Below are 105228 nucleotides of genomic sequence, written 5' to 3'. Positions count from 1 at the left end.
CAAAACTCCTGCTATGCTTGTGCTGTGACCCACATACAGCTCCATCAATGCACACCAATCCTGCCCTGTAACACCCAGTTATACCTTTAGTGAGACATACTTACAGCTCTTTCAAAGCTCTCCAATCCTACCCAGTGAAACTCTGCTACACTGGTACTGAGCCCTGCAAACAGCACTGCCAGTGCACCCCAGCTCAGAAACATTCAGCTCTACTGCTCTGTCAATGCAACTCAAACATGCCCTGCAACCCCTCTGATATACCATTACGGATGCCCATACACAGCTCTGCCATTGCAACTCAAAACTGCCCTGCAACACCTCTGCTATCCCATTAATGCCCACATACAGCTCTGCCAATGCACCTCAAACATGCCCTGCAACCTCTCTGCTATACCAGTACTTATGCCCCAAACAGCTCTGCCAATGCACCTCAAATATGCCCTCCAACACCTCTCCTTTACCAGCACAGATGCCCACACACAGCTCTGCCAATGCACCTCAAATATGCAATACTGGTAAAAAAAGACCCACATACAGCTCTGATAATGCCCCTCAACACTGACCTGCAACACCCTGGTATACTGATACCCACTCTTGCATGGCACTGGCCTATGCACAAGCTTTATAGAAGCTTGAGGCTGGTTGTTGCTGCTGCGGTGAAGGGTGCTGGTGCGGCTACTATCACATGGTAGGAGCTGTGTTTTCTGCTGTCAATCAATCAATCAAGAACATTTATAGAGCGCGCTACTCACCCGTGAGGGTCACAAGCCGTGGGGGGGGGGGGGGGGGGGGGGGGGGGGGGGCTGCTACTGCTCGAATAGCCAGGTCTTGAGTTCCTTCCTGAAGGAGAGATGGTCCTGGGTCAGACGTAGGTGGTTGGGGAGGGAGTTCCACGTCTTGGCAGCCAGGTAAGAGACGGATCTTCCTCCGGTGGTGGTTCTGCAGATCCGTGGGACGGTGGCGAGGGCGAGCCTGGCGGAGCGGAGCTGGCGGGTAGGTGTGTAGAATTTGAGGCGGTTGTTGAGGTATTCAGGGCCCATGTCGTGGAGAGCTTTGTGTGCGTGAGTAAGGAGCCTGAACGTTATCCTCTTGTTTACGGGGAGCCAGTGCAGGTCTCTCAGGTGGGAAGAGATGTGGCAGTGTCGGGGGATGTCCAGGATGAGTCGTGCTGATGTGTTCTGTAAGCGCTGAAGTCTTTTCTGTAGTTTGACTGTGGTTCCAGCGTAGAGGGCGTTCCCGTAGTCCAGTCGGCTGGTAACCAGGGCCTGGGTGACAGCCTTCTTGGTTCTGGTGGGGATCCAGCGGAAGATCTTACGGAGCATGCGAAGGGTGTTGAAGCAGGAAGAAGTAACGGCGTTGACTTGCTTGGTCATCGTGAGGGAGGAGTCAAGGATGACTCCCAGGTTGCGTGCGTGGTCTGTGGGATTGGGGGCGGTGCCCAGAGCCGGGGGCCACCAGGAGTCGTCCCAGGCGGAGGGGGATGGTCCGAGGATGAGGACCTCCGTCTTGTCTGAGTTCAGTTTCAGACGGCTGAGCTTCATCCATTCCGGACGTCCTTCATTCCTTCCTGGAGGCTTGCTTTGGCGGTGGTGGGGTCGTTGGTGAGGGAGAGGATCAGCTGGGTGTCGTCTGCGTAGGAGATGATGTTGAGGCCGTGTTTGCGTGCGATGGCCGCGAGGGGGCTCATGTCGACATTGAAGAGGGTAGGGCTGAGCGAGGAGCCTTGGGTTACGCAGCAGATGATCTTGTTGGCCGCGGCGCAGAAGGGCGGGAGACGGACTCTTTGAGTTCTGTCGGAGAGGAAGGAGGTGATCCAGTCCAGGGCCTCTTCTTGGATCCCTGCGTGGTGGAGGAGGGTCGTTAGGTTGCGGTGGCAGACTGTATCGAATGCGGCCGATATGTCGAGGAGGATGAGGGCGGCAGTTTCCCCGTTGTCAAGCATGGTCCTGATGTCATCGATTGCTGCGATGAGGGCGGTTTCGGTGCTGTGGTTCGCTCGGAAGCCGGACTGCGACGAGTCGAGGGAGCCGTTCGTTTCGAGGAAAGTGGTCAGCTGTATGTTGACGGTCTTCTCGATGACCTTTGCGGGGAAGGGGAGGAGCGAGATGGGGCAGAAGTTCTTGAGGTCCGTGGGGTCGGCGGTGGGTTTCTTCAGGAGGGCGCTGATCTCTGCATGTTTCCAGCTCTCCGGAAAGGTGGCGGACGCGAAAGAATTGTTAATGATGTTCCGGAGATGGGGTGCGATGATGAAGTCGGCCTTGTTGAAGATGTGGTGTGGGCAGGGGTCGGCTGGGGAGCGGGAGTGGATGGTGCTCATCACGTGGGTGGTGTCTTCGGTGTTGACGGGGGTCCAGGCGCGGAGGATGGTGGAGGGGGGCGTTGGTTCAGTGGTTGGGTGTGTGGTCTGGGCGCCAAAGCTGTCGTGTATATCGGCCATCTTGCGGTGGAAGAACGTGGCGAGTGAGTCGCAGAGGTCTTGCGATGGCGTGATGTCGTTGTTGCTGGCGCTGGGGTTGGAGAGCTCTTTGACAATGCTGAAGTGTTCTTTCCTGTTGTGGGTGTTGTTGTCCAGTCGTTCTCTGAATGATGTTCTTTTGGTGGTGCGGATCAGCTGGTGGTGTTTGCGAGTGGCGTTCTTGAGGGCTGTCATGTTTCCTGTCAACTGTTCGTGGCGCCAGGCTGTCTCGAGGATATGGCAGGCTTTTTTTGAGTCTTTGAGGTCGTCGGTGAACCATGAGGCTTTCTTGCTGCCGGGATTGCTTGGCGGGGTCTTCAGTGGTGCAAGGGCATTGGCGCAGTCGGTGATCCACTGTGTGAGGTTGCGGGCTGCGTCGTTGGTGTCCGTGGTGTTGGTAGGTGGGTTTTGGCTCAGGGACGTGGTGAGCTGGTCGGTGGTGATCTTGCTCCAGCGTCTTCGGGGAACCTGTTGCGGATGGTGGTGAGTCGTGGTTTTACTAAAGTTGAAGTGGACGCAGCTGTGATTGGTCCAGTGAAGTCCGGTGGAGTAGCTGAAGGAGACGTGGTTGCTGGAGGAGAAGACTGGATCAAGCATGTGGCCGGCGTAGTGGGTGGAGGTGTTCACCAGTTGCTTGAGTCCGAGGTTGGCTAGGTTGTCCAGCAGGGTGGTGGTGTTGTTGTCATTGTTGTTTTCCAGGTGGAAGTTCAGGTCCCCTAAGAGGATGTAGTCAGCAGAGGCGAGGGCGTGTGGGCTGATGAAGTCTGCGATTGCTTCGCTGAATTGTGTGCATGGTCCAGGGGGTCTGTAGATGAGAGTCCCTCTGAGGGTGGTCTTGGGGTCGGTGTGTATCTGGAAGTGAAGGTGTTGGGCGGCGGTGAGGGCGACGTCAGAGTTGGTCGTGATGCTGATGGTGTTCCTGTTGACGATGGCGATGCCTGCTCCGGTTTGGTAGTTGCGGTCCCTCCGGGTGATCTTGTAGTCGTCCGGGATGGCTATGGCGATGTTCGGAGCTGAGAAGGTGTTCATCCAGGTTTCCGTGAGGAAGGCGACGTCCGGCGATGTTGTGTTGAGGAGGTCCCAGAGTTCGACGGCGTGTTTGTAGACGGAACGGGTGTTAATCAGGATGCACTTGAGGTGGTTGTTGTTGGCGCTTGGTCTGGCGGGTGCGGTGCAGGTCCGGAGGCAGGTGAATTTGCAGGCTTGGCAGGTGAAGGGTCCGTGGGAGCGTTTCGGGGTGGCACAGTAGCAGGCAGGTGATCGGCCTGTGTTGAGTGCGTGGAGGGCGGCGTCGTCGTATCTGAGGTGGGTCGTCTGGCTGCGTCTGGCTACGTCGGGGGGGGGGCAGGGGTTCTGGCGCTGGGCGTGGTCCAGGCGCGGACAGGCTGTGGTGTTTCCTGTGGTTCCTTTCCAGTAGTGATTTAAGGCATCATCACTGATTGTTTATACTGTGAAGGTGGCTGTGATAGCAGCTAATATGGTCGCTGCTTGGCCCCTTGCTGCTGTGATTTTTTGCTGTGGCTATTGTCGTTGTTGCTGCCACCCACAGCAGCAGCTGTGGTTGATCCTACTGTTCTTGTGGTGGATGCATTTGTGGTCATTGCTGTGGCGAAAGGTCTGGTAACTGCTGTGGGTGCAGCTGTTGTTGCTGCAGTTTTTCCTGCTGCAAAGGCTGTTATCCCCGCAATGGGGCAGCTGCATTCATTGCTGTGGTTGCAGCTGTTGTTGCTGCAGTTTCCGCTGCAAGGGCTGTTATACCTGCATTAGGGGCAGGTGCATTCATTGCTGTGCTCACTGCTGTGGTTGCAGCTGTTGTTGCTGCAGTTGCTCTGCTGCGAAGGCTGTTTTCCCTGCATTAGGGGCAGGTTCATACATTGCTGTGGTCACTGCTGTGGTTGCAGCTGTTGCTGCTGCAGTTTTCCCTGCTGCGAAGGCTGTTTTCCCTGCATTAGGGGAAGGAGCATACATTGCTGTTGTCACTGCTGTGGTTGCAGCTGTTGCTGCTGCAGTTTTCCCTGCTGCGAAGGCTGTTTTCCCTGCATTAGGGGAAGGAGCATACATTGCTGTTGTAACTGCTGTGGTTGCAGCTGTTGTTGCTGCAGTTTTTCCTGCTGCGAAGGCTGTTATCCCTACAATAGGGGCAGCTGCAGTCATTGCTGTGGTCACTGCTGTTGTTGCAGCCGTTGTTGCTGCAGTTTCCCCTGCTGCGAAGGCTGTTTTCCCTGCATTAGGGGCAGGTGCATACATTGCTGTGGTCACTGCTGTGGTTGCAGCTGTTGTTGCTGCAGTTTTCCCTGCTGCGAAGGCTGTTATCCGTGGAGTAGGGGCAGTTGCATTCATTGCGGTAGTCACTCATCCCTACATTAGGGGCAGGTGCATTCATTGCTGTGGTCACTGCTCTAGCCCTTGCTGTGGTGGCCGCTCTGGTCCTTGCTGCACTTTCAGCTATTGCCGCTGCTGTGGTGAAGGTGAAGGAGGCTGACAAAACGCCACACTCTAGACAGAAAATGTACCTGACACTTGGTTTGCGACTTGTAGTGCTGTGGGTCACATGCTGTGCACACACCGACCCTCTAGTGTTGGGCTTGGAATGTTGAAAGTTGTTTCGTTTTTATGACAGGGTTTTCATTTTGAGATGACTGGTAACACCTCCTCTGAAGCCCACAATGCACCAGAACATAGGGTCCTATGTATCAAGCCTTTTTCGCGTTTGCAAACGGGTAGATTCTCAGAATCAGCCGGTTTGCGAATTGGCAAAAGCCTTTTGGGATGCATCATCCCAAAAGGCCATCGCAAAATAGAGAATTGCTAAATTTGCGATTCTCTATTTTGCGCATGCAATTAAGGAATTGCAAATTGTGATTCCTTAAATGCAATTCTGGAAGCACCAGAAATTTGCTATTTGGCCTTAAGGAATTGCAAATTACCACCAAATTCAAGTTGGTGGTAATTTGCGATTTACTATTAAAAAAAACACTTGATTTTTTTTAAATGTGCACACAAGCATATTTCAGGGGTGCAACAGGGTGTCCTTTTGGCACCTTTGCAACCTTGAAATTGCATTCTCAATTTGCGATTCTCTAATTGGGAATCACAAATTGAGATGGTCTTCCCATTCATTCCTATATGGCTCCTAGCCCATAGGAATGAATGGGAAGGTATTCCTTATTTGCGAATCTCAATTTGCGATTCGCAAACTTTTAGCAAATTCTACATACATTGCATTTTGCGATTCTCTAATTGCGATTCACTAAAAGTTACAATTTGAGAATTGCAACACTCTTTTTTGATATATATGGCCCATAATCTCCACCTCAGACTGTGGAGATACAAAACGGTACACTGTGCGCTGACAAAGACACGGTCTGAAATTACACAAAGGTTAATAATAGTCAGCTTTCGGTGTACCTGTATCTGGGGAGGTGAGTAGGGCTCTTGTGAATCTACATTACAAGGTGCCTAGTGTAACATAAAAGTAACATTTGCACTTTGCAGCACAAGCTGCTGCAGATCACAAGCTATGCACTGTAAAGAAGTGGTGACCTAGCCGGTGCAGATGACGTATGAAGCAAGGTTTTAAGGAGACTTTGTCCAACCTGTGCCATTTAACACGTTTGAATGTCCACACAGTAACGTTTTGGTGAAAGTGTGGTTTCTGACCACCTAGTATATATGTATGCGTGTGACTATATAGATATAAAACAGAAACCCACTCTGAAGAAAAATAACTTGTAACATTCCAAACCAAACGCTAGATGGCAGGAGTGTGTACAGCATGTGATCTACTGCACAAAATACTGCAAACATTTATTTTTGGTAATTACATGATCTCCGACAGGTAGCTAAATCTGTCTCTAGCTCGACCTAAATAAAGTGCCTACCTAGGCAAACTCAAATTACTGGTCAAATGGTCAACTCTTTCAAAGACGAATATGAATCCATTGTTTTTACAGTTTTTAGGTCTCGCATTAGCGACGCAGCGCATGCGTTGCTCGCCTTGGCGAGACCTATAGTCGCCGCTTTCTCTGCTGAAGGGAGACAGGAGGTGGCACGCGCGGACAGGAGGTGTGCACTCCGTACGTGTGCACATCTCCTGTCCGCGCGTGCCAACTCCTGTCTTCCTTCGGCAGAGAAAGCGGCGGCACAGCTCGCGCGCGCACACAGAACTAGCTATCATTCTGTCTCTCAATCGGGTGTCTAGTAACAATGCAGCCGGACCTGGGAGCGTCTCTCAATAATCGCTATTGGCAGTTCTGACCAGCAGCGCACCAAGGGAACATTCACACAGGGAACGCTTGGGAGCCGCCACACGTGCCTCCTGGAAGGCGTCTCTGCCCCATCCCCTTTCTGTACAAGTATCAGTTGCATTTGTTGCAGCTTCCCTGGAATGCACAAAGGAAGTTCCAGGAATCATGCTGTGCCCTTCCTGCTGCGGCGCCTCAGGAAGACAGGGCTCTTCCCTGGCTCAATCCGTAACTAGCAGCACATTGGTCCACTGATGCCCCCTGCAGAATGCAAAGAGGGTGTCCCATGTCCCACAAATATTCTGTGAGCTTGGGCGAATGGGGCCCCTTGGAAGGGTTTTGGGGCCCTGCAGGATTGGTGCCCACAGCGCATGTGTTACCTCCCACCCTCCACGTGCCCATTTCCAGGTCTACATCTTTTTCAGAACTGTTACACGCATATGTGAAGAATGCAACAGGTTCAGTCTCATGCACTCATAGCTGTAAAGTGACCCCTTGTCACAAGGCCCTGCAGCCGGTCCTACCTTTTTAACGAACATCAGTGTGCGTGTTGACATGAAGGTTTTCCATGTAATGTGGATGCTAGTGGCCCCAAAAAAACAGGACAGACCATGGTGCCCCTCTCCGTGCTTTAAGAGGGGTGCCAATAGTGAACAGGATACCGCTTTCTTTAGTTTATCTGGGTTTCTGTAACGCGCTGCTGACCAACTAAGGGTGGCCTCGGAGCGTTATAGCGATTGGACTCCATGACCTAGCAGATAGTTCAGAAGGCAGACACAGGGGAGTGGTGCCCATTCCGTCGTCGGAAATGAAAGCAGTGCTACGGCATCCCTAATTCAGGGCCACTGGGTCTATGCTGCAGGGTTGACTAAATTATGCGGCAAAGAAACGTAAATTATGTGGCATAGTGCAGTACATTTTTGATATTACTTCCCTATTTTTCAAATTTTTACACACTGTCTGGGTAAAGGTTTCACCTCATTAGTACCAGTTTAGCACTCAAATGAAATAACAAGTAACAGAAATTGGACCAGTTAACTTTGGAAAAGGCCTTCCACTGCGTGGTAATACGTACCACTGCACTTTTAGCCACTTTTGAACAGCTTGAGCTAGAAATCGTGAAAGTGAACTCAGGACTGAAGTGACATGCTCATAAGATTTCAGGCAAAACAATAAGTTTAAGCTTGTTGGAGTTTTCAGAGGAGGGTGCTGTGTAGGTGAGAGTATCAGTGTGAGAATATCCGAGTATACGTTGCAGCAATCATGGTGTGACATGAAATGGAGCTGGCACGACAAAGACCTTGCGCCCCAGATCCCCACGGGGTGGCAGAGCTGCGCTCAACAAATGGTGATTGACATGACCACAGCAGGGATTTTTTTTTTTACAAGCAATAGAGCATTTGCAGAACCACTTTTAGGAGGAGGAGGTGCAGGAAAGGGACTGGGGCCGTCCCACATTAGGGTACAGTGCCCCAGACCTTTAACTGGGTGAGCCCGGGACAGACCAGTACATTGCACTGCAGTAGTCAATCGTTTCCCGCCCCAGTGGCTTAGAGAAAAGGGGGAGGGGCAGATGTTTAAAGGGTTCAGTGCTCTTGTTACTGAGGCAGTAGACCCGGGCTCACATTAAAAGGGGGATCTGACTGTTCTTATTCCCTCTGTGAAGGTGAGAAAAGCAATGAGCCCGATTGGTAAGGCTGCCCGGCTGAGCTTGAGTTAGAACCATTCGAGCTCTCCAGTTTCCAAGGTCCTTATGTGAGTCGTACATGCAGTCCAGGCTTCTCTTTGCATTCTGGGACTCGTCCTGATTATAGCATTCAATAAACAATGTTACAGATCCCAGAATGCTTAGATGGGCCACTCGCACATGGGACACTCAGGAGCTCTTAACCGTGGATTATGACGTGTTAAAAAAGAGGCGCGGCCTCAGAAGCTTATAGGGAACCGCATAAAAAGAGTGGCCTATTGTAACTAAGAATGCAGCCTTATACATGTGACATATAATCATGTGAGTGACACATTTTTAACACTCGCCTTACCAGACAAAGAATAACATAAATCAGTAGACAAAACAATATCTATTCAACAGGTCACCTAGTACCATTAGCGCCGGCCTCAAGTAGTTAAATATTTGATGTGGTGAATGTAAAGTTTGCTGGCCTGACTGCTTGCTTTGGGTCAACTGTCTTTGGGATGCTTGATTTCAGTCCAGGGAAGACATAGCTTGGCAGTTCGGGCTGGACTGTTCCCATAAGGCACAGGGTCAATGCTGATTTGCATATGGCCATGTCTGAACTGGAGGGCGTGGTGAGCAAAATAACGATGGATTAAACCCAGGTCTGTGACTGGAGGTGAATGTTTTGCCAATGTGCAAAATTCCGTCCATCATCTTGTGTGTTTTGCTGAACGACTCAGAATGAAATCGTATCTTGGGGCGCTGGAACCCCAGCAGTTAGTAAGTGTCCAGGGCGGCTCTTCGTCCCCGGATCACACAGTGGACTCTGGGCGAGGACGTGTTGCTGTTTCCACAGAGGAGAGTTTGGTTGCCAGACTGTACCACAGCCCGGGGAAATATTGATTCGGAAAGTGCACCTATTCTGCGTCATTTGACATTTTTAATTAAACCGCCCAAGACAGTTATTTAATGGGGAAAGAAGGCCATTTGGAGGGAATTTTGACAATGCCTTTTATTAATGCGTTTGACAGCTTTTCGCAAGCAAGGACTATACGTACAAAGTGCGTGTTTATGCACTAGTTGCAGGTTTTCAAAACAAATTAATAAAAGGCATTGTCATTTACAATGCCAATAGTTCCAACTCTTGCAAATGCGAGACCTATTGCATAGCAAACGCTTGTTCCTTTTAGGTCTGGCTTGACAATGCAGCAGTTGCCAGGCCTTATGTGGTCGACCAAAAAACGGCTTTCAGGAGGACTGCAGAGAGGAGCTTAGGTCCAAACGGTGGGGGTTAGGAGCACATGTTCTGAATGGGCCAAAGTTGTATGTTTCCACTGAAAAGTGCTTGTATTGCACTTTTTGCATTGCGTGGAAGCTAATGCTCAGCACAGCAGGGATGAGTTGGTTATGACTGCAAGAAGATTATAATAGCTCTAGGCCAGGCCGGTTTGCTATGAAATATTATGTTAAAGGTAGTAGAGTAGACCTGACATTTTTACTATGAAAAGTACCTGTCAACATCAATCCATTTAAGGGTGGATTGTTATTACCTTATATGAACGACTGCAGAGAATGGTTTTATTCGGAATTACACAGATTGCTCAAGTAGGTAAGAGCTTTGCCTCTGGTCACCCCCTCTGACAAACTGTGGCTACAGAAGATCCGTGTTAGACCTTCTTATGAGATACAGAATTTACCTGTAATTTTGTATACATTTGTAATTTTAAGACTGTACACCTGATCGTTGTACCCTGTGAGAAAGACTACACCTAATACAGTAGGCCTGAGTTGAGTACAGTGACAAGCCAGGGATAAACACTTTAGGCCCGATTGGTTGACTAAGAAAAGGTATTTCGTATGCCACAGGTATGATGTGTTTATTATATTTGAACATTTATAGCCCTTTATTATGAAATGTTACATCGAAAGCAGCAGCCCCGATAGATATATGTACTCTGTAAAACACTTGTTAAGGCCAACAGGTCCTTAGGGTGGATTGTCTCTGCATCATGTTAAAGTCTGCAGTCAGGAATTTTGTTTCATAAAATCACAGACTATTTTGCTGGCAGAGGAACTTTGTGTTCGTTACTCCCTTTAACAAACCCTAGGGGAGAAAGTTTGCTTATTCAAACCTGTGCTTAGACTGCAACATTTAATTTGTAGTGCATATGATGTTGAATTTGCATGTGCTTTATTGTGTCTGTGTCAGATGGTGAATGCAGGAATGAGTCAGTCAATGAATGAATGGTCGCATGAATGCAAGGATGAGTGACCGTGCATGTATGATGACTTGAGGGCCTAAAACCCCATCAAAAGGCAGTCTCATTAATCAGCCAGGCCTACTGGCTTTGCCCTTTTTTGGTCGAGCCCGAGTCAGCGCACATGCGCTACTCTGCGAGACTTCTTGTCCTGGAGTATGGAGAAGCCCCACCCACACTCCGCCAATATTTTTCATTGGCTTGTGTCTTTGTCCTTCGTCAATGCTAGCTTCTGAGTCTGTAATCGGCTTGTTAGTCGCTCCTTAGTATCGCCTTGTCTTCAATTGTAACCTCTCATGGCGAGTGGCCCCTTTACTTCGGTTGTTACACGGTACTTGTTTTTAAGTGTGTGAGCACTCTTTTCTTTAATGAGTTTCTCTAAGTGCAGGCACGGCATGCGCTGCTTCAGCTGCTTTATTTTGGCAGCGAACCTCGCGGTAACTATAGCATCTGTGCGTCTTTATTTTCCATGCAGCGTGCTCATTTTTATCTGTATACGTACAGGCACGACATGCGCTGCTTCAGCTGGTTTTAAATCTCTTTCGGACAAGACTATTTCTACAGAACTTTCTTTAGGCTGTGCTATTTTGGTACGCAGTGTGTGTTCTTGGCTTCTGCTGCAATTTCATACCAGAGTTATAATGGTGCAAATTCATTTTGGAGCACTCACTCATTCGCAGTTGTTTCTTGACAAATTATTTTTAGTGGTTGAATGCAGTGGAACGGAGTCATAAATAACAGTAAAAGTAACCACGGCAAAACTGAAAGTCATACGTTGGTCCGCACTCTCGGATTTACAGGAAGAGACATACCTGTTTGCTGGGGACTGAATGAAACAACATTTAAGCCAAGGTGATTGAAGTTTGCACAATGAATCTGCTCTATCTGACCTTTTGGTAACTGTTAACCTAGACGTGTGCTTGTTCCTCAATGCACAGGAAGGAGTCTTGAATAAATTGCAAACAATACAAAACTCTGCTGCGAGGCTCTTGGGAATTATCCCTAAACATCACTCTGCCTCTAAAACCATCAAAGAGCTGCATTGGTTATCCATCAAAAACAGGATAAAGTTCAAGACCCTGTGCATTGTGTATAAAGCGTTGCACAACCAAGGACCAGCACATCTCATCCGCAACCTGACCCCTTATCGTCCGCCCAGAACACTACGTTCATCTTGCTCAGGAGATCTTGTTATACCCCGTACAAAAACGGTCTCATGGGGCGATAGAAGATTCCTGGTATCCGCCCCCAAGTTGTGGAACACTCTGCCCCCAATGATTAAAGCTAGTCCATCTTTATGGTCTTTTCGTAAACAACTTAAGACCTGGCTCTTTAATCAATAAATCATCCATAGTTTCCTCAGGGTAAATATTCAGATACTCAGCGCCGAGACGCCCACGGGCCATTGCATGCGCTCTACAAATATCAAAATAAATAAAATAAATAAATTGTGCAGTCGGCCAAGCGATGGGTGCTTGCTAAAACCACTGCCTGGCTGTTAACTGCGTGAATTGATGTTGCGGTGTGGGTGAATCTATTAATGCATTGTGTCTTTTTATTAGTTTTGTGACTGTAGAAAAAGTAACGGCCTCTGTGAATTGAATGTAGTCTGACAAGCGCTAGTTTCATTGTTTTGCCGGCGTGTTCTTTTAAAGATAGCAAAATGGACCCAGGTCTGCATGTGTTTCATTGATTATGCATCTAACGGTACCTCCCTTTCATATGTCCCACTTCAATGCAAGTGAGTGAGTGATTCATTAACGTTCTAGAAGTTGATGGCTGTTATTGCGGTTAACGTTTTGCTGCAAAGGCTTTCAACAGTGTTGAAATAGCTATTCAAACTCAAATGAGGAGGGACCGCTCGCGCCATTGTGTTTTAGAAATAAACCGAATTAGTGAAAAGTCTAAATTGAATTCAATGATGGCTGTTTCTCATCCCAATGAAAGCACTGTGGGCCACAACAGGCTTTCACCTACAGGCAGCTAAAAGCGGTCACGTAGGAAAACAAAAACGTATAACGTCGTAAACCTGTGGAGTCCCCGGATTCCAATCTGAACCTGTGGAGCAGAAGGAAGGAATGTCCGATTTGCTTTGCAGCGTCTCTAGGAGAGCAGTAGTATAGCTGGAGTTATGCATTAGAGGGGGCAGTTGTGCACTTCAGCGATAGAAAGCAGAGGGCCTGACCTCCACTGTGACACCCCAAGCCGTCCCCCACAAAAGTTACCCAAGTGCCATGCAAGCAAAAAGGAAAAAAAAGCAATTGAAAAATGAGCAGTGGCAGCACACTAGTGATAAGTCCTTGCTCCAAAGGGAGGGACAAATACAAGAATAGGGAGGAAAGCCAACGCAAGCAATGACTAGGAAGCAAGCAAATGAGTGCCAAAGAAGCCAGCCAATGGTAAACAGTGGACAGACTCAGCCCACTGTAAGCTCACAATAAGTCTGGCAACAGACAGTGCATCAGCTGTCTAGTATACGAGACCTAAAAAGAAAATCTCCGCTATAGTAGACTGGTCCCACTAATTCAGATGGAGACATGAGCGGCAGCCTATGCAACGTTATTAGAACCAGGAAACAAATTGCTGCTCCCTATTTCCACCAGGTCACCATAATTACAACAGGAACATATTCACAGTTGGTGACATGTTCAGATCCTACACAACTTTTTACGGTGCAGATTTCAGGAACCAGCCGTAACCGCGGGCTTAAGCACGGATGCTGTTTTCCAGCAAGCAGAACAGCGCTAGCGTAAGCAGGCATATGCATGGTTAAGGCAGTCGGTGTTCTAGCTGTCTGAGCGGATGGGTGGGGAGAGGAAATGGACCAGGACGTTGCTTGGTAAGTTGGGCTAGGGGGAGGTGCAGCAGCTTGTGGGGAAGGGGGCCAAATTGTAGGGCTGGGGGGAGAGGGCAATTTTCAGGGCAGGGATGCTAGGGTCGGTGTAGTTCTTTTGGACTCAGGGGCCGGGTTTTTAGACTCAGGATGGGGGGGGGGGCGGGTTAGGATAGTGAATAGTGCTGGGGCAGGTAGATTACAGGGCAGAAGGCCGAATTTTAGGGCTCAGGGCGGGGGGGGGGCTGGGATCCTTACCACTCACATACCTTTACCAATCATGCCTTTACAAAGAAATCCATGATAAAGGCATGCATAGTAAAGAGACCGCCGTTGTATAGACCGCATCATTAAGGCATGCGTGGTTTAGGCATGCATGGTTGTGTCATACAACTACAGGTTTCACCTCTGCGCACTCGACTGGGCAGTTTTGAGCAAGGGTATGCCTACCAACCTGCCCCTCTCCTGCTCTCAATCACACACTCTCCAGTCAGCTAAGCCCTAGTCCTAGTCTTGTCACTCAAAACTCTAGCCAGGTGTGCACTCCACAGTAGAACACAAAATGGCTGGCGGACTTCTGGCCAGCCAGATCAAAGCTAATCTGGCTAAATCATGTCACGCTACTGTCGTAACTCCTCCTTTCAAATCCAAGCCTGCACAACTCACTTATTTGGTGCCTTGGGTGAAGCTGATCCAATAAAGCACAATATTAGTTCTATCTGGAAACCTCATCCCCTCTTTCCAACACGTAGTGTGCCCTAAACGGAGGATAAAGCTGCAGAAGGTCAATAAAACCCACTCCATCTGCACAAAAAGAAACAATAAAAAAGTACAGATGTAAAGAATATGGCTGTGAATAAGTCAATGCACATAAAGGCAAATGAGCAATTCTGAGAGAACTGGCTAGTAGTAAAATGCAATTGGCATCAGATGGGACGAAATAGTTACACATGTAAACCAGTGCGTGTAGGAGTCATTGACAGCCAAGCGACAGCTAGGCCAGAATTATTTAGTTGCAGAAGTTTAGCTAACCTAATTCCAAGAAAATAGTTTTAGTAGCTAAAGTTAAATCTTTAAAATCAAGGACATAGTATTTTAAATATAGACTTAGTGAAACTCAAAAAAAAAAAAACATGTAGGTCCTTCTGTGAACTGCCAGATGAGGCGTGGCAAAAGGGTCATCATAGCATCATACTTCCTTAGAAATGCAGCATTGGTTCAGCACAATCCAGTGTGTGGCCAAAGGTAGTGAAAGCATGAGATTGTGGGTGGGGGGGGGACGGGGGGGAAGAGTTCCCTTGGGCTCGGCCCTTTCATTGCTAAAGCTGTATTTGCCCCTTCTATGGTGAAGTGTGGCTCACTGGTTAGAGCGGCAGACTCTGAAGCAGAGATCAGGCCCGGGACCAGGGTTCAAGTCCCGACGCGGCAGGGTCTTGGCTCAATGTCCGTGGACTCTATAATTCTCACCTCAGCGCCTACTCTAATCATGGGTCCCACGCTGCAACTCTGGGCAATAGCTTGCTTAATCTCCACAACGGCCCCAACAACACTGGGATGCCTGGCTTCACCTTGGGGGTGCCCAGGAGGGGCATCTCACAGGGAGAGCCAGGAAGGGTTCCACAGCGTTATACAGCGCCGGGAAGCCCCGTTGCTGGGGCAGCTGTGCGCTTTACAAGTATACTACATTTACATTTACATTCTGCGCAGTCTGCTGCCCAAGTTTGCTATATTTGTCATGTATGTAGAAAAGATGTAACTTCTACTGAACACGTGGGAGAACAAAAGAATGTCTGTCTTCCCTGGCTCTGTACAGAGTTCTACAGAGGATGGCACTTAACCACCTCAAAAGTATTCCTGCTAAATCAGATAATTTTTTCAACTGTATTTCCCCAAATGTTTTGGGTGGAAACTGTGGTTCCTTTGCATCCTGACTGTTAGCAGTAGCAACTTTGGCTATGATGACAAATCTTACAGGGGGAAAAAGTGTCCATTTCCAGTTGCAAACCTTGGGCGCATTTTCCCTTTCCTATCCATGGACTACAAGGTAGACCAATATCAATGGCTTAGTGCACCCTTGTATGGATTATTGCAGCACCAATGTTCCCAGAAGTTCTGCAAAGATCAGACTTCAGCACCTTAAAAATATTGAGCCCAGGACCATCTTTGGCTTCTGCAAATATATTCATGTCTTAGAACAGCGCATTGGCATCTCATTAAAAAGAGAAGGTATTGTTTCTTACCTGTAACTCTTGTTCTCTCGCTGAGGTATTTTCAAGAAAGTCATAAGCGCTGAATAGTCCTGCCTGCCTGCAGGGACCCCGGGGCACTTTTTCCAATATATCTTCTTAAGTGCTGAAGTTCGCCTTTCTTAAGGAAGGCCTTGAATAGTCACTTAAAGTCATTATGCAGCCTACAGAATTAGGCTACAGTGGACAAAAATATTCATCCTTTTGCAACAAAAGGTGAATATCCAAGGAAACATGCAACAAACGCATGAATATCTTTTTAAGGTAACAGAAAAAATATATATCACAAACTACTTGCTATAAGAAAGAAGGAGAAAGAAGTGCAGGGTAGGACATAGGCTGTCATTTTCAGGGAAGAAAAATAAGACCGTGCCTTTAGGAACAGTGTGATCTCCAATATCACAGCATGCTCAGCCAGAGGCAGTTGGTTTTATAGGCTGTACTAGCTGAAAATTAGCAGAGCATGAAAAGGTCTGTCTCATCCACAGGGGAGGAGGGGGGGTTGCTTATGACTATCATGGACATACACTGGCAAGAGAATAGGAGTTACAGGTAAGAAACTATACCTTCTCATGCAGGGGATTTACATGTATAGTCATATGCCTTGAATAGAGTAGCAAGCCCATCCCAAATGAAGCGGTGGAGTGGACAGAAACAATAGATAGTTAAGAAAATATATTTTTGAGGGACGCCTGTCCCACCTGAGCATCCATTCTAACATAAGAGTCAAGGCATTGGTGCCTCGTGAATGTGTGGACTGATGTCCATGTAGAAGCTTTGCAAATATCTTCCAAGGGAATATGTCTCAAGCCCTTTCCCCTAGTGGAGTGTGCTCTGGGTTTGCCAGCAAGTCTTATTAGCCAGCTGGTAGCAGAAGAGGATGCAAGAGACAATCCACCTAGAAATGGACTGCTTAGGAGTAGCCAGACCTGTGCAAACTGGATCATAATTGGTTAACAATTGTTCCAATTTGCAAATAGATTTGATTATATCTAGATAAATCATTAAAACTCTTTACATCCAGCAAGAAAAAGGGCTCTCTCTGCTGGAGTAGATAGGTTATGGCCTGTAGCTCACTAACTCTACGTGCAGATGTAACTGCAACAAGGAAAGCAGTTTTCCAAGTGAGATGTTGGAGAGATTATTTAGGTATGGGCTCAAAAAGGAGGCAGCATCAGATGTGAAAGAACCTTGTTGAGCTCCCATGGAGAAGAGAGAAGCCTAACAAGAGGAAAGGCCTTCTTTAACCCTTCCAATAAATGTTTGATAACAGGAATCTGAAAGAAAGAGGTTTGTGAAGGACTTTTCCTGTATGCCTCGAGAGCAGCAAGGTGGACTTTGATGGAAGAAAATTGCAGGCCAGATTTAGCAAGGTGCAAAAGATATGGGAGATTTACATCCTCCTGGCACGATGTAGGGTCCATCTGACTGAACACCAGATGCAAAATCTCCTCCACTTGAAGGCATATACAGACTGTGTGGATGGCTGCTTTGCTTCCTTCAGAATCTCCATACAGTCCCGAGCTAGGTTCAGATGGCCATATTGTACTATCTCAGGAGCAATGCTGCCAATTTCAAGGAGGATGCTGGGGTGTAACATTTGTCCCCCGAATTTTGTTAAGCGGTCTGGCCTGCATGGTAGCCTGAGATGTGGACGGAGCGACCGCGAAGAAGGTCTGGGAACCAGAATTTTCTCGCCCACTCTGGTGCGATGAGGATCATCTTGGCTGTCGTGGATGCAAGCTGGAGCAGGACTGCTGGGATCAGGGGAATAGGTTGAAAAGGGTAGAGAAATGTGTTGGACCGGTCGATCCATAGGGCATTCCTCAATGATTCTGGATGGTAAACCTTGCGGCGAAGTCGCTGCATTTTTTGGTTTTCACTGTGGTGAAAAGGTTGGTAGAAGGTGTCCCTCACAGGTGGAAGATATCTTGTATGACATCTTTGTTCAACGCCCACTTGTGGTTTTCGTCAATAGCCCTGATTGACTTATCTTCAGATTACTGGCAAGGAGACAGTGCTAGATCGTCTAAGTCTCTTGTGACAGGGCTCTGGGCCTTGTTGCCCCTCTGCTTGTTCATGTAGTACATGGTGGTTGCATTGTCCATCTGAACAAGCTGGTTGTTGTGAACGATGGGTTAAATGCCTTGAGCGCCAGATGGACTGCACGGAGTTCGAAGATATTGCTTAGGTAGGTCCTCTCCTTCGAAGACCATGAGCCTTGTATTTGCAGGTGACCCATGTGGGCTCCCCATCTGAGCAGAGAGTAATCCGTCACAATGGTTTGTGTTGAATCCTTTTGATGAAATGGCATCCCCCTCAGGATGCTCCGAGAACACCACCTTTTGAGCAACCGGATGACATGAAGGGTTAGAGTGATCCTGTCTTCCCAGTTTCCGGACAACTGGTCCCACTGGTCCTCAGGAAACTCCTGGAGAGGGTGCATGTGGAGGCGAGCATTGGGAGTTAGAAAGATGCAGGAGGACATTAAACCGAGAAGTGAGGAGATCATTCAGACTGTTGGACGACACACTGGCTGGAGTGTGTGATAATTCTGGAGAATGGATAAGCTTTGTTCCTCCTAAGGACACACCCTTGCGTGAAGTGCATCGATGGTAGCGCCTAAGTATTGTAATTTCTGGACTGGTGTTGACATGGACTTGAGAAAGTTGACCTGAAGACCCAGCGGATGGATGAGATCGCAAGTCCATTTGAAATGTAGTTGGGCTTCTGGAAAGGTGGATGCCTTGATTAACCAGTCGTCCAGGTAAGGGTAGACAAAGATTCTGTGTTTTCGAAGGTTTGCTGCCACCACGGCCATCCACTTGGAGACAGTCCTGGGCGCTGACTTGAGACCAAATGGTAGGACGGCATATTGGTAGTGGCGTTGCCCCACAACAAATCTTAGGAATTTCTGATGCTTCTTTGCGATTGGGTATATGAAAATAGACATCACACAGGTCGATGGAGTGAAGCCAGTCTCCCCGGTGAAGCTCAGGGCATATTTGGTGTAAAGCCTGCATCCTGAACTTCTCCTTTCGAATCCATTTATTGGCGATCCTGAGGTCGAGAATGGGCGTGTACTCTTGTTTGTCCTTTTTTGGTACGAGAAAGTACCCGGTGTAAATGCCCTTCCCTGGTTTACTGAGGGGGGCAGGTTCCAACGTCTTCTTGTGACACAGAGTGTTGACTTCTTTCTTTAGAAGGTCCAGGTGAGAGGTGGAGGACTTTGGTGGAATGGACAGTGGTGGGGCCGTAAACCTGATACAATACTTATATTTGACAATATTAAAGACCCAGGTATCTGTTATGTGCTGCCACTCTGCTAGGTAATACAAGATGCTTCCCCCTACCAGGAGTGGGTAATGGAAGAGGAGGAAGAGCGGATTCAGGGCTTTGATGTTGGTTGTCAGTCCCCCTGGTTAGGTTGTTGGGCCGCTCTTCCCCTCTGCTGCTTGTGCTGATGTTGGTAGAACCTTTAGTACTGCTGCTGCGATCTCGCAGTCTGCCACGGAGGGGTTTAAGCCCTCTGTAACAAGAAGAGACTGTGGTAGGGTCGGAACAATGGGCAGTGGTCCTTGGATTTCTCAAGCCCTACGGCTTTTAAAGTGTCCATCTCCATTTTCATCCTCATCATTTCGTTATCAGCATGAGAGCTGACCCTGAAAACGGGTAGTTCTGGATACGCAGCTGAGCATCAGGCTTTAATGTCAGTCGGTGCCATGCATGTCTGCGCAAGGACACACATGGCAGTAACAGTGAGCAGCTAGAAGAGATGAATCCGCCGCCGCAGTAAGGATCTAGTTAGAGAATGGCACTTTCTTGAACGATTTCTAGAAAATCCTCCTGAAGATCTTTTGGGAGGTGTTCTGCAAAATGTAGAATGGAATCCCACAAGGCTCTGTCGTATTTGCTCAAGAAGGCAGTTGCACTGGCCGCCTTCAATGAAGTAGCCGCAGTATTGCAGACTTTGCAACCCGAAGGATCCAATCTTCTACTCTCCTGATCTGGAGGGGAAGTGGCAGAAGGAGACGTGGCACGAGATTTGAGGGCAGCTAGAATTAGTACGGAGTCAGGCGGTGGGTCGGAATGCAGAAATAACTGATTTTGATCCAGAGGCCGATATTTTTTCTGAAGCTTGGAGGGCATCAACTTTGCAACAGCTGGGGTAAGAAACAAAATGTCCATGGCTGGCTGAAGAAGAGCAGGCGCTAATCGGAGCACAGGACTCAAGGCCGTGCGTTGGTGGAGTGTCTCGAAGATCACCGAGGTAGATGGTGTTGGAATAGCCATAGGTGTGTTCAGCTTAGCTGCACCACTCACCAGAAGTGAGGAGCGAGGTTGAGGAGAATCCAACAAGGTGGGTGAATAGTCCCTGGTAGAAGAGGACGTATCCCCAGGGTGATGAAGGTGAGATCAGGACCTTGATGTATGGCGTGACCTGCGATGTAAACAGGGTTTGCTTGGAGAAAGTCTTGTAGATGTCACAGGAGGCAAATAGATGTGAAGATGGCAGGCATATGATACAGACCTCATGAGGATCTGTTTTGGCCTTTTTCCTACCACTGTGAGGACATTTGTCAAATGAAGAAGGCATTTTAATGCATAAAAATACCTCCTTTTCTGTCAGAAAAAGACAAAAATCACTAGAGAAAGACCAAAGACGTTGAGTGAAACAGTAGTCCCTGACTTTTAAAGCTAAAGTTTGAAGAAAAAAACCTATTACAGTTGACACCAATGCTCCAAGGGTCCTGTCAGCAGGAGCCGGAAAAAATAACTGAGGTAACTGCCTCTGGCTGAGCAGGATGAGATTTTGGAGGTCACAGTACTCAGTGTACTTTTTCTTCCTTGATAAGCTCTGGGCTACACTGTCCTGCAGTTCTGCATCCTTCTCTCACATAACAAAAGGGTTTATGAAGGACTTTTTCTGTTACCTTACAATGTTTTTCATGCGTTCGGTGCATGTTTCCTTGGATATTCACCTTTTGTTGCAACAGGATGAAGAATGTTGTCCACTGTAGCCTAATTCTGTAGGTTGCATAATGACTTTAAGTGACTATTCAAGGCCTTCCTTAAGAAAGGCGAACTTCAGCACTTACGATATATTGGAAAAGTGCTCTGGGGTCCCCGCTGGCGGTGGGACTATTCAATGCTTATGAATATATATGGCTATTCCCTGCGAGAAAATTATTTTTAAGTTCCACTTCAGTACTGGTCAGACCAGCTGCCTTGCCTACCCATGTGCCTAAAAACATTATTGTGCTTTTCACCGACAATTAGCAGTATCCAAATAGAAGTTATCTATTTGGGGTGGCAGACCAAGATGCAACCCTCTGGAAACCTTGCTGAAGTTCACGAAAAAGCTTAAAGTAGGTCTCTGATGAAGATTTTTAGCTGCTCAATGATTTTCTGCACCAGTATTTCTCAAAACACCACGATACCTCTTCGGCAGTGTATGTCTGTGCTTTATAAGTGCATATTTAGAGAAAACTCTCAAGAAATGAATAGATACTGACTTTTGTAGGACTATAAAATCTATTTAATTACAGACACAAGTAGAGCTTCTGTTCATTGTGGTGTGCAGTTTTCTCAGAGCGCCTGGATTCACTGGATGGAAACCCCAGCAATCTGTTTTGATGGCAAGACTAAACCAGTGAAAAGGATTTTATTCCGGGCATCAGCCCCCAGCTGCTGTTGTCCCATTACAAAAGCACCTTGCCCTTCATCCAAAAGCCTTTGCCAGTCTCCCCCCTCTGCAGTGGAATAAGGGCAGAGGGGGGTAAATCTCAGGGTTTTCTCCACAGCAGAGTGATTAGTTTGTGGGTGTGGATTTCAAAATTTCAACCGTCCTTCTGGTGTCACAAAACGATGAGCAAAGCTCCCAACTCATGGCTATATACACAAGTCTCTCAATAGAGGATCATTGACTTTTTACAATATTAGCACGAAAAGGTGCAGAAGGTCCATGGAAGTGCAGAGCATTTCTCCCTGCAAACTGCTCCACTCTAACAGTGGCTCGCGATCACATTGAAGAAATGATAGACCTCTTCCTTGTCATAGACTGCTACTTCGGTGGAGCACTCTGTACATTTTACAGGGTGATACATCTCCTGCACTGCTGGCTTCTCAGGGGTTTCTGCCATGCTCTTCTTTTTCGGCCAGCGCCGCTTCCGTCGGTCCAAGGCGTCTTGGTATTTTAGGACTTCCTCTTTGTTGATGGTGCAATTCATCACAAACATGGCTCGGTACTGAGTTCTATAGGATTCATGCCTAAGGAAAGAGAAACAATCATTGGCAACTCTAACAGTTCTGGCTTGTAAATGAAAGATTCTTCAGTAAATAGTGAATTTAGGCACTAAAACTAAATTCATTCACTCCTCCATCCATTAATTCATCCACCCAATGACTCGTACTGGCATTCATCCACAATAAACAAATTGGATGAGAATATGCAAAATAAATTAAAGGAATGAGTAGAAAGAAGGAAAAATGGCACAACCTAAAAAGCAAACAATGCTACGGCCTACATGTGGTGGGAATTTGCTTGCAATAAAGGTCAACATACACCCGGTGAATAGCAGATATCACATTGAGGTGGAAACCCCTACAGACAGTTAGGTTTTTAGCTTGTGTTGGAAGTTCTGCACCTTTGAAGTGCATTAAGGTTTTGCATCCTCTAGCCTTTGTTTTTGTATTCTGAAGAGAGCAAGAGAAGTCTCCTACTCGAAAATGGCTCCAAGCCCTACTTCACCTAGAGTGCCACTCCAGAGTTTACAGGCAGTAACAAGAGGAAAGCCCTGCACACCCTCAAATCTGACCCCACGCTCACAGAAAGTTTTGTATGTCGGAAAGTCTGCAATAAAAAACAGAAATAACAAAAACCCAGCGGTTCTAATGTCCCAATATGGCCACCACATTTAGAAACAATGTGTCAGCCATCTTGGAAAGGAAAAACAATGATAGTGTGCACAATGCCATTGAAAGACGTCAGCTACAGAAATATTGAAAAGGCAGCCATCACTTGTAATGGGATTGTGTCATTGTTGCCCCTATCCAAGATAACAGGCATGTTGCTTCTAAATATCACTTCTAATCAGGTTCCAAACGGAAATGGCATGGTGAGCATAAAAACGATGGATTTAGGCCCAGATCACTGTACTGGGGTGAACGTATGACATTGTTCTGCATTCTGTCCATCAACTGTTGTTTTTGCATTTGTCACCCCGAGTGGGACGGGTATGCCCAGACGTGGGTCCCATGCTCTTCATCCCACTGGAGTCAAGCTATCCTAGCTGATGAGGGCTGAAAGGCCAAAATCGGTCCTAGGATGCTGGTTTCCAGTCCAGGGAGGACCTGGCAGTTCGGGCTGGACTGTTCCCATTGGGCGCAGCGTCAAGACTGATTTGTTCAAGATTCTGTCCATCAATTGTTTTTTTTTTTTAAATACATTTTCTACAGCGCTCAATTACCCTAGGGTGTCTTAGTACTGGCTTTGATACAGGAGAAGAGAGGTGAAGAAGGAACAGAAGGCCTAGCGCGTACTTTAAAAACTAATTTTTAAGAGATTCATGAAGGTAATAAGATTAGGTGCACTCTTACCATGGAGTGGCAGGGTATTCCAGGTTGCTGTTGCTTCAAAAAAGAAGCTCCTGCCTCCCCAGGTGGAGCTTTTAAATTTGGAAACGATTAAGCGTTTGGCCCTGGTGAAGCGTAGAGTTCGACTTGCAACAGGCCAATGCAATGGTCCAATTTGGTCATTAGAAGAGTAGCTTTAAGGGTTTTCTGAAGATGGACTGGAATAAATGGAATACTCTTTTCTAGCATTTCCAAGGTGAACAAGCATTTGCAATGCAATAGGTCTCGCATTATTAAAGTTAGAGCTATTGGCATTGTAAATGGCAATGCCTTTTATTTATGTTTTTGTTTTTAAACATTTACAATGCTAATAGCTTAGCCCCTTCGCTGCGGGGGTAATTCCCCCGCTGTGCTGGGGGAGAGGGGGGCGCGCACAGCGCTCCCATGCTCATGACGAGCAGAGCTCGTCATGAGCTACAGTGCTCCTGTGCTCATGACGAGTTCAGCTCGTCACAGGTGCATTGGTTCCCGTGGAACGCTCAGCACAGCAGGGGAATTCTCTCCGCACCTGAGCGTTCCATGGCCCATGACGAGCTGAGCTCGTCATGAGCACCGGAGCACCGTGCCTCATGACGAGCTCAGCTCGTCATGAGCATGGAAAAGGTTAAACTCTCGCAAAAATGAGACCTATTGCATTGCAAATGCTTGTTTAAAGGACGCCCCAGACACTACTTCCCCAACCTACCAACCTTCCGCTATAGGACAAAACTGCAAGCTTATCTTAACAAGTCCATACCTGAATACATCGTGCTTCGAAGAGCAGCACATGCGCTGCTCAGGAACGACCTTAAAAGTCTCTGTTTTAATAGCATTATACAATATGGTCGGGTATACAGGGAAGAGCCGATTCTGCAGCTAGGATGGCTAGAATGTTCAGGCAGTGTTGGATAGTTGTCAGGGGCTATTCATTCGTTGCCTTTTAGAGGATAAAGAACATTCTTTTCTGCTCCTAAAAAATGTAATAGGTGTCAGTTATAAAAGGCTTTTATGTTAAGCGCTACACATGGAACATTGTTTAATGTAATGGATACCTAGTGTTAAGTGGTCCTTTTTTTCAGTGACTTTGTGTGCATGCGTGTGTATGTATGTGTGCGTGCGTGTTTATGTGTTTGGGTTTGTTTGTGTGTGTTTGTATGTATGTATGTGTGCGTGTGTGTTTGTGTGTGGGTGTGTTTGTATGTGTGTGTGTGTGTATTTATTTATGTATTTGTGTGTGTGTGTGTGTGTCTTTTTCTCTGCAGATTATAGGTTCACATCTCTGCTGGGCAGCCTCTGCCTTTCATCCTTTGGTGTCATTGTCCCTCTGACACGTCATTGGTTTTACACGAGGAGGGACTTAATCCCACTCAATCTTTAAAATCATTTCAATTGATGACTAATCGTCATGGTTACTTATTTGCTAGGGAATCACATTAAAATATAATGGCCTAAATCTGCCAAATGATGAGAAATGGCACTGTACCATTAAAAGTACTGCGTTCTTGTTAAGAAATGTTAGTACTGTTAATCAAAAGTATACCAGGCTTCTTGAAACGAGCCGACTGCAAGATGGCTGTGCTATGATAGCTTCTTAAACTTAACTGTACCTGTCAAACTGCCTCATATCACGTAGCCCCATCACCTATCCTCTTACAATGTCATTGAAGTGCACCTCCATTTTATTAGTACTGATAGCGCAGGACATATTCCTGGGCATACTTAAAGCTCCTAAATTACAAAAATATAGGAAGTAACTTGCCCCTCTAACCCTTAAAGCCAGAATTAGATCAAATCCCTGTGCAGTTTCTTGCTTTCCATTTCACAGTATTGTGACAGGAAAAGCATCGCCAAGAATGTGAAATGTCTTTGTTTGTGTTTTGGTGACACAAAACCGTATGTCTCGGGTTTGCAGTGTTCCAATAGGGCTCCCAGGGGGGGCATGTTCGCGCTCTCTCCAGGCACTGTCACTTAAAATTAAAAATTAATAATGGCCAAATCAGCACGTGGCTCTAAGGGATGGATTGACTGGTCGATTTGAAGGTTTCGAGGCCACGCTGCGGGCCCACACAACTCGCCCTTTCACTTACTACTCGGAAACGAACAAAAAGGATTAGTGAGGAAGTCGCAACTGCCACACAGAATGCCAGAAAAATGACAAGAGAATGTGAAAGCCATTTTCTGGGTTGTGGGATATATATGCGTTTCCGTGGTAACTCCTGTTTGTTTACAATAACACCACTCAAAGCCCCTTCGCATACAAGCAATGGTGGATTTGCTCCCACCTCCTTAAGATGGTTAAATGTCTTTATTAGAACACCAGAAAACATGGTTACAAAAAGAAACAAGCCATTTACTGTATACAACAGTGCCTCGCAAGAGAGACGCATGGTCTCGCTGACTCGAACCTAAAAATAAGTGACCCATACTGAAAAAACAGTGACTCGACTATCGAAAAAGATAGTGACTCGAAATCAGTATTTCAACTCAAGGAAACTCCTTTTACAAGAAGCATTAGTTCGGAAAGTTATTCAATCCTTGCACTGTGAACACAAATGCTACAGGTAGTCAAAACTATTTACTTGACTGGTAAAAGAGACTATGCAATGGCCGAACAATGCATAAGCTTAGAAGCAACTCAGATGCCCTTATAGGCAGCAGTAACACACTCAGACTACAAAGCGCATGCAGCTGAATAATGCAAAAGGGTGTGTGCTGATGTCTTTGTTTGTTTTCGAATGCACCCGTTATTGTTATGTTCGCATGTGATTTGTAACACATTTATCTCACAGCAAGAATCAGAGTATAGATTATTAGTGACTGACAACAGATCTGCAGAGATTTGAATGGCTCGGCCCACATATGCCCCTGCATAGTAATAATGTTCGGGAAGAGAAGCTTCGAGGTATGCATACCGCCTGATGTATGTACACTCATGTCCCAGTCACATTCCCTGATGACATTTCACAGAGCCAACTCCCTCCTTCGCTTAGGTCGGTCGCGCTTCGCTGTCTGCCCCTAGCCCGCCCCCTATCCGAGAGACCTGCAGAACAATCGACTTAGGCTGAGCCTCGTAGCCCCACAATGAGGGGGTCTTTACCTAGTCTATGGGAAGCTGCACGGCGTTGCGGATGGGCTGCAGGAGCGTGGACCCGGTGGTGGTCGTCACCATGGTGATAATCCCTCTGGTGCAGGAGGCGGCTGAAAGATGCAGGGAAAGACGACAAGGACCTGCGCTGGAGGTGACATTGAAGGGCGACGTGCTCACTTCATGCTGGTCCCCGAATGGAACGGTCGGATCGCCCGTGCAGAGCGCTCCCGGGAGCTGGCGAGTCCCTGCTCTGCCGAACTCTTGTGAATCAAAAGGCAGGCAGCCAGGGAAGGCAGAGCAGGGGGCGGGCGTGAGCCGCGGCTACAGGAGCTCGCGAGGCACATTTCCAGGAAAGACGATTCGCAAAATCCCTTTTTAGCATATATCTGAGATATTCAGCGTTTGCTTTGTTGTTATCCAAGACTCGCATAACAGCCATAACAAGTTTCGTATGGGCCAGGTGCGAGGAGGCGCAGAGCTGCTTTGGCTGGAGCGTCTGGTCACTGCGCATGTGAGTTTGAGCCAGTTCCTTTGGGCGGGACTTCCGTCTTCGGAAGTCTTGCGCACGCGCCCACGGAGTGCCTGAGAGCGGGGCTCCCATGCCAGAGGGAGAGCCCAGGCTACCGAAGTCCCGAATGGCGGTAAGTGGGGCTTAGTTCTAGGGGGAGGGGGGTGCGCTTGTGTGTGTGTATGTGTGCGATGGCGGCAGCTGCGGGGGGTCTTTGTATGTGTGCGTGCGTGTGTGTAGGTGCGCTGGTGTGTGTGTGGGGGTCTCTGTGTGTGCGTGTAGGTGCGCTAGTGTGTGTGTAGGTGCGGCGGCGACGGGGGGGGTGCCTGTGTATGCGTGTGGCTGTGTATGCGTGTGGCTGTGTATGTGCGCATGCATGAGTGTGGGTGCGCATGCACGCAGTCAAATCCAGCACAACAGAAGCGCGTGGCACCCTTTTGTCCCTCATTCCCCCGAGACAGGCAGCATTAAGTCTCCAGCCTGGACGCATCCTTCGGATGCCAATTCCAGGCGAGACCTAAAAAGGTGGAGAAGGATAGGGTGCTGAAATCCTTGCTTAAAGCTATATTCCATACAGCTTCTGCAATTTGTTAAGAAGCTCCCTTAACCCACTGAGTACTTAGGAAAACTCAAACAAAACTGGCTGTAAATGATAAAACATAGTGAGCGGTCTGCACTGGTTTCAGCAGCAGTCACACATATGAACCACATTAACAAATGTCACCTCTGGCAGTCCAGGCACAGTGTAGTCATGCAGGCGGGACAATTCAAGATGGCGTCACTGTTGGGAAGAGTCTGAGGCTGAAGCTGTGAATTCAGAGGCTGGCCAGGAATTTGTCTTCTTGAGTTAAAGTACCTATGAAATGGGACATTCAAGTACACTGTGAGAAGGAATCCTCTTCTACAGAACAGTCAACCCTTTAGCACCAATAATACATCAAGATTTAGGTTTCTGCAGTGGCTTATTACCGACAGCCAGTGCTATGACCCCCTCTCTTCTGCACCTTCAATCTGTACGGCTGCAGATTGAAGGGACAATGTTTTGACTAATAGCACTACATAATACAAAAAAATAAAACAAAAAGCTAGGCTTCCATTTTACCAGGTCCCATCACTGAAAAGCCAGAGGTTAATGAAAAACACCCTTATTTGAACCAGTTAGTGCCTCTCACCCTCTCCTCTGCGCATCCACCCAAGCTTGGTCTCGATCATCCTTTTGGGGGTCGTACAAAAGCTCATCATTAGTAAGGATCCGATGCTTGTGCTTTCGTCTTTTCTTGGTCTTGGTCTGCCCTGGGGGGTGAGAGACAACTACAATGACACACAGCACATTAGAATTCCACACAGAAACCCAAGACTGAGAGGCAAAGTGAAGTGACTGGATTAATACAGAAGACACGAGTCCTACAGAACCTTAGTGCAGAAAGCAGAACTAGTTAACACTTCAAAAATATAGAAAACAAGTAAAATTAGGGAGCAAAGGACAAACATGCAACAAAAATGATAGAGAGGAAACAGGCATAAAGAAACATAGGCTGCAGAGAGCAACAAAGCAGCTGGAACAATCTTGGGCCTACAAGTGACCTGAGGCGAGGAAAAGGAAATTTGGTCTGAGCGAGCCATGTAATGTATGAATCACTTTTTGTATGACTGATATTTTTAAAACGCAATAGAGAGATTAAAAACAAGCATTTGCAATGCAATAGGGCTCGCATTAGTAAAGTTAGAGGTATTAGTATTGTAAATGACAAATTTTTTATTTATGTTTTTGTTTTGAAAATAGCTAAATTAATAACTTTGTCATTTACAATGCCAATAGTGTTAACTTTTGCAAACGTGACACCTATAGCATTTGTAATGCACTATGTGTTGTATTTACATGACTTCGATGTATTAATATTAAAAATAACAATGGGTTGTATTTTTTTCAATATTTAATACTTAAATAAAAGTTATTGTAATTTATAATGGCAATAGCTTAAACTTTTGCAAATAACTTTTTGGAAGATTATGTTTAGTTTATTTTATTGTGATGAAAATACAAGAACAGAAGTGAAATATTAAAAAATGTTTGTGACATTTGTAATAAAGTTTGAAACATTGAGAGAACATATTTGAATCAGTTGGTGTTGAATGGTTGCACAGATTGATGCTCTGGTAGCGCATAGTGATATTGTGGTGCCCCCGAGTGATGCTGTGGTGATGCGATGGATAGTGAGGGCGATAGATAGATAGACAGAGGGAGGGCGATAGATAAATGTAGTTGAGCTTATATAGCGCACAGCTACCCGCAGTGGGTGTCCCGGCGCTTGCTTAGGGAACCCGTCCTGATATTCCCCTGTGTGATAGCCCCAGCGGGTATCCACAAGGTGAAAGTCAGGCATCCCGCCGCGAGGGGCCGTTGTGGAGATTAAGCAAGCTATTGCCCAGAGTCGCAGAGTGTGAACCCATGAGTCGAGAAGGCACTGGAGCGAGAATTATCAAGTCCGTGGAATTTTTAGCCCAAGACCCGCCGAGGCGGGGAATTGAACCCTGGTCCAGGACCTATCTCAGCTTCCGGGTCTGCCGCCTCTAACCCCTGAGCCACACTTCTCCACGAGATAGATAGAGGGCGAAAGATAGAGGGAGGGCGAAAGATAGAGGGAGGGCGAAAGATAGAGGGAGGGAGGGCGAGAGAGGCAGGGCAAGAGGGCAAGGGATGGAGTGTGGGCGAGGGATGGAGTGTGGGCGAGGGATGGAGTGTGGGGCGGGGGAGGAATGGAGTGTGGGGCGGGGGAGGAATGGAGTGTGGGGCAGGGGAGGTATGGAGTGTGGGGCGGGGGAGGTATGGAGTTTGGGGCGGGGGAGGTATGGAGTGTGGGGCGGGGGAGGGATGGAGTGTGGGGCGGGGGAGGGATGGAGTGTGGGGCGGGGAGGGATGGAGTGTAGAGCGGGGATGGATGGATGGATGGAGCGGTGGTGTGGAGTTGAGCGGTGGTGTGGCGTTGAGCGGTGGTGTGGAGTTGAGCGGTGGTGTGGAGTTGAGCGGTGGTGTGGAGTTGAGCGGTGGTGTGGAGTTGAGCGGTGGTGTGGAGTTGAGCGGTGGTGTGGAGTTGAGCGGTGGTGTGGAGTTGAGCGGTGGTGTGGAGTTGAGCGGTGGTGTGGAGTTGAGCGGTGGTGTGGAGTTGAGCGGTGGTGTGGAGTTGAGCGGTAGTGTGGAGTTGAGCGGTAGTGTGGAGTTGAGCGGTAGGGTGGAGTTGAGCGGTAGGGTGGAGTTGAGCGGTGGTGTGGAGTTGAGCGGTGGTGTGGAGTTGAGCGGTGGTGTGGAGTTGAGCGGTGGTGTGGAGTTGAGCGGTGGTGTGGAGTTGAGCGGTGGTGTGGAGTTGAGCGGTGGTGTGGAGCCATAAAAGCACTTCTTCTATAGCAATAGGCGCAGGCTAACTATTATTGTGCGTGACGTGTTACCACGAAGGTAACAAATTTGAAATGTGGCTCAGCGTCAGGGCTGGATTTGCATAGTTTTATAATGCACTAGTAACGGCAAATGAACTGTGTGCACATTACGCACATGTGTTTTTTAAAATGGTGTGATAACGGCAAATGAACTGCGTGCACATTACGCACATGTGTTTTTTAATACCACACGCATGCTGTGCTAGCAATTTAGCACAACATGCTCCTAACATATAGAGCAAAAGGGTTAAAGGCAACTTTATATACAAATGTTACTGAAGCGCTAGTAAAGGGAAATAAATCACCAATATGGCGCTAGCTGGACGCGCCACATTGACTGTCTCGATGTATTTAAAAAGAGCGAAAGCTGAAGGGTGAGGCAACTTTATAGATAAAATGCTATTAACAATGCAAACTATAGGGCTCACCACAGAAAAGCTACATATAAAATGCTAAGAAACGGATAACTAGTAGATTATTGCAGCATAATGGGCATACCAATAAGCATTACAGCATTAATTTAATGGTTGATAAGGTGGGCACAAGGAAGGCCCTGATTACAACTAAAGGTTTAAAAATCGCCTCGTTCCTAAGCGAAAGGGAGTGCCAAAATAGCAAAATACAATTTATCTGAGTTTCTGAAAACACTTCTACAAGATCTATAAACACCATGGGGCCTATTTACAAGCCCCTAGCGCTACTTCTGCGTCACTTTTAACATGGGAAAAGTGATGGAAAAGTGGCGCAAGGGGCTTGTAAATCTGCCCCCATGTTGTTCCGTTTAGCGCACCTTAGATTTGTGATGTTTATGTAGTAAGATTATTCTCAGACAGCCTCTCTGCTGCCTCTTGAGGCAGGTATGTACTAATTCAAATACCTAAAAGTCAAATGAATTAATTGACCTTATATGCAGGAGTGAGCCCAGAAGTTGCCTAACTTATGCCCGAGATACCGATAGGGGAAGTTTGACTGACTGATTATTTGTTTTTTTTCTAATAGAATGTAAGATGCGTTCTCCTCAAAAAGGGTTCCACAGTTCCCCTTCCAAACGCAGTAGCAGGTCGAAGAGTCATTTTTTTTAAAGAACATGAGCAAAGCGTAGCCCACAAGCAGGGATCCCCGAAACTGGCTACCAAGCATGTAGTGCGTGTAAACTCTGTTTTAGTGGGTAGGTAGAACTGAAAGTGCAGCTTTCTATTGCCTACGGATCCATGACAGAAAATACAAGTCAGGATGCTGTTCACAAGTGGAGCGTGTTCTTCTGATAGTGGTGTCAGAAAAACCACTAAAGGGCTTCTGTGCCTGGATCTGAGGAAGTGTAGTTTAAAATAGTGCAGAAAGCTATTTCTGTGCCCGAGGCCTCCTGCCGATAATACTCCATCACCAGCAGGGGGTGCCTTTTCACCTGCAGTTACGTGCCTTGATCTTGGTTTGAATGGCTTTATATGTTTTCTCTTTCAAGTGCTTGCTTGCAAGGCTAACGCCCGTTTAAATAACCACGCAAGCAGTATTAATCGCTGGCTGATGCAAAGATCAGCAGACAGTCTGAAGGAAGAAAACAGGTTCCGATTGCGGCAGGGCTTACTTGGGATTTCATCATTCTAAAACAGATGAAATCTGGAGCAATCTTTTTCTACACTAGACGTTCTTAAAGCTTTTGAAAAGTAGGTGACACTGGCTGACTTTAGGGTTTCCATGTTCAGCAGACTGACTGCTCAAGCGAACTTGAGAGGGCGCATTCATTATTGGGAGGATGCTCACGCGGCAGAAAGTGCACAGTCGGTGTGAGGAGGGTGCAAACTCTTCCTGAAGAGTGTACTCACTCTGGGACGATGCATGTGCTCTGTGGAGACGGCGCATACATACATTTGCTAGAGCCAGCCAGCTGTCTCGGAAGGTTGGCAGTGCGCGCAGTCTGGGCCGAGGGCACATGGTTGGTGCCGGTTGGTTATGGACTGTGGTAAAGATGAATGGATGTTGAAATACTGAACGTCCCTCCCCCGGTCTACTAGGCGTTTTCCCCCTCCGCTTGGACCACATAGCACGCAAGTTCAGATTAGTGCTGCTTCTGTTATGTGGCTACATGAAAGTCGGGAGCAGTCGGACCCCACTGAAAAAGTATAGGTGGTGAGACCCGTAGTAGGGGTTTTCAAATGCGTTTGCGCCCTCTTTAAGCATCATGTGCAACGTGCTGCAATGGTCATGCATTTTGTTATTAATTGTAATATTCATAGAAACAATAATTTATTTATTTATTTATTTATTTATTCAAAGTTTTATATAGCGCGAACAAGATCCTTACAGATATAAGAGCGCTTCACAATGACAGGGTAGGGGCAGTAGGAATGAACAGAGGTAATGGGAGCAATGTAGTAGTCACCAACATGAAAGGATAATAATAAATAATAAAATACATAAAACATATCAATATACAGTCAGGTGAACAGGTAATAAAACGGCACAAGTCATTGATCCCAATTACAGAGGTGTTCAGGTACACCTTGGTTGTGTGGCAGGCTTATACCAGTGTTTTAGTATAGAGAGCGCACCGAGTGAGGGCATCGGGAGGGTGAATCAGTGACCCAATGTGTCTCATATATTGGTCGGTAGGAAGAAAGTAGCGTAGTAGTGTCACCATCAAGTAGAGGTATAGTGCCAAAGGATAAGGTGAGCATTGATACAAGGCAATGTAGAGTCTCTGATCCACCACCTATAAGGTTCAGGAGATCTTGGCCAGAAGGATGGTTTTCACCTCTTTCTTGAAGAGTGCAGCGGAGGAGATACGCCTAGTTTCAGGCGGGAGCGCATTCCAGATCCTGGGTGCCATTCCTGAGAAGGAGCGCTTGTAGGTTTTCTCTTTCCTGAATCTACGGGGTTTCAGGAGTAGATTTTTTGAGCTTCTATTGGACCTCGAACCTCCTGATATGGACAATTTTTGAGCGAGGTAGTTGGGTGCATTGTGGTGCACGGCCGCGTGTGTCATAACTGCAATTTTTAGTTGTATTCTGGCTTCAAAAGGCAGCCATTTTAGAGACTTTAAATCTAATAATAAATAATAATAAAAAAACAAATAAAAAATAATGGCATTATTAATAACCGCAGCGAAAATAAGTAAGTGTGTTGAAAGAAAATATAGTAGTCCAATGGCATGGCAACACTAACATCAAATCGCTAGATAAATACAGACGGTGACATCTTAACCTTGAGGACACTGATTTAAGGCAATGTATTCTTTTTTTGTTAACTCTTTGTTGGCATCAGACTTCAACCAATAATTATCGTCCAACCCTGATACAATTCACCTTACACCATGGGGCAATTTATACCGAATCCGCAACGTATATTTAACTTGTTCAGAAAGCGAAAACATAATGATAGTAATGTTATTATAAAGCGCTTGGCCAGAGGGGTTCAAAGAGCTGTACATGGCAATGGGGGTAGAGTGAGCTCCAACTTCAAATGAAAATCCGTGTGCGCCTTTCTTACCGATTAGAAGCATTTCGGGAACCGGATTAGTGGGTGAAATCCATTCTCGCCCCTCACTCGGCAGAGTAAGGAGAAACTCTCAGATCCAATTAATGAAAAGGAGCATGCAGCAAGTTCGTCTTTTCATAATAGCGCAGAGAAGCACTGTCAGCGCTTAGAGGCAGACGAGGCGCTACTCTACCCAGAGCACGCTCAGCCTTCTCATAGCTGCAGCTTATTTACATACGATTATTGTCAGTGCTGTTAAAGGCAGGGCATCTACTGTAAATACCACTGGGAGAAAGATAATAACGTGCTGCACTGAGCCCAATGAGAAGGCAAACAATGTCACGGAAATAGAGCGACAGACGTGATGTAGGCAGAGAGTCCAGGCAGGCCCCACCACAGATCACTGGCACGTTATAGCTGATTAAGCAACATGTATATCGGTCTCCCCTGAGCCACCGCAAGAAAGTGCTTTTTGACGGGACCACCGTAGAGCCCGACAGGCCAGTTAAAAGTACCGAATGTGGCCAGGGTAAAACCACAGCCTGGGATTTAAATGGCTGAGCTAGGTTGTGAGCAATTAGACGAAAAGGGAGATTGGAGAAAGAAAATAAAGCGGGGGGCAGGAGAAATGCGAGACCCGGCCGTGAAAGTATGGGGGAAGTTTCAAAAGCCTGTGGGAGGGAGGCTGATTGCTTTGATGTGGACACGAGGAGGAGGAGGGGGGGGGAGAGAAATGCACGGCCGTGAAAGTGGCTCTCGAGGCAGGCTGGTTAGGAAGCAAATGGCAAGGGAGGGAGGCTGAGGCTTTGATGTGGGGAGTCACAAGTGAAGTGAATAATTAGGGGAGGAGAACTGGCAGGCTGATGGGCAGAAGGCTCAGGCAAGCTTGTGCACGAGGCGGCGTGCACTTCCCAAAATCCTCTGAACTAAGAAATGGTTTGACTGCATTAGGGCTCGTTTCCTATTACTGCGTAATAGGAAAGGACGAGCCCTATAAAACAAAGCTCTGGAACAACAGAGGACATAATACTGAGGACATGGACGATCTAGAACCTGTGGGTGGAGAGTGCAGATATGTGAAGGAACTGAAAGAAGACAAATCCTACAGACCCTTCGGATACAGAGGCAGAGACTCAACAGTTATGATACTGAACACTGAAACATACATAGGACATAAATCCTACGCACCATCAGGGAGCAGGGCATCTTTTGAAGGATTCTTGTCATCACAAGGCAAGCCACGCATTGTTAACTCAAACATCACTTACAAAAGTGAGGAGATATACAGAAGAGGAATGCACTCTTATCAGGAGTTTTCAAGTTATTTGTGTAGAAATGCTGCTAGAATTTTCAGAAATAACACAACTAGAAGAAATGAGAGGGTGCATAAACGTTGCCCCACCTGGTAGGGCGAAAGCTAGTTTGGGCATTCCCCGAAAACCTTGGACAGGCTGTGATGAATTTATGCCTCCCATGTAGGATCTTGTGCAAGACCCAGAAGGACTTTCTCAAGGATTTTGTTGTCTAAAAACCAGTGTTTGTACCATGCCAGGTGGACACAAGTCACAAAACTCTGCATGCTGGATCTAGTCTCCCTCTGTAGCAGTGCACAAAAAAGCAAACATCAATCGCAGAAATGCACTGCAGCACCTGTGGATGAAGGAGAGCAGAAATGACAAGGAATACAAGTTCAAACATCCTGCAATTTACAGAGCAGTAAGAAGAGTCCTAAAATCTCTAGCCTTTCCAGAATATTAAGGGGTTGCCTCACATGAGAAAGCAAGCAGACAATGAGCCTGTTTTTGTACATTCAGGTAAATCAAGAGTTCTCCCCTGTAACTCAAGACATGTTTTCTCATAGCAGGGTAACAAATTCACCATTTGGCCAACAGCACTTGCTAAGACTCTCCGTATTTTCTGCATGTTTGCAAAACTTTCAGCAAGCTTTAAAGAGGCTGAAAATCAATATAATGGTGCACTAGACAACACTTCCACAGGCAATACTGGTTGGGACAGTAGTGCAGAAAAGAGAAGTCCTAATTGATGCAAAGAATAACACATAACTCTACAAAACATAAGGGTGTAAAGGATACTGAATCCGTATAGTGGCCAACAGTCTACAGAACATTTGTAGAGAGAAGGGACGGACTCACTTTTCAGAACAGAACAGAACATTCAAACAGAAGAGAAGCAATAGGAGGTTTGGGTGATGGGTACAAAAGTGTTGTGTTGAGATAGTGTGAAACTGTTTGCCATGTTATGATTCTAATGCGTTTTTTGCAGTGGGACGGCTCGAGGCGATTGTCATATATTTTCAGAAATGTCAATATCTAGAACGCCAATAAAGAATTATTTCAAATAAAATTTAAAAAAAACAGGAGAAGCGAAAGAACAAAAGTGCAGAGAAAAATGATTGTGCACCTAATTGTGACCAATGCAAAGAATAAACAAAGGGCAGCAAGGGCTAAGATGCAGAGGGGAAGTTACAGCTTCAGGATGACTAATGGGAGGTCAGGGAAGTTTAAGATCCCCCAGACAGGTGATCTCTCTTCTTTCCACCACAGGCCGATTGCTATACCACTGTCCCCCCCCCCCCCATACACCCCCCTCCCCCCCACCTTCCCTTGCATTGCATCGGCCAGTGGTTAATTACAAACCTGATTTCCAGAGCACAGCAGCATGCAGCCTCATTTTTACAAATGTTCACAGCATCTTGCTATCCAGTTTTAGAGGTTCACTGCCACTGCATCTTTTTAGTCATATCCTTCTGAACCCGTTGTCCTAGAAGTTCTTTGACTGTTTGTAAAGTTTCACCTTGTGGAATATTTGTATATAGCTATTGCACATAGTGGGAAACCAGACAGTGTTGCGCAGGATCAACGGGGATGTCGGATAGTACAGTGAGTATATGTTTGGACAGACGCTGCAGAATTTTCAACTCTGTAGTGCACTGGGTCCTGCTGTCCCGCCCCCACTGCATGTGCTTTGACTACCAAAGTACGTGCACAATTAGCGAATATCCAATTGGCTTCTTTAACTCACTTGTAAATCCTTAGTATATGGTATAAGAGGTACCCAGGGCTAGTAAGTTAAAAGTCACCAGTGGACTGCAACACTGAATTGTTCCACCACTGCTGTGAAACACTGAAATAATAAATCTAGGCCTGCCACTGCATCCTGGTCGGGCAACTTAAGCCTGCCAACTCTACATGGCAAAATGAACCTGTTCATTAGGCCAATACCTTCCTCTTTAGGTCTCGCCTGCAACAGCGCATGCAATACGTGCGCTCTTGCTTGCAAGAGATATTGTGTACAAGGGGCTTGCAGCCCACCCATTGTTCAACATTTGCTGGCTTCGCAGCCACTCTTATTTTCTGTCTTCTAACTAGCCAGCCCATGCTGGCTTCACTTCCTCTTCTTTTGGATGGAGCATGGAGAAAGTACTGCCTCCTTCTGCTTGATTGTGCTCTTTATGCTGTTCGTGCTTTGAGGCACTGCTTTCATTTTCTTCTTCTTCATTGCCCTTCTCGTCTAACGTCTTGCCTTTTGTAGCTATGTTTTACTATGCCACACGCACGTCAAAGACGCCTTTTACTTCTTTGAAATGGATATTTCATGTGGCAACAGATGTTACATGCTTTTTTTCTGACAACATATTCTCTGCTTCCAAATATATTTCCACTAAGACAAGGGTGCAATTGCTTTTATTATCTGATAGCATTTTTGTCAAATATCCTTTTCCACTCTTTTTCACGCATGGGGAGATCGACTGATTTGCTCAGAATCAAAGGGGTTTTATGTTGAGACCGAATTAGCATAGGCAAAGCCAACAGGGCTCGCCTTTGAGACCATTGGCTCTGACATTGCCTTTTGTTCATTCTGTATAGCATGGGCATTGCAGTTTGGCAATGATTTGCAACCATGCTGTATAGTAATGTGGCTACTGTGCAGCGCGGGCAGTGCCGACTCTGGCAATGATTTGTACCCATGCTGTATAGTAAGGTGGCTGCTGTGCAGCGCGGGCAGTGCCGACTCTGGCAATGATTTGTACCCATGCTGTATAGTAATGTGGCTACTGTGCAGCGCGGGCAGTGCCGACTCTGGCAATGATTTGTACCCATGCTGTATAGTAAGGTGGCTGCTGTGCAGCGCGGGCAGTGCCGACTCTGGCAATGATTTGTACCCATGCTGTATAGTAATGTGGCTACTGTGCAGCGCGGGCAGTGCCGACTCTGGCAATGATTTGCACCCATGCTGTATAGTAATGTGGCTGCTGTGCAGCGCGGGCAGTGCCGACTCTGGCAATGATTTGTACCCATGCTGTATAGTAATGTGGCTGCTGTGCAGCGAGAACAGTGCCGACTCTGGCAATGATTTGCACCCATGCTGTATAGTAATGTGGCTGCTATGCAGCGCGGGCAGTGCCGACTCTGGCAATGATTTGCACCCATGCTGTATAGTAATGTGGCTGCTGTGCAGCACAGGCAGTGCCGACTCTGGTAATGATTTGTAACCTTGCCGTATAGTAAGGTGGCTGCTGTGCAGCGCGGGCAGTGCCGACTCTGGCAATGATTTGCACCCATGCTGTATAGTAATGTGGCTGCTGTGCAGCACAGGCAGTGCCGACTCTGGTAATGATTTGTAACCTTGCCGTATAGTAAGGTGGCTGCTGTGCAGCACAGGCAGTGCCGACTCTGGCAATGATTTGTACCCATGCTGTATAGTAATGTGGCTGCTATGCAGCGCGGGCAGTGCCGACTCTGGCAATGATTTGCACCCATGCTGTATAGTAATGTGGCTGCTATGCAGCGCGGGCAGTGCCGACTCTGGCAATGATTTGTACCCATGCTGTATAGTAAGGTGGCTGCTGTGCAGCACAGGCAGTGCCGACTCTGGCAATGATTTGTACCCATGCTGTATAGTAATGTGGCTGCTGTGCAGCACAGGCAGTGCCGACTCTGGTAATGATTTGTAACCTTGCCGTATAGTAAGGTGGCTGCTGTGCAGCACAGGCAGTGCCGACTCTGGCAATGATTTGTACCCATGCTGTATAGTAATGTGGCTGCTATGCAGCGCGGGCAGTGCCGACTCTGGCAATGATTTGTACCCATGCTGTATAGTAATGTGGCTGCTATGCAGCGCGGGCAGTGCCGACTCTGGCAATGATTTGTACCCATGCTGTATAGTAATGTGGCTGCTATGCAGCGCGGGCAGTGCCGACTCTGGCAATGATTTGCACCCATGCTGTATAGTAATGTGGCTGCTGTGCAGCACAGGCAGTGCCGACTCTGGCAATGATTTGTACCCATGCTGTATAGTAATGTGGCTGCTATGCAGCGCGGGCAGTGCCGACTCTGGCAATGATTTGCACCCATGCTGTATAGTAATGTGGCTGCTGTGCAGCACAGGCAGTGCCGACTCTGGTAATGATTTGTAACCTTGCCGTATAGTAAGGTGGCTGCTGTGCAGCACAGGCAGTGCCGACTCTGGCAATGATTTGTACCCATGCTGTATAGTAATGTGGCTGCTATGCAGCGCGGGCAGTGCCGACTCTGGCAATGATTTGCACCCATGCTGTATAGTAATGTGGCTGCTGTGCAGCACAGGCAGTGCCGACTCTGGTAATGATTTGTAACCTTGCCGTATAGTAAGGTGGCTGCTGTGCAGCACAGGCAGTGCCGACTCTGGCAATGATTTGTACCCATGCTGTATAGTAATGTGGCTGCTATGCAGCGCGGGCAGTGCCGACTCTGGCAATGATTTGCACCCATGCTGTATAGTAATGTGGCTGCTATGCAGCGCGGGCAGTGCCGACTCTGGCAATGATTTGTACCCATGCTGTATAGTAAGGTGGCTGCTGTGCAGCACAGGCAGTGCCGACTCTGGCAATGATTTGTACCCATGCTGTATAGTAATGTGGCTGCTGTGCAGCACAGGCAGTGCCGACTCTGGTAATGATTTGTAACCTTGCCGTATAGTAAGGTGGCTGCTGTGCAGCACAGGCAGTGCCGACTCTGGCAATGATTTGTACCCATGCTGTATAGTAATGTGGCTGCTGTGCAGCACAGGCAGTGCCGACTCTGGTAATGATTTGTAACCTTGCCGTATAGTAAGGTGGCTGCTGTGCAGCACAGGCAGTGCCGACTCTGGCAATGATTTGTACCCATGCTGTATAGTAATGTGGCGGCTGTGCAGCGCGGGCAGTGCCGACTCTGGCAATGATTTGCACCCATGCTGTATAGTAATGTGGCTGCTATGCAGCGCGGGCAGTGCCGACTCTGGCAATGATTTGTACCCATGCTGTATAGTAAGGTGGCTGCTGTGCAGCACAGGCAGTGCCGACTCTGGCAATGATTTGTACCCATGCTGTATAGTAATGTGGCTGCTGTGCAGCACAGGCAGTGCCGACTCTGGCAATGATTTGTACCCATGCTGTATAGTAATGTGGCTGCTGTGCAGCACAGGCAGTGCCGACTCTGGTAATGATTTGTAACCTTGCCGTATAGTAAGGTGGCTGCTGTGCAGCACAGGCAGTGCCGACTCTGGCAATGATTTGTACCCATGCTGTATAGTAATGTGGCTGCTATGCAGCGCGGGCAGTGCCGACTCTGGCAATGATTTGCACCCATGCTGTATAGTAATGTGGCTGCTATGCAGCGCGGGCAGTGCCGACTCTGGCAATGATTTGTACCCATGCTGTATAGTAAGGTGGCTGCTGTGCAGCACAGGCAGTGCCGACTCTGGCAATGATTTGTACCCATGCTGTATAGTAATGTGGCTGCTGTGCAGCACAGGCAGTGCCGACTCTGGTAATGATTTGTACCCATGCTGTATAGTAAGGTGGCTGCTGTGCAGCACAGGCAGTGCCGACTCTGGCAATGATTTGTACCCATGCTGTATAGTAATGTGGCTGCTGTGCAGCGCGGGCAGTGCCGACTCTGGTAATGATTTGCACCCATGCTGTATAGTAATGCGGCTGCTGTGCAGCACAGGCAGTGCCGACTCTGGCAATGATTTGCAACCATGATGTATAGTAATGTGGCGGCTGTGCAGCGCGGGCAGTGCCGACTCTGGCAATGATTTGTACCCATGCTGTATAGTAAGGTGGCTGCTGTGCAGCACAGGCAGTGCCGACTCTGGCAATGATTTGTACCCATGCTGTATAGTAATGTGGCTGCTGTGCAGCACAGGCAGTGCCGACTCTGGTAATGATTTGTAACCTTGCCGTATAGTAAGGTGGCTGCTGTGCAGCACAGGCAGTGCCGACTCTGGCAATGATTTGTACCCATGCTGTATAGTAATGTGGCTGCTATGCAGCGCGGGCAGTGCCGACTCTGGCAATGATTTGCACCCATGCTGTATAGTAATGTGGCTGCTATGCAGCGCGGGCAGTGCCGACTCTGGCAATGATTTGTACCCATGCTGTATAGTAAGGTGGCTGCTGTGCAGCACAGGCAGTGCCGACTCTGGCAATGATTTGTACCCATGCTGTATAGTAATGTGGCTGCTGTGCAGCACAGGCAGTGCCGACTCTGGTAATGATTTGTAACCTTGCCGTATAGTAAGGTGGCTGCTGTGCAGCACAGGCAGTGCCGACTCTGGCAATGATTTGTACCCATGCTGTATAGTAATGTGGCTGCTATGCAGCGCGGGCAGTGCCGACTCTGGCAATGATTTGCACCCATGCTGTATAGTAATGTGGCTGCTGTGCAGCACAGGCAGTGCCGACTCTGGTAATGATTTGTAACCTTGCCGTATAGTAAGGTGGCTGCTGTGCAGCACAGGCAGTGCCGACTCTGGCAATGATTTGTACCCATGCTGTATAGTAATGCGGCTGCTGTGCAGCGCGGGCAGTGCAGACTCTGGCCTAACGGCTAGGGCGCTCGACCTCGGACCTGGGGAACTGTGTTTGAGTCTCAGTAACAACGCTAAACATCCTGTGATTCTGGTCAAATCACCTAATCTCCCCGTGCCTAACAAAAATGAATGTGTCCTCATGTAACGTAACTCGTGCTATGTAAAGCGCTCTGATACCAGATTCGGTTGTGGGTCAAGTTCGCGCTATATAAAACTGCAAATAAATAAATAAATAAATTTGTACCCATGCTGCATAGTAATGTGGCGGCTGTGCAGCTCGGCTAACATCGTAATAAAAAAATTATTATGATGCCTTCACCACTGTTGCACTTTATTAAAAAAAAAAGCACATTGGCCCTGGCTGCTTTGTAATGCTTTTCAAAATTAGTTTTGGCCACACTACAGAGCATACGCGCTGCTGTACAGCATGGCTACAAAACACTGCCTAAGCCAATAGCTCTCGTAGGCGAGCCCTGCTGGGTTAGCCAATGTCTGTTAATATTAGTAAGCCACCCCTAAGGCAGTTCTTAGTATCCCATCAGGCAGGGTGCTTAATATTAAAAAGAACGCCATGATCCTTCGGTGTTTACCATGCCCCAACAGTAAAAACACAAAATTGCTGTTTTCACTGTAACAAGGCAGATGGTCCTATTGGCTAACATGGAGGTAGGTTCATTAGCCACTGCGCTAAGCGCTAACTTCTAATTGTGGCCACCAAAGATATTAAACCAGGTTCAAATTACACTAACTAAAACTCATTGATGAGATCGGATTTAAAGTAACTTTTAATAGCAAGGTGACTTTAGAAAGTCACCAAACCTCCAGTAGCTTTTTTGGTTTATCTGCAACGTTTGTCACCAGAGACAACATGCTGCTCCCCTGAAAGTGTGAAGAACTCTCAGGAACAGGGGCAAAGGAGAATAGCTACGGGCAGGTGGTGTGGCCTCCTCCAACAGGATTACTACTGGGCGGTGGCCACAGATGATACAGCTTCAAAAAGGCTACCACATCAGTGAAGCAAATGACGATCACACATTCGGCTTTCCGCTCTTCTGTGTAGGCAGACTGGCTGGCATCTTCTCCAGAGGGGGAAACCCTGTTACCGAACCAGTTTTCAAGGAGGTGTGGCTCAATTATGCTGGGTACACACCCAGGGGTGTGCCCAGAGCTCCTCCCAGGGGAAGAAGGCTTGCGCCATCTTGGTTTTGGGTCGAGAGGGGTATCCTGGTTGTTTAAGGACCAAACCCCTAGTAAGTGAAGTAAAGTGGGAAGAGTAACCTTGTGGGAACCATTGTTCCATTGGCTAGACAACTGGACTTCACTGGGGCATCATGTGAGATCGAGATGTTAGACCAGAATCAACCCCTTTCGTTTGTGGAGCCCGGTGTGGTCCCAGAAACACTCACCACATCTCTTCCACAGCTCCAGCATCTTCAGCAGCCTTAGCATGTTCTCAGCACCTATCGTTACCAGCATCAGGACCAAGTCTCGACTGGAACCGCGATCCTGGTGAAATCTTCAGTGAGGACTCGGAAACAGCTGTGCCTGACAAGTAACTGTCTCCCTGGACCCAAGAGGTTTCTGCGACTGGCGTCTGACCTGTTGTGGCCAGTCCAAGAGAGGAGTTGTAGTACCAGTCCGTTGTCTCCGGTACCACGACGCCAATTACAAAGACTTATTGGAACTTAAAAGAATTTACTTACATTTAAAACTCGCATCTCCCCTTGAAAGATTTTTGTTGTTTTGGCATCTAATTTAAGATAGAAATACACGCTATTTTTATAAATTGGTAGTGAATTTTGATTGTGTTCCGTTTCTTACTTACATGTTGTTTTGGTACTGCTAAATGTGTTACACTTGTTCTTTTGACTAAGCCTGACTGCTCTGTGCCACAACTACCCAGTACTGAACTTAAGGGTTTCTGAAAGAAACCTACCTGGACCTGAAGAAGATTGTGACAATACATGGTGAAGTCGCATAACCACACCACACAATAACGCACTTTACTACAACCATCTTCAGAAAATCAAACATCTTCTCTCCTACAGCTAGCTAAGACTAGCAGCTTTGACTACCTCAAGATTCACCTTCATCATCCCAGGCAATGCCGTGCTAGCAGGAATTGCCATATCAACATTGGCTCCACTCAAATCCACCTTTCATTTCACAGCAAGACTTATCTCGGAGGAAAAAAATATTCAGCCAGATTGCCTGATTCTGAGAGACTTCAAATGGCTACCTCTTGATGCGCAAATCAAGTTCCAGTTAAGCTGCATCACCTTCAAAGCCTTACACTTCAACAGACCTAAATCCTTAGCAACCTCCTAACACTGGCCAGAGGAATAAGTATCTAGAAATAAGAACTCCTTAACTTTAGGAACCCCTAAATTCAAGTCTGTTTAGCACTGAAACAATCCTTTTCTGGAGCGGCACCCATTTTTGGAACTCCCAACCTCTAACCCAGGGGTCTTCAATCTGTGGGGCGCGACCCCCAGGGGGGTCGTGGAGTCCTTGGAAGGGGGTCGCAGATTCTGTGAGACTGCAGTTCCTGGCTTGGGCTGATCGAGGGTGCTCATGGTGGAGGCCTAATTCACACCGAGGTGTGAAAAACATCAAAGCCTCATTAACAAGTAAAAGGTCTGTTAAAGACCTGTCAAGTACTCGGGTGTGGCTGTGTGTGTGTCCCTGAAGCCGTTTCGAGCTGGGGGAGGAGGGGAAGTGGTGGGCGGAGGGGGGCTGGAGGAGCAGGCTGTAGTATAGCCCTTTGAGGTCAATGGATATTGCGCGCCTGGATCTGTGGGTCCTGTGACACGTCCCCCAGAAGGAAGAAGACAGAGAGATACTAACCCCCCCCCCCTTCATGAGAGAGGCACAGAAAAGGTGGGTGGATGAATGATGAGTGGATGGATGGATGTAAGGATGAAGGATGGATGGATATGTGAAAAGGTGGGTGGATGAATGATGAATGGATGGATGGATGAAAGGGTGGATGGATGGATGAAAGGGTGGATTTATGAAGGATGGATGTATGGATGGAAGGATGAAAGGGTGGATGGGTGAAGGATAGATGGATGAAGGATAGATGTATGGAGGTAATGATGAAAGGGTGGACGGATGAAGGATGGATGTACGGATGTAAGGATGAAAGGGTGGATGGGTGAAGGATAGATGGATGAATGATAGATGTATGGATGTAAGGATGAAAGGGTGGACGGATGAAGGATGGATGGATGGAAGGATGAAAGGGTGGACTGTTGAAGGATGGATGGATGTATGGATGGATAAAAGGTTCCATGGATGAATGATGCATGGATGGATGTGTGAAAAGGTGGGGGGATGAATGATGGGTGGATGGATGGATGGATGGATGAAAGGGTGGGTGGATGGATGTATGGATGAAAGGGTGGATGGATGTATGGATGGGAGGATGAAAGGGTGGGTGGATGTATGGATGGATAAAAGGTTGCATGGATGAATGATGGGTGGATGGATGGAAGGGTGGATGGGTAAAGGATGGATGTATGGATGGAGAGATAAAAGGGTGGATGGATGAAGGATGGATGGATGGAAGGATGAAAGGATGGATGTATGTGTGAAAGTGTGGGTGGATGAATGATGGATGGATGTGATGAGGTCTAACAGGCGCATTTATGGTTGTTAAAAGATGATGATGAGGAGTACCCGTTTCTAGAAACCTTTGTCGGAAGGGGGTCCTTACCCCAAAAAAGTTTCACAAGGGGGTCTCGGCATCAAAAAGTTTGAAGACCTCTGCTCTAACCTAACATGCAGCCAAGACATCCTAACTTTCCAGGAATGTCTGAAGACTTACCTCTTCAAATCTTAATTGTATGGTGATTAAACAAGCATCTCAGCAGCCCACACAGAACACCACTTTTGACCGAACTCGTTTCTTACTGCCATACGTGAAGAGACATGACTTGTAATCAGCTTCTAAATGTTGTTTATCTCAGCATGTTCCATTCTACTGACCCTTGCACCTCCCACCTCTCTCCCCTCCTCTTATTTCTTGGTGATCCTGGACATACCCATGTAAACTGTTTGGGTTTATGTAAAGCACCTTAATATCTGTCCTAAAAAAACATAAAATGAATAAACATCTATAGTGTGGATTTGTGTATGAATCCATTATTCATGGAGAAAGGAGTTTAGCAATTCTAACAAATAATCGTGTAAATCTCACAGGACTGATCCTTAGGCAGAAAGCACCATCTTCATGTAATGCGAAGGGTATTTGAGGGCTACAGTTCACCAAGTTTCCTGTCTCAAGTTGGTAAACTGGTACAGAGCCTGTACTTGGCCAGAGAGTCCAGAGGGGATCTAAAACTGGCCGTATTTTTGCATAAGATTGCAAAGAATGTATCTGCTGCACCCACATGGCAAAGGTCAATACAAAAGTGGAGTCCAGTGGAGAAGTGGAAGTAGGTGCTGGGCTCGGCTGCATGACCTGGCTAAAGCTCGATTCATGCACCAACAGATCATCTCTGGAGTGAAAAGAAGGAGAGCACTAGAAGAAAATTCATGCAGCCTAATTTTAGGTCCTTCTTGTTCTCTCACCTGCGGTCGTTGCTATTCTGGAGTACAGCCAGTACCCTGTCAATGGTCTGGAATCTGAGGTGGGGGGCGGGAGGCGAGAGAATCCGTGGAGGATTGTTGGATCTGCAGCAGTTACGTGTGCTACTCTTCTTTCTTCCTCTTACTCAAATACAACAGTGAACCCAGTCTCATCTGAGCAGGGACTCACGTCGTAACACATGCATTTGTATGAAATGTTATGAGTAATAAAAGGATAATGCCCAGCAGTCTCATTCATGACTACCTAGGGGTAGGATCCTGAAACAGTCTAAAAATGTTTTTCAACCAATCCCAAAGTATGTCTGCCACGGCCCCTGTACCTTGACAAACTCACATGGACATAAATGTTCTCTTATGTCACTATTATGTACACTAACCCACCTCTTGCATCACTGTACAATCAGTATCTGTGGTCCTAACCCACTCTTTCAATATCTTGGTCAGCAACCCTAAGACCCATTGGAAATAATGTCAAGCCATATCTGGTCAGCTCCAAGCACAGCTGACCTGAATATACCCAAAACTGCAACCCCGGACATCAAAGGTGAGTTCCAAAGTGTGAATCCAAAGTGTGAATCCAGTGAATTTGTACAGCTTCTCTGACGCCATCGATGTTGTAAATAGAGATGCGATATGTGGTATCCCCAGTGCAGTCTTTGTGATACGATCTGAAGGATGCGAAGGGAATGTTACAGCTGCAAATCTCACCATAACTATCAAATTTCAGTGGTTGTAAAGTTTGGATCATAACCATTATGTTGCTTCAGCTGGATTTTATTAACAAGCCTAAGTAACAAATGATGCCAACATTAAAAAATATGATTTCAAAGTCCAGGTTAAGAGTAGAAATCAGAGGAGGAGCACAAGACCTGAGCGAGAATACCACCAATAAGGACCTGTAGAAGAGAACGTTAAATAGGAACACCCAACTGGCGGAATCAGTACGACAAGCAGTTGATTTTACTTCTGGTGCCAGCAGTGACGCTTGGAATCCAGGGCCTTTGGGCAAGATAATTAGAGTAGGTCCACTAGGTCAGGCAGCAGAACTGAATCTATTAGCAGAGGGAAGTGGAAATCTCAATTTACGAAATTGAGTTTTCACTTAAGTCATCACTACTATCAATACCAACTATGATCGAGGTGAGAACTCGTGCTGAACGGGCCACGGTGAAACAGAGGAGTGTGAGAAAATTCAGTGTGCAATGGGTTCAACAATGAGAAGTACAATCCTGCACGATAGAAAGATTGTCGCTTATTATATATTCTCAATACATTACCACTTCTATAGTCCCAATCACATTTCTGCAAGATCTGTAAATCCATGTGAGCTCATCTGTGTTAGCACTAGCTTTGCTGAAACATACCTATCACAACCTTCAGATATATTTACCTTGTTCTTCATCCTCCGAGTCGGAGTCAAAATAAACCTCATCGTAGAATTGAGGCTGCCCACCTTCGGTCAGCCCTGCTCCAGATCCTGGCCCAGCCTCAGAAGAAGCCCCTGTAGGAAGAACAGAAAGCAGTGTTAGTGCAAATAAGGCTTGGCCCAGCATTGGCAAAGCTGATGGAGGTGCCCATTCCACCGCACACGAATGTATGTTACAACAACGAAAGCCTTTACAGTGAAGGCTTCTACAGCGGCAGAACAACGGTACTATTACCACGCATGTTTACATAACGAAAGCCATCATCTCACCTCATAGGGTTCATGTAAACTACTGTAATCTCGAACCAAAGTCCACCTATCGTATTCCTATACATACAGTTAAAAGCCAATTATAAGTTAACATTGTAAGCTGTTTTAGTAATCGGACATATAATTTCTAAAACTTTAATATTTCCCATATTTAAAGTGTTAATAAATGTCAAACACAGTATCCTTGTTTACGCGTTAAAGCTGTAGTCCTACCATTTTCTTTATCATTTCTTTTCCGTGCTTCCTGATTGTAAATATCTTTTATTGTTTGTCCTCCTCCTCGTCAGTTATTATTCTGAAGGCCCACATGCTCCTCTTGCCGGCATTCAGATATGCCATCTGCCTCAAATCACGTCACGTGGGCTGGAATATTTCCGATGGAGGACATTCAAACAAGCAGAAGCTTCGAGTCACCGTCCCTGCCAGCACGTCGATAGAGGTAATTTGCCCACTTGACACCTAATGCAAGTTATCAGACCCTTTTTCATAGTCATTTGTGTTCAAACTTCACTTTTTTTTATTGATTTTCAAGTATTTGCGAACAGTTTAGGTGGGGATCTGGAAAGAGATGTGACCCTAGCTGAAGGGCCTGTAGGGCAACACATTATATTTTGTAGTAATGCCATTCGTTGTAATTGCAGTTTCGTTGATAAAGCTTGAGTTGTAATGACTCCCTCGTACTTCGGATTCGTTGTGAAGGCTTCTCGTACTCAAGCCTTCGTAGTAATGGATGTTTCGCACCACACACAAGCAGTTGACCGGAGTTAAGACAGGAGCACGTGGTCTTCACACCTGGATTTATTTTAGAGGTTCAATATAGGTAAGGCTGGGAGGGCACTCGTACTACCCAATTAGGTGATCTGGTGAGGCAGGTAGCATGAGGGCACAGTTTATTTTATTTATTTTGGAGCTTTCTATAGCACACACTTTTGCACAAGGGCAACAGAGCACCTTACAATAGGACTGTACAAGTTACAAACAAAAAAAGAGCGGATAGAACAGCAAGAGAGACTAACATAATGGCTAACATAACAGTGGCCACAAAAATCACTAGGGTAATTAGCTATAAATACTATTCCAAAAGCTCATTAAGGGTCGAGCAGGGTCAAGTGTAGCATATCTCCATGGTGGTCTACAGGAGAAATACCTTATCCAATGGATAAGGAGGGGGTAAGAGGTTCGATCAAAGGAAAACAGCAGTCTTTGAGAGAGATCAATGAACATCAGTTGGGGAGCGAATAAAGATGGGGAAGATTCAGCTCACAAGGAAGCAAAAAGGATAGGGCTTACTTTATAAAGTATTTCTAGAGCAACAGGGATTTCAGATGTTAAGATCATAAGATATGTATGGGACAAAAGGGCTTCCAGATCTCTTTTGAAAGATTCAAACAAGGGGATGGACTGAATCTCATGGGGGGGGGGGGGGGGGGGGGGAGGGGTGTTCCATATTTAAGGAGCGCTCCCCAAGCAGGAGCAGGAACCAGTCTTTTGTTTCATGAATCTTAATGGTTCTAGCAGGAGAGAGTTTGAACAATGTGTGGCACGGCAACAACCTGATGGTTTGAGTTTCTTACTTAGATATTCTGGAGTACTCTTATGCAGGGCTTTGAGTGTAAAGGAAGCAAATGTTAAGATGACAGGTAGCCATTTAAGGGCGATGAGCATTGAGGACATGTGACAAACTCTTTGTCCCCGACATGTCATGGAGCATAGGATTGCCTTTACAGGAGCCAGGTCCTTATTGGGAATGTCCATAAGGAGGGCATTGTCGTAGCCCAGCCTAGCGATGACTAGGGTTTCCACTATCTGTTTAAGGCCTAAGTCCAGAATGAAAGATTTAATGTATTTCAGGACTTCGATTGGCTTGGCACTCAGTTATGTAACTCACGTGAGCATGAAGATTCAGGCTCCTCTTGAGGTTGACCCCAAAGTAATCACTGGGGTTGCAGTCAGGCATGTTTAATGATGTTAGCCATACTTGGATCTACGTAGATGCATTGGGGGGCGGGTAGGGGTCCAGAGGAGGAATTCTGTCTTGCAAGGGGTTAGTTTCAGGGGATTTGCAAACAGCAGGCTTTGGTGTAGGCAAATCAAATCAACAAAATTTGTAGAGCACGCTACTCACCCATAGGGTCTCAAGGTGCTGCGGGGGGCGGTATTGCTCGTACAGCCAGGTCTTGAGTCGTTTCCTACAGGAGAGATGGTCCAGGGTCAGCCGTAGGTGGGTGGGGAGGGAGTTCCATGTCTTGGCTGCCAGGTAGGAGAAGGATCTTCCTCCGACGGTGGATTTGCGAATTCGTGGGACGGAGGCGAGGGCGAGGCTGGCGGATCGGAGCTGGCGGGTGGGTGTGTAGAATGGGAGGCGGCTGTTGAGGAACTTTGGGCCCGTGTCGTGGAGAGCCTTGTGTGCGTGGGTGAGGAGTCTGAACATGATCCTCTTGCTGACGGGGAGCCAGTGCAGGTCTTTCAGGTGGGCAGAGATGTGGCTGTGGCGAGGGATGTCCAGGATGAGTCGAGCAGAGGCGTTCTGAGTGCGCTGGAGTCTTTTCTGGAGTTTGGCTGTGGTTCCAGCGTAGAGGGTGTTCCCGTAGTCCAGACGGCTGGTGACGAGGGCCTGGGTGACCATCTTCCTGGTTTCGGTGGGGATCCATTGGAAGATCTTTCGGAGCATGCGCAGGGTGTTGAAGCAGGATGACGAGACGGCGTTGACTTGCTTGTCATCGTGAGGGAGGAGTCCAGGATGAAGCCCATGTTGCGTGCGTGGTCCCTTGGCTTGGGTGCGGTGCCCAGGGCAGGGGGCCACCAGGAGTCGTCCCAGGCCGAAGGAGATGGCCCGAGGATGAGGACTTCTGTCTTGTCTGAGTTCCGTTTCAGACAGGCTAATCTTCATCCATTCTGCGACGTCTTTCATTCCTTCCTGGAGGTTGGCGGTGGCGGGGTCGTTGGTGAGGGAGAGGATCAGCTGGGTGTCGTCGGCGTAGGAGATGATGTTGAGGTTGTGTTGGCGAGCGATGGCTGCGAGAGGGCTCATGTAGACGTTGAAGAGGGTGGGGCTGAGTGATTTAGTTAGAATAAGGGATATTGTCTAGAGTTGTGGCATTTATTTATTTAGAAGGTTTTATGGAGCGCGAACAAGATCCTTGCGGATAGAAGAGCGCTTTACAATGAACGAAAATGATTATACCAAATGAATAGCAAGACACAATATAGAGAGCAAGCATAGGATAAATAAAATAAAACACACAGAAGTCGTAAAAATACCAAAGCGTGGGATCATAGTTGTTCCAAGAACATAAACAGCGAGTCTCGGATGAAAAAGGTTCAGGCCCGGGAAGAGTGGTCAAGTACATTTTGCCATGGGAATCGCTTTTAATCCACAGGGAATATATGAGATGTTTGACTGTTTTAGGATGGTGGTTAGCGAGGTTCTATGCGCAGACTGAAGAGTAAGGAAGAGACAATGGAGCCCCGAGATACTCCCTGAGGCTGTGCGAATATTCCACCGCGTTGCAAACACCAACTCTCTCTAGACGCCTGTGATTGCTGTTTTCTTTTATATTTTAATTGGGGGCGCCTCTTGCCAACTAGTTGACAGCCATTTTGCAACCTACAACTGTAGCACTATTTAATTATGCGCTGCAGTGCAGGCAGCAAAATGTCAGTCGGTAGAAAGAATGTGGCCTGAAGTCTGCATACCCTCTCCGGATGCTGATGGTCTGGTCTAATTTGGTTTGTTCATATCCACTATCTAAATAGCAGGCAAACTTTCTCAATACTGGATCGTCTATACTCATTCTTTCTCGAGAGTTAATCAGGATTTTGTGTTTGTCAACGAGACACAGTTTTAGCAAGATATCCCCTAACCATATGTATTCTCATTTTTGGATAGTGCATGGCTCACTGCTTCGCATACGTTTCTACAGTCCCAATGATGGCCCATTACACGGTTTGGGTCGAAATGCCTTCGACACATATGGCAAATGGAACTTACGTTGACTCATTCATTGGCTGACTTATAATCAAATGTTTATGCAGTATCATCAATTGTCTATTCTTTTGGTTCCATTGCCATACAGGTTTTTGTACACACTGCAATTGCGTACTTGTTATGATCACAAAACCGAAAACCTTTTTATATAGCAGTAAATGTTGGATACTTGCAATGTTCGTGTCTCTTCTCATTAATTGAATACCTAATTTGAACGTGTTCTAAAATTGTTCATCGTTTCTCCACATGTAATCCTTGTTGCATGTATGTTATTTGCCCCTGGTTCCAGGTGATTATATTGTGGGCAGCCCCAGTTTTTTTTAAATATCACAGCGTTAAAGGCAGAGGAAAAACCCAACAGTATGAGTAGGCAACAGTCGCCCTCATCCCGGAGGTGCAGGGCATCGTCAACTATTTGAAGAACGGATGCTTCTGTGCTGTAACTCTGTCTGAAGCCCAGCTGGAAGTTGTCTAGAAGGCTGTGCTTCTCAATGTGCTCCTTCAGTTCAGTAGCAACAAGCTGTTCTAGACCTTTTGGTTGGAATGAGAGGTTTGTAACTGGGTGGTTGCTGTTCATGTCCTCTGGGTAAACTCCTGGTTTCTTTAGAAGCAGTAGGACTTGACCCAGTTTCACACAGCACAGGACCTCTCTGATGTTAATCAGCTCTGGGCAGAGCAGTGAGATGTCCCAGCCGTACTCTGATTAATGAAATGGGAAACAGATCAGCAAAATTTGTGGATGATTTCACGTTCCCAATGGTCACGGCAACCATCCCTTTCTCGGACTGGGGGTTGGTCCTCCTATGCATCACCAATGACACAGTCCACTCAACCTGTCAATGAAAGGGAGGGGTGGGTTCTTCTATGTGCCGACAATGACACCGTCCACTCAACCTGTCAATGAATGGAGGGACGTTGTCTCACAAAACATTAAGAGGTAACACCAGTTTATGAAGAGGATTAACGTTTGCTGTGGCTCTGAGAAACATGCACCTCATTGGTATGCCTTTGGAACATATATATGAATCTAAAACCACTGAGTCAACATGTGTTAGGAAAAGCTTGCAAGGAATTTAAACATCAAACTCAAAGTCATAACTTACAACTTTTATTGATCACAAGAACACGATTCATCAAAGACGGTGCAAATGTTATTAAAGAAGTATTACCACTGTAAATCATGTGGGTGCGTTAATGGAATCATTGTTATTAATGATCAGGACAACACAGTCAAGGAATTAACAGCACCCGATTGACTAACAGGTTGTTTGTTTTTCAAGAACTTCAGTATTACAACACCTCTCACCAGGACTGAAACTTATATTTTCACCAGGTCATGGTACAGTTGGTATGGAGGTTGGTTCTGCCCTGCTTGTGGTCCAAACTATTCTGGTGGCTTCAACCCTGCTTGTTGTAGTCTTTACGGGTGGCTCTGCTCATGGTACAGTCTATTCTGGGCTTTGTCATGGCTGCCACCCTCCACATGGTGAGCCTGGTACAGGTGTACAGTGGTAGCTTTTAGCCCGACTATGGTAGAGTCCATTCTGGTGCCTATCTCAGGAAGGAATGTGAAGGCAGCAGTGTTGGGGTAGATGCATTTAGATCCAACTGCAGCCGTAAACAATTGCTTAGTTAAACTTCCTAATCCATCTCAGCATGAGCTGAGACCTTGTCCTGTACTAGGGTGGCTCTTTTTAATATGTAACTAATCAAACAATCCCTTCTTGTCAAAGGCAAACAAACTGCGTAGGGGCAGTTAGTGAGGGTCAATGCTAGCCCTTCATCCGACTCATTTGAGTGACAATCTAGGGCTTTAGTTTTGCCAACTATGCCTATGCCGCTGGCACACTCACTTCATATACCCTTTCATTACATTGACCAAGCCTTTATTGAGAAAATTATGGAAAACCAACTATGTTCTTTATATTAAGGTGTAAAATCAGGCACTCATGACGGGCAGAGCTTTCACAGTTCAAGTAGCCACTATAAGGCTGTACTTTGCCATTCAGGGAGGCTATCAAAGCGTTTCTATGTGATCATTGCCCTTATTAAAAACGTTGGCCCATTTACCCATCCTTAGTGCCAAGAGGCCACAAACAGTGAGTTAGGCTTACCTAAAGAAATAACACAAAAGTCTAATACCCAACAACCACTCCAAAGCTTTTCTGGCAAAGTGTTGCAGGTTGAAGCCGTCACCCAATGGCCAAGATATGCCACCAAGAATCGAGAAAACTTATAACAACCATCAAACTTTTTTATGGGTTCGTTGATATGACTATTGTTCCAGGTTTGCTTTTCACAATTATTAAACTGCAGATTAGCTTCTAATATACTATCAAAAAGTTATAAGAACCAGTTACAAAATCACTCTCTCCAATTTCTCATACCAAGGTGGTCCATTACACCGTGCACAGAAGTTACGGTGCTCATATACTTTTCGTAGCACATTCAGATATTTTACTGACAGTCCAATGAAGTTACAGTTCACACATTTTTCAACAAAAAGTTACCCATGGGTTTGGTTGAGGAGATGCTGTTGTAGTTTTTGAGCATATCAGAGAAGTGTGTGGTGTCCATTCATGGCCAAGCCAGTACTGAAGTAGAATGTTGTTTAAGGACCATGCTTTGAAGCCAGTCTCGGAAAGCTAACAGAGGCCTGTGGTGGACTTCCATGAGGAAGTGGGGATGATGACATGTACAGGACATTAACAATTCCGACTATCAGATAGGTGGTCATGGTCCAACACTTGAAATTGAAAAGGCCTGCCAAAACATCATCTGCTCCCCAGTACTCAGAGGGCTATTTGCAGAACCTTCTGGCATCATGCGACGTTGTGTAGAATGTTTGGGTCACAATGTAGATCTCCTTGAAGACGGGGTGCACACTGCTGGGAGGTCAGTTAAGGAGCCCAGCAGCCAGTCCTACTACATGCCTAGTCGCTAATAAAGTGTTACTACTTACTTCTGTGTAGCGTTTTACTACACTTTTGTGGCAACGATTTAGCGACTAGGTGGCAAATACTATGCGTGCTGTGATTCCGGCTCCATCCTACGTGCTTCATCTCGATTTTGAACTGCGTTGCTGCGGAGGCGCCAACGTTAGATTTCCTCTTTCCGGCCAGACGCGGCCCGGATACACGTGGTCATGTAAAGAAGGGAAACCTCGTTTTCCTCTGTTAATTACTGTTTTGGCTGTAAAATACTGTGCACCCCGAAGCACGTTAAAACGCTAGGCTTATGCGTTGCCTAGCACCTAATTGGCTACTCTGTACTGCAAGCTTTTGCCTGATCGGTCTTCAAGGTTACCGCTTGTTGCCGGCAACCACTTTCTACGAGTGTTGCTCCTAAGGCATGTATTTACTATTCTGTGCGATGCCGAGTTCCACATGCGGATTTGCACAGCTTAATTGGGGCAGCAATTTACTACTTCTCCTCTGAGTGCATTTCCTTGTGGTTTTTCAATGCAGGCTGTTTTTAAGCCTTCTCAAGGTGTTGTGTGCGAACCTGTGGCTGTACTTTCACACGCTGATTCACACAGCTTAATTGGGGCAGCATTTGTGCATATTACCTTTCACTGATTTGCACAGTATATGTGCGGTAGATTTTGCAGATTCACACAGCAGGCTAATGTTCCTTCTCTTTATTTGCCCAGCTACCCACAGCAAATTATTAGCCCACTTAAAAGTGTGCAGTAATAGTATTTCGCTGATTTGCACAGCATACGTTTCAGCATTCTTCTCAGTCCTCCTGACAGCAAGTTCGCTGATTCGCACAGCATGATACAGTATTTTTCAGTACATCCCTGTATTTGTATGCTGATTTTTGTCACATATATGCGGTCCAGCAACATTTTTGCTCCTTCTTTTACTGTTTTGCACAGCATAGCGTTGTCATACTATTTAATGTAATTCAATGTAATTTACTTACTGTACAGTTTTTATTGTTTTTTGCCGAAAAGTTCAGTGTTTGCTTGGTTTCATAAGTAAAACCTCTCTAACAATGGCAACTCTTGCCCTGAATATTAATTTGAATCCACCTAAAGAATTCCTGTGTATTTCAGGGGATCCACCAGTTCAACGGTTACAGTGGAACGAATATTTTTTCAATTATATTTCGCTAATTGAGCATACCAACAAACTTTCTGCAGAAAGAAAAAATGGATTACTACTACACTCCTTAGGACACAGAAGTGCAGCAATTGTGGAAAAATGGGGCATTTGGCTTGTGTGTGTAAAACTAAAATGTTAAGAAAAGATCAATTAAAATGTCTTGAGGAAGGTGTAAAAGCTTACTCGATTGAAGATGATGCTAATTCAGGTGTTATGAAAACAAGAGAGAAAGTAGTTCTAAACACTGAAAATGGGAACGACAAATGTAAACCAATGTGTTTTATGAAAATGGGAGGGGGGTGATGGAGTAGATATTCGTAATGCTGCAGCCTCGGCTTCACCATTTACTATCATGAATGAGGCAGTATGGAAAGATAAATTAGAGGAAAATTAGATTCCAATCTTCATGAAACAGACATTGCAGTTGAGACTTACAATGGTGAAACCATAGAGATGTTAGGTTACACAAATCTAATTCTTAGATCCAAGAACAGGAAGGCATTGGGTAAAGAGTATGTTCCAAGAAAGGTCCTTCAGTCCTGGGATGGAGGGTCAGAGGAATCTTAACATCATTTTATATCCCAATGGACTAGAACAAGTATTGGTGCTTGATGAGGGAGAGGTTTTAGGGAAAAGAATGGGTGATGTATTTCCTAAAGTTTTTGCCAGAAGTATTGGGGAGATAGAAGGATTCAAACACAAAATAGTTTAAGGAGATTGCTTCTCCCAAAATACATAAACTCAGGAATGTTCCCATATCTATAAGGGAAGAGGTAGAAAAAGAATTAGGATGATTAGTTAAGAACGGTGTGATAGAATCGATTGGGTCATGGTGTGGATAGCTCAGTTAGTGGTTGTAAGGAAAGCTAATAAAAATATCAGATTATGTACTGATCTATGCCATCTAAATGCTAATATTTTGGTGGACCAATTTCCGTAACCCAAAATGAATGAGATGGTGACTAAAACTAGGGGCATGGAGTTCTTTTCCACCATAGATTTACCCCAAGTGTACCACCAAACGAATCTGTGTGAGAATAGTAAGAATTACACAGCTTTTATTTCACATGTGGGATGTTTTCAGGTCACAAGATTGTCAATCAGATTGGCTTCCACAGTGGCTGTTTTATCCCACTACAATAAACATGGTAACGAAAGAATCAGCTTATGCTTCAAAATCATTATCAGCAGCTGAAGAAAAGTAATCATTGAAAGGCGCTGGCATGTTCTGGGCTCTAGAACATTTTCGTTCATTTATTTAGGGAAGAGAGGTTACGATCAAGTGTGACAATAAGCCTTTGGTTACAGTACTGACAACTATGTTTCCTCAAGGTTGGCCAGAATTTCACTGAGATTACTAGATTTCATTTAAAGAATGGAGTATTTACCTGGAAAAAAGAATGAGGTGGCCGATTTCTATCACAGCTGCCTATTCAGATTTCAGAAAACCAAGATAAAACTGTTGGATGACGTCCAGGTTGCATGGGTATGGGGCAATGGAATGGTTGCTTTTACAAAGGAGGAATGTGATGTTGAATACAACAAGGACTCAACACTAAAGAAGGTGACAGAGTGCATAAGTATGGGTTGGTCACCAAAAGTAGAGCTGAAAGAACTTCGAGCATTCTGGGAGGGAAGAAATGTGTTAACATGCAATGTCCGGAATATCGTGAGAGGAGAAGTAATTGTTCCCCCTGAATCCTTAAGAAAAAAAACGTCCCTGTGTCACGAAGAGCATTTAGGGATCATTAAGACAAAGACGAATGTGAAAAGTGTGAAAAGTGAAAAGTGACACTGAACTGGTGAGAGTAGTGAGTGCGGCATATGCATGTCTGCAGACAAAACTCTCAAGACATTTAGGCCCCCTATGGGTGACTTTATATGTCCCAAATCCCTGTGGGAGAGGTGGACATTATGGGACCAGTAGGAAATTCTAACAAGCATTGGAAATGCAATAGGTCTCGCACCATTAGAGTTAGTGCTTTTAGAATTGTTTATGGGTTTTTTTTGTAAATGTTTAGCATTTTTGTTTCCTGTAGCCAATGCTAAAGAATTACAAATAAAAAAAGCCATAAACATTTCTAAAAGCTCTAACTGAAATGGTCTGAGACCTATTGCACTGTGTGAGGGTGAGGGGTTGAGGGTGAGTGAGGGTGAGGGGTTGAGGGTGAGTGAGGGTGAGTGAGGGTGAGGGGTTGAGGGTGAGTGAGAGTGAGAGTGAGAGTGAGGGTGAGTGAGGGGTTGAGGGTGAGGGGTTGAGGGCGAGTGAGGGGTTGAGGGCGAGTGAGGGGTTGAGGGCGAGTGAGGGGTTGAGGGCGAGTGAGGGGTTGAGGGCGAGTGAGGGGTTGAGGGCGAGTGAGGTGTTGAGGGCGAGTGAGGTGTTGAGGGCGAGTGAGGTGTTGAGGGCGAGTGAGGTGTTGAGGGCGAGTGAGGTGTTGAGGGCGAGTGAGGTGTTGAGGGCGAGTGAGGTGTTGAGGGCGAGTGAGGTGTTGAGGGCGAGTGAGGTGTTGAGGGCGAGTGAGGTGTTGAGGGCGAGTGAGGTGTTGAGGGCGAGTGAGGTGTTGAGGGCGAGTGAGGTGTTGAGGGCGAGTGAGGTGTTGAGGGCGAGTGAGGTGTTGAGGGCGAGTGAGGTGTTGAGGGCGAGTGAGGTGTTGAGGGCGAGTGAGGTGTTGAGGGCGAGTGAGGTGTTGAGGGCGAGTGAGGTGTTGAGGGCGAGTGAGGTGTTGAGGGCGAGTGAGGTGTTGAGGGCGAGTGAGGTGTTGAGGGCGAGTGAGGTGTTGAGGGCGAGTGAGGTGTTGAGGGCGAGTGAGGTGTTGAGGGCGAGTGAGGTGTTGAGGGCGAGTGAGGTGTTGAGGGCGAGTGAGGTGTTGAGGGCGAGTGAGGTGTTGAGGGCGAGTGAGGTGTTGAGGGCGAGTGAGGTGTTGAGGGCGAGTGAGGTGTTGAGGGCGAGTGAGGTGTTGAGGGCGAGTGAGGTGTTGAGGGCGAGTGAGGTGTTGAGGGCGAGTGAGGTGTTGAGGGCGAGTGAGGTGTTGAGGGCGAGTGAGGTGTTGAGGGCGAGTGAGGTGTTGAGGGCGAGTGAGGTGTTGAGGGCGAGTGAGGTGTTGAGGGCGAGTGAGGTGTTGAGGGCGAGTGAGGTGTTGAGGGCGAGTGAGGTGTTGAGGGCGAGTGAGGTGTTGAGGGCGAGTGAGGTGTTGAGGGCGAGTGAGGTGTTGAGGGCGAGTGAGGTGTTGAGGGCGAGTGAGGTGTTGAGGGCGAGTGAGGTGTTGAGGGCGAGTGAGGTGAGGGTGAGTTAGGGTGAGGGGTTGAGGGTGAGGGGGAGTAGTTGAGGCTGAGTGAGGGTGAGTGAGAGTGAGGGTGAGTGAGGGGTTGAGGGTGAAGGTTTGAGGGTGAGGGTGAGGGGTTGAGGGTGAGTGAGGATGAGGGGTTGAGGGTGAGTGAGGGTGAGTGTGGGTGAGGGTGAGTGAGGGTGAGGGTGAGTGAGGGTAAGTGAGGGTGAGGAGTTGAGGGTGAGTGAGGGTGAGGGTGAGTGAGGGTGAGGGGTTGAGGGTGAGTGAGGGTGAGGGTGAGTGAGGGTGAGGCTGAGGTGTTGAGGGTGAGTGAGGGTGAGTGAGAGGTTGAGGGTGAAGGGTTGAGGGTGTGAGGGTGAGGGGTTGAGGGTGATTGAGGGTGGAGGGTGAGGGGGTGAGAGACCGAATTCAGGCACTTGAAGGTAAAGTGCAGGGATTCTCCCGATACGTGCTTCAGATGCAAAGCCTGTACACGGGGCCCTGAGTGACCAGCGCGTGTATTTGCAAGTTTCCTTTCACCCCACACCACAGAAAGCCCTCTGCTCCAGCGTCTGGTACACTGTTCCATTCCTCTAGAAATACTTGATTGGAATAAGTTTGTGGAACCCAAAGGTTCCTTTCTGGCAACACTTCTTTGTAATGAACACACGGTCGAGGGGGAATCGTGGCACAAGTTCGGAGAAATGGCTCAATTCTGGCGAAAAGCGACCATACTCGTGAGCCAGCTGGAGACTGTAGAGTTAGGAGCCCCGCAGCAATGACGTCACTGTTTCCACCAAGCATTGTCTCCTCCAACTACTGTGCTGAGGAGCCCGTTCTACAAAAAGCTGCACCCATAAAATTCTATTCACGTGACGCCAATTTCACACGGTTTCACCCGGGGCTAACTTTAATGTAGGGTATTGAAGCAACATTTGACACCACCCTCTACTTACAAGGTCACGGTTAAGGAAGTTTATGGTCACATTTCCAGCAATGTCGGACCTGTGTCGGCACTGCTCCTCGCTGGCATAGCTCGAGGAATCGCCAGCACAGCTGCCCACTTCTCAGGGCGATGCACAACCTGCGCCCACCCATTCCATTCAGGCGGTGCCCGGGGAGGCGGCGACGAAGGCAGCGGAGGGACACGCCAAGAGATGGGCAGGACACAAGCCATGTGCACAGAGCGTTTCTGGTTCCTGTGTCTTTGAGGTTCAAGTGTTGATCTCAAAAGCCGCAGAGTTTTTCATAGGTGTTACTAGTAAAAATAAACAATGAATAATGTTCGAACGATCAACCCGTAAAACAAATAAAAGTACATGCTCAACCATGCTTCGTGTTTGCAAGCCCAACCATGCTTCGTGTTTGCAATAGCGCAAAGTCACTTGGGTAAAATAAACAAACTACCAAACAAAGAAGAAAGAGAAAGCAGGGTAACCTGACCCAGGAGGGGGGAGGAGGGAGGAGAAATGCGTCTCGGCCGGAGCAGGGGGCGGAGCAGGGAGAGCGGGCTTTGAAATGCACTTCACACGGCCGGCCGGTCGTGAAACTGAAAGCATGGCCGGCCGGCCGTGAAAGCCTTTGATGCCGCAGGGGGTGGAGCGGCACCAGCTGGGAGAGTAGGCAAGGCAGGCGGCTGGGGGCATGTGCACGCGCTTTTAAGCTCAATGCGCATGCGCATTGAGCTTAAATTTCTCGTGCACTGCAAGGAATCGCCACGATTCCTTGCAAGTTGGATAAAGAGTGGATAAGCCACCATAGTCTCGCTTGCTCGATGCGCATCGACAGGCGAGACCTAAAAAGTACATATTTTCTATTATGGATGTGTTTTCTAGGTGGCTTGTTGCGAAAATCATTAAGAAATTAGACACTGATACTGTTTTAAATTGTTCCATTGAAATTTTCCTAAATGAAGGTACTCCCGCTACTATTATTAGTGACAATGGGATGCAACTCACTTCAGATCTGATGAAACCGTATTTGAGTAAGTGTGGAATTATACATAGAACAACCTCATTGTACAATCCCAGTTGAAATGGTATGGTGGAGCGATACAATGAAGTATTGAAAGAGGTCATGAAAGGAGGACATTCAACTGGCATGCAGAAATAATATTCCCTGGGAAATTCATGTTTTTAAAACTATGTGGTCATACAGAGTCACGGAGGTTGAAGCAACAAAATTGTCTCCTTTTGAACTTATGAGGGGAAGGAACCCAGATCGAAATGGAATTCTCTATGGTTCAACACACTAGGTAATGAAATGTTGGTCACTGTTAAAAGTTAGAAACAATCTTTTACAACAACACGACAAATATAAAAAATATTATGATGCAAAGTACAACACAAAACACAATGATCTTAAGGTAGGACAATGGGTGAGTATTCAAAAACCTGGAATAGTTTTAAAAAATACGAGTACATTTTTTGAACTTCGACGTATTCTGGAGGTAATAAAAAATTCTGTGAGACTGAAAAATGGGAAATGCTGGAATCTTAAAAGGGTAGCACTGTGTGGACAAGGACAAGTTAACAACGGGAGCAACAAATGATTAGAGTTAGAGCCTAATGTAGGAGAGCATACGAATCAAGAAAGTCTGGAGGGGACAAGTGGTAGGATGTGGCCTAACGGCTAGAGAGGTCAACCTCGAAGCTGGAGAACAGGGTTCGAGTCTAAGCAGGGACTCTCAACATCTTGTGATTCTTGGCAAATCACTCTATCTCCCTGTGCCTAACAAAAAAAATGTGTCCGTGTGTAACGCAACTGGTGCTCATGTAAAGCGCTCCGATACCTTCGGGTCGAGGTCGCGCCAAATAAAACTCCCAAAAAATAAAAAATAAACTAATGGTCTAGTCACAGGAAACCGTGCTGATGAAATTACAAAGAAGGATTGAAAAATGAAGGAGGTCGTTTCTGAAGGAAGTATAGTTGGGAATACTGGGGAAAAGAGTGAGGATGCTACTAGAAGGTCGAGAAGAGTCACTAAGCGACGTGTTGCACTGGATGATTATGTGTGTGATTAAGTCATGGTTTGGTATAGGTACTCTTAATGCTGTAGCATTCTCGAAAGGACATGTAGTGCTTCAATGGTATATGCAACCTTCAATTGTATGTTCAATGTTATTTTGTTTTTGTTCGTTTGTAAGGGGGGCGGGTGGGTAGTGTGGGGTATTTGCAGAACCTGGTGGTGTAAATCGATGCTGTATAAATTGTTTGGGTCACAATGTTGGTCTGCATGGGGACGGGGTCTGCACTGCTGGGAGGAGGTCAGTTGAGGAGCCCAGCAGCCGGTGTGACTACATACCTAGTCGCTAATACAGAGTTACTACCAACTTCTGTGTAGCACCTTCACTACAGCTGATCAAGTCAATGCACACTCACCTGTGCCTGGAGGCTTCCAGCTACCCTCCAGAGCCTTCATGGTGGAATTTAGCTCTGCCGCCATCTCTTTCTCAAACTCATCATCACTGGAAGATTCACTCTCACCCGTCAGACATTCCCGGATCAGCTTCCTCTTCTGATCAGGTGTGCCATGTAGAAGCACGTCCACCTCATCCTCAGAGCTGCAAACACAGAAGATCAAGCACAGAATTACCAAAGTGCATTAAGGGACAGTTAATAGATTCCCGAAGGGAAAGGAGTGACTCTAGTATGTATAAGGCAAGTGACTGCAATGAGCATTGCAATTGGTGTGAGAATAGTGGTTTACATGGCGGCTGTGCAGGTTATGGAGTGTGCTCCTAACCATTACTTATGAATTTCAGTGTTTTTTTCAGTTTTTAATTTGCATTTTTTAGGAGAATTTCTCAGTTTTTTTTTTTACATACAGTAGGACTGGGGTCTTCAAACTGGGGGGCCTCAAGTGATCCCAGGGGGCGTCAGGCTCTGGCTAAAAGCAGCATCATGCTAATAACAATCCTTTGTTTCAAGCAGGTGTTGAGCGTCAGTAAGCCACTCTGTAATAAGTCATCACTAACATCTTTTGTCATTCATATCCTAGCTGAGAGTATGTGTCAAAAGGGAAGGGACTCCAAATATTCTTCAAAACCACCACTGCCATTTCTTACACTGTGAATACTTTGACACTTCAGTAATGTCTGCCTGACCAGAATAGTATGTTTAGCAAATAGGTATTCACTTGCTTTTTCGAAACGGTAACAGATTGTAACTGCAATGTTTAAATATACCTTGTGTTCAAATAAGTCAAAACGTATTTAAACATTACCAATTTAATAGAATAATTGTGAAAAGTTCTGAGGGGGGGCCCTAATGAATTTTATTTTTTCACGGAGTTGGGGGGCAGCATTAAAAAGTTTGAAGACCACTGCAGTAAGGTGTTAAGACTATATCAAACCTAACTTCACTTTAACCCCTTTCCAGTGAATTGTATGTTTTTTTTTATCATATACAACATCCAAGGTTTCCCTGAACCTAACATTCGGCAGGCAGCCATCCTGAGCTATGTGCAGGCTTTAGCCATGAACAGTGGGAGGTTGGCTGCAATGTCAGGCCTCAAACCAGGCCCTGTGCCCAACCCTCCCCAGATAGCAAACCCCGCCCCGCCCGAACACAACTATTTGTCAGTGAGCAGCAGGGGTTGGCAAGAGGGCCTGGGCAGATGCCCAACATGTGGATGGCCAAACTTCGCTGCACACGGTTGAAGGTTGTGCACAGTGGGATTGGCATCCTGGCCCTACACCCTACCCTCTGCAAACAGCCAACCACCCCTGTGCATCAAAACCTGCAGCATATGGTCTTTGGCCCTGTGTGAGTGGGTCTTTCCCACAGGTCCTTGCCACCAACCAGGTATTGCGCCCAACCCACCACAGGCAGCCAACCCCTTTCTCACAGCCTTTAGCAATGTGGCTGGAGAAATGGTAGTAGGTCTTTGCTTTCGGCCATCTACTGTGTCCAACTCTCCGTAGGTGGCCAAACACCACAGCAAATGTCCTTAAGCTGTGAACAATGGGAGCTTGTTAGAGAGCCTGGCATCAGGCAGGTCCTGTTCCCAACCCTCCGCAGGTGGCGAACCCCTGCTGCAGAGTGCCTTCAGCCATCTGCAGCGGGGTTGACCAGAAGGCCTTCCCTTGAGCCAGGCCTTGGCGTTTCTCACTTCGGACAGCCAACCCCTGCAGCACATGGTCGAAGCCATGCACTGCTCAGACCCAGATATGTGCAGCCAATCCATACTTGTGGCTTTTAGTCAAGATCAGTATTAGTGCTCTAAATATTTCTTTTACGTTTTGTAGGATTTGCAGTGACCATAATGGATTTGCAAATCTTGAGGGCCAGGAGGGTCTGCAGGACCCAGGAAAGGTCCGGGATCCGCACGCACATCCCTCAAAAACCATTTTTTTAATTTTAATATCAGAACATAGCATTTGAAAACCCAGAGCTGGATGCACAAATCTGCAATGCATAAAGGGGGAAAAAGTCTCCCTAGTCCAATGGGGTGGAGATTTTTTTAATGGAGTTGAAAATTTTCAATTGATTTGCGAATCTGTGGATGATTCATAAATGAATGTTTCATTTAGCTCTGGTGTTTTAAAAGATGCTTGGTTGTGTACAAAGAGTTTATGTTTTAATTTCCTCAAAAATACTGAACGGATTTACATCAAACCAACAAAACACAATCTTGAGTAAAGTTCTACCTTAATGCCAAAAATATTGTGACTCAGTTCAGCCGTTTGTTCTGAATCAAAGAGCAGAGAATCCCGTGGGAATTAAAATGAGAAATGACCCGCCCCCCCCCCCACCCCCCCTTGATGGATCTCAAAACTGTGAGATATAACATATAGATATATTACACAGTGGTGGTTGCCATTGTATAGTTCGAGGTAGATCACACTTTCCAGAGGAAGAGGAATTTTTTGTAGTGCTAGTAATTTTGGTGCAATTTTATGAATTTTCACAAAACTTTAATTAAAAAAATGTCATCATCCTCACCTCCATCCTGGAACATTTTGGAATGATCCATCACAGGGGTGGCTAGGTTGCCAGTGAGTAAGGGGCAGAGTCTCAAAATACAATTTCCATAGAGAGAATTAGACAACGATGCAGAAAAAATAGCTAAACAGAATTAGACCAAATTGGGCAGAAAGCTACATCTTTATCCAGAATGCGTGCTTTTTGTGATTTGGTGTAAATCCATTCAGTATCTTTGGAGAAATTTAGGTTAAAAAACAGAGGTACATTGACAGTTGGACCAACGGGAGTCCTCTGGGACCGAAAATTAATGTTGTGTAATTGGCCGAGCAGGCTCCTTCTCCCAGCAGTCATTTGCCTCCTGCTGAACCAAGCTCAGTCCAGTGGGAGCCAGCGCTCCAATTGGCGGGCTGCAACATCAGAAGAAACAAGCATTTGCAATGCAATAGGTCTCGCATTTACGGTAGTTTAAGCTATTGGCATTGGAAATGACAATGCCTTTTATTTAAGTTTTAAAAACCAAAACATAAAATGCAAGGCATTGTCATTTACAATGCAAATAGCTCAAACTTGTGTAAATGCGAGACATCTTGCATTGCAAATGCTTTGTGGGGTCCCAAAGTAAATAAAATGTTTCATGTCCTTTACTGGTTTAAGAGATCAAAGAAGAACATGTTGCCCAAGTTCTGGTAGGTTGAAGAAGAGGGATATGGAGCACTGATGAAGATTGGCAGATAAAGATAATGAACAGGTACCAAGGTAACGCGCAGGTTTGAAATGGCTTGTGAACATAAGCATATGTCATTCTAGGGAAGGTGGTGGAGTTATTAGTAGATCTGTACAGTATGTTGTATACTATCTATTGCAACGAGGGAAAAATACAACAAATATCTCAAGTGTATACCTTTTACATTAAAGCACCTACTTCGACGCCTCGCCGGGGGTAGTGGGCAATTAGAATACAATACAATACTTATTCATTATTTTCTTGTCTGTCATGGACGTACATTTCAGTATGTAACGGTAAGCTATCTGTGCGCGCGATGACGGACAGCAACACTGCAGCTTGTAATGGTACAAATGAACTAGCAGTAAACGCAGCCTAAATATGGACAGTGAAAACTATTATAGCACCTGCTTCGGATCCTGTAGGTTACTTACTAGTTACTCATGGAAGCGCCTGGTTGAGAGACGCGGTATACTACCTTATTCCTGCAGCGACCGGTAGATGACGATGAAAGCCTGTGCGTAGTCTCCTTACCAGTGCACGAGCCCGTTCTTACGTCAGAGCGCTCAGCCACGGGAGGCACCTGTGTGTGCTCGGAACCGGGCAGGGATCCTGGGAGAGATCTTGTGCAAGTCTGAGGTAAAATCAGTGCCAGGCGAAGCAGTGATTTCTATGCTCCAGTGCAGATGCGGTCTCAGTTGCTGGCGGCGTTTCGCTGAATCTCTCGAAGACGGGTTTCTCCTGTAAATGTTACAGGTTCTGAATGGGACGAGCGTAGAGGAGCTGGGAACTGCTGCCCAAGGTGCATGTGATTAGATGGCGTTAGAGGGCCAGGGAACTAAGGAAAGTTGTGTGAACAAAAGTCTGGCGAGTGTGTGAAAGTCACAGCGTTACACTTTAAGTGGTGTGTTGGAATAGCACATATTTTCAACGCAACTATCACAGCGGACCTCTTCAGCCGCGGAGCAGTAAGTGTACCGCAGCGGTTGGTAGGTTACCGGGCTGGGGGGGAGAAAGGGGAAGGGAGGAAGCGGACACTCTTGCAAGCAGAGAGTGATGTTGGCCCTCAAGAACTCTATGATTAACATCTCCCCCTATCTAGAACGCGCACACTGTGACCTAAACCCGGCTTAGATCGAGCGCGCGAAAGTGAAAGCGTGGGGGGAGGGCGCAAAAGTGCTGACATCGCCAGAGAAGAGACACCACTAATATGGAACCAGAAGTCGATGTGTAAATGAAGGAGAAATTAGTATGCGAAATAGCAAGGAAGCACGAGGCGTGACGCGTCGCAAGTTGTAGCGTGCACATCTCCTGTCCTGCGAGTTGTTGAGCAAGGAAGCAGGAGGCGTGTTAACGCGGCACCAGCCGTACGCGTGCACATCTCCTGTCCTGCGAGTTATGGTAATGCCGCCGTACGAGTGCACAACTGCTGTCCTTTGTACACGTGCACATCTCCTGTCCCCCTTCCGAACCCTTCGACAATAGATCTCGCCAAGGCGAGCACCACATGCGCTGCATCGCTAGGCGAGACCTAAAAATGGAACCTGACATTACAGGACACAGAGACTCAGTCCACATGTACTGAAAAGGTTTAACCAGCATTGAAAATGCAATAGGTCTCGCATTTGCGAAAGTTTAAGCCATTGGCATTGTTAATGATAATGCCTTTTTTATCTGTTTTGAAAACCAACACATAAATAAATTGCATTATCATTTACAATGCCAATAGCTAAAACTCTCGCAAATGCGAGACCTGTTGCATTGCAAATGCTTGTTGTCTTTGGTGTAGAATGCATCTGGGGACGATGATATGACTTGTAGCTTTGTGTTTTTTTCAGGAACAAAGGTAATGTGGGAATGAATAAGAGAGGACGCAAGGCTGGCAGACGTGCTGAGCTGCGGTGAAGGTGTGCGCGGCCCCGGCCCTCCCCCTGCTGCTGGCTGCTGCCTCTGCCTGCTGTCGCTGCCTGCTCGTGTCCCGGCACTGGGCTCCCACCACCAGCCCTGCCCGCGCCACCTGCCCTCCGAGCTCCACATGCGAGTACCGGCTCTCGCCGCCCTGCCTGCCCGGGCCTGGCCGGGCACCCCTCGGGCCGCCCCATCCCGGGCCCCTCTCGGGGAAACTTTTCCAGCTCTTTGCCACTTTTTCTCCAGCGTTTCCCTTATTTTGCTTAACGAAATGAAAGCCAAATATGTATGCATTCACTTCTGCCCTCGGGGCTATTTGTTATAATTACGAATAATTAACTCCAACCCTATCCCCAAGATGATTTAGTTTTAATTTGCCTGAAAATTCCGCTGGCGTGCTCTTGGTGTGCAATGTGGTGGCGGGCTGGGGAGATGGACGTTTTTATGTATTAATAGATTCTGAAAGCTGCACACCTTTTGCTCCAAGATGGGTAATTGAAAACGTAAATTTTATGTGTTTTAACATCTTCTGGATACCAGTTTCCCGTGCAAACCTTCAGTCGCTTTGGGCTGCGTTTGACATGCTCTTTGTGTTTTGTGTAATATTTTGGCTTTCAAGTTGTGTTCGGAATGTCTAAGAGCACAGGTCGTCCAGTGTGGTCCTCCGTTGTGGCGCTCACAGCCACAGGCACCTTCTTTCCTTTGCAGTTCCATGGCTGGCTCTTACTCAGAAAGTTTGTGTTTTAAAAGGGCGCGACCAGCAGCCCGGGGAGACCCCCCCGTTAGCAGCTACTGTGCACTGGGGGGCGGGGGTCATTCTCCTCATGTATAGGAATGACCTGTGCTCACGAGGGCGCTGGCGTTCCTCCGCCCCGAGATCCAACCCCTGCCCTAGGCAGTCTGAATTTTGTTTGTTGCAGTTAAGGCCTCTGGTTGGGGGAGTATTTGTAAAGCGCTGCAAGACTCACTGGAAGAATTCAGGCGCTACGTCATAATTGATGGTCGCGTTTATGTGGAAATGTTACTGCAGCCCAGCCGTGAGTTCGGGCTTTCCTGCAGATTTCCGTTCAATATGAGGATTGTTGTGCATTGTGGGCAGTGCAGCCGGCAGAGTGAGCGATGCTGGGATGCTGCTGTCTGACATTCCAGCACTGCCCGGAGCTCACACCTTCCCTTTAGAGTGAGCGGTGTGGGATCTACATCTCCCAGCACTGTACGCTCCTCGTCACTGCCCGGTGCTCACGGTTCCTTCTCAAGCTAGGGGTGCTGGCACTGCCTGCTATCACTCCAGCACTGCCCTAGCAGGGCGCTAACCCCCTCTAGCAGAGGTAGTGGCGTGGGGTCCCTGCACATCGCCAAAGCCCCCTTCTACTGAGAGAGGGGTGTCTGGTTCACACTAAAAGTTATGCCCACGGACAGCACTGTGCGTCCCCTGGCATCCCTCGCACCTCTTGCTACAGGCACCATTTGGGTAGCTGATATGGACAGAGGCAATTGGCACCCCCTAAGCGTGGCCAGGTGCCAGGCACGCCCTAGCAAACAGCGGCTTGTGCTGATGGGTGTGTTTGTGAACCTGCATACTCCTCGTGCACGCAAAACACTGCCGGTGGGGTGCGCTATCCAGACACCCATTGTGAAGGCACCCAGCCGTGAGGGTGCCCATCTTCCTGCCCGGGGGTGGGGTGCACTATCCAGACACTCAGAGTGAAAGCCACTTCCACGCGGCCCGTGTGCCCCTCCTGCCGAGCCGGGGGCCTCGGCTCCTAATGCCACTCAGAGAGCCCGAAAACACGAGTTAAAAATACCGACAGACTGAACAATCCTTCACACATCCTTCCCCGCGGGGTTAACCCTGCAGAGGGGTAAAGTGGAATGCTCCTGGTACTTAGCGACCCGGAGATTAATATGCTGCACAGGCAAGCACGCGCACGGCCCTGTGTCCCCCCGGGAGTCTCCCTAAAATGGGCGAATGAAAAATACGAGCCAGGGAGGCAGCAGAGCTCGCGTGGGTGGAGGAGGGGTAGGTGTTTACCTCACCACAGCGGCTCGGAGAGAAGCGAGACTGCGTGCCCTTCTCTCTCCACCTAAACAGAGGCGCGTGATCCGTCACTACAGGCCCAATCAGAGAGCCGGAGTGGCGCGTACTGCAGGCATGAAGGCAGCATGACTGAGCTTCAGCTTGCTGAACTGTCCCTGAACCTTCCCTGGACAGCCTCATCAGACAAGCTGATAAGAAAAGTATTCACGCCGGCCGGCCGCAAAGCAGGACACTGTGTCCGGAGGGGCTGTCCAAAAAACGGACAGGGTGGCACCCAAAAACACTTTCCATGCTACCCAACGCTGCCACGCCCAGCCGAGACTAAAAATACCATAAGGAGGCAGGATAGGGGTACTGTGACCTTGGGCCCTTGTGAGGGGGAGGGACATTTTAGAGTGTGGGGTTACAGAGCCTAGCCCGCTGCCAGGCCATGTGCCCAACTCGATGTGGGTGGTTGGCCACCACTGGAGTGTTGGGTATGGCTATAAGATCTTACTTTATGTGGGGGGGGGGGGGGGGGGGGGGAGGGGGAGGGTCCCTAGGAATTCCCCAGAAAAAAAACTGTATGTACTTTTACAGTTATGTTTGGCAATATCTTACTTTACACACAAAAAATCTCAGCATTCCCTGAAAAAAACCAAAGGTTAGAGTTACGTTAGTTAGCTGAACATGTCAATTAAAACGTAACAGTATGAACTAAAAAAAAAACACTGATATTCACCAGTTTTACTTTACTGAGCTAACTAGAACTTGTGCCCCCACCATGCTCTGCTTATGACCTCACAGATAGCAACACTCATGATATATTCAATTACATCACTGGGCATGGTGGTGGTACAAGTTCTAGTTAGCACACTTCACTTTAACTGGTGAATTTCAGTGCAGTTTAAAATGTAAAGGTTTCAACAGACAGGTCACACACACAAACTGGTGAATTTCATTGCAGTTTAAAATGTTGGGTTTCAACAGACATGACACACACACACTTTAGAGCAACTGTAGTAATAAATTCAAATTTATGTTTACTACTACAGTGCAAAGCTCAAATTTGAATATACCCCCACAACACAGCAAAACTGATGTTATAGCCCCAAAGATTGCATCTAAGATTTGCTTTACAAATTGAACCAGCTCTGCGAAATCTGTAAAAAAAAAAAAATCAATTACAAACTGAGTCATGTTTTCGTTTTTACAACAACACTTTATTTACAACACCGCTAAACTTTATAGTGGGGTTTGTTACAGGCATTGGTCTATGGCCATCCCCTGCGCTCAACCCACTGAGCACGGCCATCATCTGTGTCCAGCCCGACAGGGCCAAAGGGTGTGCCCAGCAGGGGTTTGTCTACTGCCTGCGTCCCAAAAAAACTGTGTGCACCCAACCCCGCTGCGCACAACCTCTTAAGCTCACCTTCTATGTAATTTATTTGTCCCTGTAGCCTTTTATTTAACACTTTGTGAAAGTTGTGAATTAAATCAGAGTAGCGATTTTTCGGAAAAAGGTAGTCAAACTCATTGCTTAAAATGGTGGCTGATAAGATCGCAAATGTGTTTTGAGTTGTGACTCAGGCAGTTTCCTGTTTTTTCCTGGTCCATTAAAGGAATTTTCCAAATCTCTGGTTCTCACCTACCACTATCATGGGGTCAGACACTTGTTATAAGGAATCACTTTTCCTGTGGAATTTTTTTTCCACAGGGAAAGTCATCAATCAAACTTTATTCACGATTTTCAAGATGGTAAAATAAAATCTATAGAGATATTGACCAGCAAATCACATTTGTGAAAAAACTCAAACGTGAATGACAAGAGTTGAGAATCTATGTATCACAACTTCAAATAAAATGCCATTGTTATAACACAGTAAAGACCCCGATAGAAAAATTGCATTTAAGTTATAAAGCTCGTTCATCCATCAAAATCATGGCCAGTATATAAACAACAGCTCTACAGCTTCCACTTCACTGCCCTTCTGTTTGATGAAACATTTTCTAAAAAGCTATCACATAGGCCCAAATGTATGCTGGATAAAACTATAAAATCATCACTAAACTGGCCCCTAATGAAACACAGTCATTCTCTTGCCGTGAAATCCCCTCCATGTCCTGGATTAATGTCCAGGCATCAACACTAATCAGAATAGAATAAATTAGGCTGGTCCAATTTCCAGATCTAAAGGTTTTCTTGCAGAGGTATCTGAGGCAGTGCAATCATTTTGTTTTTTTAAATGTAGGTGACACTTCAGCAGTTCTAGTGCAAAACTTTTCCCTTTCTGAGATTTTCTCAACACAGCACTAGTTCTGGAAAGCCGGAGGCTGTATCCTCATCTTTGATGTCTTTTTTAGGTCTCGGACTGCGAAAGACTGCGCACAAGCTGGCGAGATTTAATGCTGTAGAGTGAGTTTCACTCGCGAAGTTAAGCCCCGCCCCTCTTTTCCATTGGCTGGCGTCACCGTTCATGCTAAACGGTGGCCAGCCATTGGAGAGAAGAGGTCCTAGTGACGTTCTTCTTTCTCTTTAAGCCCCGTCCTTTTCAGACTGGGTTCCTTGACTTACTGCTGAAGTAAAAGTTTTCTTATCTTCTTTATGGGTCCAGATGGCCCCATAAAGAAGATAAGGAACCTTTTATGTCAGCAGCAAGTCAGGCTGAGGCCGTCTGAATGGGACGGCTCTGAGTCTCAGTTTACTTTTTTTTTTTTTAATCTTCTGGAGTTCACATTGGACTTCCAAAAAGAGCGTTGGCATGTCTGCACTACAAAAGAAACATAAGTGCCTTATTGTCAGGCGCCATATGTGTGTTACTTATAGAAAAAGCCAGAAGACTTGAGGCTCATTCCTAGCTACCCTGTGCATTTCCTTAGTTTTAACGTTTTGAGGAAGTACACAGGTAGGTTTGACAGCGATTTCTGGTTCAGGGGCTAGAATATACAATTTAGGTAGTTGCTGGTCACATATCCTCAATGCCCAAGCACAGACAGCAACAGCTGTAACCCGCGATCACACACCATTCTCGTTGGGCTACAAAGTCTTCCTCCAGTAGGAGAGACTGGGATCAAATCTAGGGTGACCAGATGACCCTGTGTCACTGGGACACTACTTTTCCATTCCTAAATTTTGCTTTTATATACCACTATTATGATCTGGTTCGGTTTTCTCAATTACAATTAACGAAGACTACAACTCCCAGAAATCACTGATACGTAAAAGCAAAGTCCAAGAATTGAAAGTGGTGTTCCAGTGACATGGAGCATCTGATCACCTTATTTATTTATTTATTTTACTGATTTGTAGAGCGCATGGCTGCCCGTGGGCGTCCCAGCGCTAATGACAAGGAACCGGCTGTAGGTGGACCTCACGGGAATAGCCAAGTTTTAAGTGCTCTGCGAAATGAAAGAAGGTTAGGTTGAGCTCTGATGTTGGGGGGTAGAGTGTTCCATAGTTTGGAGGCATTGTATGAGAACAATCGACCGCCAGAGCGGGCCTTCCTAATTCTAGGTACAGAAGCCAAGTTACAGTTTGAGGATCGAAGCGTTCTTTTGGTGGTGTGAGGTGTGATGAGGTTTTGTAGTATTGGTGGGGCCTTACCGTGCAGGATTTTATATGTGGTACAGAGGGCTTTGAATTGTATTCTCTCCTGAACGGGGAGCCAGTGTAGGGCATTCAGAGCGGGTTTGGCTGAACAGCGGCGGTGGGTTCCTGTGAGGATGCGAGCTGCGGTATTTTGTACTGTCTGGAGTTTTGACAGTACTTTTTTAGGTGCCCCCAGATATAGGGCATTCCCGTAGTCCAGGCGAGACAGCACAAGGCCATGGATTAGGAGTTTACGGGATTGTGCTGGAAGTAGGGGTAGAATTTTCCTCGCTGATCGTAAGAGGCCGTGGCATGTTCCAGCTGTTTTTCTTGCCTGGGCGTAGAAATTAAGGCCTTCGTCTAGCCATATACCCAGGCTTTTAATATCTTGTTTCGGGACGGGAGGAGTACCCATGCAGGGTGGCCATAGGGATTTAGAGTGGTAGAGAGATTTGTTGCCCAGGATCATTATCTCTGCCTTGTCGTTGTTCAGTTTAAGGTGGGAGATGTTCATCAATTTATTTATTTCAATTAGACAGGTTTGGAGGTTAGGGAGGGAGTGGTCTTGCTGACTTAGTGATACCATCAATTGCGTGTCGTCAGCGTAAGTTAGCAGCTTGATCCCAAAAGGGGCGACAACTTCATCAAGGGGGGACATATAAACATTAAAAAGGGTCGGGCTCAGGGACGAGCCCTGAGGGACCCCGCAGCTGGTGGCCATGGGCCTGGACGTGAAGTTGCCATCTGCTACCTGGAAAGATCTGTTCTCAAGAAAGGATTTAAGCCAAGCCAGGGCCGTTCCCACAATTCCAAGCTCACTGAGCCTGTGGACCAGTATTGAATTTATTAAAATCAAAACTGCCAACATCTCCATAGAGCTGTGTTATGATCACCCACCACAACCGGTTCATGTGAGAGGTTACCATCTCAAGGCTCAGAGAAAGGACAGGTGAAACACCACCCCTCAGCTCCAATGCCCGCTACATCCCCAGCACCATGTCGATTTAGGTGAAGTATTTAGGGGAGGTGCGATGGAACTCAACAACGTAATCCTGCCCAGATCCGACAATAAATCTTTCAGGGTATTGGGTTAATGAACCTAATCAAGAATAAAAACGATAAAAACTATTCCAGTCCTATCATGGCTACACCAAAGAGCCTCCCTAAACTGCAAAAAGTGTCATCTCATAGACCCCAGACCCTCTGGCCCACAGAAGCACTTGTCTCAGCACTTGCTTGAGACACCAGAGGCCTCATGAACCACAAGGGTAGTTATCCCAAGCAAAGCAGCTTCCCTTCAACTGCAAGAACACTTAAATCTGCCGCAAACCAGCTCTGGGTATCAAGTGCAGTCACGCGTAAGCTCGCAGGACATCTGCACCACAAAGACAGCCACCTGAAATCTCACAACCAGAGAACCACAAGAGGTGTTGTCTCAATCAATCAATCAATCAATCAATCACAGCATTTATATAGCACACTACTCACCCAGAGGGTCTCAAGGTGCTAGGGGAGGGGGGGGGTCCGCTACTGCTCGAACAGCCAGGTCTTGAGTTGCTTCCTGAAGGCGAGGTGGTCCTGGGTCAGGCGGAGGTGGGTCGGGAGGGAGATCCATGTCTTGGCGGCGAGGTAGGAGAAGGACCGTCCCCCTGTGGTGGCTCTTCGGATGCGGGGGGCGGTGGCGAGGGCGTGGCCGGTCGATCGAAGCTGGCGTTTGGGAGCGTAGAAGTTGAAGCGGCTGTTGAGGTATCCTGGTCCTTGGTTGTGTAGGGCTTTGTGTGCGTGGGTGAGGAGTCGGAAGGTGATTCTCTTGGTGACCGTGAGCCAGTGCAGCTCTCTCAGGTGTCCGGAGATGTGGCTGCGGCGGGGATGTCCAGGATGAGTCGTGCTGAGGCGTTCTGGATCCGCTGAAGTCTTTTCTGGAGTTTGGCGGTGGTGCCGACGTAGAGGGAGTTGCCGTAGTCCAGACGGCTGGTGACGAGGGCCTGGGTGACCGTCTTCCTGGTCTCTGTGGGGATCCACCGGAAGATCTTTCGTAGCATGCGCAGGGTGTTGAAGCACGACGAGGAGATGGCGTTGACTTGTCTGGTCATGGAGAGGGTGGAGTCCAGGATGAAGCCCAGGTTGCGTGCGTGGTTTGTTGGTTTGGGTGCGCTGCCCAGGGCTGGGGGCCACCAGGAGTCGTCCCAGGCGGAGGGTGAGGATCCCAGGATGAGGACTTCCGTCTTGTCCGAGTTCAGTTTCAGGCGGCTGTTCTTCATCCATTCGGCTACCTCTTTCATCCCTTCGTGGAGGTTGGCTCTGGCGGTGGCGGGGTCGTTGGTGAGGGAGAGAATCATCTGGGTGTCGTCGGCGTAGGAGATGATGTTGAGGTTGTGCTGGCGTGCGATGTCTGCGAGGGGGCTCATGTACACGTTGAAGAGGGTTGGGCTGAGCGAGGAGCCTTGAGGAACGCCGCAGATGACTTCGGTGGCTTCAGATCTGAACGGGGGGAGGCGGACTCTCTGTGTCCTACCGGCGAGGAAGGAGATGATCCACTCCAGTGCCTTCCCCTGGATTCCGACGTTGCTGAGTCGCTGCACTAGTGTACGGTGGCAGACAGTGTCGAAGGCCGCGGAGAGGTCTAGGAGGATGAGGGCCGCTGTTTCTCCGTTGTCAAGCAGAGCTCGGATGTCATCGGTGGCTGCGATCAGGGCGGTTTCGGTGCTGTGGTTGGCCCGGAAGCCAGACTGCGAGATGTCGAGGGATCCGTTTGTCTCGAGGAAGGCGGCCAGCTGCTTGTTGACTGTCTTCTCGATTACTTTTGCAGGAAACGGGAGCAGCGAGATGGGGCGGTAGTTCTTGAGGTCGGTGGGGTCGGCTGATGGCTTCTTTAGTAGAGCGCTGAGTTCGGCGTGCTTCCAGCTCTCCGGGAAGGTAGCGGTGTCGAAAGAGGTATTGATGATGTCCCGCAGGTGGGGTGCGATGACAGCGTCGGACTTGTTGAAGACGTGGTGAGGGCAGGGGTCGGTCGGAGATCCGGAGTGGATGGAGTTCATTGTGCGGACGGTGTCTTCGGTGCTGATCAGGGTCCAGGCGCGGAGGGTGGTGGTGGTGGGGGGCAGTGGTTCGGTCGTGGCGTGCGTCGGTTGAGTGCTGAAGCTGTTGTGTATGTCCGCGATCTTGTTGTGGAAGTAGGAGGCGAGGGAGTTACAGAGGTCTTGCGAAGGGGTGATGTTGTTGTTTCCAGCGTTGGGGTTGGAGAGCTCTTTGACGATGTTGAAGAGTTCCTTGCTGTTGTGTGCGTTGTTGTCCAGTCGTTCCTTGAATGCGGTTTTCTTGGTGGCGTGGATGAGTTGGTGGTGTTTTCGGGTGGCGAGCTTGAGGGCAGTCATGTTGTCCGATGTTGGGTCTCTGCGCCAGGTTCTCTCGAGGACTCGGCAGTTCTTCTTGGAGCTCTTGAGTTCGTCGGTGAACCATGGGGCTTTCTTGCTACCGGGTCTGCTAGGCGGGGTCTTCAGAGGGGCGAGGTCGTCTGCGCAGTCGCTGATCCACTTCGTGAGGTTGGTGGCCGCTTGGCTGGGGTTCGTTGCGCTGGTGAGTGGGTTCTTGCTCAGGGCGGTCGCGAGCTGGTCGGCTGTGATCTTGTTCCAGCTTCTGCGTGCAACCTGTTGCTGGTGGTGGTGCATCGTGGTCCTTCTGAAGTTGAAGTGGACGCAGCTGTGGTCCGTCCAGTGGAGTCCGGTGGTGTGGCTGAAGGCGATGTCCTTGCTGGATGAGAAGACGGGGTCGAGTGTGTGTCTGGCGTAGTGGGTGGGGGTGGTCACCAGCTGCTTGAGTCCGAGGTTTGCAAGGTTGTCCAGCAGGGTGGTGGTGTTGCTGTCGTTGTTGTTCTCCAGGTGGAAGTTGAGGTCCCCGAGGAGGATGTAGTCAGCGGAGGGGAGGGCGTGCGGGCTGATGAAGTCGGCGATGTCTTCGCTGAATTGTGTGCGTGGTCCCGGGGGTCTGTAGATGAGGGTGCCTCTGAGGGTGGTCTTGGGGTTGATGTGGACCTGGAAGTGCAGGTGCTCGGCGGGTGCGAGGGCGTCGTCGGTGTTGGTCGTGATGCGGATAGTGTTCCTGTGGACGATGGCGATGCCTCCTCCGGTGTTGTTGATGCGATCCCTTCGGATGATCTTGTAGCCGTCTGGGATGGCGATGGCGATGTCGGGCGCTGAAGAGGCGTTCATCCAGGTTTCCGTGAGGAAGGCGACGTCTGGTGAAGTTGTGTCGAGCAGGTTCCAGAGCTCGACGGCGTGTCTGTGGACGGAGCGGGTGTTGAGCAGGATGCATTTCAGGTGGCTGCTGCTGTTGCTCGTCTTGGTCTTGGTTGGTGCTGGAGTAGTGCAGGTCCGGATGCAGGTGAACTTGCAGGAGTTGCAGCAGAAGGGTCCGTGTGTGCGTCTCGGGGTGGCTCGTAGCATCCTGGGATTCGGCCGGCGTTGAGTGCGCTGAGGGTGGCGGCGTCGTACGTCCGGCGGGTGGGCTGGGGTCTGCGGGGGCCAGGGGTCCTGGCGCTGGGCGCGGTCCAGGAGCGGACGGGCGCAGACGGGCGCAGACGGGCTTACCTTTGGCGCTCAATTGGTGCTCCCGCTGCGCGCTTCCGCTGCGTGGTCGCTCTGGGGACGTCATAATAAGGGAGCCGGTCGGGAGGGTCTGCGGGGGGGCGGGAGCCAATCGGCTGGCGGGGGGCGGGGCCGCGGGCTAGGGCGGCGGGAAAATCTGGCACGGGCTCGGCGGCCCTCGGGTGGCTGGGGTGTCGGGAGGCTGGTGGGCTCGGCGGCCCTCGGGTGGCTGGGGTGTCGGGAGGCTGGTGGGCTCGGCGGCCCTCGGGTGGCTGGGGTGGCGGGAGGCTGGTGTGCTCGGCGGCCCTCGGGTGGCTGGGGCTGAGAGCAGGAACGGCACAGGAGCGTGGGGGTGACCAGGCCAGGAGGCGCAGTCAGAGACCGACAGCATCGTTTACTTAAAGAACGGTCACACATTCTCCACAATCTCACTCAAAGGCCAGAAGCAGCCACCTCACATTATCCCTCCATCAAGAGTGGTTACTTACCTGTGGCCAGCAGACCCCCTTTCACCACAAAAGCAGTTACTGTGGTCCTGGATCACATGAAACGCCATGTCAGAGCCCACAGCCCTGCTAGGACACAAGAACAAACTTCTCAAACCTTGCAAAGCCCATAGACTACAACAGCATTCGCCCAAAGCTCACAGTATCCAGTCAGACCACAAGAGGGGACACGTGATACGCACTGCCTCCTTCGACCACTGTGTGCGCTTCAAACATCGCTGTTAACCAATTTTCACTTTGTCAATGTATGTTGGTTTTTGTAAAACTTTATTGTTTGGGACTAACAGTTACTTTAACCCCTTTCCATGGCGCCCCACTGAGAACAAATGCTCTTTTCATCCGGTTATAGCAGTTGTGTAAGGCGAAATGAGAAGTTAATATAACACCCAGGATAAAGTGCTGCATGGCTAAATACTTTAAAGTTTCCTAAAGGCGAGACCGTTGCATTGCAAATGCTTGTTTTAGAGCTCTTTTGGTGATGAAGTATTAAAGACTCAACAATCAGTAAGATTAGATTTTCGAAGACATTTCGATCATGTCTAAATTGTTAGAATGCATTTACTAATGCTTTTATAATAGACCTCATATTAGATTTTTGACGGGTAGAACATAAATATTCAATATATCTAAAAACTTCTGCCGTTATGTAGCTGTCAGTCAGTCTTACATGCAAGAGTGTTCATGGGAGCATTCATAACAGGTAGCCGATGGGATTTAATGTGCATTGTAGCAGAAACCAATGTTACTAGCGCCCCCGTCCCAGGAGAAACCTTGTTTGGTGGCTGAGATATGATTTTGTGAAGCAGTCTAACAAAAGTTCTGCTAAAGCCCATATCTCTTGAAAGCTGCCAATATTGCTTGGCTTGACGAAGGGATGCCAGTCAGCGATTTCGATCATAATGCATATTCCTGGAATGTACTAGGTAAGAAGTGGCTAGAAGTTGTTTTTACTCTCCCCTGTTCTACTGGAGAAATAACCTCACACTGTGTATTTAGAGCTGCAACAGTGAGAATACTAAACAGACTGGGCAGTGGTGTTGGCAGGTTAAATTTCCCTATAGTGCCCAAGGCGGTCTGGAGCCATGCCTATAATAACTCCACAGTACGCTCATATGTGAAATCGATATTGGTTTTCGAGAACCATGTTTTAACCACTCATTTTGTGTTGCATTGTTGCAAGCAAGTCCTTGTCTCGTAAAAAAAAAAACAACAAAAAAACAGAGGGGGGCGTGGCAAGATGGCGACGGAGTAGGACGTGTCTCCGAGTCCCTCCAGCGCCAAGATTCATCAGCATTGCCCAGCACCTCCTAGGAGCTGCTTCCACCCGTGATTCTTTCCCGTCTGGGTGCCCGTTGCTGCAGAGAAGCAGCTGGTGGTCCCTTTTCGCCGCTGACTCGGTGTTCGCCGCGGCTGGTGGACGGAGCTGAGACGTGGCGGGGCCCGGGCACTGGCATGGGCCTTGGCGGCAGGAGAGCCCGGGACGGAGAGAGCGGGAAGGTGCGGGAGCGGCCTGAATGGAGGCCTTTTGAATCAGTGCGTGTAGGTCCCATAATCGGTGGGAGGCTGTGCCGAGGGTACAGCGGCGGAGGTCACCGGTACCCGTGACTGTGTGGAGGGAGCCGGGGCAGGACCGCGGCGGCAAGGCGGCATCGCCCACTCGAGGCCGAGGCTTCTGTGCCTGTGGAGGCCGTTTGACTTGGCGGAGCTTGTGGCCCCCTCGCGACGCCGCTGCTGGTCTCGGCCGCGGGAAGGGCTGTCGGAGTGCGGTGGCGGCAGGAGTTTGCAGACAGGGCGGCGAGAGAGCGGCGGAGGGGGGGGGGGGATCCCTGCATGGGGGCTCTGATCCGTCTGGTGCCGCCCCCGAAGTGCGACAAGGGTATTGCAGGCCCAGAGGCAGTGGAGGGCCCACGCCGGACTGGTTTGCGGCCTAGAGTGGCCTGGTCTGCGGCCTAGAGTGGCCTTGCCCCTGGAGGAAGCGTTCTGGCCTGGCCGGCCCGGAAAGCAAGCTGCAGTGGTGAGAGCAAGCGGCGGTGGAGATGCCCCGTGGTCAGAGGGGTGGGAGACGGACTGCTCTGCGGCCTGGAGAGGCCTGGCCCCAAGGAGAAGAGTTCCGGCCCGGACTGCCCGGAGAGCCACTACAGAGTTGAGAGCCGGCGGAGGGGGAGGTGCCGGTGGCCAGCGGGGCAGGAAAAAGGAGTTTCGCAGACGCCGGAGTGGAGAGGCCTGCCTGTGTGAGTCCGAAGCTGGTTCGTTCCCCGGTGCCGGCGGCTGACGTGCGGAGGCCGGAGTGAGGCAGTCCACATTCGGGAGGTCCGCTGAGCCCCTTGAGCGGCCTCCCTGGCGGGTCGAGCAAGACGTGAGGCCCCTGCATTGCTCCCCACCAGTGTTTGCTGGAGCGGGGCCACGGGAGGAGAGGCGGAGCGGGCTGAAGGTGTACCTGAACTGTGGGGTGGACAGCGGAGAGGCCCTGAGCGGTCGTGGTTGCACTCCTTGTCTCCTGAGTGCCCTGAGTGCAGGGTTTGACGACAAGCGGCATGGCGGAAGCTAGGCTGAGGAAGGATAAACCTGGCAAGGAGGGGTTGCCGAAGGGAACACCGCCATCTGTGTCCCCAGTGGCCGACAAGTCGCCGCACCGGGGTGCGAACTAGGAACCCGCAACCAAGGCCTTCATGATCGAACTCTTCGCGGCCATTAAAGAAGATATCTCGAAGCTGCGCCCCCAGTTGGCGTCGGATCTGCGGGAAGTGCAGAGACATGGATGGCATAGGGGACCGTGTGGCGACACTGGAGGAGCACGACTTGGGGTCGCGGAGGACATACATCAGCTCCAGCAGGACGTTATTCGGCTAACAGAACAGAACCTAGATCTCCAAGCCCACGCCAAGGACCTGGAGAACAGGTCCCGCCGCAACATCAGAATACGTGCGGTACCTTGGAAGGGTGAGGGATCGGACTTGAGAGAGTATGTAGAAGCCCTTTTTAAACACGTCCTCAATGAGGAGGATCTACAGGAGATACGTATGGACAGAGTGCACAGAGTTGGATTGCCGCGAGGTCCAAAAGCGTCACCCCCGGATATACTGGTCTGCGTCCATGATTTCCAATTGAAAGAGCGGATTCTCAGGAAGGTGCGCGACTTCAATCCCCTACAGTTCCGGGACCATCGTCCCCAGCTGTTGCTGGACTTAGCGGCATCTACACTACTGAAGCGGCGTGAATTCAGACCTGTTACTGCTCACCTGCGGGAGCAGGGCATGGCCTACTCCTGGGGGCACCCCTTTCGCCTCATCTTTCGATGGCAGAATAAGCTGGTCCAGGTTCGGGCCCTCACGGCGGCCATGGGAATCCTGGGCCTAGAAAGTTCGGACGCCGGGCCCGGAGGGGAAGACACATCTACGAGGCGACTACAACGCTCCCCGGCCTGGCAGAGGGTGGGCAGGCCCGTGACGGTGGGGAGGGCCGATCCGTCTGCAAGCCTTTAAGAGAGAGGGGCTGGTGTGGCCTCTGTAGCACTGGTGACTGAGGCTGAGACGGATGGCGGATCAACAGCTTTGTGAGGTCCTAGGAGGAGGGATCGCTGGCGGAGAGGGTCACCCCCAACAGGTACCACGTGTACTCTATGTTCTTCCTTGAGAGACAGTCCCATTATGGGAACTGGTGGGAAATTGACGGGTGTCATGACCCCCTGCCTTTGTGGCCTGACTTGCGAACTGTTCTTGGGGGCTCCTTTTTTGTCTTATTTTGTTCTGTCTTGTTGAGCCTGGGTTTTTTGGGAGTTGGTAGGGATCGGGGGAGGGGGTGAAAGTGGGGGAAGGTGAGGGGGGGCAGTGGTGGTAGCGAGGGATTGTTCGTTTGCACCTTTCTACATCTGGAGTGTGATGCATGCATAGGGAGGGGCGAGGTGTGTGGGAGGTTATGGGTAGAGGACGGACGGAGCGGGGAGGGAGGAGTTTCTAAGATTGAGCGGTCCTGGGGCGCTTGCTCTGGTTGGGGGAGTGGGGGCTGGATGTGTCGCGACTGTGGTGACAGGTGCGGTGGTGAGCGAGGGGTCCCTCCTGAAGCGTAGTGTCAGGTGTCCCGTCTAGGATGCCGCTCACTTTGGGGACGTGGAATGTGAAAGGGCTGAATTCTCCCCAGAAACGCCAGAAGATTTGGAAATATATCCTTGATCACCAGTTAGACATAGTTGGCCGCCAGGAAACCCACTTGTCTAGATCGGAGGAATCGCGCCTTAAGCATAAACAATTTCCTCTTATTTATAAGTCCTCGGCCCCCACAAAGCACAGGGGAGTGGCGCTTATGTTCCGCTCGGTCTTGCACTTCCAACCTGTGGGCGTTCAGAGCGATAAAGAGGGCCGTTGGATCATGGTCAAAGGCATGCTGCGTGGTAGGCTCTGCTCTTTTCTGGTCTTGTATGCTCCCAACGCGAATCAGAATGGGTTCCTGCAGGTAAAATTTCATCACATCTACGTGTATAGTACATCACACAATGAATGTCATAGGAACACATTTTTCTACGAGTAGGCCAAAAAGCGACGCGTTTCGGAGGATTACACAAGTCCAACCTCCTTCTTCAAGCTTGCTACTAATCTGTTCCGACACGGTTATCAAGGTATACACAGGTCGATGTTCATGATAAAGAATCTATTGATAAAGGATCTTGACATTACTTGCATCCCCGGGATTCAAAAATCTCCTGCACGATCTACGTGCAGGAGATTTTTTAATCCCGGGGACGAGATTGGAACATTGTTAACCAAAAGGAATACGGAAGATTATAGGCTACGTCACATTGACTAAGGATTTGTATACTGCAACACGTGAGGTCTGTGACAACCCAGAACATTTCACGAACAGGCCCTGTCTGTCATCAGTATCTTGGATGTTTAAAGATTGGAGACGCGTCCCCTCTTTAAATCTAAATGGCAGTGGGCTTTTGTTTACATTATATTGAGTATCGGAAGAAGAGATCCTTTATCAATAGATTCTTTATCATTATCACTTTATGGCCCACCACTGCAGCTCCTTAAAGATTGTAATCTGCAGATTGCAGAGGAAAGCTTTAAATATTTAGGTATCTATGTGACACCTAGCCCTGATGAATTCATAAAAAAAAATCTCATGCCCCCCTGGAACGTCTAAAACGTGATACGACACTGGCACACCTTACCATTGACACTGCTTGGAAAAGCAGCACTTTTCAAAATGATGGCACTTCCACGGTTTTTATATGCCTTGGAGAACACCCAGTTTCCTGTACCATTGAGCTATTTTAAAGCAATAGCGGCAGAAGTCTCCAGTTTACTATGGGGGAACAAACCGGTACGCGTTGCAATGGATAAACTGGTCAGAGACTGGTATGATGGAGGCATAGCTCTCCCAAACATACAATTATACTACTGGGTAGCACAGTTAAAAATAATCAATCAATGGATACACGCCCCCACAAACAGACCCTGTGTTTCAAGCGGACAGATACAGGTTAGGGGAAGGCAGGCATTATGACGGCACTATACACCAAAAAACGGTCTACCCCACTAATTGGACCAACAGCACATACAGTCAACATATGGTACACAGCACTTACAAAACTGGGCTGGCAAGGGGTTATCACCCAACTCACTCCGCTCTGGGACACACAAGGGCTTGGGCGACTCAGAAACAGTAAAGGGTTCCATAGATGGGACGCAATAGGCATCTCTACAATGGACGACTTACGGATTAAGGGCGAGATGACCACGTCTGAGTACCTGCAGGAACAATACAAAATGGCATCCTCTGAAGTATTCAGAAACATGCAGATCAGGCATGCACTACAGGCAGTTATACCACCCGACACTGCATTACCGGAGGCTTCTCCCCTAGAGAATAAGCTACTGACTGATTATATGCACAAAAAGGCCACCTCACTCACCTACCGTAAACTAGTTAACAATTTACCTGACCCAACGCAAGCACTAAGGCAAAAATGGTCCTTAGACTTGGGGGATCTCGACGATACAGATTGGCAAACGGCACTTTCATCCGCATGCGAAGTGGCAATACCTTAACGATTAAGATTAGTGCAACTCAAGATTCTACATCGCACATACTACACCAGATTGACCCTCCACAAAATAGGGAATGCTCCACATCCATTCTGCCTGCGGGAATGTGGGGAAGAAGGTACGTTCTACCACACCATATGGCAATGTCCAAAGATTGTACCATATTGGGTAGCAGTAATGAGAACTATATCTCAAGTAGAGGAAGTATCATTGGTACCAGAACCCAAAAGATGCTTATTAAACATATAGGAGCCCACTGATCTTAATCATCCAGCACAGGTCTGGGCAACCCTTGGGATGATGTTTGCCAAGCACAATACAGCCAGATTGTGGGGTTCAGGATACTCACCAACGCTCAATGACTGGTGCAAAGACATGGATGGGGCCATGGTGGCAGAAAAAGCGACATATGTCAACCGAGGATGTCCCCAAAAATGGGGGAAAGTCTGGGAGCATGGAATAAGTATAGGGGGTATATTTGTGATCCACCCAGGTTGGCGACTGATGAGATTTCAGACTGAGGGGAGTGGCGGGATAAACAGGCGGTATGGATTATCAGATGAGCTATTTCTTGTACCACATATAATGATGATGTGCATAATGTCGATGGAACTTGTACCAACTAACAGCGATAAGTTTTTAATTTGTGTGACTTTACTCTGCCCTGAACCTAATAAAAAGAATTTAAAAAAAAAAAACTGTGGGTCAGTGTGATGATTTTTTTTTATCTACCTAGATTTTATGCTTAGTTGATTTCCAGTGTACCATAAGTAGCGTGGGTGAGATGTTGGTATGAATTAGCTGTTTCAGTGCGACTGTTTGTAGAAAGAAAATGAGGAATCATGTCAATAGTTATAACGCGTAGATGGTCCACATCATCAGCAACTACGTTTACATACGTTGTGCGAGATAAACTCCACCTTAGTGACCATGGGAATGCTCACAAATCTATTAGTCAGCAAGGGATTCTCTTGTTTTAAGTCATATAATTGTATAAGTCTCACGCAAGGGATCGTATAGAATATATTAAGAACCCACGATCTCTTCTACGGGTTGAATGAATAAATGTCAGACGATAAATCTACAAGGGCAAGAGTTGTGACTCTATACGGCAGAGACACACAAACGTTTTTGCCCTTTCAAACGTACCTGGCACCTTTCATATGTGTATTTCTCAAATATCACTGTATAGATTTACACCAAATCAACAAAAACATACTTTGGGTAAAATTCTAGTTACCCCTGCCCCCTCACTTAGTGTTGGGGGGGGGGGTCTCCTGTGTGTAGGCTCTCCTTAGGGGACTCACAGAACTCCCACTGCCTCCTCACTGAGTATGTAGAAGCTCTTCCTGATGTACTCACAGCACTCTCCCTGTTATACTCACAGTACTCTCCCTGATGTACTCTCAGTGCTCCCCTCTTCACTGAGTGTGTAGCGGCTCTCCCTGATGTACTCATTGCATCTCACCCACTCTCTCAGAAGGTGTACTGGGGCTCTCCCTGGGTGTAGACTGTCCCTAGAGGGGGGACTCACAGTACTTCCCTCCCCTCTCCTCAATGAGTGTGCAGGGGCTCTCCTTGGGTGTAAACTCTCCCTGGATGGGGGGGGCTCACAGCACTCTCCCCAACCTCTCAGCAGGGGCTCTCTCTGGGCGTAGGCTCTCCCTGGGGTTGGGGGCTCACAGTATTCTCCCTCACCCTCTCAGCAGGGGCTCAATCTGGGCGTAGGCTCTCCCTGGGGTCGGGTTCACAGTACTCTCCCTCTCCCTCCCCCTCTCATCAGGGGTGCAGGGGCTCTATCTGGGTATAGACTTTCCCTGGGGTCGGGGCTCACAGTACTCTCCCCACCCTCTCAGTAGGTGTGCAGGGGCTTTCCCTGGGTGTACACTCTCCCTGGATTGGAGGGGGGGGGGGGAGAATCACTGCACTCTCCCCTGCACTGTCAGCAGGTGTGCAGGGGCTTTCCTTGGGAGTACACACTCTCTGGATGGGGGGAGGGGGGCTCACAGTACTCTCCCTCACCCTCTCAGCAGGGTTTGTCCCTGGAGGGAGGGCTCACAGCACTCTCCCCGGGGTCGGGGTCACAGCACTCTCCCCGCCCTCTCAGCAGGGGTTCGCCCTGGAAAGGGGGGGGGAGGGGGGCTCTCATAGTACTCTCCCCACCCTCTCAGCAGGGGTTCGCCCTGTAGGGGGGGGCTCAGAGCACTCCCCTGCACTGTCAGTAGATCTGCAGGGTCTCTCCCTAGGTGTAGGCTTCTCCCTGGGTGTAGGCTCTCCCTGGGGGACTCACGGCACTCTCCCCACCCTCTCAGTGGGTATTCAGGGGCTCTCCCTGGAGGGGCCCCGGGCCTCCTCCCCTTATCTGGCGGGCGGGTGGGGGCCTCACCTGCTCTGCCCCCGCTCCTCGTCACTCGGCTCTTCCAGCTCGTAGGGGTCCGAGTCCCGGAGGAGGCGGCTCAGGGTGGGCAGCGGGACCCCGGGCTCCATGGCAGCTACACTTCCGGGTTGCGCCCCCTCTCTGACGTCACTACCGGACACGCTTCTCAATCGTCACTACCGGACACGCTTTTCGTGCGACGACATGAGCTATCTTCACAAAACACCCTCGGGGACCGGCTCGCGGCAGGGAGACCGGAGTCCCGGCACAGTCACCGCCCGGAAACAGAGAGAGGCCGGGAGAAGGACCGGGAGCAAAGACTGACACTGACGACGGACTCAAGCACAACCGGGCAGCTAAAAACAAAGAAAGGACTGTAAACAGTGTGCTAGACACAGAAGAAGGACTGCCGACACAACCGGGACGCTGGAAACAAAGAAAGGACTGTAAACAGTGGGCTAAACATTGAAGAAGGACTGCAAGCACAACCGGGATCGCTGGAAACAAAGAAAGGACTATTTGATTGATTTATTTAATGCGGGTTTTTTTTGTTATAATTTTTTATTGACATTTTGAAAAAATTGCATCATAAGTACAATAAAGTTAATAATAACTTACAATTTGAAATTTAATGCGATTTTCTATAGCGCGAACATTACCCGACGGTGTCAGAGCGCTTTACTTAAGAACTAGTTGCGATACATAAGGATTTAGGATTACATGAGTTACATAAGAGATACAAACAGAAACAAGCATTAGAAATGCAATAGGTCTCGCAGCATTAGAGTTAGTGCTTTTAGAATTGTTAATGGGTTTTTTTGTAAATCTTTAGCATGAGGTTGAGGGTGAGTGAGGGTGAGTGTGAGGGTGAGTGAGGGTGAGGGTGGGTGTGAGGGTGAGTGAGGGTGGGTGAGTGTGAGTGAGGGTGAGTGAGGGTGAGTGAGGGTGGGTGAGTGTGAGTGTGGGTGAGTGTGGGTGAGGGTGAGGGATTGAGGGTGAGGGGTTGAGGGTGAGGGAGGGTGAGGGGTTGAGGGTGAGTGAGGGGTTGAGGGTGAGTGAGGGTGAGGGGTTGAGGGTGAGTGAGGGTGAGGGGTTGAGGGTGAGTGAGGGTGAGTGGGGGTGGGGTGAGTGAGGGTGAGGGTGAGTGTGGGTGAGGGTGAGGGGTTGAGGGTGAGGGGTTTAGGGTGAGGGTGAGTGAAGGTGGGTGAGGGGTTGAGGGTGATTGAGGGTGAGGGGTTGAGGGTGAGTGAGGGTGAGGGGTTGAGGGTGAGTGAAGGTGAGGGAGTGAGGGTGAGGGGTTGAGGGTGAGTGAGGGGTTGAGGGTGAGTGAGGATGAGTGAGAGTGAGGGTGAGTGAGGGGTTGAGGGTGAGGGGTTGAGGGTGAGTGAGGGGTTGAGGGTGAGGGGGTGAGGGGTTGAGGGTGAGTGAGGGTGAGGGTAGGTGAGGGGTTGAGGGTGAGTGAGGGTGAGGGTGAGTGAGGGGTTGAGGGTGAGTGAGGGGTTGAGGGTGAGTGAGGGGTTGAGGGTGAGTGTGGGTGAGGGTGAGTGTGGGTGAGGGAGGGTGAGGGGTTGAGGGTGAGTGAGGGTGAGGGGTTGAGGGTGAGGGGTTGAGGGTGACATGGGCGTCCCAAAAGTGGGGACCCCGGTCAATTGCAGCCTCTTATGTGCCGTTGGAGGACGATGAAGGCATCCCACGGGACAGGTTGTTCAACGTCCTCAGCCCAAGAGGGTCAGCAGCTGTTTGCGCTCACACGTGGGAAATGGGGCCTCCTCTGCCACAAAACGCTTAGAAGATCAAACAAGCAGCTCAGCTAGTATTCTAGCACTGATCAGGACCTCATGTCAACACTTTGACTGCGGGTGACATGCCTGGCCGCCATCTTGAATTGTCGTGTATTCCGATGAGCTGCAATACAAGTACGCCTACTTCTCGGGTATACATCATAAAAGCATAACGTTCGTACTATCGGCAGGGCTCGGCACTACGTAATACATATGAGGCGAAACCTACTATTTTAACATAATGTATTTACTGTTATACCTAACAATTATTAACTAAGATCTTAAGAGTAATTTCAATGATTTAGTAACGTTTGTAGTACTTTACGCTAATGTGCTCAAGAAGTACCCCATTCTAAAATGGCCGCTAGATTTGCAGTTTTCGGTCATCAAACCCACGATAACCAACATCAAATTGGTTTCTATCTCAGTTAAGGCTCATTGAAGTACAACCTTTGTATTCCTAGTTAATATATGTTTATGCAATCAAGAGCATTTCGAAGCGGCCGTCACAGGTTATCAACTTCAACTTTAGCCTCTCCTCAACCGCGCCTTCCCTCTATCTGCAATCCATTCAGATCGAGTAAGACACAATCCATGTGGCTCGGGGAGTACTATAAAACTGAAAGCGTTTGTGATTGGCTGTGGTAGAGCGAGCGCTCACTGTCCGGCTATCCGATTTGCTGTCATTGTGCGTAATTAAATATGCTTTGCTACTGTGTTTGTGACTGGCTCAATATTCCATGAGCAGCTGTGCCATTAATACAAAACTTTTGAGGAAGGACTGATGAGTAATGGAGCCTGCCGTTAATAATCGCGCTCCTAATTTTGAAGGGATGTCCTCCCCTATAGGGGGTGGCCCGTGTGCCCTGTGCATGACAGTCCCTTCGCGCTATACCTGCCCCCGATGTAACGTGTCTTACTGTGGCTTGAGCTGTTACCGTGGCGTGCGGCATCGTACTTGTTCCGAGGCTTTCTACCGGGATGAGGTGCTTCGGGGACTACAGGAGGCAGCTAGGAGCGAAGGGCGAAAAGGGGATATAGAAGGTATATTAACAAGGTGGAGATGAGGGTGAGCGAGGAGGGGACGGGGGGCGGGGGGGGGGAGGACTTTCACATCGAAGGGCGGTGGGGCCAGGGAGACGAGAAAGGAGCAGCGAATGGAAACTAGCGGCAGGCAGGCAGGGGAGGAGAGGAGGAGGGGGGAGGAGAGTAGGGGAGGCACGGCTCATGACCATAGCCGTGTTCGGGTAGTCAAGTAATGGCCGTCAGCCAGGCAGGATTAGATGAGGGCCGGGGGTGACATTCCTGTGCGGTTTGGGGTTTAATCGCGTCATTGTTGTCTCCATCGCGGCCATCAGAAGCACAGATATTTCTGCTCGCCATTGGAGCCGGCTCCGACATGGAGATCAAAGCAAGGTGGGGGGAGGAAGCAGAGGGGGCGCCCGAATGCAGCATTGTAACACGGCGGGTAGGGGAGGGGGCGGGGAGGGGGCGGAGAGGGGAGAGGTGCGACACGGCAGGAAGACGGAAGGAAGAGAGGGGAGGGGGTGGAGAAATGTAAGTGCAGGGGAGAGTGGGTGTGGACGAATTTATTTGGCATGTCTGCAGAGCACATTACCTCCTGCACCTCGTGTATATGGAGAGTGCAATCTGTTGTCACTAAATGTGCTATTTGATGGTAAAAATGAAGTGTGCTGGGGAAACAAAAAAGAAGCCGGAGGGAAGAGAGGGGAGGGGGGAGGAGAGCGAAAGGATCGGAGACACGGCGGGTAAAATAAACAAAAAAAAAAGCCGTAGGGGAGGGGGGAGGAGAAATGCGACACGGCGGGAAGGGGAGGGGGCGGAACGGGGGCGACACGATGGGTGATTGCCAGTGGTCCACAAAACCAGCCTCTCTTGAGTGGTAAAGATCTACGATGATCTTAAAGTACGGTATACACTGTGGTGTTTTGTGAGTTGATGCCAGATGAACTAGTCACAAGTGCTCCCATTCATTTTCTGCTCGTGTGCATTGTTGCAGTGAAGTCGCACAAGCTTATGCACGGAGGGCACTAAATAGCACGAGGGGCTGCATGAAAGATACATGTTTGCCTCAGTTATTTAAAACGCACAAACACCGAGTGCAACAGAAGGACAAAGAGGGAAAAAAACAGCTCAGTGCTGTGCCAGGCACGAAAGGCCCAATCATCTCCCCCCAGATAAATCTCACAGCTAACGCTAGTTAGTAAAGTCCTGCCGTGAGGGCTATTAAATGGTTCAGCATATTGGGTACTGTCCCAGGGCATCCTCTAACGTGAAATGTGCACAACTGCCTTCTTACTGGGATAATAAACATGGCCGACGCTTCTCACGTGCGCTTGGTGCCCTCAGCAACGTTACCCAAGGGCTCCTGCAACCAGCCGCATGCCAGAGACTGTTCGGTCGCGTTCATTAATTGGTGCGGGCGCAGTAGTATATTGCATGGCGGGATTACTGGCCGCTTTGTTTCCTGAGAGGTTGCGGCGGCTTTGTGTTGGAGGCCGCTCCATCGACGGGAGAAGGTATTTACCATGATTAGCAGTGTCTGAAGATTACAGGTTGGGCCCGTCGGTATCATGCTTTCGGGGCGAGCTTCAGTATGCCGTAAATGCAGGATCCAGCCAAAGTGTACGTCTTGGCAGAGAGCTTAAGAACAGTTGTTTGCCATGGAGCCTGAGTCAGACCTCGGGAGGAGGAGAGGAGACCTAGCTAATAAAATACAGGCTTTCAAATCAGAGTGCAGGCATGATCTGCCAAAGACAGTGCAGGCATCTGTTGTCACTAAATCGGCGGGTAAAATAAACAAAAACAAAAAAAAAAGCCGGAGGGAAGAGAGGGGAGGGGGGAGGAGAAATGCGACACGGCGGGAAGGGGAGGGGGCGGAACGGGGGCGGAGAGGGGAGAGAGAGAGTAGGCAAGGGTAAACAAACACGGACGTGCACGCGCCCGTGACTTTTAAGGTCAATGCGCATGCGCATAAGCTTAATGCGCATGCGCATTGACCTTAAAAGTCACGGGCACTGCAAGGAATCGCCACGATTCCTTGCAGTTGGATAAAGAGTGGATGAGCCCCTATAGTCTCGCTTGCTCGATGCGCATGCGCATCGACAGGCGAGACCTAAAAACTGCAAATGTACAAGTTGTAAAGTCACACAAGGAAGAGATACAAACAGAAATAAATTGCAAATGTACAAGTTGTAAAGTCACACAAGGAAGAGATACAAACAGAAATAAATTGCAAATGTACAAGTTGTAAAGTCACACAAGGAAGAGATACAAACAGAAATAAATTGCAAATATACAAGTTATAAACTCTAAAATCACATACAAATGGTAGTAAGTACAAAGGTCTACTACATATACTAGTAGTTAGAGTTTTATATATATATATATATATATATATATATATATATATATATATATATATATATATATATATATATATATACACAAATAGTAAGTTCACTCAGGATTACGCTTTAACAGATATTAGGCTTGGACAATTATATATTGCATATTTACAGAGTCATAGTCCAGTCATGGCTTAGAGAACTTCCGTGGAGACAAAAACATTTTTGAGAAAGTAAGTCAAAACAGTCCAGAGGTGGTCAAGAAAGGTGCTAATAGTCAATCTGGTGAAAAAGGGCGCTGACCTGTGACAAGGATCTGTAAAATGGTGAACGAGAACAAAGACCCCAAAAACAAAATGGCGGGAATGCTGGTAGAACAGCAAAACAGAGTCAACAACCAGCAATGAAAAACGTACCCCAAAAGCGGAGCTGAATGGGGAAGGCGGCAGTCAATTCAGGAGGGAGGAAATGTTAGAGGGTCACAGATCGCTCTCGGGGTCCTGCCGGTCCAGGGAAGTCGGCACGGCCGATATGTTGTGTATCCGAAGAAGTATGCAAAAAGATACCGACTTGGGAGAGGCAATTGATGTGGAGGGACAGTTCTTGAAGAGACCATCTGCCCCCTGTGGATACCTCTCCACAACATGCCCTCCAGCTCCAACGACTGGCATCTGACTATATCACCATTTCCCGAAGAGATCCGAAGATAGCTCTGCTGTTCCAGGAAACTACGTGGCCCAGCAACCAACGGAGCTCCTCCCTGACTGCCTCCATCAGGAGAACCTGATCTGTGTATGACAAACCCTTCTGAAGATGGGTTATCTTTAAACGCTGTAAGGCCCGATAATGAAGGTGACCTGGGAAAATGGCCTGGATCGAGGAGACCAAAAGACAGAACATGCAAGCGATAGCCCGCATTGAAATGACCTGCCTGGACAGCTCCAACTTCAGTTCCTTCTTCAGGTCGTGCAACTTGGATTCGGGAAGTTTCAACTGTGCCTCCTGAGAGTTGATCACAAATCCCGGGAAACTCTATTGACTGAGAGGAGCAGAGGACTGACTTGGACTCGTTGATGATGAACCCCAGTTCCTACAGTAGGGACATTGTAATCTGCAGATGGAGGGAGGCCATGTACAGTGATGGAGCCATGATAAGAATGTTGTCTAGATAAATTATCAAGCGTATTCCCTCTTCCCCGAGATTGGCCAGAACCAGCTTCATCAGCTTGGTGAAGCACCATGGAGCAGAAGAAAGCCCGAATGGAAGGACCAAATATTCCAGCCACTTGCCCTTCCACCGGAATTGTAGAAAAAGCTGGTGTGGAGGGAAGATCGAGCAGTTGGGTATGCATCCTTGAGGTCCAACCAGACCATCCAATTTCCTCCCGCAGTAAATAAGCCAACAGATGGATGCCCGCCATCTTGAACTGCTCATAAGTGACACAATGATTGAAGTTCCTCAAATTCAAGACCAATCTGTGTCCACACCCTCCCTTCTGTACCAGGAAAACAGTGCTGCAGAAACCCCCGGCTTTGTTATTGTAATACGCCACAGCATTTTTCTGCAGCAAGTCTCCTATTTCCGCATCTATAAAAAACACTGTCTTGTTGGGAAAAATGTATTGGATGGGGAAGGAACTCCTGACATGGAGTCTCATAGAAGTCTATGTGGAAACCCTGGACTGTTCGCAGGACCCATGCATTTATTACGACCCCTGGGGGAATGGAAAATATATCAAGGATCCTTACCTGACGCAATTTGTGGCTGGGAGCCTGCTCTGTGACCGCCTCGATTGAAGCAGCAGTGGGAGAACCTCTTCCTGGCGGGGTAAAAGATGCCACCTCTGGTGGTATCCAGGCATTCGCCTCTGCCACGACCAAAGCCACCTCTAGGGGGACCTTGATAATAATATCGGCCTGGCGAGCATCCCCTGCCTGGCCCAGCTCTCTTGATGCCGGTTTGGGCCTTATCGAGGGACATAAAAATGCCACACACTTGGACACATCATTAACAAATATGTCCCCAAAGAGGAGACCTTTAGCCAACGGACCCGCTTCTGAGTTCTGTGAGATTCAAGTCTATTCTTATCAGTAAGGACTTGCACTTGTCGCTTGAGACGGCGCAATTGGTGTTTGTCGGTAATGGGGTCACATTTGCTCTAATACACCCTAGAGATTGTGTGTTGAGTCATAAGTTAAGGTATAAGAGGGTGGGCAAATGTCCAGTTTCTAATTACTTGAAGAGATCGCTAGATTGGATGCTCAAAAAACCACTTTAAGATGGCTCACGTTTAGCTTAAATTTATACTACTGAAATGAAATGAAATGAATAAATAAAATGAAATGAAAAGCGTATTTATAAAGCGCGGTAGCTACCCTGAGGCGTCCTAGCGCTACGGACAATCGCTTGTGGGAGGGCAAGGGGAGCCTGTCCTAGTCATTGAACAGCTGGGGTTTGAGCTTTTTTCTGAAAGACAATAAATTGGGTTCCCCACGTAGATGGAGGGGTAGGGAGTACCAGAGCTTGGCTGTGTTGTAGGAGAAGGAACGTCCGCCACATCTAACCGTCTTGATTCTGGGTACTGTGAGAAGGTGTGAAAGGGTACATCTGAGCTGTCTGTTTAGTTGGTATGGGGTGACCAATGTGTGGTTGATAGTAGCGCCTGATTTGCAGAAGGCTCGATGTGTGATGCACAGGGCTTTAAATGGGTGTTAAAACTCTCCATTTTAGCAAACTCTCGTGAGATAGAACCCTAATATCGGAGATGCGTGAGCTTCTCTCTGCGCACTTCAACAAGAAAATTCTTGAGGAGAGTAGCGTTTCCCGTACTCTCCATCACAGTTATTTCCAAGATTCCAGAATAGTATAGTATTCTTAGTGCTCACCTGGTTCCTGTTTGGAAACTCTCTTCCTGAGTGTTTCTCTTCTAATTTGTCATGAGGAAGTTGAGACAATATGAACTCTTTCAGCGTGAGTCCACTTCCAGCTCATCTGGAAGAGGAGTGTCCCAATACGACGCATGCTTGAGCAACACTGCCTTCATTCAAAGTCTCTCATTAGAAACTGGTGTTTAAACAAAACGCAAACTCTGTCAACAATCCCAATACTGGCATTTTGTCAGAGGAGAAGTGTCTCTGCTCAACGCAATGTCAAATGCAAATCTTGCCTCTGGCCTCTCGTAAGAAACTAGCGTCTTGGCAAGATGCAGAACCGGCCGAGAAGTGTTCTGACCCGGTGCAAGTTTATCAAAAATTTCAAGAATGTCCTTACCTCTCGGGAAGCAACAAATCGGCAGAGAATTTCCTTCTCTTAAAACTACAGTCGGTTGGGTAGGCGTCTTCCCTTCATCGCTCCTTTTTCCCTCGTGGGTCGTCCTTCCTTACTTTCTCCTACCCTTATTCCTTTTTTCGGGTGCTGAACCTCGGAAGACATCGGTACGGTAAGAACTTCAAAGACACGTCCGAAGAATACTTATGTAAATATTGTTGGTGAATAGGAAACATCTATATAACTTTTCAAAAGACTTCTATTCCAACTGTGTTAAATCCATTTATAAAACTTCCAAAAGATGAATGAATCATTTAAACTACACTGAAACTTATAGAGCGAAGAGAAGCAAAATCTCCTGGTTAAGGGTTATATAGTGTAATGTAAATATATAGTATGAATGATGTTAATTTGAATACTGCTATTATATTCCATTTGCCTGTGTGCATTAGGTATTCCCTCGTGATGAACCAGATCTCATCTTGAGAATCCTGAGAGGAATTCGAAGGAGTATCCCTATTCCAAGAGGCTAAGAACTGCCAAAGAGCAATCAGGAGTGTCTCTTATATCAATCCCATTCCCCTTTCCCCCTTTTTGGTATAACCTGTTTGGTGTTGACAGGTGGAACCTTTAGGGAGGCATTTGGAGCTTTCGCCTAATTCTGCTCCTGTGGAGATCAAAGGTGCCGGACAGTGTTTCCCAGGAAGCATATAGCACGTTGAGTCAAGCCCGCTAGAATATCAGGATCCACAGGCGAACCCGTGTCCTTAGCAATGAGAGCCATCTTCAAGATCTTTGCAAGGGGGCCAGCCAGATCCAGAAGTTTATCTTGGCAGCCATGCCAAGCGAGGTCAATGCCTTTTCTTCGATCCTTGGCAAATTTCTTAAGGAATGCCTACATGTTAGGGTCAATGTCCGGTGAATCAGCCACCTTGTTGGGAATATCAGGCCAAGGGTATTCAGCCCACAGACGACTGCACACCTCCTTATCAAAACTCTTACACAAGTTCTCGTGAAGATATTTTGCCACCTCAGGGGCGGGAGCCCAGTCAGAGGATCGAGGTGGACAATGTCCTGGGGTTTAAAATCAAATGGGGTAGAGACCTGCAGGGTGGGGGGAGAAAGGTCTAGCTGCAGGCTATGTTTTGACTTTTTAATTTTAGGAGGGGAAGTATGGTTAAAGGAATCAGTATCCGTATCAGTGCCCGTATCCCTGGCCACCATGCACTTTGATGGCACACCAGATGAAGCAGAAGGAGCAGAGTATTCGTGATGTCCTAAAAGAGCTTGAGGGAGGTTAGCTATGGCCTGTGCATGGACATGTAGATGACTTGTCTTTCGCTTTTGTCGCCCCATCTGAAGAGCCTGGTAAAGACCCTGACACATCTGGAGGTTGAAAACCATGGCGCTTGGCGAAGCTGTCTAACTGCACTGTAACTGGTTTTAGAGCAGCAGCCGAAGCATAGTTAACCATGTTGGGGATGGCTGTCTTGATGGCCCTGTTGACCGATTGTTGGACTGATGCATCAAGGGCATCCGCAAAATTGTCCACTAAAAAGGGGCCTTGCTGGTTCTCATAATAGCCATGTGTAGGAAGGTGGATATCTGACTATATGGTTACCCCAATTTTTTGCCTAGTGTTTAGCTGGTTTTCGACTTAGTTGGCCTGGGATCCTGCTAATCAGGGCCCCAGTCTATCTGCTCTCACTGTAAAATGGACTCCATGTACTTTAGGTACATCTCCAATTGGATATTGGGTCACCTTATGAGCCCCTATATAGTGTACCATAGGTACCCAGGGCATAGGTACATCCAAGGCCTACCAGGAGCTGCAGCATGTATTATGCCACCCCTGGCTGGCCATCCAAACTGACACAACTGGCTGATCACTCAGCTGGGGCAAGGTTGTGTAATCACCCCTTGCTTAGGTATAGTATTCCTATACCTACCATTATATATAGACACATATATACCTATAAGTCTCTCCTATGGCAGGCCTTGACAATCCACAATCGTTTTGTCCACCATAAGCGTGGAAGGGTATGCTCAGATGTGAGTCCCTTGCTCACTGCACCATCAGGATTCAAGCAAGCCGGGCCGAAGACGGCTGTAATGCCAGAAACCGGTCCCCGGAAGCTTGTTTCCTTTCCAGTAAAAGAATTGGCTTGGTAGTTTGGTCTGCCCTGTTCCCATGATGCACTGGGCCAGGGACAGACTAATTTGCATGTAGCCAGGTTCTGAGCTGGGATGGTGCAGTGAGCTAAAAAACGGTGATGGATCAAGCCCTGATCTGTTGACTGGGTAGGAGTGTTCTGCTTAATTCAGAGACTCTGTCCATCACCACCCCCTTTTCTGAATCGTTTCGTCCACCATAAGCGTGGAAGGGTATGCTCAGATGTGAGTCCCTTGCTCACTGCACCATCAGGATTCAAGCAAGCCGGGCCGAAGACGGCTGTAATGCCAGAAACCGGTCCCCGGAAGCTTGTTTCCTTTCCAGTAAAAGGATTGGCTTGGTAGTTTGGTCTGCCCTGTTCCCATGATGCACTGGGCCAGGGACAGACTAATTTGCATGTAGCCAGGTTCTGAGCTGGGATGGTGCAGTGAGCTAAAAAACGGTGATGGATCAAGCCCTGATCTGTTGACTGGGTAGGAGTGTTCTGCTTAATTCAGAGACTCTGTCCATCACCACCCCCTTTTCTGAATCGTTTTGTCCACCATACGCGTGGAAGGGTATGCTCAGATGTGAGTCCCTTGTTCACTGCACCATCAGGATTCAAGCAAGCCGGGCCGAAGACGGCTGTAATGCCCGAAACCGGTCCCCGGAAGCTTGTTTCCTTTCCAGTAAAAGAATTGGCTTGGTAGTTTGGTCTGCCCTGTTCCCATGATGCACTGGGCCAGGGACAGACTAATTTGCATGTAGCCAGGTTCTGAGCTGGGATGGTGCAGTGAGCTAAAAAACGGTGATGGATCAAGCCCTGATCTGTTGACTGGGTAGGAGAGTTCTGCTTAATTCAGAGACTCTGTCCATCACCACCCCCTTTTCTGAATCGTTTTGTCCACCATAAGCGTGGAAGGGTATGCTCAGATGTGAGTCCCTTGCTCACAGCACTATCAGGATTCAAGCAAGCCGGGCCGAAGACGGCTGTAATGCCAGAAACCGGTCCCCGGAAGCTTGTTTCCTTTCCAGTAAAAGAATTGGCTTGGTAGTTTGGTCTGCCCTGTTCCCATGATGCACTGGGCCAGGGACAGACTAATTTGCATGTAGCCAGGTTCTGAGCTGGGATGGTGCAGTGAGCTAAAAAACGGTGATGGATCAAGCCCTGATCTGTTGACTGGGTAGGAGTGTTCTGCTTAATTCAGAGACTCTGTCCATCACCACCCCCTTTTCTGAATCGTTTTGTCCACCATAAGCGTGGAAGGGTATGCTCAGATGTGAGTCCCTTGCTCACTGCACCATCAGGATTCAAGCAAGCCGGGCCGAAGATGGCTGTAATGCCAGAAACCGGTCCCCGGAAGCTTGTTTCCTTTCCAGTAAAAGAATTGGCTTGGTAGTTTGGTCTGCCCTGTTCCCATGATGCACTGGGCCAGGGACAGACTAATTTGCATGTAGCCAGGTTCTGAGCTGGGATGGTGCAGTGAGCTAAAAAACGGTGATGGATCAAGCCCTGATCTGTTGACTGGGTAGGAGTGTTCTGCTTAATTCAGAGACTCTGTCCATCACCACCCCCTTTTCTGAATCGTTTTGTCCACCATAAGCGAGGAAGGGTATGCTCAGATGTGAGTCCCCTGCTCACTGCACCATCAGGATTCAAGCAAGCCGGGCCGAAGACGGCTGTAATGCCAGAAACTGGTCCCCGGAAGCTTGTTTCCTTTCCAGTAAAAGAATTGGCTTGGTAGTTTGGTCTGCCCTATTCCCATGATGCACTGGGCCAGGGACAGACTAATTTGCATGTAGCCAGGTTCTGAGCTGGGATGGTGCAGTGAGCTAAAAACGGTGATGGATCAAGCCCTGATCTGTTGACTGGGTAGGAGTGTTCTGCTTAATTCAGAGACTCTGTCCATCACCACCCCCTTTTCTGAATCGTTTTGTCCACCATAAGCGTGGAAGGGTATGCTCAGATGTGTGTCCCTTGCTCACTGCACCATCAGGATTCAAGCAAGCCGGGCCGAAGACGGCTGTAATGCCAGAAACCGGTCCCCGGAAGCTTGTTTCCTTTCCAGTAAAAGAATTGGCTTGGTAGTTTGGTCTGCCCTGTTCCCATGATGCACTGGGCCAGGGACAGACTAATTTGTATGTAGCCAGGTTCTGAGCTGGGATGGTGCAGTGAGCTAAAAAAACGGTGATGGATCAAGCCCTGATCTGTTGACTGGGTAGGAGTGTTCTGCTTAATTCAGAGACTCTGTCCATCACCTCCCCCTTTTCTGAATTGACAATCCTGAAGGCAGAGTGCTTGGTTTTATGTGAGATGGTGCTCTAGCATGAGCTGAGCCTGTCTGCAGCTTTCGGAACCATGTCCTTATAGCTGTTCTATGATATAGCCATACCATATACTCCTAAGTGCATTATAATCCTGGCGGTTAATGCTAACTTTGGTTTGGCTTTATCAAAACAAGTCGTGTAAGGTGTCATATGCTTTGGAATACTACCCCCCCCCCGCCAGTCCTGGCAGCGGGGGTAGCATTCCACCCTTCTAGAGGGAGAAGAAATGTAGTTGTAGCTTTACCCGGTTAAAGTTAAACAGAGACTCAGCATCACAAAACAGATGCTGCTGCCACAGACAAGAGTCTGACCTCCTGCTGCTGGATGAAACTCCGGCAGGGGAGGCCTGGACAATAGGTTTCCTGCCTTGGGAGGAGCTAGCACCTCCCCAGACAGGCTATAGTGTATTGGGGCAGGGTGGGTCGAAAGAAATGAGACACTGCCTGGGGCACACAAGGTGCTCCATGCATAGCCCGGTTCAAGCCAGTTGCTGGGGCACTCCAGCCCCAGCTCTGGAGCGAAACTGGACAAAGGGAAAGGGGTGTAACCACCCCCTTCCCAGGTTCCACCCATAGGAGGGACCTAGCAGGTAATCCAGCCCCTTAGATTAGTATAAAGCTAGGAGCTGTGTCTAGAGACATTGGATTATCCTGAACTGAAACTCTGAAACGAAACTCTGGACCTTCGACATTCTACTGCAACTAGAAGACTGAAGAATCTCCCTTGTGGTCAAGGAGTGACCACCCTGTGCAAACAGGCACCATCAGTGACTTGCCGGTTTGCTTTGTCGACGTTCCCGCCGGAACCCGAAGACTCAGCGACGCAGCCTCTGAACTTCCAGACTTCTCTAACTCCAACCCACATCCACAGCAAAGCTGAGACGCGTGGCGGACACAAGAGATGTGGGACCAGACTACCTGCAGTACCTGCTTTTTGCTAACTGTGCAGCTTCTGAGGCATCCTCGAAGTTGTGCATTGGGACTTGAGAAGCCCCAACCCCGAGCCGTAAGTGCACCGAAGCTCAGCCCTCCACACTCCACGAGTGCCGCGTGGGGCCTGCGCCTGCATTTCTCCTCGACGCGTCTTCGGGGTTGCTAGCCCGTTGGCTAGTGGCCCTCCTGAAGACATCCTTGTGAATCAACACCACTTGCCTGGTTGCTCCGGGCTTGCTCCTGCTTTCCTGTAAAGGGGAAGCTCCCCAGATCTTGCTGGTCTGAACAGAAGCCGATCTTCCCTTCCTGCGTGGGTTGCCTTTGCCATGGCTTGTTGACTCCAATCTGGAAGCCGACACCGCCAACAGCTAGATCCTTCGTGAGACAGTACGTATCCAGCTCCTGGTCTTCGTCGACGCCTCCTGGTCCACGTGGCTGCAGAGACAAGCTTCACTTCTTCACCTGTTTGCAGCTCGACATCGCCTGGTTCCTTCCTGGTCACTGGCTAGTGACCCAGACTCTGTCCCCTCTGCTTTCAGGTTCTTCACTGCTCTGATCCACCCTTGGATCCAACCGGACATCTTCCTCCTGGTCGCCTGCAGCATCTTTGTGCAGCTCTCTATAGGATTCGACGACGAAACGCGACAAAAAAGAACACCTATGCACCGGGCTTCCCTGGGTGAGGTAACTCGAGTACTCCGGTGCTGCCGTGGGTAATAACTATCCAAGTGTCCTAGTTTAACTGGGTTTTCCCGTAGTCCATCCGGAAGTGCCCGAAATCAACTACTTTACAAACTTTACGTTCCCATTGAAAGTCTATGAGAACCCGCGTGTGTGTTTAGACACTGCACACGCATCCTGTGGGACTCCTACTTCCTAACCTGTGGTTGTTCAGTGTAGTCCCAGCGATTCCTTAGGCCCTAGGCCTATTTACTTGTCCTGAAGTGGTTCTTATACCACTTACTTAGTATATGGTTCGTGAGGCCCCTAGGGCAGAATTGTATTTGTGCAACTTATAGTATGCTAATTGAGTCACTTGTGCTGTATCTTGAGCTCTGACCTCATAAAGAGTGTAGAGGGGTTGTGTTAGTAATAAATACATATATTTTTGATATATACCTTGTGTGGTGTCTTTCATTTGGTATTCAAGGGGTTATTATTGGTGAAACAATTGGCTTCCCATGCTCTCTGAAGTATTAGCCTAAGACTGCTTTGTCCATGCTACCACTAGGATAGCTGGTCTATAAGGTAGACGTTACAACCGTCACCATAAGGGTTGTTTGGACTGATACAGGGTGCCCACTAGAATAGTGGACCTCACATATCAGGCCAACTTCTCATACCATACTCATCATTCTCAAATTGGCCCAGTCCTCCATACTGAGGGATTTTGTAAATGAAGATATACTGTGAATCCAAGTTAATTCCAGAGAAATGTGTCAGGGAGGGAGCCAGCCCACAGTGCCCCAATTAGGCAGAAAACGAGCTACTCAGCAAAGCTGTAGCAGTATTATTACAGCCCAAGTACAGGGACTCCAGAGCCAAATATTCTTATGAGCCTGCACCCAGCTCAGGACCAACTCCAGTTATTCCAGCCAGAGGACGGCATCACACCATGCTGCGAGACTAGGGGCAGCAAGGAAGTCCAGTGTTAAAAGAACACCAAACGAGGAGGCAACACAAAACAGGACGTCATGCAGCCCAAAAGGACCCCAAATATAGCCCAATTGGGGTACGCACAACAGGCTCATTAAATACAAAGTGCTTGCGGGCCCGATGAGGGGAGGCTTCGGGTCGTAATGGTAAAAAGCGGTACAACCGCGGGATGGAAAAACAAGCGAGCACACCAAGTGTACGAGAGTAGGGTCTGCTTTCTATAGTCACCCCCACTTTTTGCTCTGATATACTGGTTTCTCGACTTTAGTGTGGCTGTGGGCCTGCTAATCAAACCCACAGCCCAGCTGTTCTCTCTCTAAATTCATACCATGTACTTTAGGGACATATCCAATTGGGTATTGGGTCACCTTTGTGAGCTCCTGTATAGTGTACCATCTGTACCCAGGGCATAGGTGCATCCAAGGCCTACCAGGGGCTGCAGCATGTATTATGCCACCCCTCGCTGGCCATCCACATTGACACAACTGGCTGATCACTCAGCTGGGGCCTGGACAATAGATTTCCTGCCTTGACAGGCTATAGTGTATTGGGGCAGGGTGGGTTGAATGAAATGAGACACTGCCTGGGGCACACAGGGTGCTCCATGCATAGCCCGGTTCAAACCAGTTGCTGGGGCACTCCAGCCCCAGCTCTGGCACGAAACTGGACAAAAGGAAAGGGGTGTAACCACACCCTTCCCTGGTCCCACCCATAGGAGGGACCTAGCAGGTAATCCAGCCCGTTTAATCAGTATAAAGCTACGAGCTGAGTCTAGAGACTTTAGATTATCCTGAACTGAAACTCTATAACAAAACTCTGGACCTTCGACATTCTACTGCAACTAGAAGACTGAAGAATCTCCCTTGTGGTCAAGGAGGGACAACCCTGTGCAAACAGGCACCAACTAGTGAATTGCCGGTTTGCTTTGTTGACGCTTCTGAAGGATCCTGACGACTCTGCTTCACAGGACTGGACTTCCAGACTTCTCGGACCCGACCCACACCTCCAGCAAAGCTGAGACCCGTGGCAGACACGAGAGACGTGGGACCGGACACCTGGCCATTTTGCTCTTTGCTAAACTGTGCAGCTTCTGAGGCGTCCTCGAAGTTGTGCATTGGGGATTGAGAAGCCACGAGCCGTAAGTGAACCGAAGCTCAGCCCTCCACACTCCACAAGTGCCGCGTGGGGCCTGCTCTTGCTTTTCTCCTTGACGTGTCTTTGCGGTTGCTAGCCCGTTGGCTAGTGTCCATCGTGAAGACACCATTTTGAATCAACGCCGCTTGCCTGGTTGCTCTGGGCTTGCTCTTGCTTGCCTGTAAAGGGGAAGCTCCACAGACCTTGCTGGTCTGTACAAGAAGCCGATCTTCACTTCCTGCGTGGGTTGCCTTTGCCAAGGCTTGTTGACTCCAATCCTGAAGCCGACACCGCCAACAGCGAGAGCCTTCGTGGGACAGTCCGTATCCAGCTCCTGGTCATCCTCTACGCCTTCTGGTCCACGTGGCTGCAGAGACAAGCTTCACTTCGCCTGTTTGCAGCTCGACATTGCCTGGTTCCTTCCTGGTCACTGGCTAGTGACCCAGACTCTGTCCCCTCTGCTTTCAGGTTCTTCACTTCTTCGATCCACCCTTGGATCCATCCAGACATCTTCCCCCTGGTCGCCTGCAGCATCTTCTTGCAGCTCTCCAATGGATTCGACGACGAAACCAGACACAACTTCACACCTATGCACCCGGCTTCCCTGGGTGAGGTAACTCGAGTGCTCCGGTGCTCCAGTGGGTAATAACTATCCAAGTGTCCTACTTTAACTGGGTTTTCCCGTAGTCCACCCGGAAGTGTCCGAAATCAACTACTTTGTTAACTTTACGTTCCCATTGAAAGTCTATGAGAGCATGCGTGTGTGTTTAGACACTGCACCTGCATCCTGTGAGACTCCTACTTCTTAACCTGTGGTTGTTCAGTGTAGCCCCAGCGATTTCATAGGCCCTAGGCCTACTCACCTTTCCTGCAGTGGTTCTTATACCACTTACTTAGTATATGGTTCATGAGGCCCCTAGGGCAGAATTGTATTTGTGCAACTTATAGTATGCTTAATGAGTCACTTGTGCTGTATCTGGAACTCTGACCTCATAAAGAGTGCAGAGGGGTTGTGTTAGTAATAAATACATATATATTTGCTATATACCTTGTGTGGAGTCTTTTCATTTGGTATTCAAGGGGTTATTATTGGTAAAACAACTGGCTTCACATGCTCTCTGAAGTTTTAGCCTAAGACTGCTTTGTCCATGCTACCACTAAGATAGCTGGTCTATAAGGTTGACTTTACAACCATCACCATAAGGGTTGTTTGGACTGATACAGGGTGCCCACTAGAATAGTGGACATCACATATCAGGCCAACTTCTCACATTGGTGTGCAGCGGTTGGGATAAGAGCTTGCTGATAGTTTTACCATAATATCTTGAGATATCATTTGAAAGATCACATTAAGGTACCTTGAGGTACATATAATAACAAGTCTTAAAATACTTAAGTTCTACTGAACTTAGTTGTTGTAGAGCAAAGGGCCTAGCACACCCTGACTACAACTCCTAGAGAGGTTTAGTAGGTAACACTTAGTGTAGGTAGGTGCACACACCACACCTCACTAGATCATGTCTCTGAGAGCAGAAACAATTGGGTCTCTCTCAGTGGAGGCAGATCCTTTAAGGATACCTTCCAGATATGATAC

At 48.2% G+C, this 105228-nt stretch overlaps 1 protein-coding gene across 1 annotated transcript; it reads right to left on the bottom strand.

Annotated features, from left to right (window-relative positions):
• Positions 1 to 21227: 21227 nt before the first annotated feature.
• On the bottom strand, positions 21228 to 87346 carry EAPP (E2F associated phosphoprotein). The gene is made up of 6 exons (XM_086949296.1): positions 87025 to 87346; positions 62718 to 62899; positions 47668 to 47778; positions 28094 to 28214; positions 27646 to 27777; positions 21228 to 21981 (listed from the first exon to the last, which is right to left on the bottom strand). The coding sequence occupies exons 1-6, from the start codon at positions 87123 to 87125 to the stop codon at positions 21717 to 21719; spliced, it is 912 nt and encodes a 303-aa protein (XP_086805422.1). The 5' UTR covers positions 87126 to 87346; the 3' UTR covers positions 21228 to 21716.
• Positions 87347 to 105228: the final 17882 nt, after the last annotated feature.

Source organism: Lissotriton vulgaris, unplaced genomic scaffold (assembly GCF_964263255.1).
Source record: "Lissotriton vulgaris unplaced genomic scaffold, aLisVul1.2 SCAFFOLD_2305, whole genome shotgun sequence".
NCBI lineage: Eukaryota > Metazoa > Chordata > Amphibia > Caudata > Salamandridae > Lissotriton > Lissotriton vulgaris.
The sequence above is the reverse complement of the archived record's forward strand: the minus strand, read 5'-3'. Positions and strand labels throughout refer to the sequence as shown.

What these genes read in the sequence shown, in the direction of transcription:
- EAPP (XM_086949296.1), bottom strand. Translation starts at nt 87,125, where the DNA reads ATGGAGCCCGGGGTCCCGCTGCCCACCCTGAGCCGCCTCCTCCGGGAC. An exon ending in GTGGATGCGCAGAGGAGAGG is followed by an intron (nt 27,778 to 28,093) that starts GTGAGAGGCACT and finishes CCCATTTCATAG; the next exon opens with GTACTTTAACTCAAGAAGAC. An exon ending in CTGTGCCTGGACTGCCAGAG is followed by an intron (nt 21,982 to 27,645) that starts GTGACATTTGTT and finishes CTCTTTCCTTAG; the next exon opens with GCATGAATCCTATAGAACTC.